At 42.8% G+C, this 144,179-nt stretch overlaps 1 long non-coding RNA gene across 1 annotated transcript; it reads left to right on the top strand.

The window, feature by feature from the left end:
- The first annotated feature begins 55,831 nt into the window (after positions 1-55,831).
- LOC144728606 (uncharacterized) lies at positions 55,832-117,541 on the top strand. Its single transcript, XR_013587543.1, has 5 exons — positions 55,832-55,969; positions 56,486-56,617; positions 78,611-78,658; positions 100,378-100,474; positions 117,407-117,541. It is a non-coding gene; the product is annotated as an uncharacterized LOC144728606 (long non-coding RNA).
- Positions 117,542-144,179: the final 26,638 nt, after the last annotated feature.

Raw genomic sequence — 144,179 nt, 5'->3', positions numbered from 1 at the left:
CCAATCAGTGGCTGTTTTAGTAAGAGCCGTTAATTGGTGGCTTGATGGTAATGAACTTGGCCTTGGCTCAGACAGGATTAAGGGGTGGGGTGGGCAAGGGGGGGCGTAGGGAAGGGGAGAGCAAGACAGACGTCCCTTTGTCTGTGTCTGGGAGCGCCTGCTGCTCCATTGTCTGGCCCGTCTGTACTAACAGCCAGGCAGCGGCAGTTTTATCCAATGGCATCTCAAGTCTGTAGCTAAATCAGGCGATACAATACAATGCGTTTCATTCTAACAATTTTTTTTGCGGTTATAACAGTCCGCGAAGCGGCTCATTTTGTATTCAGCAACATTTGTCTTGCCTTTGTCGCGTCATTGTAAACTTTTTTGCACTTGTTTGGGGGGGGGTGGGCCTTTTTAAAAATTAGCGACTAAAGCTGACTGCACCGGCTTTGGTGTGCGCCACCGAGTCAAGCTCAAGTCTACGGACCCGTCTAATTATCTTGCATGGCGTGGCACGATGTGCAACGTCTTTTGTGTGTACAGCGGCAAAAACCCCGCAATGCGGCATTCAGCGCGGTGACAAATCCTCACCCCCCGGCACTCAGCCGCCAACCCCTAGCTCGGCGCAATGGCGCCCGCGCGTCTTTCACCGGTCATCTTCTTCGCCCGCCGCAAACACGCGCCGGGATTTTCTGTTCATCGTTGTGCCGCTCCGCCATCGTTCGTAGTCCGCCCGGTTCATTTACTTTTAATGCTCTGCTTCCCCCCCCCCCCCGTCTTATTCTTTTTTCGCGAGGGTAATTTCGGCCCGGGTTTGCATTTTTGAAACGTGCCAAGGCGGATGTAAAAAAAATTTGGGCGCAATCAGGGTTACTAATTGTGTGTCTGTTGGAAATGAATTAAAATATATCACAACGGAGCTGTGATTGCTTTGAATGGGGTTTTTTTAATTTCCATTTTACATTTTCAAGTGTCACCATTCTGTCAGCGATTATTCAAGATAACTGCAAATGACATTTTATGCGCGATATAATTACAATAAACGATCGTTACCGTATTCCAAAATTCCTCTTTGTTTTAAGCCGTTCTCAATAGGGCGGCGTGTACGAAAATGTTCTTACCTTGGCATTCTTTTGCGCGATTGTTCATTAATTTATACGTTTCAAAGTTGTATTGTTTCTCTTGCGCGTATGCGCATAAATGTACGCAATATTTGCGTGCGTCGTTCTTAAATTTAAATGCGTCGCCTGTGCCGGGCGAGGCCGTATGCGTCTCGCGTTGATGAAAAATATAATTGCCTTTTTTTGTCAAATTTGGATGTGCCTGATTTGAAGAAGGTATCCTTTGTTTTTCATGTTGCCTTTCAGAGTTCTTCACCCATGAGTTGCAAGCACGGGCAAAGAAACGATATTCGTTCTTCGACGAAGATTGTGACAAGAATTCAGAAAACTCAGGGCCTGGTCCACAAACAGAGGTGGGCATACCCGACGAATTGAAGGTATTTTATAAATACTGTATAAATATGTATAGGATAAAGAGGCATTCAATCATCTTCTTGGTTCTTTCGGTAAAGTCACGTAGAATGGAAATAATAAAATAATAAAAATAAAACATACTAAAATAATTCTCACGACGTTTCGGCCACAACGCAAGTAGCCGTCCTCAGGTGAAGAGCAGGTCTGTCGAGTTGACAGTCTGGACGGCTGCTTGCGTTGTGGCTGAAACGTCGTAAGAATTATTTTATTATGTTTTATTTTTATAATTTTATTATTTCCATTCTACGTGACTTTACCGAAAGAACCAAGAAGATGAATCCCTGCAGTCACGAAAGCTTTAAATCGCATTAAATCATGTTCCAAAAAATACATGTCCATACTATCAATTCACCACGCAAAAGTACGGTTTACATTCTCCATCCTTAAATTATTAGGACGAGGTTGTTTTGATTTTAATGTTCTGTTTTAAGATCGATATAATTTTGCTTGAAGACCTCGGAGCCCTGTTACACGAGGTTCCGTATAAATATACAACAGAAGTTACCTCAATTTATGTTGTTACATTTGTGTTTGCGTCCTTACAATGAAATATACATTAAATGTCACGCCTCCTTAAATAACTACAAGACGGTTGGAGAGTGGTGGCCTCGTCGTTAGTGCACCGCGCTACGAACTCGGCAACCTGACTTCAACTCGTGAATCTTCGGTGCTGGTGAGTAATATCTGAACTAGTCCTTCTCCCACCGTTACCAACGCACACTAAGCAACGCAGTGAGGTATGGCCACGTAACCGCTACCAACCGACAAGGCACAGAGGGGGAAGTCCTTCATCTGAGCAGTAGGTTGAGAAGCGCTATAAATTATTGCCGTGATAACCACGGTAACACTCTCAAACACAGTACGTTTTCACATGTAAAGAATGTGTGGTACATTAATGAGCGTGTACGGAATAATTTAAATGTTGAATACGCCATCTTGATTTTACGTTGAAACTCCTCCACATGCAAGTGGCTGGCTGTTGGACCGCTCGGACCTACAAACCGTGTGAAAGATTGAACCCTCGCTTTCAGAAAACTGGTAACATTTTGGCGGAAGTGTGTGCTTTCCCTTGACTTTGTACAATGCACCACGAGCATTCATTATCATTAATAAAGCGATGCCATCCTCCTGTACTGATGTTTGAATTAATCTGCCTGCAGCTTCATGGCCGGGGGGGGGGGCTATGCGATTGTAACGGTGTTTTTGTATTTGTCGCGCGCATTGTTACATTGGTCCGAGTGGAATGCAGAGAGTTTTGCAATCTCAAAGGGGGTTCGCTAACATTTCAATGTTTTTATATTAAAATTAGTTTCCTCTACAGTTGGAAGTTTTTTTTTTTACAAAAGAGGACAAGACATGGCAGGCATCTGCAGGTACAAAGTAACACTGCTTAACACGCAGGAGGCTGTCGCGACCAATATCCATAATAAGAGGTTTATCTTAGGTTAGATCGCGTGAATATAAAAGTCTCGTTAAACCCACCACCAACACCCGACACAGACGATTAAAACTATAAATAAACTCCTTAAAAAAAAGTATTTTTTAAACAACGGTTTTATTAACAACTTCGTTTAACTCGCGGTCTTTGAGAAGTACGTCATTGGCGCCTGAGACACGTGACGCCTGCTTTTTCTGCGAGCCGATTCCACAGTTTAGGGACCGCGGTGTTTTTGACCTACACAAAAATATATAATTAATAAGCCATCCATACAAAAATTGTAATTGCTTGAAAAGAGGAAATTAATTGATGCCGATTTTCAGACAGACATGCATTGTCAGCGGATCTGAGTACGTGTGCAAAATGTGGACTTGATTGGGCAACAGGAAGTAGACTAACTTTTGATTGCAAGATTTGATCACGACAAACACAAGTGAAGTCAAATAAAACCGTTGATAAACGTGCCAATTCGCAGACCAGTGTTGGAAAGTAAACCCACAACATTTGAGTATGACGTTTCGCTGGTAATTAAAACCAGCCTCATCAGGTGAAGCCAGAGTTGTGAAGAAATCATCCTGTTTTGCTCTTAAATTGAATTGGCGTGTTTCGTTTACGTGACAAACCTTACTAATTGGCTGTCGGGTGGTGGCGGGTGTACGCGATCGAACCCCGAATAAGTATAACCCGTAAAAACAAAGTTTTTCACTATAAATCCTTTATATGCGTAGCGGCTAGAGTCCTCTCGTCCTCTGGCTTGAGATGGCTGCCACCTATGGGTCAGATGATTGCATTGCACCATTAAGCAATTGGTAATTAAATCTAATATTTTGTCCTAAAAAGTGTAAAATTTTGGAAAAACATTTTCACGAACATTAATTGTCACGCACAACGAGTCTGTGTGGAAAATGTCAGCTCGATTGTATCACGGGAAGTGGGTTAAAAAACGACCAAAAGATTTGCACGGTCCTAAGCAAGCAAGCGAACTTAATATAAAGGATTTAAAAAAAACTTCTGATGGATAAATCTAGCACCATCCCTTGAAGCTCTCAGCCTTTGCGGAATTGCTGGTAAGGGCATAGTGAGAATTTTTATCAGCTGCAGCTTGATAAACACTACGACGAGATGTCTTGTTTTTCTTCAGCCATAGCCCATAGTACCTGACGTCCGTCCCAATGACAGGGCTCCTATTGTATAGAAGCCGTGATACATCTGCAGCAGAAGTGGGCCTGTGACTATCACGTCTTGATACACAGCATTGAAGACTCCAACCCGGCCGCTTGTCTCCTTTGGGAGGTTATCGTTGGTGCGCCCTCTGTACATTTCCGACGGAACGAAATCGCGGTAGGCTCATGACGTTTAGACGCGTTGCCTTGGTAAAAGCAAGCTCGCCTAATTTGTGTAATTTTTGTGTGACCGCCAAACGCTTCCCCGCGACTACGGATGGACTTGCGAAAAATGGAATGCCCCTCTTTACTGTGTGCAGCCACAACGACGGATCCTACCCATGCATGAAACGTTTAATCTGGATGGCATCTATTTGTTTCAGACAAGAGGTGTACATAATGAAAACCACTCTTAAAAACTATTCGTGAAAACGATTTATTTTACCAAGTAAGGCCCCCAACTGAGTTATTGTAGCTCTTTTTCAGAAGCGACTTGGCCACAAATGGTAGCTCATTGAAGTGGCTGATCTACACATTTTTATATCAGCCTAATACTTTTAAACACATGCTTCTAAATGTGGATGAAAAAAACGGAGAACCCGGAGAAAAGTCGACGCGACCACGGGGAGAAAATGCAAACTCCAAATATACAGCAAGCGTCAGGGTCGAGATCGAACCAACGACCTCCTGTATACCGGGCAAGGTAGTTAACATCTCCTAGCCACCGCGGCAAAATGCGTCTGGGAGTTAACCAATGCGTTATGCCTCTCGGCAATGAGGATAGCAGACTTTACAAATCCTACATGCGTGGTCGCACAAAAAATCACAGCGAGGGTCCATTAAAGCTGTCACTTGGGGTATCATGACAGAGCAAGCTGTGTTGGTCAGGGCCTAACACAAAGGCTAGGGCTTGAAATTTATTTTACCCTAATACTGCCCTGAGAGGGGGGAGGAGGGTGGGGGTGGTGGGGGGGGTAGGGGGGGGTGTTCATTGCTGCCTTTGACCAAAGCTGCAGTTAATTTCCTCATGGCTTTATTCACCCATTCACCAAGTTTCCTGCGAGCGATGTTACTTGACAAATTTGTTTCTCAGAGGACTTGGCTGGGCATTCCGCGTCGTCAAGGTTAATCCGTCCCCAAGTTTTAGAAATACCCTAATGGCTCCTGCGTTCGGTGGGTATGCTCATGTCTCCGGGATTGTGATGATTTTGGTAACCGTGTGATCGTTAAGTTTTTTTCTTTTTCAGCATCTTAGCAAACACTCACAAAAAACCTGCTGGCAGTAATGTTTTTCTATTTTCCACTGGCTAATTCAATTTTTTGTAAATAGTATTTTAATTGCTGGTGCGCTTTCTGTTTTTCATTCCTGCTGTGTATTTAAAACGTTTAACCGCGATGAGTTCACGACTTTGTGCTCAACTATGCAGCCAGTACGACAACATGTCATTTACACATTTGCAATACCCAGCACTGAGGTTCCATATTTAAGTGGCGGAAGAAAATAAATGACATAACCTGCTAGGTAACATGTGATAGGGAACCAAAAAAAATGTATTTGTGGACATAGGCCATTTTACAAAATTGGGGTCGGATCGGGTCAGTTCATCCCCAAGTAGAATCATATGTGGGTGTGTGGACATACTTGCTGAGAAATTAGCCTCCTTGCACGTAACCTGTAACTACACTTACACTAAATCAGGCATGTGTTGCTTTGATCAAACGCACGTGCTGGTTTATTCCTGTTGCCTAAATTAGGATTTTTTTTCTTCCTAAAAATTACATGATTAACAAGCAAAAAAAAAAGCTTGATTTCAATACCGCATCATATATATAGAGTACCCTGGCCAAGACCGTTGTCTAAACATGTTGAAATCTTATGTTGTACATGTTCTCAAACGAAAACAAATGCAAAACCAACACAATTGGCATTGGCTTATTTTGTCATTTTGTTCCGTTTCATTACTGTATAATGTATTTCAGTGTATATATATATACACACACTGTATATTCAGATATCATTCCCTCAGACTTGGTGGGTGTGTGATTCAGCCAGGTCTTTTCACACGCCTCCCCGTGCCATTTAAAAAAATTATTTTTAAACCGTACCCTGAGAACACGTAAAACAAACACTGTAAAATGATTGAAGCAATACCGCAAGTGTTGAGATAATATATTCTTAGGTTTTCGGTAAAGTCACGTAGGTAAAAAATTTAAATTAATAAAAATAAAATAAAAATCACGACGTTTCGGAGGCAACACAAGCTTCCGTCTTCAGGTGGAACCGTCACAGCACTCTTGCTGTATCAAGTAAATGAGTCAATTTTATTTTACTTTTATTAATTTTAATTTTTTACCTACGTGACTTTACCGAAAACCTAAGAATATGAATCCTTGCAGTCACGAAAGTTTCAAATCTAGAATGTTGAGATAATCATTGATATCTCTATTTTTATGGTAAATGGAGCGGAGGGTTGGGCAAATTTTGCGGGTCCCTCCTCAGTCCATTTACCAGATAGATGGTGTGGTCTTCTTACCCATACGGTGCATATGGGATCAACGGATGAAATGTGCCTTACGAATGTGAATTATTGTTAAATAAGGTATTCCCACTCTGCCTCAATTTCCCCTCACAATTTAACGACACCTTTGGCAAAATACTGAAAGCATTGAATGCGACAAATGGCTCAACTTGTTTGTGTTTTTAATGCAATTTTTTTTAAAATATGGCATTGGTTCATTCGGCTGCCCTGATCATTGATATTATTACTGCGGGTGTATGATAACCCTAATGCTAAGCTCGCAGTCTGTTTCGGAAGCAGAATATGTATTTATCCTGGAGGAATCCGATGAGCTATGAAGCTCTTTTCCAGTAGGGGCGGGTAAGAACTTTACAAGTACAAACGATCCAAAAACTTGAAAGTAGTGCAAAGCACAAGAAAAATCGCCCATACACATACAAATACAACTAAACCATCCCCATCTTACCAGGCAAAGCCCACTGAGGTATTAACTTGTATTGCAGACACGACTTGGCAACAAATGATAGCTCAGCAAAGTGGTCGATTATTTGGACATTTATAGTAGCAAAATAAGCTAAATGACCGCAATGCATGTTTCTAAACGTGCATATCAAAAGATCCCCATGCGTCATTTTGCAAGGAGTGGTCCATTGTGTACTGGCATCAGGGTCCGGAATTGAAAATGACCTCCGATTTTCCGTGCAGATTTTTCAGTTGGGATTACATCATCGCCCCCTACTGGCAGACCAATTCCCGTTTGTAGGCCAAGTTTTGAGTTAATCCTGTGGCTATCGGGACAGTTGTCACTGGTGGTGCCCTATCAAATGTGATGAGAGACGCGATTTAAAGTGCTCAACAATTAAGCGCCATTCTTTTTCGAATTCAATACATTCAGTTCAAATGAAACGTTATTCATGCATACGTTTATCATAATCATCATTGGCCATGTTCTATCCACTGCTGGATGAAGGCCTCCTGCACATCGCTTGGTCCTTGGATGCCATCCCTCGTCGTCTTGCAATGCCATGACCCACCTCGCTCCTTGCCCATGAGCTACTCTTAGGCGTGCGCCGTCATTTGGATGCCAGTCCTTCACCAGTCTCTAGGCCATTAGCCGTCATCGATTCCGACAACGTGTCCTGCCCAAGTCGGTCCCGATATCTTTCAGTTGGCATTTGTTTTCCGCTCGGGTGTCTTCGTATTGCCGTCGCTCAGCGTAATTTAGAGTATTTGGCGGCAACGGAAAATGTCCACGTGATATGCCGCTTTGCTGAGCTAGCGTTTACAGCCAGGTCGGTTCTGAAAAAAAAGCTATATAGCTCAGTGGCCTTACCTGGTAAAGTGAAATAATTCCCAGCATGCATGCGTATGCTCAAATGCCAAGTGTGCGTACTGGAGAGCAGATTCACACAAAAAACATTTTGCGAGAATGTTCCGCTGTTTTCGGTAGGGGAGGTGAAAATCACCAGGGTGATATTGTCTTGGCTATTTCATCAACATGCCAATCCCAGCCTCGTGGTGTTGCCTGGTCACCATTTGCACACTTGCACAACGTATTTAAGCGCCAGGACTCCCAAACATACATTCTTCCAGCTGGTCAAAATCCAACCAGTTTTAAATTCAAAAGCAAGTTTTATTACCCCTTCTAGAGAACATCACAAAAAAGCAACCTTACTTAATGGTCTTTTTAGTTTAACACGTAGGCTTTCGCGACCAATATCGATAATACAGGTTTTTTTGGGTTAGATCGCGTAAATATATAAATGTGTCGTTAAACCCGCCACCACCCGACAATTAGTAAGGTTTGTCACGCAAACAGAACATGCCAATTCGTTACTAGTACAGCACACTGGTGTGTTGGGGAGCAAGGTGACAACATTTATAATCTGAGTACGACGTTTCACCAGTAATTACAACTAGTTCATCAGGCGGACAGACAGATTTGTGGAGAGATCCTCTATACCATACCAGTTCATTCTGGTATGAGCGATGTGTACTTTACATGTGCATACTGTAGAGACGGTGACATGGCTATTGGAATAATTTCAATAAAATCTTGAGAATGTTTGCAAAGTTCAGAGGGGTAAATGTGAAGCAGCAGCAGCAGGAGCCTACACAGTTACATTTAGTTGGCACTTCCATTATGTACGAAAGCCAATTGAGTTGTTACTTTAGCTACTGGGAAGCACCGAAGGAGTGACAATAGGGTTTCCCCTTTTTTCTGGCAACAAAAAAGGTGTTAAGATGATAAAACACCAAACCGAAACCTTTTACAAGAAAGCATGTGTGCATTAACCACAATACTTGTGGTCAGAATGCAAACAAAAAAACATACTCTGACAGCAGCATATGCATTGTCTTTGAAACTGATTGGTCCACATCAGAGACAGCTTTTTTTCGAGCCTATTCTCTATTCTCATATTTTGGTACTGGCAAAGGAGATCCCATGATGTCACTGAAGGAGTATTCTGCAAGGTTTTAAGCTACGTTTTATACACAAAGAGTACTTGAACACCCAACGGTTATTCACTCTGCGTCTCTTCTCGTACGTTGTTTAAATGGACGGGGGAATTAAACCGAATAACCTCATGGGATTTCAGCCATCTCTAAGAAAACAATACACTCAAGGTTTTTTTTCATGGTTCCTTTGTTTTTAGCTGCCCACATTGAAAGTCTTGCAGATGGCATGAAATTCAAATCTGACAATACATAGGTACAAATTCTCTCTGTGCATGTGAAAGGGAGGAGCGTCTTTTTGGTTCTTTCGGTAAAGTCACGTAGAATGGAAACAATAAAAATAATAAAATAAAACATAATAAAATAATTCTCGGGGAGACAGACCTGGTCTTCACCTGATGACGGCTGCTTGCGTTATGGCCGAAACATCGTGAAAATTATTTTATGTTTTGTTTTATTATTTTTATTGTTTCCATTCTATGTGACTTTACCGAAATAACCAAGAAGATGAATCCCTGCAGTCACGAAAGCTTTAAATCGAAATTTAAGGGAGGAGCATCTTTACTTGACTATTTTTACTCGACTATTTTCTAATTTTACCAGATAAGGCCCACTGAGTTGTAAAGCTCTTTTAGAAGTGACCTGGTTACCAAAATGTGATGGCTCAACGAAGTGGCGTATGTGGAAATTTTTATATCAGCCAAATACTCTTGAACGCACGTTTCTAAATGTGGAGGGGGGAAAACCCAGAGGACTCGGAGAAAAACCCACGCGACCCATGGGGAGAGCACGCAAACTCCAAATATACAGCAGCAGGCATCAAGATCGGGATCGAACCCACGACCACCTGTATACCAGGCGAGGTATTTAACATCTTGCCACCGTGATCTCATGAGGTAAGTGCGTTGGTTTCCAACAAATGAAACGTTCTGCTCTACATAGACATTAACATGAATACACGATCTTGGGCTCACATGCCACTTTATTATTTGCCGGTGCGTTTTAAAATCCAAATTCCCAATGCATTAGGCTTTCCTAAGGCTGTCAGACATTCGGCAAAGAAAAACAATCCTTTAATCGTGTGCTAGTGGTGCCACGATGTAGTTATATATTTTAACTGGTTGCCGTCCAAAGCACCAACGCAGCTTCGTCCGCTCTCATTCACACACTTTTAAAACCGTTAAAAAATTACCAGCGATGTTTATCAGTGTTTAAGTTTTGTAAAGAAAAAAAGTTGACTACCCACATTTCGCCCGGCGGAGTAAGCCCTCGGAACGGTTGAATAGTAGTCCTCTATTACTTTGGCTAATCACTTAAAAGTTGTTCCTCTTAAGGGCCCTCTCCACTGCAAGGCAAGGCTAAATGTGAATAAATAACTTTGTGTAGCGTCGTTAGCCGAGGCTAATTTTTTTTCTTTAGAATTCTCAGCGAACCTCCCCCCCCCCCAACCTATGGCATGTGGTCAAAGGTTTGGTCGTTGGGATTGGGTTCGCAAAAACGTGTGGAGTTTGTGCAGCGAAAAGTTGAAACAGTTTTAAGTTGTGGGGAAGAAATGGGTGTCGGGGGGGAGGGTATTCCACTTCTTAAGAAGTGAGCTTCGCTGCAAGGATTACACGTGGAAGGAAAAAAAAATCTGCACTCTCTGTACATTTGCCAGATGGTCTGCCTACATATTGATGCATTAACAAGCGAAAATATACATTTGCGGGGACTGGTGGAACGTACAAACATTGGCCATATACCACAGATCCATTTTCTGAAAACAAAAATATACCTACGACTTGTGTTTATTTACATGATATCTTTTTGCAGTTCATCGTGGGGCTCTCGCTTTATCTTGCGTGAAAATACTCTGACAAACACGCAATATTGTGGACATTGAGTCCAGTTGCATGAACTTCTTAACAATTGTGAAATAATGCCGATACGCATACTTCATCCACCAGATTCGCACTGTTGCCAATCAGACACTTGTAACATGGTTATAAACTAAGGCGGGGTTTTTTTTATGTGTACATGATCATCAACTTCTCACTCTGTAGTTGATGAGTTCCACTTATGTGGGAGGTCAACAGCAGTTGCCCTGTGGTTTGACTCCATCCCACAATACCAACCAAAGGAATGCGGAATTTCCACCACTGGCTTGGGCCTGTAAATGGAGATAATGAATGGCCACGCTTATTTGAGTGGGTGAAAAGTTACTCCCGTGACATTTTTATGACTAATTGGCCGTGGGTTTTGTTATGTCAAAGGGCAGCCGCAAATTACTCGTTGATAATGTATGATCTACTTTTAGAAAAATAGATTGCCATTTAAAATGAGGCAGTCTACAGAGAAAATTGACATATTTAGTTTGTGTGCACACTTGCTTTGCATATGCAGGTAACTCATTGCTTGAGAATGACATAGCCGTTTTCTCCGGGTGTCAATAAAGGAATACAAATCTGATCATACACAAACACACACCTATCACATCATAAGATGCACTCCCAACGATTTTTGTCTTATAATCGAGATAATCCAGAGAATATGCTCTTTGTCACTCCAGCAGACACTGTTAATACACGATTCATATTTGAGCCCTCCCAATATCAGGAGAGAGAAAAAACACAAAAATGCCATAATTTAAATGTCGTTTTTTTGGGATGGACCCTTTCCACCCTCATTTCTGACCCCTGGCAATAAACCTGCCAGGGTTTTCTCGTGCTGGCAGTCATGGATGTGCAGTGGCTTTTTTTTCCAAGTCACCCAAAGACGAAAAAACATGGTAAAAATGCAACTATCTGATATTCTCGACTTTATCGTACATCATTAATACACCAATATAACAAATTAATACTCCCTTTCACAATAAGATGCGTTTGTGATTGTGTGGTACTACTGCTGTTATGGTACATCCAGTTTGTAAGTGTTGAAATAGGTGTCCGTAACACTGAGATAATTTAACACTTTTGTTTTGAAAAGAAGATCTTTTTTAGAGGTACATATTTATCGGCTCAGCTTATATTGTTTATTGGAACATGTCCACATTTTCTCAATCTCACCGCCACCACCACGGAGATTTAATCTTTTGGTTTCCACCAAAAATGGTGTGTCTGATGAAGAGTGCGTGGCCTATTGATCAAGATGTGCACTGCATTCCGACTGAACATCGCACGGGAGAGAGTATGGAGTGGTGTGTGGGGGTCTTTAATTGCGTCGGGTTGCATGGGAGCCCACACCAAGCAAATCGCAAAGCTCAGCTTCATTACGTTGAGACTTTAACCCCCCGGGGAATCTCGGCAGCGTTGTGCATCCCAAGACCGAATAAAGCACTTTGTGCTCGCGTGATTGTACTTGTGCTTGTACATGTGACAAGGCCAGAGCCACATTCTGGAATACGTTTCACGAATGAATACACCGAAATGTTTAGATCGTCGTGTAGTGGACAATGTCATTTTTTTAACTATATCCCTCCACTGCCCGCAAAGGGCCGATCAAGTAAAGTTGTCACGTGGGCAAATTTTCCAAATGATTTGTTTTTTCAACAAACCAGAAATGTTAAAACGGAAGCACGTTTTTTATTACAAATTTGCATGTTTCGCTGGAGATTATTACACCCATTATCATTGGTGTTTAACTGTAGCTCAGCTGTAGCCAAGAGCTCGTTAATATTAGAATCAGATTCTTTATTTTAAAGAAGACCCAATGAAAATAAGAAAGAGAATGAAATGAAAATACCTGTTCTTCATTAACCTGTGACTTTGTAAATCGAAAGAAAAAACTAGTTTTTTAAACATTTTTTTATTTTTGTGCTCCGTTATCTGAGTTTGTTGGTGTTCATTTACTAGGCGGATTACAAGGTTGAGCAAATAAACGAATATTGTTCCACACAAGTCTTGGCATGAACAGCAAACTTGTTGCATGCAAACATTCCGACACGTTTTAATACATACCTCTTATGAAGCGTCATTGTGGAGAATATAAGCCCCAAAATATTTAAGGCAGTGCGCCACATTTGCATATTTGTCCGCATACAAATGTAAAGTGTTGTCCACGCATCCCATCAGGCCTTCTGGGAGTGCATATATATATTCAGCAGCATTGGTTTACTACAAGCAAACTCTGGATTGGTTTGGACATTCAGAGTCTCATCAGCTGAGTCGAGCTCACTTGCACCAGTGATGGGACACGTTTTAATGGAAGAGTATTACAATGCACAAAGGGTGAATGTACAAGCACTTTCGTTGTCCCAATATAACAAACGTCCAGACTCACGAGGAGTGTGGGGCCCAATGTCTGTTTTTAATGTTGAGTTGTTGCTGTCGTTGTTGAACAATGCAAAGTAATACGCCGGTGCATTACCGACTTGGGAATTAGGCCAGCGCACGAAGTGTTACACGTGTAAAAAGTGCTGTATGATCTAGTTTAAATAATTAAGTTAAAGAATTTGCATTTAAATATTAAATAAAATATTTACGGACTCTTTCTACGCAGGATAAATTATAAAGTGCTTTTTATTAGTACTTAATATTATTTACATGTACTAAAATTTCTGATATAAAATATACACAGTAGCCACTAATTTAGCCCGTTGATGGCAGTTTTAGAAAATATTGAAATACATTGTAAGCCAATTTTTTGCATAAAAACTCGCACGGTGACGGAAACAGCACTGTAACAGCCTCAAAAGCAAATTGTTGCCAATCTACATCTCTGCATTGTTGACGCAAATTCATAACGCTTCGCACATCATTACACGTACAATATTAGGGCAGTGTGCGATTTGATAGGATTAGAGAACGTAAGCAGATTAAGGACATGATTCAAAGTGTTAAGAGTTGGCGGGGCCTGGGCAGTACACGTCGCAGGAGGGGGGGGGGGACGATGGGCGATGGGTCAAGAAAAGTGATGGAGCGACAGTCACGGGATGGGAAGCGTCTTAGAGGATTCATCTCCTTGGTTATTTCGGTAAAGTCACGTAGAAGGGAAATAATAAAAATAAAGCAATAAAACAATAAAATATTTTATTATGTTTTAATTGTATTATTTTCCTTCTACGTGACTTTACCGAAAGAACTAAGAATATGAATCCCTGCAGTCAAGAAAGCTTTAAATCGAAATATCTGAGATATTTGACTCTATTCTTCTGTCCTCTTGCACCGCGGATAAATCAGAGTCCTACATGAATGTGACCAACTCCCACAAAGAATGACATCAGGTGAATTTTATTCTGCTTTATATTTATATATTTTTCTTAATCAAAGACTCAATACTGTATGAACCTTGTCCTCCCTGTGTCTCTCTGTAGTCAACTTTAGCAAGTTAGAAATCTACAGATTGGAGAAATTGCTCTACATTTCCTGTTACATTGTACTTTACATAAAGGCGACGTTTTATAGCAGGCATGTTAAAATTGGAGATGGAGCGATGGAATCGGCTCGTGGTTCAAGCGCTCGGCGGATAACTGCATCCCAGGGGTCGTGAGCGATGATGACAGCTTGGGGAAACCTTCATCCAGCAGTGGATCGATCGTGGCTAGCGATGATGTATGATTGAAACAATATTTTCCTCTCCTGATATGTGTGATTATGAATGCATTTTTAAAAATAAAAAATAGGCCCAACTTTGTGATATTCATTGTCAAGAAATCATTCAGATTTCAGACAAAAACCTTTCAAAAATAGAACTGAAAAATGTCGAAAGTAATGATGCCTCTATTTTATAAAATATTCACAATTGCTTAGAAATTCCAAGTTGCAATCCACCTTTTATAAGTTTGAAGGCTGCAGTGAAACCCAGCATTTGAACCCGAGCGGGCCCTATCTCTTAGAATCACATCAATCATGCATTATTCTCATTAAAAACATTTCAAAGCCTGCAGCGTAATACAAGCACACACAGCATAAAGTATAAGCAATGCGGTACGTCAAGGTTTGTAATGTAACTCAGTGATTTATGCAGTATTGCTGATGATTTGGTTGGAAATCGGCTTCTTTATTTCAAGAATGCATTTCAAGTGGAATTCCTTACATCACCCTCTGATGGTTTTGTTAGCGCCCAAAGCTTATTGCTCATAGATGTATGTTTACATGCAGTAATGTGGATTAAAAATATAATCAAATAATGAACCATAAAATAACCACATTGTGGTTTCGGTGTGTATTATAACTAGTTTGGTCCTGCCGAGGGTTAATATTTAGGAATTCGATGTTCGGTTAAATATACACACGTGACACACATCTGTAAGCAATGGACTAATTTCAATACATGTCCTATGAACAGATAGAATGCGTACATTACATACATACAAACATTACAATACTATGGATGTATATAGTGTTTAAATGTGAACGCTTGTCAAGACGCTGACCAGAAACATTGTGATTATTTATATTGCTGAGGAAATCGGTCACAGGCCAAGGCGAAAAAAGAAGGCCTTAAGCCTGAGATTTGAACAGGGGCAGGGAGTCAACAGCACAGATGGCTTGGGGAAGGCAGTTCCATCCAGACTGAAGGGGACGGCAGAGCAGAATGAGTGACCTGAAGTTAATAGATATGCCGATGTTATAACTTTTTACATTTCAAATTTTGCTTGATTTTTCTAAATGCCAAAGCTTTTGTGGGGTAAACAAAAGTAAAATGTATTGAGCACGTGAACTGGATGGGCTGCCTGAATGTCGAAGTGCCCAAAAATATACGGACGAATTTCACGTGATTTTTTGTTTACACCAGCGTTCATTTAGTTTCGTGGAATTAGTGATGAAAATATTCGTCAATAAAGTGGGGTGTTCTTTCGTTAGTCCACGCTGACTCTGAGCAGATGATCAAGCGTGACGACCCTAGACGAAAGCGCGGCTGACTGACGAGACAATGCTAATGAGTTGAAAACGAAGACGCAGACTCGAACAGTGTTAAGGGACAGCAGCTCACTTGGAGAGACCAAAGATGACGATTGACTTTATATGTACGAATAGAAAAAAACACTGACTAAGTTCGCTCATTGGCTGACCCAATAATATTTGAACGACTGGGAGACATTGCGTGCCCTTCACACCAACATTTTACAACTAAGGACGGCTTAAAATTTTTTAACTGCATTGCTCGACTGGGCTAGGAGAATGACAACATAAAATCTGTAGTTTTCACTATAAATCCACAGGTTGTTGTCAGCTAGACGATAAGACTATGACTAAAGTAAACATGTCGACTAAATTGCATGGTATATGATAAGGCCAATTAGCATAGCCTCCACATGTGGACCGTAATATACAATTGTGTTTCCATGAGGTAGCCCAATCCCTATAGGTCAGCATGACTGACAGTTCCAAATCTGACTCAGTCCGTGAGCGAACTGTCTGTAGACCCTTCCATGTGGAGTGCGGTAAGAAAGCAAAGGGGAGGAACAGGTTTTCAGTGAGTAGGAACAGGGTACAAGAGTGAAAATGAGACTGAAAGAACCACATGGCCTAATATTTTTTTTAAAATGCATCTTGTATTCTGCTATTTAACACTATTTTTTTGACAGAGACAATGAGTTCATTGCTTATATTCCCAGTGGTAATCTATAAGTTGGAAACTTTTAATTTAATGAACATTTATGTTTTGACGTCCACCACAATTATCAAATATATATGTAGATATTTCTATTTGTAAAAAAGTCGCTTATGTGTCATGTCGCAAAATACTATATTCTTAGGTTTTTTCGGTAAAGTCACGAAGGTAAAACATCAAAATTAATGAAAATAAAATAAAACAAAAATCACGACGTTTCGGAGGCAATACAAGTCTCCGTCATCAGGTGGGACCGTCACAGCCGAATTAGCTGCATCAAGTGAGGCAATGATTCAAGAAGTAATCCCTTATAAGCAAGTTGAAGGGTGGAGGAGAAGGGGGGGGGAGCTCATCAGAATGTGGTAGCCAATGAAAAACAATGGACTACGGCTTGGACGAGGTTGATGCAGCTAATTCGGCTGTGACGGTCCCACCTGATGAGGGAGACTTGTGTTGCCTCCGAAACGTCGTGATTTTTGTTTTATTTTATTTTCATTAATTTTGATGTTTTACCTACGTGACTTTACCGAAAAACCTAAGAATATGATTCCTTGCAGTCACGAAAGCTTCAAATCAGAGAGAGTAAAATACGAACGTGAGTATGAAACGTGTTGTTTTTTTTGGGCTCGGGTGATTCAAAAGGCCCTGCTCAAAAATTGTTGAATTTCAGAGGTGCTGCTTTATGGAAGTGGTAGTGTGAAGAACAAAGCACCGTGTTTAGCTGAAGCCAACACTATCCGCACTGTAATAGAGTAGGTGGATGCACCGTTCCCTGACCTTTTATCGCACAGTCTCTACATCATTAAATGACATATATCAGGCTCACGGCAGCCGAGGTAAAAATATCTGTTTGAAGCCAGAGCGGGCTCCCTTGGACACTGCTGATAATGGAGCACATTTCAAAAGGCTGCCAATAACGGCGTTGTATTATTTTGAACGTTTGTCCAAAAAGGCAAAGAAAATGCTCAAATGTGATACTTATCTGCTTAGAAATAATATGTGATCAAACTGCAGTTAATATAAATTCAGAGGCCATATTATCCATCGCAAATGCCCGTGTTATCTCAGATGTATGGGTGGAGCCAAATTAGTATTCATTCAAAATCCAGGCCCCTGCCTCTGGTTACAGTATGCATATTTAGATGGCACACCATGCAGATTGTGGATGCTCGACTCGGCTTCACGCCTCATCCCTGCATCCGAAAGAAATACGCAGAAGCGCTCTCCGAATCGGGATTACACTTACTTAAATTCCCTCTGAACATGAAACATAGGTAGATGTGTTTTATACATTTAAAATAATTAAAAGTTGCGTTTGTTTGTTGTTGTTTTACCAATAATCGCGCGTATTTTTACGTATCAAGCGGCTAGCTATTGCATTTCTTTCCGCACTGCTTTTTTTTTATCCCCACACCCTTCCCTTGTCTCTCTCGTCCGCCTCTCTCTCCCCCCATTCCGCATGCCTCCCACCGTCACTCAGCCTCTATTCACAGCTTGTCGCCCCCCCAACCTTTTTTCGCCACTTTTATTTCTGTTCCCCTGTTTTGTCGCTCGCGCTCCCTTTACAGGGTCGGCTTGTCCATCTCGTCTCTGATTTCCCATCTCTTCCTCTTCCATTCTGCGTCTCTCCGCAGAGCGCGTGTGCTTCGGCCCAAAAAAAAAAAATCCCACTCCCCTTTTGCTGCGCCCCGCATTTCTCCAGCTAGGCAGGCGGTGGCGTGACATTGCATGCTGTGCCTACAAGTGTATACAGCACAAGCACCGTTTTGTCTTGCTGCCATGGTTGTGTGCGGATGCCACGCCAACACGGCCGCCATTTGCCCCTCTTGCCTTGCTCGGAGCACGCGCCGGCCATTTTCTCGGTACCATTCAAAGTTTTATTTCGGCGTTTTCCGCACCGCGTTTTTTGTTTCTTTGGAATACATTTTTTTTTTCGGGCGTGAAAGCCGCAAGCGGTAAATATGTCAGGTCGTGAAAGTAACGCGGCGACCGTGGCCGTGGACATTAAAATAAATACAAAGTACGTTCTGCTTCTTTTCGTTTGAATAAAATGGCGATGATCCAAAATTTGATCGTGCGAGCGTGCCGTTATCTTTAAACAAAAAAGTGTGTGGTTGGCCTTGTGACAAATATCGCAAACCTGTCACATTGACCACCTGTGAACATGTGGTGTTCTTCTGCACGGTCCCTTATAATTCTATAAATGTAAACTTTCCACAATAGAAACTAAAATTCGTCAAGCCTGTTGTGAGTGACTATAATTTGGAAGCCAGTCCTTTGAAAGCGTAATACGTACATCCAATTAATGCCGTGCAACTTGACGCGAAGGCGATGGTAAATAAAAGCCATCTCTCTTCATTTAAAATATCTGCTACCCAATGTATAGTTGTTCGACGTGACGTATTGGAAGTGTGAGGCGTGCTAAAACTGTGCAGCGAGAAGAAAAAAAATCCCTTGCAAAATTAACAAGAGTTGAAATATTTAAGAGCCATGAATTGCAGAATAAATAAATGCTTTAGTGTATACCATATATATTTCATAAAGCACGCAATGCACAGAGCGTGCAGCTCATATTTGCCCTTGTGCCTGGTAATGGTGTATTTTTATGCTTTTGCTTCGAAACGTTTTGCAGTCTTCCTTCCCGGCCTCCTCTGCACTTTGCGAAATGCCGCCAAGTTACCGGTCGACAGGGAGCACACGACAGGGAGCACACGGCTGCAGAAATGTCAGCGTGGGTGCCCCCCGCCACCCCCCGGCACAAGTGGCCGATGGCCATGGCTGTCTCTTGCAGGTGGGGGTCCCAGTGCCCCTGCTGGGAAAACTTGTGTCAGACCCCAGGACCACATTAATCCCCCCTCACCGTCAACCCCCACTCTCTCCTCCCAGCTGTTTCCAACACAACTCCCTCTCTCTGTGTCTGTGTACCCCCAGAGCGCCCCCCCCCCAGCCCCTTGCCTGCTCCCTAACTCTTTACTCTCCACCCCCCCCCCACCGCAACTCCCCCATGGTCCAGAGCGACCCCCCCCCCCCGCATATCTCGACCTGCCCCCCTATTAACATCATGAAACATGGAAGGGGAAAAAACACAAGCTCAGTGGTAGCCCACCTCCCCTGCTGCCCCCCCCCATGTGCCGCCTGGATGTTTTTTTTTTAAATTCTTTATATTAAGTTCGCTTGCTTGCTTGTGTGCTTGCTTGCTTGCGTGCTTGCTTGCTTGCTTACGACCGTGCACATCTTTCGGTCGTTTTTTAACCCACTTCCCGTGATCCAATCGAGCTGACATTTTCCACACAGACTCGTTGTGCGAGACAATTAATGTTCGTGAAAAAAAATTCCCAAAATGTTACACTGTTTAGGGAAAACAAATTAAATATTTAATTACCAATTGTTTAATACTGGCAGACAATCATCTGACCCATAGGTGGCAGCCATCTCAAGCCAGAGGACGAGAGGACTCTAGCCGCCACGCATATAAAGGATTTATAGTGAAAAACTTTGTTTTTACGGGTTTACTTGTTACAATGTTAAAAGTACATTCATGGCTTTTGCCATCACGGTAAAAATAATCCAGCAGCGCGATTTGTAATGGAGTTTACGGCTCTCTTAAATGCCACGAACGCCCCATCCGAGTTTAATTTGAGGCTTAATTTGAATCCTTTGCATGTTGGCGAGGTATTCTCTCAATTAAGACTGGCAGGGAATTATTATTTTGGCAAGATCAATGTAAAGTAATTAACTAATTGTGCACGTCTTGCCGTACGCCAAGGTACGGTCTGAAGCATATTTCTCTCATTATGCCGTGAAATAATTGGTGTGTCTAAATCATTAGCATGTGGACGTGCATTAATGAGAGGTAAATTTACTTAATTGTAATCAATGGTAACCAGGCAGGTGTTGTTTCAAGCATAATTGTTGATAATTTAGAATTTGCGTCAACAATGCAGAGATGTAGATTGGCAACATTTTGCTTTTGGGGCTGTTCCAGTGCTGTTTCCGTCACCGTGCAAGTTTTTATGCAAAAAATTGGCTTACTTTGCATTTCAATATTTTCTAAAACTGCCATCAACGGGCTAAATTAGTGGCTACTGTATATATTTTATATCACAAATTTCAGTACATGTAAATACTATTAAGTACTAATAAAAAGCACTTTATAATTTATCCTGTGTAGAAATAGTCCGTAAATATTCTATTTAATAATATTTAAACGCAAATCCTTTTACTTAATTATTTAATACTAGCTCATACTACGGCACTTTTTCACACGTGTAACACTTCGTGCGCTGGCCTAATTCCCAAGTCGGTAAAGCGCCGGCGTATTACTTTCCATCGTTCAACAACGACAGCAACAACTCAACATTAAAAACAGACATTGGGCCCCACACTCCAACACGTTGTCAATGACACGCACCCTTCCCTCTTTCACTCCGCGCTCTGCATCCTCGTCAGAGGTCGCAACCGGGTACCCGATACCCGTACCCGGGTACCCGTTTGCGACCCTGGTGCGGCCGGGTACGGGTAGGCCGTGAGTCACTGGTGAGTAACCGTTTGTCACTCATTTCCCAACGTCTTGTCTCTTCTCACAATTCAAGTTCCTAGAATCAACCCACCCGCGCCTGCAAACATGGCTTCATCCCAGAGGTCGCAATCAGGTACCCGATACCCTACCCGTACCCGGCCGGGTACGGGTACGGCCGGAAACGGGTACGGGTACCCGTTTGCGTCCCTGGTGCGGCCGGGTACGGGTAAGGAATCAAAACCCGTTTGCGACCTCTGATCCTCGTTGCGCACTTGCTCGCCAACAGCAGGCGCGGGAAACCCTGTGAGCGATTGTGCCGGGGGGGGGGGAGGTGTGTTCGTGGCAGAGTGGGCTGTTTGTCAGTAAGGCAGGGTCCAGGTTTCTTCCCACTAGGGTTTGCCTGCTGGCGCAAGCATAGACCCTAGAAATACACTAGAAGGCACTCTTCATCAACTCGCACAATAGCATTGGGCCTCGGTTTACCAGACCCCCCCCTCCCACCAATGAAAGCCTATTGGCGAATCGTAATATATATTCATACTGGAGGAATCTGATGAGCTATGAAGCAATTTTTCACAGGTGTCCAGTAGGGGCGGTTCAGAACGTTACAACAACAAACAACGCAAAAACCACTATAGGAGTGCACAGTATAGGAAAGGTAAATAAATCACTTGAAAAAATATACAAATAATAATTTGAATGTTCTCTTACCAGGTAAAGCCCACTGAGCTGTTAGCTTATTTTTTCAGAAGCGACTTGGTCACAAATGATAGGTCAACGAAGTGGCTTATCACGCGGAAATGTATAGCAGCAAAATAATAATCTAGTCGAATAACTTAAATGCCCAATGTTTACATATCGTTGATGCTTGTTGTACAGTAATATGACTAATGGTGTCATTAATTAAGCTATTATGTAAGCAGTATAACAACCCATTGAAAATATATGTTTTAATCGACGTGAGGTCAAATCCAAGTTTGTGAAAATGAAGGTAACGGACACAAACGGCACGTTTGACGATTGAACATAAATATTGAATGCGTGTTTTTTTAAACCCATTTATTTAATTTTGCATGCTTGTGCTCAATGTGTTGAACTTGAAAAAATTAGGATCTTATTTACATTTCCTCTGTTTTAAGGAATATCGAAACACGTGTCATTTTGCTTCTAATACTCGACTAAAGAAATTAATTTATGGAGCACATGAATTACATTTAGGTGACGTTAGAAAAAATATTCATTGGGATGCTGTCTTCGTCCAATGGTTGGTACAGTGGACTTGCAATCCAGATTGTATTAAATATCATCTTCACCTCTGTCCACTCGGCAGTATAAATGAGTACACCACAGTCAATGAATATGTCACCTGTGGTGGGATCAAGTGTGGTTACCTCTCACCCCTTCAAAAATATCTGACCAGCGTGGATGAGTAGGCCACAAATCCTCTATAGAAGGACCCTCTAGAACTCCCCCTAGTGTAGGGCCCTATCGCCAACAGGGGCTGCACCATTACCTTATTAGATAGAGATATTCCGCTTCCTTTGACCCTTTTGGCAAATATTTTTGCGGAGGAAGATAACGGTATGACACGTTCTTAATTGCCGTTAAATACTTACTGTACATCGCAGTGCTTTCACGATGTAAATTATTGTCTGTGTGAATGGTAACACATTCCCGCGGAGGGAGCTGGTAGGAACATTGGGTTGCTCGGTCAATGGCCAGGGTCAACGGCAGCGTGGTGTATTCCGCAAATATGGCCGACTGAGGACGGGCACAAGCCGGCGTGAGTAGGTTAAACGTTGAGATTTATAAGGGCACCACGGGGTGACCAGCCCCTCCCCACCCAGCCCTACCCCTCCCACTCCCCACCCAGCCCCACCCTTCCCACCCAGCCCCTCCCGACCCTCCCCACCCACCCAGCCCCTCCCCACCCTCACCTCTCCACCCAGCCCCATCCCTCCCATTTTTGGATGCACGACGGACGGACACAATAATCCCCTGTGGGCTGGTAGAACCAGGTTGTTAAATGTTCTTACTCGCCCCCTCGGTAGGGTCATGTCGCAGGCCTCGAAGAGCAGCCACCTCGTGTGATCGGTGAAGCCCCCCCCCCCATCTGCTTTGTGTTGGGATGAACGTTGGTTATAGGATGCTGATGGCCAAGATCGTAAAACTTTCGCTGACCAAAGATATAATTGAATCGGTCTTTTCCAAAAGTTCATAAAGTGTAACACTAAGGAAATCAAAAGAGAGGTGATTAAGACAACCCTAAAGCATTGATAGCATCGCAACAAGCCATCACCCGCGCAACTCCAAGCGAAAAACTATTTGATAAAAATGCGGATTATCTGGATGCTCTTTCTCACTGCGTATGTAATTGTTGTGCACGCGTACTGAACCACCAAATTTATTTAATTCACTCCCACAATGAGGAACATCTATTTGAATAAGATCAAAAAACCTCGATTAGTTTCCCTCATTAAGATGTGTCTTAATGTTGAAAGCGAACACAGCGTAGACAACGTGTGTGCACTTTGTGCACCGGCTTAATCTCTGTACAATTAGAACAAAAAATATGCATGTGAATGCGATTAACACTGAGATATGTTGGATTTGTGGCACTGCAATTAGCGCACTGTGCAACATTTGATCACTTTGAATACAAATGAGTTTATTGCAGTTGAATGCATGTTTGATTATTTGAGGGTTTGTCTCTTACGCAATAGCTGTTAATACGTAACTTCACATTCCAATATTCCAATTTCGCAGTGCTTTCACTTTCCAATTTTAGAAACTGTTCATTAGGAAATATTTTTTTAAAAATGTAATTCTCTTCATCATGCGCCATGGTATGAAGTGCAGTTTCCAATCTCTGTTATCCACTCTATCTCTGGCCTCTTTAAGTGCTTTGAAGAAGGGCCATTACCCAATACTACGCCCATTATATGCGTGTCCTGTTAAGGCCACAGTATTAATGACAAATGTGTTGGTTTTAGTCATTTGTGTTTGATGACCGACATGGCTTGAGGAGGCACGCATACAGCAGTGGATTTTTACTGAGGGCTGTAAAATATCACAGCGTACGTGGTCACCCTTTTTCGAGAATGGCTTCTTAACGTCAGCATTTGTGAACTTATATTGTGCGCATGTTTTTGCATGTGAACATATTTCTACATTTCTATTATAAAACTCCATTGTTCATATTTATAAATAACGAGAAAAATGTATCATGCGCAGTCCATCCTAGAATCCCAATGCGTAATGCATGAAAAGCAGGAAACCAAAACAGAACCAGGGGTAACCGACCAACCTAGAGAGGGGGGAGGGCCACTTTAAAGAGATGGGTGTTCAAAACAGACCTAAATATATGTGAAATGAGATCATCAAATGATGTGTCAATTGGTTATGCTTCATCAATTGGCCCAAAATGTGCGTAGGTACGTTTCCAGTTGTTTAAATACCATTGATAAAAGTTCCTCGTTTATTTCGCACGCGTTAGATTGTTATGGAAAACACGCATGTGGATTTTGCCTGTGGTTAAAGACAGTTGAAAGTAGCTGAAGTCCATTTTTTTTTTACAAACACTAGATAATACAGTATCAGAATCGGATTATGATATTGAATTTCAGAATTGTTCAATTTAGATATTTTAATGCATGTATGCATTTTTTTAAACAGCCCTTTGTCAATCCACTGTTGGAAGAAATGCCTTCCCCACTATGTGTGGGTCATGGGGGGGGGGGTTGCTTGACCATACTTCACCACACTGATCATTGTGGTTTTGATGAAGCACTGCCAAAGGACCAGCTCAGATATCACTGCCCACTGATGCTAGCCGTGACCGGGAAATGGAATTCCCGCCGCTGGGTTCAACGCACACTGCGCTGAACACCGTGCCACTGATCCTCCCAACACATGTATGAATATTCTGCATTTGACACTATTTTAGGAAACGGCATAAACAAAGTTAAGCTTATCACGTGGCCAAAACAGTCTTCTAAATCGGTGCTTACGGGACGGTGCCAATGATTGGACGTGGAAGCAATTGGTTCGCTAACCACCGTACCACCGATCCTCCAAACACATGTATGCATTATTCTGCATTTAACACGATACTGTGCAAGGAAACAGCAAAGACATCATGAAACCTGTCACGTGACCAAAACAGTCTTCTAAATCGGTGCTTACGGGACGGTGCCAATGATTGGGACGTGCAAGCAAATTGGTGTAGTAATCGCCGCCCCCCCCCCCCCCCGTTTTCACTTCGGAGGAGCTGAGTAGTTCATCCACACGATGAGATTGAGGGTCAGTAAAAAGCAAGGCAGAGGACTGAGTCGAAGTCACCGCCCCCCTCCTCTCTTTGTTTGCTCTAAGCAGTTGTAAACCCATTAGGAAGCTTGTAATCCCCCACCAGTGCCTACTCCCACAAACTCAATGTGTGACAATAGGGGAGGAGGAGGAGGAGGATGAACCGGGTGTTGTGTCTTTATAGGACGAAAACAATAGGAAGAGAGCTGTTTAAAAAGGGAGACCCGGCCTTATTTGTTTCCACCGAGTGCCCCGCCGAAAAGAATTGGCAATCACAGGAGGTGGTCCTCCCTCCTCCTGCTCCTCCTGGTGACAGTAACAACTTCATCGCACTTTCTCGTGTTTTTCTTCAAGGGGACGTTGCATCACAATGCATTCACTCGTACACAAGCGCTGGGTGTTGCTGCCACGTGGTATTTATTCTGCGGCACTTTTGCTTCCCTTATTAAGCCCGGTACATTGTACAAGGTTGGTGTTGTTGTTGTTGTACGTGTGCAAAAACAAAGGAGGTGAACGGGTCTTTCAATGCGGCCGTTGCCTGCAAACGTGAATGGTTGCTCACCCCGAGCTATGAATGCTCTGTTAGTGTGGCATTGTCTTTGTACTGTTGGCCTTTTGGCGTTCTGTGGTCTTGACACTGGTGGAGACTAGGCCCTAAAAGAAGGCTGTCTCTGGTGTAGGCCAATCAGTTTCAAAGACAATGCCATTTATTCTAGATTTGAAGCTTTCGTGACTGCAAGGATTCATACTCTTAGGTTTTTTCGGTAAAGTCACGTACGGACAAATAAATAAATAATAACGCTACACTTTTTCTTATTTTTGTATTTTTTACCTACGTGCCTTTACCGGAAAAACCTAAGAGAATGCCATTTATTATCAGAGCATGTTCACCACAAGTGCGTACGGTTAATGAAGACGCGATTCCTTGCAAAAGGTTTCTATTTGGTGCTTGAACATCTTCACACTTCCTGTTTTATTGCCAGAAAAAGTACAAAAAAACTATTCTTATTTTTTCACGGCTGTCACATGTTGGCGCTGTCTCAACGTGCGCGATTTTACGTTAACCCACCTAACAACAAAAAAGTATTCAAGTGAAAGTTATTTTTCCCACCTAATGTGCTTTTCTCTTTCAATTGCATCAAAAAGGTTTGAAGTCCCGTTGTATGATATTACCATTAAAATGACGCTGTAAGATAATTAACAAGCATGCAATAAACAGGCAGACCTCTGATACTGCATTAAACAAACCTTCATCACCAGCCATGGTCAATCCACTGCTGAAAAATGGTCTCCCCCAAACCTCCACTCATCTCTCACAATCCTGAAATGTAATAATCCATCTAGGCACTTGCACACGAGCTGATTTCATCACTCCATATTCTTGGTTGATGTCCTCTCCTCCCATTCCTTAGACATCACTGTCAATATTCTTGACCATCAGCTATCATCTCCTATGGTGAGGTGGTCCTTCCCCAGCCCATATACTTCTATTAATAGTTTTAATGATGTCATTCATCTACAGATGTTATCTAATCCATCTGTACCTCTGTATGTCTATCAGTGTAATTCCTAGCGTGCATCTTTTTATGATTTTTTTTAGTGAATGTTTCAGTTTTCGTTCCAATTCTTTTTTATTCGTAACTGTTTCTAAACCAAATCTACAGCAGGTAGTACATACACTGATTAAATACCCCTTCGTGGAGGTACATTGGTATGTTAATTTCATCATCAAGCTCACCTTTTCAAAAGCACTCCAACTTGCTCTTATCCACCTCTTGATTGCATAATTTTGATTCCGGTCTGCCCAGGTAGACTTTCAACTGCTTTTATTCCAGTTTACATCCCTCTTGACAGATACATACATCTCTAACTGTTTATCAAATTACTGCAAACACTGTAAAAATATATATTTACAGATTTGATCATTTATGTCGGTAGTACATTATCGTGCCATTGCGATTACTTACTGCTTCTCTACTGCAACTGTAAATGTGGAACTTCCATCCCAACCGCCCACGCTATCACCTCCCTGGCCTTCCACAAGTCCACGCCCCAGACCTTTCTCTCCTCTCCTCTCCCCCTCTCCCTTGGGCCTAATTTCTCTTCACAGTTTCTATATACGCCACCTTTTCATCCATGATGCGTGCCAAGGTTTTTCTACCGACTCGTGAGATGCATACTCTTAGTTCTTTCGGTAAAGTCACGTAGGTAAAAAATGAAATTAAAATTAATAAAAATAAAACAATAAAAAACAAAAAATCACGACGTGTCGGAGGCAACACAAGTCTCCGTCATCAGGTGGGACCGTCACAGCCAGATTTGCTGCATCGTGATTTTTTGTTTTTTATTGTTTTATTTTTTATTAATTTTTATTTCATTTTTTACCTACGTGACTTTACCGAAAGAACTAAGAGTATGAATCCTTGCAGTCACGAAAGCTTCAAATCTAGAATCGTTAGATGCAGTTGCATTTATTTTTTAAGGGGCGCCATGGTGGCAAGATGTTCACTCCCTCGCCTGGTATGCAGGAGGCCGGAGGTTCGACCCCGACCCTGACGCCTGTATATTTGCAGTTGGTGTGTTCTCGCCATGGTCTCGTGGATTTTTTTTCTCTGGGTCCTACGGGTTTTCCTTCCAAATTTAGAAACATGCATTCGGAGTATTTTGCTGCGATAAATTTCCACGTGAAAAACAACTTCGTTGAGCTATTTGTGGCGAGGTCGGTTTAAAAAAACAAGCTAATAGCTCAGGAGGGTTTACCTGGTAAGATAAAAAATAGTTTAGTTTTATTTGTTACATTTGTTTCAAGTTATTTACTTACCTTTCCTATACTTTGAACTTTTATTGTGTCTTTGCATTGTTTGTTGTTGTAACGTTCTGACCTGCCCCTACTAGACATCGGGGTGGTGGGGGGGCAGCGATGGGGGTGCTGTGAAAATGAGCTTCATAGCTCATCGGATTCCTCCACTGTAAATAATTATTATGATTCTGATAGTCGCCGTATAAATACAAAATAGCATTTGCATGAAGATTTATTTCCAGATGTTATTGTTTTACAACAGCGGAAGTCTGAGCATCGCTGGTGGATCCAGCATGGCTGGTAATGTAATTTTATTTTGTCCTCGCGTTTTGGAATTATGAACAAGTGGATTATATGAAGGAATAAGAGGCAACTACTGTGCTTGAGGTAAAGATAAGTAGAGTATTAAGCAGACTTCAGGAGAACGGGGCTGCATACGATTTGCCGCTATAAATAATTCAGCATCGGTCTTTGACTTGAAGACAGCATTGCTTCTGGTCTAGAGAGGTGTTGATTCATTTGCAGGGCACTGGGACGAAATGAGATGATGCTGATTCTACAACACAAGGCAGTAAAATGCCACTAAATGAATTTGAACCCAAAGCCACCTGTTTTAGATGGTGTTCTTAGAATTCACAATTTATTTGAAGTGTTTACCGGTAGAGATGTAGCAGCGATTTTACGCCACGTGGCAATTCGATGAATTGTCGCAATTCGTTTTTTTTTTTGGCATTGTTGCCGAATGCGGCAGCCACTAGTGGTTGCAGTCGTCATGGCAACACATTACATACGGCATATACGAATCGTTACATACGGCATACATACGAAGCATCGATTCTTACACGTGCAATTAGATGATGTGTTGCAACCTTCAGAATTGATATTAATTAAATCAATGCCTCACTACACCCTTTCTTACCAGAGTACATCGTGGACATGAAATCGCACGGCATATTAGGATTTGGGTCGCATTTATCAATTAAAAAGTTAAAAAATTCATTATTTTGCATCAAAATGGCAATCATTTCTCAAAATACCGTAAGTATGTTTTTATTGTAAGTATTCACTTAAAGAGAATGGCGCTTAGATAACTAATTTATCATTAAATCGAAATTTGTTTTTAAAATGTACATATCCAAATGTGTATTTCCAGGTGAATATTTTCACCATAATGATGTGATATTAATACGAGGAAAGCACGGCATGAAAAAAATTATTCGTATATTAAAATTACAAAAAGATGTTCTTTAAGTAGTGCTTTACTTAGACATAATTGGTTCAATACTATGGTTGTTACTGTATTTGAAATGCTATTTCATAGGTATTTCATAATGAAATGCAGGTGGATTGTTGAAAAATCTCAGATTTCTTTAATAAGTTCTCTATACGTTTTTGATTTATTCTGTCATTTGCAAACAACATGAACTGACATTTTAAAGCAAAAAACAACAAACCTCTCAACTTAGTATATATTCAACGAATCATATTGTCATAGTTATGAATATATAATGTTTCATTCTCAAGAAAATCATATTTTCATGACGTTTTGGAAAGACAATTGAATCTTATTGTCCGCATCATCTGTTTCACGCATGGATACAAAGACAACGATCCCCCGTATAGCCTTAACAGACTTTTGAGGCAAGTGCTGTTGAGGCAATAGAGCACCTATGAAGACGGCATGGCACACGATGGGGGTGGGTGGTCAACACCAGGCCCGGCCACATTTGTCTCTTTAGTGGAAATGTTTACCTAGGGGAGGCCCAGGACCGGTTCAGATAATTGTCACCGGTGTTGACCGTGAGCGTGAATCGAACCCGGGTCACCGGGCTCATCGCGCAGCATGCTAATTAACCTCTGCACTACCGCTCCCTAGGCATGCATACACACACCTCCAATTAGCACGGTTGGCTATGTATGGTGTGAAAAAAGTTCAACAAACACGTTCAATAAATGCAGCATTGCATTCGCCATGTCTGTGAGCCAAACTAAGTTTCTTGCGCGTGGAAAGGCAGCAGCAGCAGCAGCAGCGCAATCTGCCAGCATCCACTAAAATGGCTATTGATGTACGCATGGAGTTAACCTTTTCTCATCCCAGACTTTCTCTCCGCCTTGGAAGCTTTTGTCAGGAAGGACGGCCGTACGTATTCCAGAGCTCGTAATGAACGGCAACAACTTAGCAAAGACCTCTCACGAGTACGCGCCACAATGCTCGCACATCTCGTTTAGCGTTTTGGGAAAGTGTCATTATTTGTCATATTGGGCGTTAAAATTAATTTGCAGCACACGTGTGCGTTTCTCACCAATTATTTCAATAAATGACATCACTGTAATTTTAATTAATACTCCTGATAATAATCTGGTGGAAAATCTTTATTCTTGTAAAACGAGGGGGTGTTGCCTTTTTTATATACGATAAGCCACTCTTTGCTTGTTTTCATGTTATACATTTCCAGCCATGGTAAACGTGGTGATAGGAATACATGTACAGATCGTATATATAAAGGCTACACCATGACCTGACATAGGTAAACTGTGCTAAGGCCTCGGGCTCTTGCTGGCTTAGATTGTTTTCAGTTTATTTGGGGAGGAAGTGGTTAACTTTGTTACGTGGTGATGGTAATCGATTCCGACCCCATTCCCATCTAATAGGGTTTGGTGGGGATCTTTATTTCCTTTTACTGTTTTTTTTATAGTTTTGCTCATCCTGATATATTTTTGGGAGGGTGGAATACCAACTCCGGGTATGAAATTTTAGACAATTTAGTGATTATAATATTTCTAGATTGTACTCATTGTTTATTGCTAATTTCCAAAATACACATCCCTAATATCTAATTCACTCACGGAAGCCTTCGGTCATCATTAACGCATACTCAGTGTGTGTGTTTGCTTTGTACCACTTGATCTTCATAACCATGTCACTTCGCAAAAACACCATAACAATGATGATTAGCATAAACTCATTATTTTTCACAGATTGTGTTTTTGTTATTATAAATAGAGCTGTAACAATTATAGTCCGAAGCTTTGTTTTTTAAATCCTTTATATTAAGTTCGCTTGCTTGCTTGCTTGCTTTCTTGCTTGCGTGCTTGCTTGCTTACGACCGTGCAAATCTTTCGGTCGTTTTTTAACCCACTTCCCGTGATCCAATCGAGCTGACATTTTCCACACAGACTCGTTGTGCGAGACAATTAATGTTCGTGAAACAAAATTCCCAAAATTTTACACTTTTTAGGCAAAACATTTTTATTTTACATATATTCAAATAGAACTCTTTCATGGCTTTGGCTGAACGTCACAGTGTAAGAGCCCAGAGCGTAACCCCTCCACAGGCCGTGGCGGAGTAGCGCAGTTGGTAGCGCCCTCGCTTCCCATGCCAAAGGTCGCGGGATCGATCCCCGCGTCCTCCACAGGCGAATATATTTTTAAATCCTTTATATTAAGTTCGCTGCCATGCATATAAAGGATTTATAATGAAAAACTTTGTTTTTACGGGTTATACTTATTTACTTCTTCCGTGGATTGTATTGCTAAAAAATTAACCCGTAAAAACTAAGTTTTTCACTATAAATCCTTTATATGCGTGGCGGCTAGAGTCCTCTCGTCCTCTGGCTTGAGATGGCTGCCACCTATGGGTCAGATGATTGTCTGCCAGCATTAAGCAATTGGTAATTAAATATTTTTAAAAATTTCCCTAAACAGTGTACACGAAAATTAATTGTCACGCACAACGAGTCTGTGTGGAAAATGTCAGCTCGATTGGATCACGGGAAGTGGGTTAAAAAACGACCGAAAGATTTGCACGGTCGTAAGCACGCAAGCACGCAAGCAAGCAAGCAAGCGAACTTAATATAAAGGATTTAAAAAGGCAAGGTACTTTGGCCAAACCTGGGAATTTTGTTTTTTTTGGGTACATCTTCAACGGGTGTCTGCATCGCACGCGTGAGCGCATGACGCTCCCCCTCTCATTCCTTTGTTGAGTCGACCCCACGTGACCTGTACGAGGCATTGAGGAACATTAATGTCTTCATGACTAGACGCTCGTGCCACATTTTTAGGACACGGCAGTGGCATATCCAGGGAGTATGAAACACTGGTCGTACGGCAGGGAATACATTTATTTGGAAAGGGTTGCACTAAATCTTAAATGTGTGGTTTAACCACGCTGAGTCAGGGGTGCGTCTCGCAGGTCACCCCAGCAAATTGTGTACACTGGGCCCAATGCAATGCTGTGCCGTATCCTCAACTGGTCTGCTTGTGAAGCAACCAATCAAAAATAATGTACCAGTAACCAAACATAGTGTGGGGCCATGTCACTGATTGGTTCTTTCCTAAAAGACAGGCAAGAGAGCAGAGCAGTGCTTTGATGGATTAGAGGGTACAACACATGGCCGTGCCATGCCCTTTCGCATGGATATTATATGGATTTTTGTTTAAATGTAACAGTTATTGTTTGGGGGGATTTCGGATCAAATTTTAATGATAACAATACTGTGCCCTGCTGTAAGAAATATTTCACTGTATTTGTTATAAAATGATGAGTGTACTTGCTCAGGCAATCGGTACTGATTGAATCCCACGGGGCTCAACCCGTAGGATATTTAAGGCGCAGCCTTGGGGCCACAGGTTTAGAGATGGGCCACGGTGATGTGCTGATGGTGTGACCTTTTTAGCGAGGAAACCTGGAGGCTTTCAGAATTCCCTTTAGTGAAGTGTGACCCAGAACTCAACTACATCAGCTTTGCTTGCTGAACTCTGTGGGAGCAGCAATTTATGGAAAGGGGGGGACGGGGAATGATATCTTTATTGTGTTTCGTATTGCTATGTTTTTCTTTGGTCATCGTAATGAAAAGTACCCGGTTGATCGCCAACAGTAAAGTATAGATATAATCCTCAGAATTTTTTAACATGTATTTCTCAATCGGAATAAGCGGGCGAAGGCAATTGGCGTTAACGAAGCTTGTCTATCTGCAGACTGAAATATACGTGAGCCAATGTGCATTGCTGTATTTACAGAGAGCTGTCTCATTGGCGTCCTCCATGGCATTTTGTTCACATCAGAACTTCTGTGCTTTTGGAAATAATTTCAATACAGCACCGATATTGAGAAATAATTGGAGTTATTTATCTTTTTAAAATAACGGTAGATTCCAAAACATGTGCACATTTTATTCCATCCTTATACTCTCTATAGCAGAAAAATATAAATGTTAAATAAATGAGTGCAAACGTCCATGCATAGTACATTACAAATGATTTCGGGGAATGACTTCAAACTGCATTTGTTAATGTGAATCAAAATGGAAGCCATAAAACATATTTAAGAATAAAACTTAAAAAAGCTAAAAAAAAAATTGTCATCTTAAGAATTTCCATACACTTGCATTCTGCAAATCATTAGCGAATAGCAGGAAGTGCTGGTATTTGTGCCGTTTAATTAAAAACTGTTTAGAATTTAACTGAAAAACTATTGATTAAGATTAGAATGGGCAGATTACAAAACACAATTTGCTATTGTCTAGCTTTAACTATTTCACGTTCACAGTACAAGGACGAGATAAAGCATTGACAAGCATGGCTGCGACACATTTTAAAAGTTACACCGCCAAAGTTTGGTGATCTGGAACATAACTTCGGCCTGGATTTTCACAAAGAACTGTGAGGGCACAATTCGACTAATAACCTTCAACAACGTTACGCAACGTCTTCCGAAAAATAATTTTTTTTATTAAAGTTGATAGTTTGCCACACAAACAAAATCCTGAATGCTGAAGGGTTAAAACTCGCGGCGTTTAATATGCAAGGAGCAGCGGAGTCTGTCAAACGTGATTCCTCTTGGCCGCTTGATTATCGCTCCCGAGTCTCGCTGCCTCATCAATATTTTGCAGTGCGATTGATTAGCCTTTCCTTGGCGGCGGGGGCCACTCAATGCACCCTTGGCAGAAGGTTATAATTTATTTATACAGGTATTGACCGGTCAGGCTAGGGAATGAGCTTAACTCTGGAGGACCGGCGCTGTTAATTCCACACGGCCTCTGCTGTTAATTTCATTTTGTCTTCGCCACCAAACCTGTCTTTTCTTCGTTCCTCACTGCGTCTGCCCCTCTGTGTCCCTGTACCTCAATGACCAAATTACACTTCATTGTCGCTCGTCGGTAATTTAGTTTGGCCTTTTGAGATTTTACATTTGGGATTTATTCTTCATCCCTCTCGCCGTTTTTTTTGTTCACCCTTCGTTCACCCTTCGTTCTCTGGTCAGAATCTCAATATTTATTCTGGAGGAATCCGATGAGCTATGAAGCTCTTTTTCACGATGTCCAGGTGGGGCTGGTCAGAACGTTGCAACAATTTCATTTCAAATGCGATCAACTTCCATTTTCTGATATTTGTAATTATGTCACGGCGGTAAATGTGTGCACGCGTGAAAACGGTTGATGACCCATGCGGCCGGGATAGCCCACGTATCCGGAATTGAGCTGCGTCCCAAATGAACAAGGAGGCCTGTCAGCTCAGGCTGCTTATAAAATAATGTTGCCACTACTCATTCTGAAAAAAAGTAAAGTGATGAAAGTGACATCTGCAGTATATCAATATCATCTGTGCTCTCAGGATGTGTTTTGTCAGGAACTTTGTAAGAGCCTGCCATGCGCCGCGCTGTTTTCAGCACCACGAGTAAGGCAGCTGCTGCCTACTTTGTGATCATTACGAAATTGAAGTCGCGCTCGGTAAACATCAGCCCAAATCACTACGGAGCAGTGGTGCACGCTCGTACTTTATGTTTGAGGCCTGCAGTACATGAACCAGATACACTTGTTGTTTTTTAGCCTGCGTTTTGTGTATGGGTGGAGGGTGGGGTGGTAACATCACTTGAATGCACCACTGATGAAACATCGCTTTGATTCATGCATTCCCAATAGCAGTGCATTTGTACAATTAGAATGCAGGGATGGATTTCTGCGAGTCTGCATTCTATTTAATTACTTACTTTGGCGTGCTTTTTTTAGTTCAATAAAAAATATAAGTGATATGCATTCCTATAGCAGCCTTTTTTTTTGCACACAAAACTAATTTGATTTATTCCCGTAGGTTAGCCATTAATCCAATCTTGTGTTTACCAGATGCACGAGGCTTTAATTGATTGTGATATCTGAGATATCGGCCTGGTCTTTGGAGGAGCGATGCAGTGCTGGTAAAAAAATAAGACATGCTCATAAATCATTATCGAATTCGAATCGACATTTCATAGCCGTCCTCCCGACTCACCCTATACAAAAAAAAAACCTGGCTGAGCTTATTAAAAAAACCTGTGCATCCAGGCCATTGAGTTGTGCTTCAACATTTGGGTTTTCAAATGAATTCGGATGTCGTTTACAGTTAGCTGCATGAGAAACACACACACGATTTCAAGTTTGTTTTGATGTCTTTGAACGGAATTTTGCGTTCGAAATTTCACCGATGCAGGACGATTTGCAGTTTTTGAAAACGTCGATTTCTGAATTTTGCCGTTCAGATTTATACGTAAAATATCTTCTGACCATGATTCACAAGCAGCTTATTCAATTAAACAAGATTGCCTTTGTTTGGTTTACTATATGACCCTATTGTTAAATTATGCTTAGATGTTGACATGCATTCAACATAATTGTTAAAAGTGCTATCCCTGTGTCTCTGGATAATGAATTAATATGGTTCATCATCATTGGAGGTAAAGCCAAAATGTCTGTTTATTTTACATGTTTGACTACAGTTTAGTATAAATGCAATGACGACCATTAATATGTTTGCGTCGTAATTTTAATGGCGCATTATGTAGCGCACGGTTGATTTATGCTGCTTTATTGATGTTTTACGCACTGTAAATGATAAAAGCATTAATAACAAGTTAATAATGCAGTAATAACTAGTAACCGTTGCTTTTATAATATTCTATAAACATTTCATTGGGGCCAATAAAATAAAGAGATTTCATTATTAACTGTTGCGGTGAAGTGCATTACCGAACCTAGGGCCAACCATGAAATGTTAATAAACACGAAACAGTGTGGCACATGCTCTTTATGATGTATGCCCTTTGTGTTAAAATTTTTTTTTATAAATTTGTGAACTTGTACACATATGCGGCAACATATTACTTTGACTCATGCTTTTTTCGGTCCAGGGGAAACAGCCTCAAAATGTTCATAAATGTACATGTGGGATTTCTGCAGTTTGGGTGGGCCAAGGTTGACCGGTCTGCTAAGAGGAGGGGAAAAAAAAACAATCCAGTTGTATTTAAGGGTCTGGACTTTGACATTTACCACTTTAAAGCCACACTCGCTGTCTTGGAAAGATTTGTGTTTCTTTATCTCTACTCGGAGTTATGAAGCAACAAAGATGTCTCTCCATGACGCGTGTCCGTGTGTGTGCGTGTACGTAAAAGGTTGTATAATTATTATCGCCGAAATGTTTGGTTACTTTTCAGCATTGTCTTTGTTTTATTGTCGTGTCAAGAAAAGGCAATATCATTACTATAATGGAAGCCAATTAAAGCGGGAACAAAGGCAGGTAGGGGAATGCTGAGTGTTATCGACTGGCGCTGTAAGAACAATCATTACCGCATACGAGATGAATAACCAATGCAGTGTCTGATACGCTTGCTGGCGCATGTTTCCGGGCGTTATTTATAACAGGTCGCATACCAGGCTTTTTGGGAATATGTTCCCATATCATCTTGGTCAATATCATCATCAGCCATTAGCTCTGCTGCTGATGCAGTCCTTTATTTGGTTTTTCTACCCCCCCCCCCCCCCGATTTTTTTTTTATCAGGCACTTTGCTTTCTAGCCGCCCCTCACCTGGGGGCCTCAGGCTTTTCATTTCCTGGCCTAACCCTCAATGACCTCCTGTCTGGATCAGGACGTGACTGCCATGGCAACGGACCGTGATGCCATCTCGTGTGCCTGATATCGGTGCGCTCTTGTTGGCAGCTCGCGTGAGCACGGCTACGCCCGTGGTCTATGTTGACACGTGGCACCAAGAATCACACGGCACCGTTCACTCAGCGGCGAGGGGGATGCTGGCATCCTATCCTGCAGAATGTTTTGCCTTGAAATATCAGGAGAGAGCTGCGTATTGAAAATGTAAAATGTATTCCCATTGAAATGATATTTGAAGGTTTTTTTATCATTGTGTAAATAGCAGGGTTTTATTAATCGTAGGTATACAGCCCGTGGAATTGTCAATTGAAAGAAAGCACTATGAAGTTGTAAAAAAAGAGCATTCATTTTGTAACTAGAAATGATAAATTCAATAAATATTTTCTCTCGGATGCATACCCTGGGCCCAATTAAACTACTAAAAATCACTTATTCCCTCAACATTGACCTCAATTAGGCATTTTCAGCAGGCACAAAAGCATTGTGTCTAACCGCTACTGCTATTCCTGAGCAAGTCTTTGAGAGATTGACATTACATTTAAGAAGCTAGTCTTAAGCAATAATTAGAGTCAAGATGCCATTGATTTGAGGTTAGCTGAGGGCAGACCACACCCGAGTGACCTCAACCTGGCGTAGCGGTGCTTGTGGATAGCTTACAGACAGGAAACGACTTAGCTAACTCTATTTACTGTATCAAATAACCGGGGCCTAATTCAAACTTGTTTTTTTTCTTTTGCGCATTATTTAGTTGTTTTTATTTCAAAACACTTAAGCGTTTGAGATGTTCCAGGAGAAAATTAAAAATGGGCACATTTCAGCAGGTTATTGTTGCAAAATCTGCCATCGGGTTGCGTCTATAACTCAGCGAGGTTGCGTTGAAGATCGGTGGGTGCGAGCACACAGCCCTTCTCTGCCGCCATGCATAACTCATGTACACACGTCAAGGGCGCAGTGGGAATTGCACAACCGTGCCCAGCTGAAGTCACGTGCGAGGGAATATATACCCCTGTGTTAGCTTTACGGTGCGATCGGGAGAGAGTCTCGGAGAGAAAGATTACAGAACCGATAATTTTTCGATTTAAAGCTTTCGTGACTGCAGGGATTCATCTTCTTGGTTCTTTCGGTAAAGTCACGTAGAAGGGGAAGTAATAAAATATTAAAATAAAACATAATAAAATAATTCTCACGACGTTTCGGCCACAACGCAAGCAGCCGTCCTCAGGTGAAGAACAGGTCTGTCGATAAGACGGAGTCTGAATGACATGTCCTAGGCTTGGAGCGTCTATTTAAGCTGGGAGGGAGGAGGAAGAGCGCCTTGACAAAATAATATTTGCATATGAAGAGGAATTTAGCATATTTATGGGAAATGCAGGAATGCGACTAGTGCTACTTGTGAAATGCGTAGGAGGTCGGCGGGGGGTTTTCAAGGTCATATTATGCCCATGCATTATGCAGGATTAGCAGCATCAAAGGGAGGGGGTAGGGGTAGCATTAATAAAGGGAAGGAATGTTAATAGTATGTAGCTGCAGTAACTAAACAACCACGTAAAAAGCTAAAGTATAAACTACATAGTATCATCAGGTTTTATTTTTTTGTTTTTCAGAACCGATAATTGTATGCTTTTTCGGCTCTGTTAAATATTCCGAAACGAAATGAAAAAAAAAATTGGGGGGGGGGGGGGCAGTCGGTGGTGCGGCGGTTCGCATGCAGCTGCCATGAACCCCGCCACCTGAGTTTGATTCCTCGCCATGGTTCACGTGACCCGCACTCACCAGCGTGGGGAAGTATGGTCAAACAAACCCTGCTTGGCTTGATACTGTGTGGCCTTTATCCAAAATAGTGGGTTGACTGACAAACGGCTGTTATTATTATTTAAAATTATATCACGTGTAATGTCAAAGGTTTTATTTTTTTGTTTTGCATAATGTATATTTCGGTTCACCATTGGAACCTCATTTGCCAGTAACAACATATGATCATTGGTTTTTTACCCTTTTATCTGGCAACAAAACTGACACCTTTTTTTACAAGGCGTCATGTTTGCATTGACCACAATACCTGCAGTCGGAATGCAAACAAAAAACATAACTCTGATAATGTATGCGCCTTTTGGCGTCATCTGGTCCAACACCATGTGAGACTAGGCTCTAAAGAAAGCTGTCTCGGGTGTGGACCAATCAATTTCAAGGACAGTGCATACATTATCAGAGTTATGTTTTTTGTTTGCATTCCGACTGCAGGTATTGTGGTCAATGCAAACATGACTCCTTGTAAAAAAAGGTGTCAGTTTTGTTGCCAGATAAAAGGGTTAAAACACAATTATCATATTTAGGTTGTTAAATTGATAAATATTTCAAACGTATCTACCTGCGACTTATTTATAATGTTATCATTTGTGGAAATGTAGTCAATGTTTATCTCTCGTATTATGAAATGACCGACTGTACCTAAACAGGCAATAATTTGACTTGGTACTTTTGAACTGCAATAATATATCATAAATACATACCCGTGATTGTAGTAAAATTATGTTAGCGTACACAATTTATGTTGAATGCGGTGTAATACTGGCCTCATGTCAGCAAGAGTATAATTTGATCATTTAAAGTACAGGGACTCCTTTACTTATGAACAAGTTAGGTTCCAGAGGTCTGTAAGTCGATTTGTTTGTAATTCCAACTTTACTCCTTTCTGTTCCAAACACGTTGTACGGCGTGTACACTAAACACGGGGAATGGCTTTAAAAGTTGTATAATCTCCTGTAGACGTAGACGCCACTGATTCTTCGCGTTTTGCAGATGTAGAAGCCACCACCGGCATCTTTTGCACCGCCGCCTGAATTTGCGACTCCCAAGCCGAACAGGCACCTGGACATATATACGGACGGGTTTGTTCGCATCTCTGAAAAGTCCGTGAGTCGAATGTTCGTGAGTAAAAATGAAGCCGGGATAGGCGAGAGGGCGAGAGTAAAACGCGTCCGCTTCATTAACACGTCCGCTCGCGAAACGGCGTCGCGTGAAGACGACAACGATGATGGCGGCGCGCTCCTGCTCGTCCCGCTCGTCTGTTCGAAACACCCAGGGGGATCGGGTTGGGTGTCAAACGAGGACATCAGTACACGGACACGTGCCCCCTCCTCCCCCCCTCGCATTGTTAAGCCATTCGGTCGGTGGGTGGGTGGCGGCTCCGCAGATATTTAAACTTGGCGAGCACACAAGGGGGCATCGTTTCCTATTTTTTTGAGCGTGCGTGTGTGTGGTGTGTGTGTGTGGTGTGTGTGGTGTGTGTGTAGTGTGTGTGTGGTGCGTGTGTGTGTGGTGCGTGTGTGGTGTGTGTGTGTGTGGTGTGTGTGTGGTGTGTGTGTGTGTGGTGTGTGTGTAGTGTGTGTGTGTGTGGTGTGTGTGTGTGTGTGGTGTGTGTGTAGTGTGTGTGTGGTGCGTGTGTGTGTGGTGCGTGTGTGGTGCGTGTGTGTGTGGTGTGTGTGTGGTGTGTGTGTGTGTGGTGTGTGTGTAGTGTGTGTGTGGTGTGTGGTGCGTGTGTGTGTGTGGTGTTTGCGTGGTGTTTGCGTGGTGTGTGTGGGGTGTGTGTGTGTGTGGTGTGTGCGGTGTTTGCGTGGTGTTTGCGTGGTGTTTGCGTGGTGTGTGTGTGGTGTGTGTGTGGTGTGTGCGTGGTGTGTGTGTGTGGTGTGTGTGTGTGTGTTGTGTATGGTGTGTGTGTTGTGTATGGTGTGTGTGGTGTGTGTGTGGTGTGTGTGTTGTGTGTGTGTGGTGTGTGTGTGTGTTGTGTGTGTGTGTGCCGGAACGGGAGTGTCGTGGTTATCGCGCGGCGCTACGAACCCAGTGACCCGAGTTCGATTCCCTCTCACGGCCAACACCAGTGACAATTATCTGAATCGGTTCTTGGCCTCCCCTAGGTCGACTCAGCCTCAACTGAGTACCTGGTGCAGTGTGTAAACATCGCCACTGGGGAGACGAAGGCAATCGGGCATGCTGCTGGCCAGCCACTCCGTCATGTGCCGTGCCATGCCGGCCTTCGTAGGTGCTCGCTAACAACACTTGCCCCAACAGTCTGTTAAGGCTATACGGGAGATCTTTGTCTTTGTGTGCCGGAGGGTGGGCGGGGCTGGGCAAGTAGAGGTTGGGAGGTGGGAGGTGCCCCCCCCTCCTTCCCCTAGAGTTGCTGCACCAGAAACTCTAGCCCCAGTTTTTTTTGCCCCTGGGGCTGGATTAGGGGTTATCTGGGGGCTCTAAAGGCACGGTGAGCCACTTGGGATAGGGCCGAGTGACTTGGAGAGACGTGGATTTTGGTGGTGTGCTGTGGGAACCTCTCAACTGTTCTTTCTTTTTCCTCTTCTTCGTCTAAAATTTCACACTGACCTTATAAAAAAGACCGCATTTTCTGGATTATATGATGCACCGCCACCCCCCCCTCAATATTTCAAAGCAAAAGTTGAGGGTTGCATCTCATAATCAGGTAGATGCGTGCGCGTGTGCGCGCATGCGAGCGTGCACGTGAGACCACATTAGTATAGCTTTACTGACAGCGGGCACAAGCTGGGGTGGTGCAGCGGTGTACTTTCCAGAGCATCTTGTAATCCGGAGGAGGATACCGTATATGGCCGGAGCGTGTTATACTGTCGTCATTTTCGCAGTGCAAGTGCACACGACATTCCAGCTCTGCTGACTGTTGCGTCGATGTGCACGCGTCGTAAGTAAACATAAAATGCACCCCCATTAGCAGCGCAAGTCACCTTGTTGGTGGTGTGGCAATGCCTCCTTTCATTTTGGAGGTAGCAATTCTCAAATAAACTAACCACCCGGCCTCACCACTGGCCCTTTACTTTCAACGACAAAAGACCCCGTGGCTCTACATAAACAAGCACTGTACCACTCGACCACTTGTCCACACACGAGCATGAAAAATAAACCACGTGCAGACACGCGGGGTGCAAGAAGGCACACCGGTGGTATCACGTGATGTGTCCACGGTGCACTTGCGCTCCTAATCCCGGTGATCTTGGTTCATTTCCAGCAGTCTGAACTACAGATTAAATTACCCATTGTGAGCCTCCCCTAGTTCAGCTCGGGCTACCATTGAGTACCCACCCTCGTGGTTTTCTTGCAGTGCTGCCAAGGGCGAAGAGGGCCCTCTGGGTACGAGTGCTGAGCCCACGTTCCAATCTCGTGTGCACGGGGTAGAGAAACATGTGTTCTTGGCAGCTTTGGCCCCCGTGGCCTCTAAAGCCCCATGCTCTTTTCACGCACGTCTTTGAACGGGTTGATGTACTCGCGCGCAGACACTAACAAAGACAAAGATCCTCCATGTAGCCTTGACAGACTGATGTGCCAAGTGCTGTTAGCGAACCGCTATGTAGCCTGACACGGCACACGAGGGAGGGGTGGTGTGGTTAGTACAACGCCTAACCCATTTCTAGTTCTGATGTTTGCACACCTGATCAGGTATGTATTTAAAGAGTTTGTTAGTCGACCTCGGGGAAGCCCAGGACCAGTTCTGATATTTCCCACTGGTGTTGCGGGTGAGCGGGGATATAACTCGGGTCAACAGGTTTGTAGTGAGCTTAACCACTCACTACCCCACCACACCCCACGTATGCAGGCACGTCCACACTTTCTCACATAACATACACAACATATCTACGCATGTACAGTACTATATGTTCGTGGACAAAGGCTCAGGTCTACGCAAAAACATGTTTAATTAAACAAGTGCTTCCATGCATTTGCATGGATATGATTGCACATGATCATATTATTGGATTTTCAAACAGCAATAAATCAATGCTCTCCGCTACAGTGTATCTTCTCCCATTATATTCCATGGTACAGTTTTCATTAGCAGGGCCTAATTGCCCAGTTTGTTAAGCATGCACACATTAAATAACGCAGACTGTGCATTCAATTCATGATTAAATGTTCGCCACGTATGTATGGTATTGTGTTATTATTTTTAACGGCCCAAATATTATGGTGCCCCCGCCTATCAGCAAAACCCAAGGCCCCTTCCTGCACTGTGAACGGAGCAGTCCTGCTGAAATTGTACACGACCCATAACATAGCTCTCACCTGCACACACTCTCTCTACCCGAGCTCTGATAACACTGGTCAACAAAAAAAACACATTTTTTTCTGGCCTGGACTTTTGCAGCTGTTTAAGACTAATTTCAGGGTGCTGATTCCAAATCTGATCTCAGATTTGCTCTATCACTTCTCATTTTATGCTATCGGCATGCCCCATTTTCATTGATTTTACCCGAAATTAACTCTGTCACTTAGGATTGCAAGTTTTTGCGAGTCAGTGACTGCTTTAGTGTTAAAATATGGTGTATGTATTTTTAGGATAGTGTGTTTATAATATCATTTTATGTAGATATCCACGTTTATTTAATATTTTTCTTCTGCAGTTTTTATTGCAAATGCAGTATTTGATATCTCAAAAACCTGATGTGATAGACAAAAACTGATGCCAGATTTGGAATCAGCACACAAATTACCTTAAAACCGTTGGAATACCTTATGCCAGAAAAAGTGTGTTGACCAGTGTTATATTGAGTGCGCGTCTGGCCTGCAAGCAACAGTGAGAAAGTAATGGGGAGAGGAGGGCACCTTCCCACCTTGCCGTAGCCGCCCCCCCTGCCCCCCTCCTGCCCCCCCCCATCCACCCCCGCCCCAAAGAGGATGTGTGTGCCACACTGCAATTGGGCCTCCCCCAATAAGCTGTAGGGGACAACCTTGTCCCCCCCATACCCTGGGCCATTTGGAGAGTCCAGAGCATTGCATTAAAAAAACAACAGATATGGTGACACCTTCCCACCCCCCACCGACCTACCTGAAACGAGCGCTGAGCTTATTTGAGACTCGCTACACGGATGGTGCTGGATCCCATTGCATGTATGTATGTTGAACTTCTTTCGCACCGTACGTACGTAGCCGACCGTGCTAATCGGAGGTGCGGGGGGCGGGAAAGGACAACAAACCAAACCAAATTGCCCGGCTATTTCACAAGTGAGATCCGTGGTTTTGGTAGCGCGGCGATGAATGAGATTTACAAATGTAAAAATGCGCGCATGTTATATATTCATTCATCTTTGTGGGTGTCTATGTTGGCCCGGCCCTAGGTTGTATGGTAAGAGGAGAGAAACAATTTATATATTTTTTTGCTGGTGTGCAGTGGCCTGGGGAGGTGGGGCGGGCGGGCTGGGGTTTAGAAGGGACCGGGAACAACTTTGCCAGCATTCCTAAGTTTTGGGAGGGGCAAGGGAAGTACACTTAAAGCTATCAGCAAAGTGACGGGGCTCTAACCGTAATTCCTTTACACTGTCCCATGTTTTATGAAGTTATTGTTACCCTCGCACGCACGCACGCACGCGGTCACGTTTGACCTGCCCGTTCCGTTACGGTAGCATTATGAACACATGTGCTTTTATTTTATACTTCGGGGAGGGTGTGGGTGGTGTAATTTTTTTCGTAAATCTTTCCTAAAGACCCAACTTTTGTTGTCAATGCCGCTGTGCATTGTGTGTTGCTGACAGTTGTTGATGGTACATTTCAACATGTACTAGAGTCAGGCCTTTTGTAAAGGAAAGCTTGGCTCTTGACCAACCGCAAATAAGGTAAGTACCGTTTACGTAAACGTGAAATACTGTATATTACGTAATTCCTTGTGCGTTCATAAAATATATACGCTTTTGTAAGTACTATACAAATACTCTTGATATTTTTTACAATTATACATAAGGGAAAGCCTGTGTTTCTTACCGTTTCTTTAACAGAAAATGTGAATAAAACACCGTTTTTCCGTACTTTTAAAATGGGATTACATATACGTGCTTTGCGTTATATTCTATTTCACCTCATAAAGGTGTTGAGTTAAAAATTATTGCTAATTATAGTGGGATTGGTAAAATGTTAAATAGTACAGTAGTGCAGCTTAGGTTTCATGTAACTCACCTTCATCCAATGGCCACGCTACAGTGCTAATGAGTACATCGCTCGGCATAAAATAGGATCCATCATGAAGCGTATGATGATCTGTTCAACGATAAAAAAAGCCACTTGTACTCCACCAAAGAAGCCCGTTTTTATCGGAGTGCCACCATTTACATTCATCGATGGTAGTCAACAGGCGAGATAAAATTGACGAGCAATCAGGAAAAACCCTTTCCAAAATGTAGAACGGGTGGCGAAGGCCAATTTCGCTTTCAACTGTCGCCTTTGTATGCGCGCGTACACACGCGTGTACACGCGTGTGTACGCGTGTGCGCGCGTGCGTGTGTACGCGTGTGCGCATGTGCGTGCGTGATCAAAAAATGTTGAAAATGGTATAAAAAAAAATATAAGAGGTGCCACCTTGACACACATCAACTTGAGCCCCATTGCAAAAGCATTGAACCCCGCAATTGAGTGACCTCGTGACAAGCGTGGCAATTACTGTTAATTAATTGATGGTTTTCATTGTAATTCACATTAAACGTATTGTCCACGCCTCGTGTGTGTCGGTACATTTAAAAACCAGATAATTTTTGTTTCGCATATCAGCGTGGATGGAGTTTAGATTAATCCGTGCTCTAATACATACATGGATATGCAATTATCTACCATGTCAACTGAACTATTACTGTTTTTTTTTGCATTTCTTGAACATATTCTCTGATAATATAACTGTTTGGCTGTCATAATTAGAAAAGGTCTTGTAAAGACTTAGCATTTTTAACATGCATTACAATGCTAAATTCATATCTGGACAATTCTTTGTGTGGGTATATTTTGCAAGGATTCTTTTTTATATGCCGTGTTGTCAGTTTTTATTTTTTTATCAAAAAGTAATCAAATGACCTCGGAAGAATCCATTTTTGTTAGAGAAGGGATTTTATTTAGTGTCTCGGCTTCTCCCTGTGGACGTGAATAAGACCACGAAGAGCATTTGTCAGTGTTTTTATGTCTCCGCTTAAAATTTAATTGCAGCAGGGGTCCGTCAGTCTATTTCGATTCCGAGCCACACCGCATGTTGACGCACACACAACCCCAAAGACAAAGATCCCCCGTATAGCCTTTGACAGACTGTTGGGGCAAGTGCTCTTCGCGAGTAGCACCTATGAAGGCCAGAACGGCACACGAGGGGGTGGGTGATCAGCACCACACCTGCTTTTGTTTCTCCAGTGGCGATGTTTACACACCGCACCAGGTACCCATTAGAGGCTGAGTCGATCTAGGTGAGGCCCAGGACCGGTTCAGGTAATCATCACTGGTGTTGGCCGTGAGCGCGAATCGAACCCGGGTCGCCGGGTTCATAGCGCAGCGCGTTAACCGCTGCGCTAACCCTCCCCCCGCCACACACACACGCGTGGAGACACGCACATGCACACACACCCATGTGCAAATGCACCAACTTCAACCCCGCAGGCCCCCAAACCTCACCACTCAACCCCCCCCCCACCATTTTTTTCTTCTGAGGCTCCTGCAGCAACGAACGCTGGTCTGGTCTCCCACCAGCCAATCGGATTTTGCCAGGAAATGTCAGAAGCCAAGGGTCGCGTTCCCTCAGTGAGGCTCAGCCAATCCTCCTCCACGGTGGGGAATATGCCGAAGGTTAAAGGTGTGAGCTCCCAACACAGCCAGTAATAACAGGGTTATTTGAAGAGCTTTGAGCCTAATGATACGTTTGAGGTTTTCTAAAGTCACTTTTTTTCCCGTTATTTTTTTCGGGGGGGGGCAATAATATTTTACTGTAAGCGTGCGAGTCGTTTAATGGGGTCACGTTCGAGAATTAGTGCTCCCTTGCCGGCAGTACCTACTGACACCCTCTCTTACAGAAACGTTGTCTGACGATCAAGCCGTGTCTTAAGATGCACTGGCACAAGGGACCTACGATTAACATGGTTGGCTACGTATGGCAGGATAGTAGTTCAACATACATAGAAGGTGTGAAATCCACAGCAAGAAAATACTGAATTCTGTGGATTTCACACCTCATGACGATTGCTTGTGTAGCAGTCGAAACGTCGTGATAATATTATTGTGTTATATTTTTATTATTTTATTGTTTCCCTTCTACGTGACTTTACCGAAAGAACCAAGAATATAAATATACATAGAAGGCATTCGTTTTTTTTCTAAAATAGATCTCAACACGAACCTGTCGTACAAATAAACATATTTCTCTCATGTAAATATGCCACCAAAGTAACCATGTTCTTGACTTAAAGCTTTCGTGACTGCAGGAATTCATATTCTTTGGGTCTTTCGGTAAAGTCACGTGGATAGGTTCAAAGAAAAAGTTTTTTTTTGTTATTTTCTTTAAGCCTATCTACGTGACTTTACCAAAAGACCCAAAGAATATAACCATATTCTGCATGCTATCTTAATGGTTGGCTGAGAATTGAGTAAATCTCAAATTTTGAACGCTCAGTAATGTTATATTTTGCACCTCCAATTAGCACGGTTGGCTACGTACAGTGCGAAAGAAGTTTGACGTACGCATTTGGTTTTGTAAAAAAAGCAAGCACTCAGGGTTTGTTAATGTTGTTACTCTTCTAATGTGCTATGTAGAAGGGTCATTGCCTGAAACGTCAGCTATTATATATGTTTTTCAACGAAGGCCGCAGTGTTAAAGACGAATGTGTTGTGGTGTTTTTCGTTATTTGTGAACTTTCTATCATACGATACAATTTAAGAGGCCTCAGGCTTTCACATGGATTCCAGAATAACAGATTATAAGACTCAGACTCTGTAATGTATGTTATAGACATGTAGTTTTAACCTTAGCCGAGGAGATGAATTGCAATTATCAACAGTTTTGCATTTAATCCCAATTATATCAATTGATTTTTTTCCCCGTATAAATAGTTTCAGGTAAATTAGCTATTTGTATGTTGATTGACCAGCAAGAGTCGCTGAATGAACAAACAAAACGTGTTTCCTCTGTTTATTATTTTCGTTCGTCTGTCAAAGGGTCTCAGTTGCCCTTGCGTTTGACAATGATTTGTCAATCATTGTCAATCGCCCTTGCGTTTGACAATGATTTGTCAATCGCAAGGGCAACCGAGACCCTTGTAAATGCGAAACGGTAAATACCGCGTCAATAAGAAAATGCATTTTAAATGCTTCATTTCTTTATATTGAGTAGCTTAGCAATGTCACGCCACCTTCTTGAAAAGTGTCAATAGCACTGTCAAGACATTATTCCCTGTAAAAGCATTTTCCCTAGATATATGCTTGCATTACAATGTGTTGTCGTCGTCCCCCACTACCCCTGTCATGTAACAAACCCAGCATATTTTAGTCCACACTGCAAAGTATAAAACCTCAAAAGGCTCACACAGCAATGAACAGAGACGAAATCCAGGGGACAGTCATCTAGGCAAGCACTATCGATTATATTTTATTTACTCTATCGACCTGCGCGAGATAGAGGCTGGTTTCAGATGGGAATTGTGTTGGAGGGGACAATGGCGACCCAAATGTCATCGTGGGACAAAGTTTTGAGAATGGGATGCAATATAAAGAGAAGTTTTTTTATTTTTACACCCAAAATCGCCGGACGGTAAAAAAAAGGAAATAAACGCTGCGGCCCTTCACGACATAAGCCTGTTAATGATCTTATACTTCAACGCTGCACTCCGTTAATTTACTGATTAGATGTTTGCAGTATCCAATTAAGGAAGAAGTTTGAACATAATCCAATTAACCACCTGGAAATCCATACATTGACTTTAGTAGAAAATTTACATTTTGGACAAATAAATGCTTTGTCTTCTGGCCCACCTGCGCAATCGCCAGCGATTTTTCACGTCACGTGCATCTCTTAGTGATTGTAGCTATTTACCACGTGTTCTGTAAACGAACGGGATTTCACTTTTTTTTTGCAACGTGTATGTTAACGTTTTTAAATGCGCCGTCAATTTTTAGCGCCCTGTTGCTTTCGCTCCTTTGGAATGCACTCACATACGTACATGATAAACACTGCAGAATATAAAATTGTTATACATGGCATGTGACTACCCGTGCACCTATGTGAGTGTCCACCATTAAGGCCGTTTCTCCTATTTTAAGTTGTCAAGCAGTACACATTGTATATATCCCTTATAGTTCCTGCCGCATCCACTGTGAGCTTTATCCCTTTTTACTAGCCCCTAAGAATTCTTGGAATATCTACAGCCTTCAGCCATGAAAGCCCATTATATCAACCGATGTTTTCCCTTGCACAGCATTTCTTACACTTCCAAATGAAATGATGGGTGTCCTTTTCGGTTACGTGCATTCTCCCGTCACAGCGCGGGGCCATCATTTACCTTGGAGAGAGTGTTGTAAAGTGCACCCCATAATCTGTTGGCAGCATTTCCCCTGCATCAAGAACTGTGCCGATCCTAGGCGCCCCCTCATTGTTTATTTATAGTTGACTCCAGAGTGAACCCTTTGCCTGTCACTTCTACTAAAAGTGCTCAGGCAGAATGTAGAAAAGTGTGACATTTTGCCTTCCCGGCTTGAAGTGGTTGATCATCCGAGAGGCGGTTGTTTTTTGTGGACTGTTAGGAGTATATATATTTTTTTCTTCAAAATTTCTTGCTGTGGATTTCACACCTGATGATGATTGCTTGTGTTGCAGTTGAAACGTCGTGAGAATTTTTATTGTTTTATATTTTTATTATTTTATTCTTTCCCTTCTACGTGACTTTACCGAAAGAACCAAGAATATGAATCCCTGCAGTCACGAAAGCTTTAAATCAAAACTGTTAGGAGTGTTTTTTTTCTTCTGGCAGTCAGACGTGGTGCAAAGAAGACACCTCCACCTGTCCCAACAGGTAGTGCTACACATTGTACCTATTCACCTTTTAACTTATACACGTATATGTGTATTTATGAATGTAACGTTTAACACGTAGGCTTTCGCAACCAATATCCATAACAGAGGGGGGAGTTTTTTTGGGGTTAGATTGCGTAAATATAAATGTGTCGTTCAGCCCGCCACCACCTGCCATATTGTGGGTTCACTCTTCAACACACCGGTGTGCTGAACTAGTAACTAATTGGCATGTTTTGTTTACATGACAAACCTTACTAATTGCCTGTGTCGGGTGGTGGAAGCTTTAACGACACATTTATATATATGTGTGATCTAACCCAAACCCCCCCCCTCCCTATTATGGATAAATATATCAACAAAAAACATTGCGTCGTCTTTCAGAAGCGTACTCTTTCCTATTGGAAACATGTTACGCGTCATAGCTCATGTAATAAAAGAGGTTGGCCCTAATTATGCCATAGGTGTAAATGTCACAACACGTACGACCGACCCTTAACACCCTCGGCAACCTGAATGGTTTTTCCGCGCGACTTGTTGGGATTTTTTTGTAAAGCGGAGGGGGGTGACGTTACACCTCCGGTAGCTCTTATCAGAATTGTTTGCCAAATTAATTAAAGATTGGTGCGCGGGGCATGCCTTGACTTTAATTAAAGGTTGGTTGGACGAGGCTGCCGGCTAATGCACAGGAATAACTCTGTAACCCAGGAGGGATTTGCCAATACCAAGTCAACACAGTTAAGTTGTAATCACCGCAGTGCATATAACCTTCAGCCTGGTGTTGTAATTCTGGCGGAATAACTCCGGTGTAGGGCGTCTTCTGATATTTCTAAACGTGTAGTTGTGATCAGAAATGCAAACCGCGTGCTGCACTACAGTGGAATTTGGAGTGACCTACTTGAACACACAAACAGGCATTTGTCGAACATTCCTTTGTTATTATATATACACACGATTCAATTCGATGCACTTTAACCAGATAAGAGCATGGCCTATATATGCTATCTCTTTTTACAAGTAGAGACCTGGAAAATATGTATTTGCTTGAGAATGTTTGTTATTATTCAAATTTTCTGGAATGTACTTGCTGGCAGGTTTTTTTTTCTCTCACAAATGTGATTTTTTTTTATTGCCGTGGCAAAAAGCAAGCAGCACGATTTGGCCATCGTTTGCAAATGATAACCATAATCTTTAACAGAACCTCCACTGTACATTGTGGTACCAGGGCAGTGTTATGCAGATATTAGCAGGTAGCTGGGGCATCGAGCTCCCCGACTTATTTAAACTCCTTGTGATTACAACTCGTTATTTAGACATATTCGTGGAATTATTCGTTTGGTGTTTTTGTACGGGTTGGTCTTTTTTGTTCCTTTTGTGAAATTGTTAAGCTTCTAAACATCCATAATACAGGTTTTTAGAGTTAAATCGCGTAAAGATATAAATGGGTCATTAAACCCACCACCACCCTTTGCTATATATATACACCATTCACTTTTGAAATCCTTTATATTAAGTTTGCTTGCGTGCTTGTGTGCTCGCTTGCTTGCTTGCTTACGACCGTGCAAATCTTTCGGTCGTTTTTTAACCCACTTCCCGTGATCCAATCGAGCTGACATTTTGCACACAGACTCGTTGTGCGTGACAATAAATTTTCGTTAAAAAAAATTCCAAAATTTTACACTGTTTAGGGAAAAAAAAATATTTTATTACCAATTGCTTAATGGTGGCAGACAATCATCTGACCCATAGGTGGCAGCCATCTCAAGCCAGAGGACGAGAGGACTCTAGCCGCCACGCATATAAAGGATTTATAGTGAAAAACTTTGTTTTTACGGGTTAATTTTTTAACATGTCGGCCTAGTAGGTGTAAATATACTGCAGTACGAATATAATTAAATGACATGTATTTTTGCATTTATCCCAAGCTGCGGGTAATGGTCATGGCTGACTATGGATTTTATTTTTACAAAATGTGTAAAAACGCAACAAACGTTTTGACAATCGAGAGTACATCTGCGGGCCAGTTGGATGGTGTAACACATCGCGTGTCAAAGTGAATAATATTACACGCCTAATTGGCCCCGAAGAGCTATACATGCAACATCCTTCCGGTTCATTCCTCTCTCTCGAGTTCGTGTTCGTTCGCCATTTGTTTTGTCAGCAATATCGGAGGCCACGTGGGAACAATTTTAATGCGGTGACAAACAATATGGGCCACCTCTCTCGAGCAGACACGATGCATTAGACACTGGCTTGCATGCGCGCTCCTAAGCATCGTAGAGAGATCAGGGTGCACAGTGGAGGATCCAGAAACATCGGCAAACAGTGACTGCTCCTTAAGACGAAAACAAACTCCGCCCCAGATGTATCACTGCCAGGTATTCCATCGACTATATCCAGGTTATCTATGGCGCGTTTTTGAGTTGCGTTCAGAATCAGAGTATGTATTTGTGCTGGAGGAATTTTACGAGCGATAAAGCTTTTATTCACCCATGTCCAGTAGATTCACAGATATGCAGTCGTTGGGTTGGATTGTGAACCATGCTGCTTCCGAGGTGAATGGGACATGATGGAAACTCAATTTTGGGTAAGCAGGTTGGAACCTGATTAGTACTTGGATGCGAATTCACCTGGGAATACCAGATTTTGTGTAGGTTTTAGCTGTAAGTCGACCAGATGTCAGTATAACGATACATTTGTGAATCTGTACAGAGCCTTGAGTGTCACTCTTTTGTGTTTGAAGGTTTTTTTTCTGGACGCTTTGGTTTTCTTCTACACAGGCCAAAGAACTCATCAGTGGAGCCGAGCAAATATCTCAGTGCAGGACGCCTCTTGAAAAATAATCTGATTTAAATTATTATTGCACTGCCTAATGCAGATGGATAAATTAACCAATGACGATGAATATCTGAAACAGGAATATTTGGGTTTGAGTTTGTTAATTGTTCAAGCTGAAGCAGTTAGCAATCTGAGAATTTAACTAGCATTTTACATGTTGATCGATGAACGGTAGTCTTTAACTATGGGAACCTCATTTGCCAGTAAAAATATGATAATTGGTTCTTTACCCTTCTATCTGGCAACAAAACTGACACCTTTTTACAAGGAGTCATGTTTGCATAGACCGCAATACCTGCAGTCATAATACAAACAAAAGAACATAACTCTGATAATGTGCACTGTCCTTGAAGTTGATTGGTCCACACCCGAGACAGCTTTCCTTAGAGCCTAGTCTCATATGGGTTGGACCAGATGACGCTTAGAAATCAACACCACCAACATATTGCTTAGGTTTCATTTGAAATGCCATAGCTTACAGTGATAATATTATAACATCACAATGCATTAACTGCTGCCGTTTGCTTTGGTTACAAATAATGGAACTCATTTTTGTCAGTGCATATCTTTAATAGCTGGCTGTGCTGGCACACACATGGATATCCATTGCTTTGGATGCAAGGGATGGTAGATCATGCAGAATTTCTGGACTACAAAGTGGCCAGGAGATGGATGGTTTTACCACAAGTGTATTCTTGAATCCGTTACTGTACTAACAGCCCATGCATGCTTTTGACGTCACCCACCCAAAGACCCACCCACTGATCCACCCACATACCCATCCACCAATCCACCCACATACCCACCCACCAATCCACCCACATACCCACCCACCCATCCACCCACATACCCACCCACCCATCCACTCACATACCCATCCACCCACACACCGATCCACCCACACACCGATCCACCCACCCATCAACCCACCGATCCACCCACCCACCCAAGCACCAACCAATCCACCCACCCATCCACTGATCCACCCACCGCCCCCCCCACCCACCAACGTGCGCGAACAGAGCTCAATGCTGTGGGATGCGGGTGACGTCATCACGCACATGTGCACGGTGATGACACACCACGTGCGCGCGCACTTGGCGGCACGCCAGGAATCCTGCCAGGCATGCAGGAATCCAACAAGCAAAAACCTTTTTTTCCAAATAAAGTATGATATCAGGAATGCGTTTGAAATGTAAACATTTCATATTCTGGTTATTAAGAGACAATTTCCAAGTCTTTTTTTGGATTTTCACATCTTGTACTACGGTAATGTAAACTGTCTTTGTGTTAACAATAGTTACGTCACCTGATGCCATGAGACACGCCACTTTTGGCAGTAATTAGTGACATCTTGTCCGTTTTTCGGTTCATCCTGACACACCAACAACAACACCAAGAACAACAAAATTCGCATCATCTGAATTGTCATGTCTCGGAGCAGTTTTCAGATGTATTTACTAATTAATCCAAAAATCTGGAGCACATCTCAAAAATTAATATGGGTTTTCTCCAATATGCCAACTTCCTCCCACACGCCAAACACTTGGTCATCAGATGTAGTCAAACATCCTGCTGCACAATCCTCCTGAAAACGAGTCTTGAGATGCGGCAGGAATTTACTGGGTGATCAAATTACGTTTGTTTTAAAATATATATTATATTTTTAATATCCTGCACTCAAAACATCTGTTTGCACGGTTCATTTCCACTTTATTTTGTTTTTATCTCAGATCCAGTGATGAGGTTTTATCAGTAAGGTGTCAGCTAAGAAATCTTTCACGCACTTACAAAAAAAATTCATAGGTGTTTGTCAAAATAGTAGATGCGTTTGCTGTCTGTTTCCACAAACAACCATAATTCAACACCGTGTGTTAAGGTTGATGCACGGGGCTTTCGTAAAAGCAGCGTAATGGAATGGCACGCACTTTAACGCTCGTGTGTTTAAAAAAAATAAGTTTTCTGTTTATATTCAGGTGAAAAAAAAATTGTGCCCCCCAAACTTTTGCTTCTCTTAGGCAATGTCTTCGAAGGGGAGAGAATATACCGCCGTCGTTTCCCCCGTCGTTCCCTAGGATTCCTTCTTGAGGCAGAGGAAATATTGCTACAACTCTTAAAATATACGAGTAATTATTCTGCAGATGGGGAAGATGTACCGTTACGCATGTATGTTGTACTTCTATCGCGCCGTACGTAGCCAATCTCAGCTAATAGGGTTGTCATATTCCTAAAATTGTCATTAATCACGAGTGTTCTTTAAAAATTGTGAAATAAGATTTTATGTTCATATCGGTGTCAAATACTCTTGCATATTTTTTGGTCATAATGTTCATGTTATATTTTAAATACCAATTCACTATTATACCAAGCTCCTTTTTTTGCTGCAGAAACTCATTTTTTTAAATGTTTATTGATGTTTCCTAGCATGGAATTAGAGTGTCCGCCTCTCTTATTACAATTTTGGAAAAAAATCAATATCAGGCATTTTATATTACATGTTTTCAATAATCCTTGTTTGATTATATGTTGTGAACTTCAAAGGTAACCTTTATTTCCTCCATCCATAATGAAATGCAGCAAACATTTTTGTCTAAGTAAATTACTTTAAATTAGTTTAATAGACATCGATTGGCCTCCGTTTTTTTGTCTTTGGAAAAATAACGAAATTAATCGGCGCACAAATACATAAACAATACGGCGGTTTTGCGGGACTGCTTTCGTGCATTGCGTGTGTAAAGAATCCGTAATGAGGCGCACAAAGACATCAGGCTAAACATGCGTTTCTCTAAAAGCCAGTCTTTAGCACAGCGGGGGAGCTCTAATAAGGCTGCTTTGTTTTGACTGGTTGGACAAGCAGCATGTGACCATTGCTTTGTCTGGGAGGCCCATTGCAAAGGTCTCTGTGGACCATAAAGTTGCCAAATATTTACCTTAATGGCCTGCCCATTTGATTTGAGCCTCCCTCCACCTCCACCCCCCCCCCCTTGTTTCTCTTTTAACAGGCCTGGTGGCGGAGGCTTTTTCCGCTGCAACCATCACCTCCGCGGGAGAGCGAGGGAGGGAGAGAGGATGGGAGGGCGGTAAGGAGATGGACAACCGCTGTCTTGAGGAAATATGCGGATCGCCATAAAAGCCGGGGGAAAATGTAAGAAGCATAGCAGCACGGCTCCCATCAGCTCCTCAGATCCTAGGCCCGCACTGCTAATTGGAGTTTGTCATCGCACGTATACTGTGGGCCACTTGTACGAAATGTAAGAAAAAAAATAGAGCGCGTGAATATATATATTTTTTTGCGCGAAAATTGTTTACGGCGCCAAGTATAAAATGTGAGGATTTATGACATCCATTCAAGTCTGAGCTGGCGTTATTGGGAGACACACACCAATGGAGATTCAATTCAAATTATTTTGATGACTTTCGTTGCATTTGTTTGCCTTTTTTTGTGATACACCGGTTTCTACGTTCCCTCAGAATTGGGTTGCCTGTGATGCACGCACGTGGCAAACTGTAAAAAAAATTCTGGAAGAATAAAAATAAAGAAATAAAACTCTAAAAACGTTAAAATGCCCCCCACAAATGCATTCTCCACAAAACGAATCTTTTGCTCTCAGCGATACCCCCCCCCCACCTTGCTCCTGATCTCCCGTGACACACGATGCAGGGCTGGGCAGGACTGGCTGCCCTCCGGCAAGCAATTATTGTCACGTCCGTATCACTCCATCTCCGCCTGACAACTGTCGCCCGGGCGTCGCCCTGGAAACCAGACGGCCACGACTGATCGATGGCGAGAGAGGTGAGGTAGCATCGCGGCCCCGCAGTGCGCACAGCGCTGTCACATTTGTTCGGTTGCCGTGCCATCCACCACAGGCCCCCCACCCCCTGCCCCCCCCCACCCCCCGGCACCCCCCCCCCCTCCCTCCCTGTGCCGCCCCCACATCCTCAGCCCCCCCCCCCTCCGCCCCACCACCGACTGCGTTATCTGCGGAGAGTGATGCCTTTGAAATGATTATATTAATGGAAGGCATTCGCTGCACATTAATTGACGATGTTTTCCTCTCTGAAAGAGAAAAATGTGCCACTTGCATTAGCAAATGTGATTTGAAAGGGACAGTTCTCCCCTAATTATATTGTAAGTGAATGGGCTGATCTCATTAATGTGATTTTTTTTTTCCATAAAGTTGCATACGTTGTTGTAATTATTGCATTAATGCATTCGTAAAACCACACACCCAACAAATCTATAGACAAACTGCCAGAATATTGCATCATCCATTCATCATTTATGTCATAATTACCGGCGGTGGCATCTTGTATCTCTTCTGACCTTCACACGACTGATATGCTGATGATGGGCATTTCCAGTGTGTGTTGAATTTTTTTCGTTTTCTTAAATCAACAGTAAGTTGAAATCACCAGGAAATGCTTCACTCTGTGAAGGCTGTGAATGCCCCGAGTAATTAATTGTGTACGAGTGCAAACCAATGCAGCAAAGGCTGAAAACCATTCATTCCACTGTGCGGAGCCCCCAGCCTTCAAATAAGCATGAACGCACGTGCACACAAGACACGCACGTCCGCACAGAGATGTGCATGTATGCATGCAAAGACAAAGATCCCCCACATAGTCTTAATAGACCGTGGGGGCAAGTGCTGTTAGTGAGCACCTATGAAGGCTGGCATGGCACACAAGGGGGGTGATGACCAGCACCACACCCGGCCGTCTTTGTCTCCCTGATGGCGATGTTTACACATCGCACCAGGTTTCTCATTGACGACTGAGTCGACCGGTATGCGCATGCAACAAAAACAATTATCCCCCCCTAATGCCTTAATGGACTTTTGGGGCAAGTGCTGTTAGCGAGCACCTATCAAGGCCGGCACGGCACACGAGGGGGTGGGTGGCAAGCACCGCTGCCTGGCCGCGTGCATGCACGCGGCTCACATACGGACGCACAAAAGATGGTCCAGATGCCGATGGACTAAAGCCTCGTGCTGTTTGCACAAAACATGCAAACATTAGGTGCAGAGAGGGGCTGCTATTTCAGGAATGCGGGCGACATTGTGAGGATGGTGGTACGATGCATCCATTTTTCTCGCGCGATCAAAGGCAGCTGCATTGACCCCGCGGGGTCAGAGCATTGGGAAATGCATTTGCGCAGAGCCCTTTGTAGGACTGAGAAAAAAAGCTGCCACTACTGCCTTTCTCAAGCCCTTAGCAATATTCCGCTATATAAAATTAAAAACAGGCATTCAGCTCCACTGGTATGAAACTGTTCCCCGTACTTAAGCAGAGTGGAGTGATATTGATTAATTACAATGAGACTGCATGTCTCGATTTATACCTGCAGCAGTTACAGACCCCCTACAATGACTGCAACATGAATTTTAGATAATTGCCCTCGTGGTTAAACCAGGGTGGGGGGGGTGGGGAACCTCCTGCCGTTTTCAAAAATTCTGCGCGTCGGCTTTCAATCGGCGTTGATTTTGAGACGGTCCTCACGCTACAGCAGCTCAAAGAGCCTATCGGTTGGATTTCATTTATTTCCCTTAATTGCACGCCTGATGATTCACCGCAGCCGTGCGCGTGAAGGAACGGGCGACGACGCCAGCGTCCGTGCGACGTTGTCAAATCGCTGCGGCTCCCTCCGTGGACTCGCGTGACCTCGATAGCACGGACCGCGCGCAGGCCTAGGTGAGCCGCAATTAGTTTAGAGAATTCCACCAGGAGAGGGGGGTGATGCCTTCTGTATCAGGGCTGATACAAGGGGTCACGTCTTTATGGCAGATATTGCCAGTTAACCAAACAGCGCATTTGTTTCCTAGAGCCAAGGAAGAGAGTTATATATTCTATGGTTATGTATTTTAAAAAATATCGTCACGCATTGCAATGCACGTGTATATTTTGAATAATGCGCGTAATTTTTCAGATGGAATACATTTTTGCCAAATAATAAAAAAGTATTATGTTGGTCTTTTGGTAAAGTCACGTAGATAGGTTGAAAGAAAATAACAAAAAATTACGACGTTTCGATCGCAACACAAGCGATCATCATCAGGAGGAGAAAAAGATGAAAAAATATTTTCGGTAACGATAAGAGTAATCATGGAAATAATATGCTTATTTACCTAATATGAATACTGACTTATTTGTCCTGGTTCTGGTATTATGGTACAAATGCGTAATCTACTTTAAATATGTGATGATTATGTATGGTTAATAACAATAACTACATTATGTTGCAATTGTACATACTCACTGTAAACCAAAACAGTGATAAATGACAGCATCGTTGCCCTCGTTATAATTATGAAAAGCGATTGTCAACGTTGTCATCCGAGAAGCAAGGATATCAGAAACACATTTTTCGACATTATGTGACGCGTAAAGTTTTTCCCAAGATATTTCCAGAACGGACAAAAAAATCGTCTCAATATGCACTCCTGTTCTTGTTGTTTTGTTACCAAACATAAACCCTGCCATCGCTGTAACGGCTCCTCCCGAGACTTAATCAGCCAAGGGAAATCAGGCCTAATGTATTACACCACTCCTTTCTTTTCCGACTCGTAATAGAGCACGTGGTTATATCGTTTTAAAAAAGAAATCTGACAGCCATAAGAAGATGATTAGTACCTTTTCCCCCACCATTTACGTTTCTTCTGCCATTATTTATTCCAATCTTTTTTTTGGGAAAGACATCTTCAAAATTATACTGTGAATTGCCTCGGTGTGAGATTTGTGTCTTCTTGACTGACTCCTCTTCTGATTTGCATTTGTAATTTTGAGGTGGTCAAAGTATTAATGGTAGTTTTTCTACCAAACGATTACAATTAACTCGGGGGAAATTTTGTAATAACTTATAAATGAGTTGGGTTCAAACTAAGTATGAGTTGAACAGAAAGTTGTGGGCAATATGTTCACGAGACAAAATGTAATCATTTGTGGAGGGGAGATTATCAGACAACAACAGAATATTAAAGCCAGGTCAGGATAAAAATCATAAAATAAAGAGTCAAGTGAGTGCAGGTCAAAAACAGTTTGGACTTTTGGAAATTTGAATCTAATAATGAAATGCACCTTACCAATGGGTAGAACATTTTCAATCGGTGCACATTGGATTTTGTGACAAATGGCTCACAAACATGGACTCTCACAAGGGAAAATTAAATCCAAAATCTGAAAGTGCACAACGAATCGTCCAGAGATACATGCTGAGGGTTTACACTGAGTGACAATGCAAGCAACACGTGGAACAGAGCACAACACAAAATTAGACACATCACATTGACAGTAGAGAGAAGTCAGCAAGTAGGCTTCGACAGGACACATCGCTGCAGATGAGACTGGCGTGTGAATGGCAGCCAAAGAAGGGGAAACGTGGCAGAGAGGATGAAATCTGCTCCTGTGCAGGAGCGAGATGGATTGTTGTATGTGTAACTATTATGTTGAACTTCTTTCGCACCGTACGTAGCCAACCGTGCTCATGGGACGTGCGGTATGTCCGTGAGAGATGGAATTTGCATCGGAAGGCCCTCATTCAGCATTTGATAGATTGGAGATGATGATGAAGACAGGCAGAATATGTTGACAAACAAGAACACAATTATGTATTGAAAGCATATTGAATCAATAATCGACTTCATTGACATGTTGGTAAACGTCCTATTTTTTTTGGTCTAATTTTTAAAAACAATTTGCAGCAACGGAGCACATCTCCCTGTGATGTGTTTCAGCTATTGCTTGATAAATAAATATTTTGCGTATTATTGAAAGTACGATTTTTTTTCTCTTAAAGAATTCAAAACAATGAAAACTGACTTCTCAATTATAGCTAAAACGATTGAACGTTAAACAACTTTTTTTTTTTTATCAAATACAGTTCTCACGTTCAATTATATGAATGCAGCAAATCGTACAAAAGTTGTTGCTTCTTCCGTTGCTTCTTACTTAATGACGAGAAGAAAACGAAAGTCAAAAAACTGCCATAAGTTCATCATGTGGAAATATTCGAGAGGTGGGCCATTGCATGCAAAAAAACATGAAGTGAACCAAATAAAAATCTGTAAAAAAAAAACAATTTATTTTATTTTAAAATGGGCATCATAGTACTATGGGAGCCCTGAAACCGTGCCTTGAGCTTTTTGCTTTTGTGAAAAGGAAGGGTATTTTTTTTTCTATTCGAAGAAACATTGCTCAGGCTGGCCACAGGGAGATATTGAGGAATGTTAAGAGGAAGGTTTAGGTGAAAATGTGCCTCAGGCTTTTTGTTTGTATGCATGCACACACTACAAAATTTTACTATTTTTTTGTTTACCAGGTGAGGCCCACTGGGCTATATAGCTCTATTTCAGACGCGACCTTGCCACAGATGATAGCTCAACAAAGTTGGCTTATGTGGAAATGTATCGCAGCCAAATACTATTAAACGCATGTTTCTAAATGTGGAAGGAAAAACGGGAGGACCCAGAGCAAATCCACGCAACCACGGGGAGCAGTACATATCCAGGCGTCAGGGTCTGGATTCGAACCCACGACCTCCTGTGTTACCAGGAGAGGTAGTTAACATCTCACCACTGTGGCACACACACACATGTGCCCACTCTCCCGTTTCACCTGCAAAAGAAACGATATACCGTGTTTACGTATAAATTAAGCGGGTAGTTGAAGTAAGATGTTTGAAATTCATGTCACCACGATGCATTCGCCACCACGTCTTTCCTCTTTTGCTGATAAGTGTTTCCTAGAAAGCCATCATCTTGATTATCAGAAAGCCCATCCACAAATACATACATCTGATACCAAATAAGTGCTGCATGCGGCGTTATGTTATTAATGCGATCCCAAAAGCTCAATGCTTTCAGTAGTCGGGCAGGGTTGGTCTCACATAGTTTTAAGATTCGAACCCACGACCTCCTGTGTTAAAATCCCCGTCGCGATGTGCCCACCATTGCAGAGTATGATCTGCCACACCACTTGTCTCCAAACCATTTGCCGAAGAGGAGAGTAAGTGTTTACTCAGCGAGTTATTTGACGACAAACACACAGTGTCCACTGATACTACATCAGCCAACATGCTGACTGGCACGGGTGTTGCTCAACGTCAATGCGACTAGGAAAAATCTTGCTGCCACGTATTGATTTGTCCGTGTAAACAAATTACTTAACATATTTGAAAGTATTGTGGCCAAAGTCGTGTGGCTGGTAAACTTCCCAAGTCATCAGCTTATTAAAACTGCGCATTGAAAAAGAAAAAAAATAAAGAGAATAAGGACATTCATTCAAATCAAGTATGAGTTAAAAAAAATACAGCTAATTCTCACGTTGATAAATACCTACCTTTTAATGTGCTTAATGCGTCTCCAACAAGTATGTGTGCATAGTTAAGTGTTGAAAATGTTCTCCGAATGTAATGTTTACACACTGGACTGTAATAGGTTTTAGCCTGATGGGCCCCTATAATTCAAAATCTCTGCCCATCGATCCCCATTTCTCTCGAAGCCCCGCTGTGCCGGCTTAGTCGATAGGATTCATTTGGTAATGAGCGGGAGCTTAGCCAATGAAATTAACTTAAAGGTCTCGATCTCAAAGCGTGGCAAAGATATGCAATGTTGAGAGCATTGGGGGCTTTTTTTTATTAGAGCATCTCAGCTTTAGCTTGACAAGACCATAAGAGATTGCCTAAGAGGGCCTGCCATTGACTACAGGTGAAGCACTTAAAGTGCCTGTCAGTGTTTTCTTGTTCACAAAGATTAGCCAAGCTGCAAGCTCTTTTTTTTCTTCTGGCGTTTTGGCACGTCACGCTTGTATGCATGCATGCATGCGACTAGAGGTGCCAAAGGTGTCTGGGAAACGTCCAGGGTTCGGGCGTTCGCTTTGTGGAACGCTTTGCTCGCTAATTTTCCCCAAGCACCCTTTTTATATTTGGAAAACGATGCATACCTCATTTCAGGTAAAGCAAATTTGGCCGTGACATTGGCACACAATGAATTGCCCTTTGAGAAAAAAAAACAAGTTGTCTTTAGTGATTTAAAGGCTGCAAGTTGGATGGGTTTGTTAGGCTTAAACATCCTCCACACTCAGCATTCCAGCCATTCATTGGCTTTTGAAACCAAAGCAAAACATCTAAGACCACGGGTTTTGTTTTAACTGATAGGAATGAAAAGTCCTCTGTTGTATGTTTAAGTCTGTTTTACCTACTTATGAGACGTCGAATGTCAATTATTTAACAACTTAGAATTATTGTATGGTGCTTGAACAGTTTGGTTTGGAGCCTACAACAATATCTGAGATTCATATTCTTGGTTCTTTCGGTAAAGTCACGTAGAAGGGAAATAATAAAATAATATTAATATAAAACAAAAAAAATCATCACGACGTTTCGACTGCAACACAAGCAATCGTCATCAGGTGTGAAATCCACAGCAAGAAAATTGGAAAAAAAATTCCCTCATGGCGATGTTATTATTTTATTATTTCCCTTCTACGTGACTTTACCGAAAGAACCACGAATATGAATCCCTGCAGTCACAAAAGCTTTAAATCAAAATATCTGAGATATTTGACTCTATTCTTCTGTCCTCTTGCACCGCGGATAAATCAGAGTCCTACATGAATGTGACCAACTCCCACAAAGAATGACATCAGGTGAATTTTATTCTGCTTTATATTTATATATTTTTTTTAATCAAAGACTCAATACTGTATGAACCTTGTCCTCCCTGTGCCTCTGTAGTCAACTTTAGCAAGTTAGAAATCTACAGATTGGAGAAATTGCTCTACATTTCCTGTTACATTGTACTTTACATAAAGGCGACGTTTTATAGCAGGCATGCAAAGTTAATCACCTGTGTAGTCGACACAAGCATAGGGACCAAGGTGTTTGATGTCTCTACTGGATGATTATACGAGACACACAGTCAAAGACAAAGATCCCCCATATAGCCTGTAACAGACTGTAGGGGCAAGTGCTGTTAGCGAGCACCTATAAAGGCCGGCACGGCACACGAGGGGGTGGGTGACCAACACCACGCCCGGCCGCCTTTGTCTCCCTCATCGCGATGTTTACACATCGCACCAGGTACTCATTTGAGGCTGAGTCGACCTAGGGGAGGCCCAGGACCGGTTCTAATAATCGTCACCACTGGTGTTGGCCGTAAGCGGGAATCGAACCCGGGTCGCCAGGTTCGTAGTGCAGCGCGCTAACCGCTACACCACCGCTCCCCACGACACATAGTGCACTCACACACGCGTGTGTGCACTCACCGGAATCAACAACCGACATTCACTGATGCTTTTATGTACAGTACATTTTATTCATCACTTATTAATCTACACTGATGTTGATGATTATTTACTTATATCCCAATGAATCTATTCGGCCACGCTCCACATGTTTTTTTTTCCGGAAATGACGTCATTTGTGCAAATATTATCAGAGCATGTTTTTTTTGCATGTTCACCACAAGTGCGTGTGGTCAATGCAGACTTGATTCCTTTAAAAAGGTTTATATCTGGTGTTTGAACATCTTAACACCTGTTTTAATGCCCGAAAGGGTCAAAACCTTATTTTGTTTCACAAATATAAGATCGTCGCCGTCGTTAACGGGACGCTGACAAAAAGTATAAAACGGGGCGGTTGCACAAGGAATCATCGCTCACTCTGCACGATTCGCCGGTGCCGACCAACACCGGTCCACGCCATTCCTACCTGTGAGCCGGCGTAAAACTTACGGGCAGCGTTTTACGCGCCACTTTAATTAATTGAGTAATTACGAGCGCTGTGTAGGCGAAGCGATTTAAAAACAAAAAATTCGCTCAAACTACCGCGTAAAAAGTGCCTTGCTCCACAGTGGCATCTACTGGCGCGATGCAGTGTGGTTGGCAAGGCGCAAGCAGCTGCCCCACCCGCCACCCGCCACCCCATCGCTTGAGAGTGAGTGCTGCTCAAATGATTGAATTACGCCGTGAATGGCAACCTAATTGCAAATTAATTAATCACTTTGTCCTGGCTGTTTTGTTCATGATTGATTACTCTTTACATGTGTGTGTGCGCGTGCGCGCACGCGGAGAGGTGTGTTCGTGGGCGCGACTCGTTTGTATTTAGGAGAAGGTCCTCCCTGGATTGGATTAACTCAATTAAATCTCACGGATACGAATGCACGGCGGGGCTGTTGTGCTTCTTCAAAATGCATGTGGGCAACAGCCGCCACCCCCGTTGTACCCTGTTTGAATACTCAATTCCTGCTTCAGTGTCGTTAAACAAATTCGTTCCAAAAAAAATATCTTCACCATCAGCGCAAAATGTCATATAAATCTTCACTACAGTATGATTTAGCAGTGGCTGCGGTATAATCCAGCTTTCACGTACAGTATATCATCAGTGCGGAAAATCGAAAAATACGGAAGAGGTTGTGCCAATCAACAAGAACAAAACATCTTTTAGATTTTTGGGAGCAATTTTTGGAGACGAAACCGTAACGAAACTTCGTGCATTTTGTTCGAATTAAAAAGTGCCGAGGAGGGAAACTAAAATGTGTATGATACAAAATTGAGGCGCAAAAAATTATGTTAAACAAATTTACGGCTTCTCTGTCGCTCTGTTGACCCTGATCATTACACGAAGTCTTGATTTGTTGTTACTGTAGTGAGGGGAGCTGCCAAGAGGCCAGACAGTTAAATCTAATCCCCCTCCTCCCGTACAGACTCCATATTGGTATTAGAAAGGGTAAAAACAGCCATTTGTGATGGGCCCATTTCTTTCCCTCCTTTGTTGTGATGTACATCGAGGTTGGCCTCCACATTGTGCACGAAACCCGGGGGGCCATGTGGATTTTTGACTCATTGTGTTTGAATGTGTTTTGTGTGCTCGCATTTGTGAATCATGGTTTTCGGGGCCGTACACGGTATATCGGTGCGTTAGCCTTGGCGTCGTCAGAATACAAATTCGCCAAGTCGGCAAGGAGAAAGAAGCCCACTCAGACTGGGCATCAACACGACACGATTGCGTCGATGTTCCGAAAGACTCGTGTGGTAGCGTTACTGCTCACTGAACTTTTGTCTTGTGCTTAAATTCTTATGACCAAATGTTGAGGGCTGCACTGTTGTTATTATCTCTGCATTTGTCAGTATTCTACGGACTCTATCAGAATGGTCGCACGTTTTTATTTAGAACTATCAATACGCGAGATCCATTGAGGTTATGCTGTCCAGATTTTTCAAGGCAGACTTTAGAAAATAGAATCTAAGTAGGGTTTTTTTTTTCATTTGTCTATTATTTGTGGGTGAAAATTTGAAAAGAAAAATAACGTACTTACATATTTCTGGACAGTGTAAAATAGTATAACCGTGCATTTTAATATATGAAAGTTGGAAATTAATTTCCCTACGCAATAAAACTCATGCAAGCCGGGGGAGGGTGGCACAGTGGTGACACCCGTGCCTCACAGAAGGACCAGCTGGGTTTGATTCCTGGCTAGGGTGCCTTTCTGTTTGGAGTTTATATCTTCTCCCCCTTGTCTGCATGGTTTTCCTCGCAAGTTTTCTGGTTTCTTTCCATAGCTTAAAAAAAACGATGTAACTGCTACCTTTCAAAACATCTCCCAATTCTGAAAAAATATATATATACACAAATTTACTCAGTTGCGCTTACACATCGCCACGTCGCCACCTAACTGTGACAAATGTACATGACCCTCCTTGAAACGACTCTTGAGACTCTTGTGTAAATAAATAGATACTAACATGAAATAGAGTTTGCTCAAAGGAACCAATTAATATTGCCAAGTCACTTGTAAGCACCAGGATGGGGCTTATTAAGAGTCAAATGCAAGTGTTACTCCTGCAGGCGAGTAGGCTGTATATTAGGCTTCACAGTCCTGCTGAGAAACAAGGCCGTTTGTAACAACCAACTTACAAGCATGCAGGGAGCATAAAGCAGTATGTGGGGAATTGATCCTGAAAACTTTGGCCTCACAGATGTAATTGGGGAGATGGCTGTAATGGGAATAATTCCTTCTGTGCCACACCACCGTCCTAGTGGTGTGAACAAGGGGTCGCTGTGTTCTGCGGGTACTGCGCTGTAAAACCGGCCACGGCTAATATCTGAGCTGGTTATGGACCAATCCCCTGCCCCCTCCACGCCCTCTAACCCTCATCAACCCTCACTGACCCGAGGGTGCATGGCGACCCTAACGTAGAGTCGACCCTAGGGTGCACGGCGAACCGGGCCGACTGCCCCGGGCCCTGCGCTTTGGGGAGGGCCTCGCGCTTTGACGTCACGGTGTCAGATGTAATACTCCCGGTTTAGTTTGAAGGTGTGAAGGGGGGGGGCACGCGGTGGGATTTGCCCCGGCTCCCTCCAACCCCCCTCCCCCCCCCCCCATGGAAGGCCCTGCTGACCAGTGTGGTGAAGTATGAACCAAAGGAAGCATGCATGGGCAGGGCCATCATCCAGCGGTGGATTGGAAAAGGGCTGTGAATTTGTATAAAAGTAGGGCATTTTAAAGAAGAATAGCCACACTGTCTTTTCGACCTCATTACACACAATTGTGGCCGTCCAAAGTTGTGATTTTGCCACCGCAAATGTGCTGTCAATGGAAGGGTTAAAGTGAAACACAAATCTGCCTTTTTCAGTGAACCATCTGTGTGTGACATAAGGGCAGCCTTTCAGAATAGGATGGGGTTAAGTGTGTTTTGCTACGGGCTATGATGATGGTACGATGGCAGAGGCTTGGTTGGCTTGCCACGACCCAGCAGCTATCGAGTGTGCGCTCTTGGATACGATCAGCGATCAGACGCCTGCAGATAAATGTTTTGGACAGGCAGGAGTGTGTGATTCTAAGTACTGATAGCGCATTCTGGCAATTATTTGGCATTTCTAAACAGTTTACCAGAAAGTCCGTTTTCCATGGGATGTTTTTTCTGCTCCAAAATAGATTTAAATTTGTTTAAATTCATTTCTCAAATTACGATCTAGGTTATTTACGTAAGCGTGTGTTCGCTTAAGATTGGGAGGGTAAAGGCACAGCCGTGCAATGTCCTGATCCGGCACCTGCTATTAGCACGGTCGGCTACGTAGGGTGCGAAAGAAGTTCGACATACATACAAGTCATGGCAGGTGGAAGGGCCACCAGTAGAGGGAGCTCTATTAAGCCCCTTCTTGAGGTTATTTTGGCCTACTCTTCCATGCTGGGTGGCTTTAAGAAACTTGTGACTTGCTTTCAACTGCCTCTCCAGGGAGATAAAGTCGAAACGGCCAACGCTGGATTGCCGATCATTACACTGCAGTGGCTTCACTTCAGAGTCATTTTCAATGACACTATAATAGCATTGTTAAGTGGTACCGGCATTTTATTTTATACCTACGTGACTTTAACGAAAGAACCAAAGAGTATGAATTCCTGCAGTCACGCAAGCTTCAAATCAAGATTGGTACCGGCATTGTTAAATAGAATTCCCCCTCGGTATACCTGCACGTGTACAGAACGGCGCACGCATTTGACTCTGTTGTCCGTCTTATCGCTGAAATGTTTGCGTAAAAATCGGCAGCCAGTTGTTGTTGGTTGTCAATTGCCATGGTGGGGGACATCTTTTGTCTCAATTCAGCTGTGGCCCTCCATCATCGCTGCTAGTCCCGGCTTGCCGGCACTTGCCTGTGACGTTCTCATCTCCCTCGCTTGTTTCGCAAACCCCCCACCAACCTCCAGCCATAGCCCCCAACGCCACGCTCATTGTCGTTTCACTTTTGTTTTATGTAGCCATTAAAACAACGCCTAATTGATGGAAGGCGGCCTCCACCTTCTGTAACTCACGGGGCGGATGACAGATTGGTCAATGCTGCTCTCTCTCCTCTCTGCCGGGCCCAGACGCATTCGATATTAATGGTCAGCAGTGACTCTCCCGTGGGCTGCCGCGTGGTCACGCCGGGTGGTGGCGGTGGGGGGTGGTGGTTTGGTGGCTCTGGCGATCCCCCCCCCACCCCCCCCCGGTGCTGCCACGCAATGCCGGGCATCTTGGCACGCGACCTTTCTGAGAATTTTCCCAGGGTGTTTGACATTTTTGTTTGTTGTTGTTGTTGTTGTTCTTGCTGCTGCTGCTGCTTCTGCTTAAACGATACCTCTCCAACCGTACTGAAAGGCGGAATGTCACGTCTGATTTAGGAGAATGTATAAACAGCCCATCTGCCCGGGAACCCTTCACATCTCAAGCACACCCCGCTCCCTTCTTGTCAGCAACTAAATATAGAAGTTTTGTCTGGTGGTTTTTTTGTGTGTGTGTGTGCTGTCGTGGCAGTAATCTTTGCCTACAGATATTTCTTTGACATGTTCAGTTGTATGGACAGTTGGAGCAAGTGCTGTTTGGCGAGTTTCTGTTATGACCACCGTGCCATCACACCACTCGCTTCGTAATTTCGTTTTCCCCCCTTCTTAACGCACGCACCATACCCAGGTACCCATCTTAGGCTGAGTCTACCTCCACGATACCCACCACGATAGTTTTTGCTCGGATTGTGCCATGAGATCCGAATTGTGCGGTATTTGACATTTGCTGCCAGTTGGCGATGACTGTTTGGCTCTTGGTGTTAAATTAATTTCCTACTTGCAGTCATTTTTCAGTCATCTGCCAAACCGCTGACGAACGAATTGCATCACCGTGGTGCTTTTATCCATTCCCATTCATTGGCCCATCCATCGGCGTGATGGGATGTTTTAACCACCGCATCTTGATCGGCTAAAGCAATGACCGTGAAACTTTTAAAATCAACAAAGGTAGTGTGAGAAATGGATGTTATCGCGTACAGGTAATGCGCTGTTTTGTGAAACATAACAAACGCCTGAAAAAGTGTAGTGACTTTGAAATGTTTTTGAAATTGCAAAGGTATGTCACCTCCAAACATATTATTGTGGGTTGCAGCGATGTCTGCATACGTTGAAAATAACCACAGTGCTTGCAATCTCCTGACACGTGCTGAATGATGATTACAAAGGAAGGATTGTTGAAAAACTGCATTGAAACAATGCGCATTTTCAACATCACAGGCCCATTGATTAATGTATATATATTTTTTCTTCTCCGTTCTAAACGCGTGGCGCAAACACGCGCATTGTGAATGCAAAGTACATTTTGCGCACAACGTAGTTTTGGTGAAAATCCTCCGAAAAGAAAAGTCACCGTCGCTGCAGCCTCATAAAACTGTAAAAAATATGTTTTTTTTTTCTCCGCCACCATTGTGAATAAACACATTGTTATTACGTCAACTAAAACACCTTGGTCTACTGGCCATTGTTTCATTCAGCACAAGTTTATTTTATGCCAGTTCACAGAGAGCTGTTTGTTTCCTCAAAGTGCCTTTGTGAGCGGGGGGGGGTGGAAACAATTGACTGGTTAGATCGAGTCTGAAACATTTCTACAAAGTGGAGCCTTCAGTAATTGTAACTTTGCGTTTATGAATGTAACTGGAATCCAGGTTGTGGCTATGGAGAATGACCCGCTACACTGGACACAAACATCAAACGTCGCATAACACACCACACGTTTTTTATCGCGTGGTCATTGGTGGCGGTGGCAATCGCGACAGCAAAATATCTATTGCTGCCTACTATTTAATAAATGTTCTCCCCAGAGGTCGCAACCGGGTACCCGATACACGTACCCTACCCGATACCCGGCTACCCGTACCCGGCCGGGTACGGGTAGCCGTTTGCGACCCTGGTGCGGCCGGGTACGGGTACGGGTAGGCCGTGAGTCACTGGTGAGTAACCGTTGTGTCACTCATTTCGGGTAGGGTACGGGTAGGGAACGGGTACCCGTACCCATACCCAGCCGGGTACGGGTACCCATTTGCGACCCTGGTGCGGCCGGGTACGGGTAAGGAATCAAAACCCGTTTGCGACCTCTGGTTTTCCCTTCTTCAGTTGGCAGCCTTCCACTGCTGTTTCAGAGCTTTGAAATGCGTCTGGATTAACGCACGCGCGCGGAGTGGAGGGAACGATGTGTGGAGTGCTGCCCCAAGGGTCGGTCCCCCCACATCGCCTTTGTTTGGGCTCCAGTAGTGCGAGCTTCGTGCTCACACGTGCAGAGGTTTGCGATTGGATTTTTCCTAAATGCGGTGGGATGCTACGATGCCCGTTTACGTAAAAAAAGGGCGAAGGCACGTAAAGTAAAAAAAAAGTAAATAATGAGCCTGAAACGAGATTCAGGGCAGTCCAAAGAAGCTATCGTGTAAAGAGTTTGGCATGCTTGCATGGCCACAAAATTCATTACACGGGGAAACCAGTGATCATGGTTTTCCCATTAATTTTATTTTTGTGTTATACATCAGAAGAGAGACTCAAAAATTGTGGTTACCTCAGTCAAGGTCAAAGTCGGAATTTAATCTCGAGAACGTTAAGGTAGCGCAGTTGGTCTTGGCTCACGCAAGCCAGGGAGGGATTGGACCTTTCTCACAAGCGAGAGAACCTTTCAATTTGTTTGTAATCTCCCCAACAAAAACCTTTATAATTGGCGTGAGACGTTACTATTAACATATACTCTAAGTTAATTACTGTCATGCAGCATACCTGTACACGATTCTGCTTTTGTGAAGCACTGATGTCTAAAGCAAATGAAACCTCAAAATTAATATCTTGGTTTACGTGATGGCACACTGTGAGGTGTTATGCCCATGTCATACAGCGCGTATGTCATTTAGCAGCAGATACAACAGCATAAATATTAAATTAAGTCATCTTCAGGAATTTTACTTGTGTGAACTCATCAAGGTTAAATATTCGTGTTGGGTTTTTTTTGTAACATTCACTGAAATATATTTTGTTCATTAAAATCACTTTCTTATATGGCCTTGCAAGCTGTCATATGAGTACATATCGTTTGTAAAAGCCGCCAAGTGTCGCACAATATAAAATTGTCACCTTATGAGGAGGGCTGCGGGATCTTTAAATGCCCACAAGAAGGTGAATTGGATAGCACGCTTAAAATTCCCACAAAGGACTCTACATTATCAATAATGTTCCTGCAAACACATCATCGGGGAGTGAGATTGGCACAAGAACTGCTCACATTCGGCCTCCAAGGGAGAGCACATGCACAAGCCGCCTTTCAACCCCACCATCTGCAAGCTTGTCTGTCCTGAAGATGTGTTCGGGAGCATTGAGCGACCTATCTTCGCACTCAGATCTTTGTCTTGGGATCGCCGCTCGCTCATTGCCACCGCCGCCGCCGCAGCGTTGCCAGAAATCCGGCTCGTGTTCTGTGCCTCAACTGAGCAAAACAAACGCGTGCACGGTTTACTTTATTCTGTGTTGTGTGCGTTGGTGAGAGTTCTCGCCCAATGACCACACACACGATCGCGAAAACGTGTTTGTGCACAATTCTACTGCGGGCGTGCAAACGCCTCGTGTGTACGGTATTCATTTTTATCAAAACATTTCATGCTTATCAGAGACGATCGTGAGAAAAATGTGAATATTTGGTAGCGAACGTCAGCAAATAGGCCTTGCATATAGATTTGAAGATGTGCAATGGAAGGTTAGTTTTAGTTATAATAATTACATATCTAGGTTCACTTGAAGGTGGTTATGTCCTTATTTACAAGTTTACGTTTGTGACACTGTGAGCTGATAATAAACACAGTACGTTGAAGATCATCAGTAAAAAAAATGTTCTCTAAACTTATTTGCACTCAGTGTTGAAAGTATGATAAGGTTAAAGTAATGTTTTCACATTATAATGGTGTTGTTTTATACAATACATACAATACGCTTTCAGACGAGGGAAGTTTAAAATAAACAAGGAACAATATTCTAGATTTGAAGCTTTCGTGACTGCAAGGATTCATACACTTTGTTTTTTTCGGTAAAGTCACGTAGGTCAAACAATAAAATAAAATAAAACAACTAAATTAAATCACGACGTTTCGGAGGCAACACATGATGAGGGAGTCTTGTGTTGCCTCCGAAACGTCGTGATTGAATTTAGTTGTTTTCATTTATTTTATTGTTTTACCTACGTGACTTTACCGAAAGAACCAAGAAGAAGTATTAAGGAACAATATCTTCCCCCTTTTTTAAGACTTCTGGAGCTCGGAGATAAATTGTAAAGTGGCTACCCTTGTAAGATTGCCCTGTCTTTTTGGGTTCAGCCAAATCTAAATTAACTTCACCTGACCTTGTAAATCTTAATGAAGAGCACAAAGCTTGAGCATTGTATATACGCCAGGTGCACTGATTTAATATTTGACTTATTCCCAATGGGAGAAGGATGATCTGATAAACAGCATTCCCCTTTACAATTTAACCTCTTTAATGGCTATAATTAGCTGGGATTACACTTGACCTTTGACCCGGTGAAAATGAGGCGTGGGTTGCCTGATCTTGCTAAATTATTGTTATTATTTGTTTCTTTCGGTTAAGTCACGTCTAAAGATAAAATAATAAATTTAATTAAATAATAGAATACGATGTTTCGATTGCAACACAAGCAATCATCATCAGGTATAATGAAATAGCGACATAAAATCTAACCAGAAAACTATAGACAGACATTAGCAGACAGATATCACCAAGAAGCTCTCTGTTACCTGTGTTACTCTCGCTATGTATCTTGGTGATATCTGTCTGCTAATATGTCTGTCTATAGTTTTCTGGTTAGATTTTATGTCGCTATTTCATTATACCTGATGATGATTGCTTGTGTTGCAATCGAAACATCGTATTCTATTATTTAATTAAATTTATTATTTTATCTTTAGACGTGACTTAACCGAAAGAAACAAATAATAATTCCTGCAGTCACGAAAGTTCTAAAATTAAGATTAAATTATTGTTACTGCTTTTTTTTTGGGTTATCGAGGCAGCCCTATATTTGTCTCACACCGTGACTTCTATATGCGGTGTGCACGTTGTTGTCCAAGGACCTTGGAAAGGTTTAAGGAGGAGCACAACACTTTAGACAGCTTCGATTTATTTTAATGCAACTTGTCTTGAGAAAAAACATTTTTTATTTTGCACGCGTCCAATTTGCCGTTCACGGGAGGCGTAGTGATGCCACACCCGTCTTCCCATTGGCGATTTTGTGCGTGGTCATGATTGAGGTGTTGGAGTTCAAGAATCGATTCTGTTTTGTTCACATTGCGATGGATGTAGCGGCCGCTAGTGGACTGCAGGGGTCACGTGAGCCCATATTGCACAACATAAATAGAAAAATGTGCACATGCAATTTCATGCACGCATTGCTGTGGCGATATGTAAACTACCTCGCCTGGTTTACAGGATGTCGTGGGTTCGAACCCGACCCTGATACCTGCTGTATATTTGGAGTTTGCACGTTCTCCCAGTGATTGTGTGGATTTTTTTTTAGTTTTAAGAATCGTTGTGGCTCGATTAGTCAAAACTTTGTTCCACCATTTACACCAACACATTCCTGCGGAGGGAGCTGGTAGGAACGTTGGGTTGCTCGGTCAATGGCCAGGGTCAACGGCGGCGTGGTGTATTCCGCAAATATGTCCTACTGTGCACAAGCCTGCGTGAGTAGTTTAGATGTTGCGTTTTATAAGGGCACCACGGGGTGAGCAGCCCCTCCCCACCCAGCCCCACCCCTCCCACCCAGCCCCTCCCCACCCAGCCCCTCCCCACCCTCCCCTCCCCACCCAGCCCCACCCTCCCCACCCAGCCCCTCCCCACCCTCCCCTCCCCACCCAGCCCCTCCCTCCCCACCCAGCCCCTCCCTGCACGACGGACGGACACAATAATCCCCTGTGGGCTGGTGTAACCAGGGGGATCCTACCAGTATTATTGTTTCAGTTACCCAGTTATGAATATACAATGTACATTATCAAAATGTACATTTAATCTAACATGGAACAATCGTTTGGGCTTTTTTCTTACATTTCCCTGCCACGTGACGGATCTTTCATTAATAAATAACGGCCAGTCTGTGTTTGGACACATCTTTGTAGGATATTCCCTCAACGACTTTTCCCCTTCATGCAACCACTTTGTTTGTGGAACATTGTTTCCACTTGTTTGGCTAGCAAAACTTTTAATTACCATTTTTAAATATTAATAACGAAGTAAGAGGTTTCTGCCTATTATTCTTGAGAGAGAGAGAGAGATAAAAAGTACCTGAGGTGAACATTACGATGTTTAATGAGCTTGCTATGTTGGGTTATAATTCGTTATTTAGTTTTACTTACATTTCCTGCAAACTGTCGTACGATGCTTGGCCTTATAATGCATAACCCTGTGACATTATTTAACAGATTGGCCGGCCAGATATGAAAGCAGAGGATCAAACTGACCCATTGCAAGCAATCGATGGATACAATTTCTTTGGAATAATAGCTGAATTATGAATGTAATGAAGCAATTCATTCCTTACCATCTGGGCATTTTATATGAGCCACATTGTGAGGTTACCATTTTTTTTTCTTCTAACTGCTTGATAACATCATCCTCTTTAAGTTGTCATAAAAAGCACCTTAGAGCAATGCCCATGGCAGCCTCTTTCCAGCTTTTATGATAGCCACCTGTCTGCAGTGATGGTGTATTTTCAATTTTGCTGCTATTGAAACCTTTGATAACACTTGCTGTACAAGGGGACTGCTGCCCTTCCTGGCATTATGTTCTGACTGCAAGCTGCCCAGTACAGAGCGGTGTGCAGTGCAGCAGAAAAGCGGCCAATTCAGGGTTCCCATTTTCCTGGGAAAATTGAAAAGAGATACGATACATATACAGCGGTATTGGGTGGGGAGAAGGGAGGTGGGGTCGGTATCCAGTGTTGTAAATTGGCACATTACAGGCAGTAATTTGAAAGTGCTATTCAGTGAAATGGCAAACAATAGTGTTCCGTGTACTCATGTCTTTTTATTTTGTGAGCTTTTTTTTCCTCTCTGGGCACTTGATTATTCAGTCCTTAAATAGCGAGCCTTGAACGTGTTCTCATGCTGCTGTTGGAATCGCCAAACAAAGGTGTAAGTGCCTTTTGGGTAAAAAGTGGATGTGTACTCGTAGATTTAATTCAAGCTTCAAGCCACATGCACAGCCAAATCAGCCCATTGTCCATCTAGGAATCTTGAGCACGACTGTGATGATTGCGTGGAATGTGTTTCCATGGGTTCTATTATCTTAGCATTTCTCAGCAGGAGCAAAAATGTCCACACCTTTAGTGGACGGAAGGTCAGTGTTAGTCTTTTTAAGACACTGACCATTCCGCGAGTGTGATAATACGCCCAAATTTTGTTTCACATATAACGTTGTTGCTATTTTGAACGTATTCTGCCAAAAATACCCAATCACATTCTGCTGTAATGGATTGTGTAAGGCACAGGGAATAGATTTCGTCCTGCCGCATGACCCGTGTTCACGTGGACATCCCGTTGTGCAAACCTCTGTGACATTTTGTGTAAAAAAAAAGATGAACACTAAACAGAATGCTCTTGCCTGTTGAAGGCCACACACTAATTCGTGGAAAATAAAATAGCAGCTTTAAAGAGGCTTTTAAATGCCCTGTGTGTCAGCTTTCAGACCCACAGGAACATGTACTTATCGCATCAGCCTTCCTGTCAATACCATGCCATCAAAAGTTCTTTGCAATTGCAGTATTCTTTTTTTATTTGTCCTATTGTTACTGATTGGCAGAGGTAAAATATTATTTTTTCTCCTGATGACAATTGCTTGTGTTGCGATTGAAACGTCATCATATTTGTATTCTTTATTATTCACTTTATTTTCATTTAGATTTTTTCTCTATCTAAGTGACTTTACCGAAAGACCCAAACAATTCCTGCAGTCACGAAAGCTTTAAGTCAAGTTTTTATTCCACGTCTTTCAAGGCCCCTATGGTATTGTGTATTTTCTACTAAGTCGGTTTGTGAATAGAACACATAATAAATAATTGAATTTACTTCATTCGTTTTGGACTGCCACTCCAGGTCTGAGCACAATAATTCGTCATAATTAATATTACTCCACATGACTTCAAGTTTCTACAGCTCCCTCTGAATTGCCAGTGAGCGCACTCTTTTCTTTAAACGTATTGGAGTGCATGTCATGTGTCCGCACACGAGATATCATATTGAAATGTCAAATTGAGATGTGTCATATTTGAGACGTGTCATATTGAGACGTGTCATATAGAGATGTCAAATTGAGATGTCATCTTGAGATGTCAAATTGAGATGTCATCCTGACAATCTCCTTCAAAACATTCCGCATGTTCTCTGCAGTCATCGATGGGGAGACAGAGAAAGGTACCAACCTCGATGTTTCTGCCAAGGCTGGTAGAGCTGCAAGTTAAATATCTTTTATAATTTACAGGCTTTTATCAATCCACTGTCAGACAATTTGCCTTCCCATGTTGTGTCAGCCCATGGGAGTTGTTTGACTTTACTTGACTATTACGGGTTGGTGAAGGGGGTGGGGGGGCTCTGGACTGATTTGGTTAGCACACTGCACGAGGAACCCGGTGACCTTCGTTAAATTCTCAGCTCTGGCTGACATTTGTGACGAGTGATATGTGAACCAGTCCTGGGCCATCAACCCACATTTGGCAGCGTGTTGAAGTATAGTCCAGGCCAATCCTCATTCCTGACATTAAAACAAAACTTTTTTTTCCAGGCAAGGCCCCAATGAGTGATGTAGTAATTTGTTTAGAAGCGACCTGGCCACAAATTATAGAATCAGGAGGGCTTCATCGGGTGCATAGGTGCTGAGATGTGAACTACCTCGCCTGGTATACAGGAGGTCGTGGGTTCTATCCCGACCCTAACGCCTCCATATTTGGAGTTTGCATGTTCTTCCCGTGGTCGAGTGGATTTTTCTCCGGGTTTTCCCCTCCACCCATTTCGAATCAACATGCATGTTTAGAGCATTTGGTTGCTATAAATTTCCACACGATAAGCCACTTAATTGAGCTATCATTTGCGGGTAGCCAGGTCGCTTTTGAAAAAGAGCTATACAGCTCAGTGGTGCCTTACCTGATAAAATAGAAAATATTCTTGGTTCTTTCGGTAAAGTCACATGACTTTACCGAAAGAACCAAGAATATGAATCCCTGCAGTCACGAAAGCTTTAAATCAAAAATAGAAAATTTATTTTTTTCACCCGGCAGTGGATTGAAAAGTGCATTTTAATGATTCTTATTACAGTAGAAACAAAAAGCTTGGCATTAATGGAATGGCTGTGGTGAGGTCGGGGCTGTCACACGACACTTGCACTACACAGGCACCGAGTCGACTGTGGTTTGGTCAAGATGGCCTTATGCTCGTGCAACAACAAGAGGCCATTTATGTTTGTGGCGCCGGCCCTTGCTTTTGTCTGCGCAGCACGGCAACGGGTGCACTGCAGGATACGTTACTGATGGATTGTATGCGGTGGGGTAAAATGTGGGTACCCTCCCCACATTTCATGAACCCATATTAGCAGTATGAAGGGGTTGGTGACACTATTCATTCTTCAAAACAGCAAGGTTCCTTCGCATACATTGACCTGCGCAAGGCAATACATCTTCTCCCTGCAGGTTCCGGACTCTTTAAGTTTGGCTACTTAACATTTCTATTGCTTTTCCATGCTGCGATATTAAGTGCTTTCATAACATACACGATGGCTATAAAACAATTCCAGTTTCGATGAATACAAGAACACAAGTTTCTTTGCTTCGTTGAATAGGTTTCAATCTTCTGTAATGGAATAATTTAAGCCGACATGAAAACGCTCTTAAGCTTTTGTTAATTTTTGTAATTTATCGTAGAATTTAACAGCCGCTGTTTCTGTGTGTTTGTTTTTTTTCACCCCAGACAATGACGGAGAGCTTAAGTCGACTGTTACAACACACACTTCACCAGGTAGGAATACCACTTTAACTAAATAATAATCCACGTTAATTTACTACCCATTTGTGAATTATGTGTTCACGTTATACCCAGCCGTTGCGTGCGGCCAAGGCAATCAAGATGAGCTCCAAAACGCTCAAATGCAATCATCAGCTTGAGCGTTCCCAGTCAGTAGTCTTTATCTTGAGAATGTTAACACTAATCACTTATATCTTTAAAAATAGAATACCACTTCTCTTTGTCAGTTCACTGCTGGATGAACGCCTTCCCATGCCGTCTCGTCGTGGGGGTTGTTTGAACATTCATCACCACGTTGGTCAGTGGGGGTTGGTCAAGTGGCGGGTGGGTTCGGGGGCGGGGATTTGGGGGGGGCGAGGGGGCTGAACCGGCTCAGATATCCCCCCCCCTCCTTCCCCACTGATGATGTTGCTGATGATAACCATGGCCAGGAATCGAGCTCAGGTCACTTGAGTTCAGAGCGCAGTGTGACGAACAAGGTGCCGTAGCTCCGATTAGGACGGTCGGCTACGTACGGTGCGGAAGAAGTTATACGTACATACTTGCCAACATTTAACTGAATTAGTGTTGTGGTACTCAAACAGGCCGTGTTATGATTATTGTCATTTAAATTGCCATTTCAACGCAACACAGGATGAGCCTGTGAGAAATGTAATTAACAAGCTTATAAACCACATAGAGATTAAACAAACCCCACATTGTTTACTTTTTAAAAATGTAGTTGCTGTTCACAATACAATTAAGTGTAATAGCAGGGCCGTAGCGGCTTGAGGACCGCGATATCAGAGCGATGAGTGGTACTGGTAGGAACCCACTGGTTACACCAGCCCACAGGGGATTATTGTGTCCGTCCGTCGTGCAAGGATGGGCTGGGTGGGGAGCGAGGGACTGGGTGGGGAGGGGAGGGCGGGAGGGGCTGAGTGCGGAGGGTGGCGCTGGGTGGGGAGGGGCTGGGTGGGGAGGGGCTGGGTGGGGAGGGGCTGGTCACCCCGTGGTGTCCTTATAAAACTCAATGTTTAACCTACTCACGCCGGCTTGTGCCCGCCCTCATAGTAGGGCATATTTGCGGAATACACCACGCCGCCGTTGACCCTGGCCATTGACCGAGCAACCCAACGTTCCTACCAGCTCCCTCCACAGGAATGTGTTTTTAAACTGACTCCTGGAGCTACCCCTTCACTAACCTTCACTGACTATCATGGTGAAGTACGGTCCAACATACCCCCATGACTGACACAGTTACGCGGTGGGGGGGGGGTGTGCAGGGGACAGACCTTAATCCAGCATTGGGTTGACAAAACACTGTAACATGTTAAATTGTTAATGAAACATTGAAGGGGAATCTGATCTGAGAATAGTGTAGCACAACGTACAAATTCATCGCATTCAGGGGGGATATCAGGAAAATATTATTTGCAATCGTACGCGCATTTTAGTATACATATACTGCAGTGAACTTAGCGGCACGGCCCTTCGTAAATGCTCTGCTTGATGAAGACATCGTCAGGGTCGGTCCTGTACGCCCACTCCCCTGGTCAGCTCTCTGGTTGTTGAAGGTGCAGAGCGTAGACATGGGAGCATGGAAGTAGAGTACAACAATGGATTTTGATGCACTGCCCTCTGCTGCTCACCATGTATCCTCACCCTACAACACCACTTGTGGATGGTAGTTGCCCATCCAAGCACTTTCCAGGCCTAAGCCCTTGCTTAACTTGGAATATCTGACCAGATTGGCCGCATTTTCAGAAATTTTACCAAATTTTGCCATTGGCCAATGTGCTCTCTATTCGGCTCGTTGTGCATGTATATACATATGTATAGGCTGCCATACTGATACAATTTGTACTGTAGTCAGATTCGTTTAGAAGTTCTACAGTTATGTTTGAATGCTATTGCAGAATAAACACATCAAAGGTGAGACCAGCGTTACCATATCGAATTTTTTTTATTTACGTTTGTGAGTATTGACAACCGTTTGGATTTCTCGTAAAGATATGATTTCCTGTCGCCCCTTTTTACACGCTTTTATTTAACTCACTCTGTCTGTTGTCGTATCCTCAAATCTTGTAACTCAATTTTAACCCACTTCCCAATGTGGTATCGACTGCAAACTTCGTATACATATGTCTTACTGATGACAATAATATATTCCATCATAAAAAATATATTTTTTAACAATATTTTTTTGCAAGTTTTCTATTAACTCACTCTGTCTGTTGTTGTCGTATCCTCAAATCTTGTAACTCAATTTTAACCCACTTACCAATGTGGTATCGACTGAAAACTTGGTATAATTATGTAGTACTGATGACAATACTATATTCATACAAAATATTTTTAAACCATCTTTTTTATATGTTATGTTTCGCCTTGGGTCTAATTGTCGACACTCAACTGACGTTGGCTGTAAATCACCACAGTTCCTTACGTTATGGCAAGCTTCAGGGCCACTTCCTGGAGTCGTGGAGTTCTGCCATTACGAGTACGGTACATTTCATTAAAGCGTGTTAAAAAAAAGTATTTGTAAATATCACTTATTAAGAATTCGTACGTACGCACACCGGAAACACGCTTGCTCTCTTGAAAGTGTAAAATTGCGAGAAAAGCGATTTGACGGCACGCACAATGAAACTCCGTGGCTGCTCTCTGTCCATCTTCTTGGTTCTTTCGGTAAAGTCACGTGACTTTACCGAAAGAACCAAGAAAGTCACGTGACTTTACCGAAAGAACCAAGAAGATGAATCCCTGCAGTCACGAAAGCTTTAAATCGAAATTTATGCTCTCTGTTCGTTGTTTTCCATTGCTCAAGAGGGCTTTTTGACAGTCTTCTATTAATAATCACGAACAATTGGCATTTGTAAGGCGCATTTCATCCAAGGATCCCAACCCTTCCTCAATTTTGCACTTATTATTATTTATCGTCATATTCGTGTTTGTTTTTGTTCGCTACGTCATCTATCGGCAGAGAAAGTCACGTGTCTGGCACGGAGGCGTGGGGCTCTTGGCGTGGCCACACCTGGCAGATTTCTAGAGAGCCCCTCAGCACAGTCCCTCGTCCTCCCCCCTCCTTCCTTAGCCCCCCCCCCCCTTTCTCATGCTAATCCAGAGGTCAGGAGGGGAGAGGGTTCCCACGTAAACTTGAATGTCCGCCTTGAAAAGCCCTCCCATTGTCCGGCTTGCCCGGGGTGAGAGGGTGGGAGAGAGGTGTGGGTGTTGGGATGGGGGGTGGGCAAGGCGGCATCGAGGGGGAGGGTAGGGGAGGGTACGACCTGTGGCTGAAGTTAGAGACCCCCACTCACCCCATCCCGCCTCGGTTGGGCGTGGTGAGTTTAAAGCTGCCAGGCCCCGCTGCGTGTGGTGCGCTGGGAGGACGACCGCGCCTCCCGCGTGTGTTATAAGTCACCCGGCTGTCCCATATGCCGCGGTGGGGATGAAGTAGACGGGGGCACAGCTGATTGGCCGTTGCAACGGTGTTTGGCTGCCCATATGCTTTGGATGCATTTGTTCGGGTGGGGGGAGGTTCTTTTGTTATCGCGAAACTGCTAATTCGAATTTGCGGTCCGCGTGTCTTTTTTTTTTTTGGACTCTTTGTATTGTTTGTTCGTCCGGTCGTATAATTGTATTTCGCACTTGATGATCATATGTACAACGTTGATAGTGTCATATAGTACGAGTGCTTGAGTGTGCGCGAGTTTGTGCAGTGTAGCGGGGAGCGGTGGCGCATGGGTTAGCGCGCTAATCTACGAACCCAGCGACCCAAGTTCCATTCCCACTCACGACCAAGACCAGTGACGATTATCTGAACTGGTCCTGCACTTCCCTTAGGTTGACTCGGCCTCAAATGAGTACCTGGTATGGTGTGTAAACATTGCTACTGGGGAGACAAAGGTGGTCTAGCGTGGTGCTGGGTACCCATCCCCTCGTGTACTGTACCGGCCTTTGTAGGTGCTCGCTAACAGCATTTTCCCCAACAGTCTGTTAAGGCCATAGAGGTGGCTCAGTCTTTTGTTATGCAGTCTATTCTTAGTCTTAAGCCTCACCTTACCATATTAATAAAAAGTGTGCCGTACTTGGCCCTTCCCCTCTTCAACCATTATATATACGGAGTGGTAGCTCTTGTAATCTCTCATTTACTTGATACAGCTGTCGTGGCTGTGACGGTTCCACCTGAAGACGGAAGCTTGTGTTGCCTCCGAAATGTCGTGATTTTTATTTTATTTTACTTTTATTAATTTAAATTTTTTACCTACGTGACTTTAACGGAAAAAACCTAAGAATATTTGTATACAGTGTGTAAGTAATTGGCTTTTTCATTGGTTAATACTGCTTAACAATACACTGTGATGTTAATGCACTCATCCTCATCCTGACAGGCACTCCCGTATGCCCTGTATATTTTTTTGTCCACATCGGTTACATTTGTCAAAAAATATAAATCTCTAATGCACAAATGGCCGTTGATGAAAATGCCATCACGACGCGCTGTTATTTATTTATTTATTCCTACAAGATGCGGGGGGGCCAATGGCATTACAATTCAGGGAGGTCATAAAACAAAGTTGGGAGGGCCTTTTTCAGAGTGTGTGTGTGTGCGCGCAATGGCCTAGCTTTTTTTTGGTTGCCTCGACTCCGATCCCAATCCTCAAAAAAAAACCGCGGCGTCTTATTTGCATGGCTTTCTTATACTTCCATTACCGAGACAGGCGAGTTAAAAAAAAAAGACACGAGACGCTGATTGCTTTGTGGCTGTGGGCCTGAAGGCTATCTGCTGCATAATAAAACAGTAAATTCAAGGTGAGGAGCAAAAGCGGTAGGGGTGTGGAGATGGATGTGATCTCGTGCGATATTGACCGTGCTGCGCATGCTGTTTTGGTTGCCCGTGTAATTGGATCTGAGCGCGAGCTGTCTTGATGTTTATGCAAAAATTGTGTGTGTGATATTACAAAAAAAAAATTTGCGATAAATAACGAATATCATTGTATCATGTGGCACGCTTTTGGTAAGGTCATTTAAAAAAAAAATTACTTCTTTTTCGTAATGCGCATTTTGCTTTCAAACCACAACTTATAATTTTAAAAAAACATTTTAAGTTTAAAACGTTTTCGGGCGGAATAAATTGTAACAGTTAAGTAAACGAAGCAATACAGTGGAATAATTTATTAATATTTGTTTTCACAAAAGGAGCGCATTAATCAAAATATTGTGAGGCAAAATGCTGCATGTACGTGCTTCATATATTAAGGCCTGGAATTGTACATTGAAGCAAAGTGCTTTTAAAAGGGCTAGAGTAAACGTGCCAGTCTGTATTATCACAGCTGCGCTTAGTTTTCCTAAAACCCATGCTGCAGTGCCACTGAAGCCACCGCATTCAACATCTCGCCTCTTCCAGACGTTATTGACTTTATTTTTGTTCTCCCCGCCGACTCCACCCCCCCCCCACTTTCCTGTCGCTCGCTTAGCGCTGCCTGGTCACGTTCAGGGTCAGGGAATTAATACGCGCAGAAATGCAAAGCTTTTCTTATTACTGGGCATCGATCGCACTGCAGTGTCATTCATTGAGGATGGAGGCGTGATGGATGGATGAGCGAAGAACGACCTGCACATTCCCGCTCGCCACGCGATAGCGCGATCGATCGCAAATGCTGCGGCGACGCGCCGTGAATAATGTATTGCCAAGCGGCTGCCAAATCGTTCGATAGCCACTGTCGATTGCTGTCTTGGCCCCCCCCCCTCGCCCGCCTGCCCACCACCCCCCAACCCCCAACGAAGCCAGCTCCTAGCGCTACCCTGTTCGACAACCAGGGTTGCTTTCGGGGGGGCGGGTTTCCCTCTCGTTCGGATGCCACCCGCTCAAACTTGTCGATAACGGAGAGCGACGCTTACTTGCAGTACCTCGGTGAACCCACACAGCGATGAGCAATGTCTCATGCTCTCAGGGCCATGGAGTGGAATTCTGTTGCCGCTGCGATTTGATGAGGCAAGGTGTTGTTGGCATGGTTTATTTGCATAGTAAAACCGATTTTTTTTTTGGTGGTTGATCGGTTTTATTGGGTTCTGCATCACTCTCCTTACTACCGTGGTTTACCGAATTAGTTGTACTCGTTATAGTGTGTCTCTTTGTAAGTTTCCTTGTAGAATTGCAGTTATGGTGGCCAACTTGCATAGGTGTCGTGTGAATACCTATTGAAAGAATTGCAATTATACATATGTAAAACACACGGAATAATAATGATAGTTATTGTTGAATTTGTAAGGCGCATTTCATAATCAGAATATTTATTCATACTGGAGGAATCCGATGAGCTGTGAAGCTCGGTTTTTTAACAGATGTCCAGTAGTTAACCGATGTCCAATAGATCCCAATGCGCCATAGAAATAAAGCAGGAAATACAACAGAACCAGGGTAAACGGCTCGAACTATTGTGTACATTTCGATTTAAAGCTTTCGTGACTGCAGGGATTCATCTTCTTTGTTCTTTCGGTAAAGTCACGTAGAAGGGAAATAATAAAACATAATAAAATAAAAATTCTCACGACGTTTCGGGTACAGTTCAGTTCAAAAAGGTGAGTTTTCAAAGAGCAATTTAAATAAGTCGAGTCGCTCCAACTTCCTGATTTTACCCAAGGCGAAGTGTTTCCGCGCTCTTGTGAGCTTCGCTGGCAAAAGCGCGATCACCCCAGGAACAGAGGTTGCAAACGGGTTTTGATTCCGTACCCGGCCGCACCAGGGTCGAAAACGGGTACCCGTACCCTACCCGATACCCGGCTACCCGTACCCGGCCGGGTTTCGGGTAGGGTACGGGTACCCGTTTGCGACCTCTGGGATGAAGCCATGTTGCAGGCGCGGGTGGGTTGATTCTAGGATCTTGAATTGTGAGAAGAGACAAGACGTTGGGAAATGAGTGACAAACGGTGACTCACCAGTGACTCACGGTCTACCCGTACCCGTACCCGGCCGCACCAGGGTCGCAAATGGCTACCCGTACCTGGCCGAGTACGGGTAGCCGGGAATCGGGTAGGGTACGGGTATCGGGTACCCGGTTGCGACCTCTGCCCCAGGAACAGAGCCTTGACCTCGCACGTCCTTAGAAGAAGGCCCTCCGAGGATCTCGGGGACCTCGGAGAGTTAACATGGATTCCGTTTAACACGTTGGCTGTTGCGACTAATGTTTATATTTACACAAACAGACCTGCATTATGGAAGACATGGAATCAGTTCCTGCAGATATTGTGGAACCAAGTCCATTAAGGGCCTTGTAGGTCAGCAGCAAGATCTTAGGGTTGGCTTCCACAAATTGTTTCCTGTTTAAAGAACGTAGTTTATTTTTTAAGTGTAATCAAATTCGATGCATGATCTGCGCATTTATTTGCTTGGGAATTGTCATTTGTGAACCTCGTTGGGATGTTATGGTATTTTGCATCTTTTGCAAGATGTTAATATTGATAAGAATCACTCTCTTATATCAGCAACAGAAGAGTGAAGCGTGAGGTATTCATGGTTTAACGATTACAGTTGGGAATTTTTTTTTACATTAATGTCTGGCCTTGGTGTTTAATGTTAACACATTTTCTCAATATAAGCAGTGTGGCTCCCTCTTCCCAGCCTGTGACTCAGGCAGGTGCTGCACACCGAGGAATATTACAACTGTTTGATTTGTATTTGATTTTTCTTGGTTCTTTCGGTAAAGTCACGTAGAAGGGGAGTAATAAAATAATAAAAATGAAACATAATAAAATAATTCGCGTCTGAATGATGCTGTCTCCCCGACAGACCTGGTCTTCACCTGAGGACGGCTGCTTGCGTTGTGGCCGAATCGTTGTGAGAATTATTTTATTCTGTTTTATTTTTATTGTTTTATTATTTCCCTTCTACGTGACTTTACCGAAAGAACCAAGAAGATGAATCCCTGCAGTCACGAAAGCTTTACATCGAAAAAAATTGTATTTGATTATTATTTCTTTTTTTTGTGGTGGTGCTTGGAGACGCTAGATTACGGAAGGGTGTGTGTATGTGTGCATCGCTTACATCGTTACGAAAACTCAGTGCTGCCACCCTCGTATATACTGTAGATTGATGTGCCCGATATTTCTCTGTCTGGATGTATATACTTATTAGTATCGAGTGATAGTACTGTATTCCTCCATGCCCCTGTGTGTGTGTGTGGAACATTCCTATGAATGAATACATTGTCATTTTAACCCAATATATTATTCGTTCCTGTTACAACTTATTTAAGGATTCATCTTCTTGGTTCTTTTGGTAAAGTCACGTGACTTTACCGAAAGAACCAAGAAGATGAATCCCTGCAGTCACGAAAGCTTTAAATCGAAACTTATTTAAGGAGTTTTATTTTGCTCGAAAATGTTCAATATGCACCAAATATATATTCTGACTGCTCTCATTGAGTAAGACAGGATGTCACTATGAATGTTAATGCCTGTACATATTTACAATACCATAGTAGTAGTAGCTATTAAAATATACAACTGAATTGTAACCATATAAGAAGTTTCAACGAATAGCTGGAGGGGTTTTACATGAATGTATTAATAATGAGGACATTATAAAACGAACTATTTATAAGTGAAAACAAATATTTCCAACGAAAAATTCATGTAACATGTAGATTTTGTACAGATATTCAATACCGTTAAAACTGTACGTTGCTTAAAGGGTCATTTATTGAAATACTAAATAAATACAGTGATGCAATTTGCTTTGTTCAATAGAGCCATTGTATTAAAATGAAGCCCGTTCGTCACATTATGATCACTACTAATATCAGCAGTTATGTTGTTCTTTCACCACTCCACATATGCATTCATATTAAATTGTTAAAACAAAACATGCAACGATAAATTGATTAACAGAACATATTCATGATTTGAATTAAAAACATCACCTTTAATAGTTACAACAGATTTGATCAAATCGACCATTTAATAATTCAATGAGAATCTAAACGTACTTTGTTTACACGCCGGTATTAACAGTGAATTGTATCGTAAATTACAGCCAGAACAGCAAGTACAGGGGTTAAAATGCAAAGCAAACATTTCAACACGATCCTAATTATCTGCATAAACACGCCAGAAGTGATATTAATTTTAAAAAAGTCGCCCTGTGAAACAAAGTCAATCGGAATGCGTAGACGACGTTGGTACGGTCCTCCCATCGCCTCCACCCGTCCAAGTAGTCTGCTCTTCGCGACAGACGACGCTTCAGCTCCGAGCTAGGAACCTGGGGCAGGCACGCAGGGGATCTTGCAGCGCACCCCCGTAAGCCACCGTCCCTTTCTCCACGTGCCGCGCCGTGAACTTAGCCCAAAAGGAGCAGACAGCAGAAAATTGGACGGCACGCCGGGCAATCGGCCAAACCCGACCGGATAGCCGGAGCAGACAGGCAAGGTAGGCACGCAAGCAAGCAAGCGGGCAGGCAGGTGACTTTGCTCATCTGCCAAGGCTGCAAGTCATCTGGCTGGCCAGCCCAAGGGGCATCCAGCAAAGCGGGGCAGGCAGGGCGGGCAGGCAGTGCTACTGCCTCGCAGGCTCACGCGGCAAGAAATGCACTGCGTAAGGCAATACGACACAACCAACATCTCGCCCATCCGCCCCACCCTCCCTACCCTCAGCATTCTCCTCCACCACTCTTAACACTCTGATGGTTCACACCCAACCGAATGACAGGAGGCTGTAGGCTGACTTTAGCACTTTTTAGTGTTCACACGGACGGATGCCACGGTGGTCATCCATCTGCTTATGCACATTTTCAAACGAAAGGCTATGTTTAATGCGGTCGTTATTATTGTGTTAACTCAAAGGTTGACAATTTTTTTACACTCGTAAAATTACACGATCAAAATTCTACGGTAGTATTTAAGGACATACGCGAAGTAAAGCGTGCGCTTTATTTAAATATTTAAAATGCGAAAATTACCTGCACCGTTACTCGAAGTCTCGAAGCCCTTTTAGCGAAAAAGTGTTTTGTCAACGAAATGCCTTTTCAACAACTTGATGAAATCACTCCTAAAAACAGCTTACGCGAACCGTCAATTCGTCATCGCGTCGTCCCAAATGTCGTACGTGTATAAAAACCTCGTGACTATTTCGATGCGGCCGTTTCTTCGGCGTAGACCCGTTGTCGTTCTCAAGCGACGCTTCGGCGCGTTGCTTTCGGCAACCCCCCCCCCCCGCGTCGGCGCAAAGGGGGCGGGCGGCAGAACCCGCTTTCGGTCGCTTCGGACTTTTGAGCCGCACGCCTGACTCGGTCCGCAGGAGCCGGAGCAAGTTAACGCAGGCGAAGTGTTGGCGCGCACTGTACGGCAGCGAGCCAAGGACCGGTGCGGAATGGCCGATCGTGCGGCCGCCGCCGCCGCGTCCCGTCCCGCATGCGTGGCTGGAACGTGACCCGACATGTTTATTATCTGAGCCGATCCCGACCAACAAGCCCCCACCCCCAAAACAACGCCCTCTATCTAACTCACACCCCCCCACTACCCCTTCCGCGCGCCCCCCCCCCCCGCGACCGCCAACCATGCACAACCTGCGCCCACATGAGCCTACCCTTCTTCCGCCTCCCACCTCACTGGCCTGCCATCCCCCCCCCCCCTCTTGGCCCCCCTCCCCTCTCTCCCGCACACCCCCATACTCCACCTTCTGTCCCCCCAGTCACTCTAAACTGCTGTTTGCAAAAGCTTACAGGTCCAGGGATGCTGGAAAGTCATAGCAGAGTTTCCGAGGGAGGTGGGGGAGACAGTGGGAGCACGAGGCCCATTGCGCCTGTCCACCACCACTTAGGCGCGGCGTAGGTGTGGCGTGCGTGAGTGTACGGCTTGGTGAAGCTTGCTGTAGAGCACTCGTGTGTATGTGTAGTGCAGGTGTTCTGCATTTGCCGGGCCGGGCAGTTTAGCGCAAGCGGCGCCCGGTAAGTTGCTTTTCTTCGCGAATTCGGCCCGCCGAATGTTTTTTCCGGGGGGCGCGCGCGTCCGGTTTACCCGTCTGCGGAGCAGCTGTCGTGAATCGGGCGAAGTTTTATTTATAAGGAAAAGAAGGTGAGAGCATTTCACATTTGGCGCCCCAGTTCTCATCCTCCCATCCCATTCACGCCTTCTCCGCGCGCGCGCGCCCATTGCACGCCAGCCGGCCGCTGTGGCCTCTGAATGGAGTGTCTGCAGCTTAGTCCCCGTTTTCAGTGAAAGCCTGTCACAGGCAGGGTCAATGCCATGGCTACGCTTTTGTTCCGCATGTCACTCACGGCTTTCGCTCACCACGCAACCACTTAAATCGAGCCTGGGAAAATACTTAGCTTTCCATGCAGAGCGGCGATAAATAGCATGATAATGCATTCCGCCATGTACAAAAGAGGAGCGCTGCATCTATTTCGCTCGTAGTTTGGTTTCCCATCTTCGTAAAGTGGCGTAAAAAGATCGCATCGGAGCGTAATGTGATTATGTTGTTTTAAGTATTTTTTTTTTGTCGCGCGCCGAAGTTTTTTTGCACGAACATTTAGCGGGTTCGGAAGTTGCTCGCGGTTAAAACTTCCGACGGAACTTTGAAAGTTACCGTTTCCTTTTCGCAAGTTTGGGGAAAGTTACTCGTATTTATACGCGCGCGCTAATCGCGGGCTTCTGCGCAAGGACGAGGATTGAAAGATAATCTGACAGCTGGGAAAATTTGCAGTAACAACTGAAACGATGCGTGAATGGATTAAATTTCTCCATTAGCTTTGCGCGGTCCTTTTGGTTTGCTGTAACGGCATACGACGTAATTTGGATGCATGTTGGTCGCCCGCTTTTTAAAACGGTTACAGAAATATTAGCGAACGCTTTGCGACGGAGGGCGCTTTGTGTTTTTTAGCGCGTTTCGCCAACCACGGGAACGAACGTACACGATCGCCGAATGGCGAGCCTGCGATATTGTATGAATAGACAATGGTTTGGCGTAACTTACCCCCCCCCCCTTCGCAGTTGGAGTTAGCGAAAGGGGTAAAAAAAATTCTATTGTATATATTGTAAGCGGGCTTCATGATAACGTACGGCGGATTTCGATGCGGTCGCCAAAGAAATCGCGAGCGCATCCGGGAAAAAATATAAACCTGCAAATGGCCCGCATTGTTCGATCGCCCGCCGCCTGTGTTTTTGCCGCATACAGTCGCGAAATATTTTGCGCAAACTTTCCGCCGGAACAGAGTCTTTTTTGGCAGTACCGTAAAATTACCCAAAAGCTTCGTAATTCGTATAACTTTATTGGGCGCAAGCACGTCACACGACGCAGCTTCGTGTGCGCTCGTTTAGTCGGACATTTTGCGTTACGGTTCGCACGTAAACAATTGCATCGTTTTATAAAATGACTGACCGCGATGAATCTTACACATTTTATTATAAACCATACGATATTTGCTTGTCGCACTGTGTGGAAGATGATACGCATACCACGGGGGTGTGCGGGGTGTAGAAGCCTATATGGACACCATGTAGGCGCGTGAGATGTTTGACGTATTAATCTTAATTTTATGACACACGTTGGCTAAATGAGCGAATCGGTGCATTTTCCACAAGAGTGTCGAGGTATTTTGCAAGTAAAATTCCAGTTTAATTTTAAAATCATATTAAATACAAAAAGACAGCTTGCTTGGCGTGCGTGCGTCCTTACCGTTGCAGTACAATAGCACTGGTGAAAAATTGCGAGGCCTCGGTGTCTTGAAAGGCATTTCTACGCGCTTCCGTTCTTGAATACAAATATGGAAAACAGTGCGGCAGAGGATACAGATGCTTGCTAAGCCATCTTCTTCCTCATTCGAAAAAGGGCCGCTGAGTGTTCGATATTAGTCCGATCGATGAATGAATGGAACAAAAGCCAACGCGAATGAGACGGCCGCCTCTTGTTTTTTCGCCCCCCCCGCGCCATGCAGCGAGGAGGTATGACGTGTGCTTTCCCACCAGTCGCAGCATTTGTTATGAGTTTGAGGGGGTGCAGGAGGGAAGCGAAGAAGGGGGCGGCAGTTGGGTGACCACCGAAGCTTAAGTTCCTCCTGCTGCTTAACTAATGCTGGGAAAGTTCGCCGACTGAATGGGGCGGACGCAACCGAATTAGCCAGGAGAGCAGATTTAATTGAAATTCATCTCCACGGAAGACAAGTTCACTCACAAAAGAAAGGGGAGCCGAGGGCTTTTTGGAGCGAGACAGACGCTCTGTGTGGGGGCAAGCTGCCCCTGCAGCCCTCCCTGTGCGTCCCCTGCCCCACCCCTCCTGCTGGGCCTGCAACCAGACTAGCTGCGGGGCGCTGGGACACGGGACAGGGCAGGGGCCAAAGGTGGGAAAGGGGAGGGCAGCCGACCAGAGTGAGAAGAAAGGCCTGGCCTGTTTGTCTGCCTGTCTGTTGCCATGGCCACCCGGGCCGGGATTACAGACCTTGCCCTCGGCCCACTGTCTGCTCTCCACCAAGGTCCGCCCTCTCCCAAGGCCTTCACAAGCCATCCCTGTGAAAGGCTGCATTGTCCATTGGTAGGGCTGCATGTGCGCGGTTCGCATGCTTGTGTGCGTGTGCCTTGAGCAGAGCAAAAGTCTTCCTCTCTCTCTTTTTTTTTCTTTTCTGGCCCGAGCATCTGTGGGCTTTTAATTTTACGTAAGCGTGCGCTTGGCGTAAACGTGCGGAATTGTTGAGTGCGCGCCCGCGTGCGTGCATGCGCGCGCCCCATGTTTACGCGACGCTTTTGTGTTTCCGCTGTTCGTAGCCTTGCTCGGGCGTGTGTTGCCCACATCGCTGCCGGAGCAGGAGGCGAGGGAGCGGGTTAAAAGTGCCATTTCGGGCCTAACTCGGATGGATGGGGTTAGCGGCGTCCGCGCCCCTATGGAAAGCGGACGCCTTTGGAAATTTCAGGAGCGCGTACGCGTGTCCCAACCTTAACGAAATTTTTAAACCATTCACAGATCTTGATTCAGAGAGTGAATAACCTAAAAAATGTTGACCAAAAGCCATCATGGGGGTCAGTTGCTTCATCCAGCGATGAGCTATAGTGAGCGTTGTAATGGAACCGTTTTATTAATTTAATGTGACTTTAGAAACATAGGAGTTGAGAGTTAATGGACTGAAATTTGAATAATAATATTGTGGTATTGTAATATATATTTTTTTTTATTAAAATAGGTAATTCAGATTTGGATGCAAATTGGTGTGATATTCAAATATGTGATTCAATATAATATGTAATATTATACTTAATATGCCTTATAATACCACATTTAAAAATATTGTTAAACAAAAGTGTGTGTTGTGTAATAGACACATTACCCAGTTGACTGAAACTGGTTCCACAGCTGAAATGTTCCTTCTTTTTTTGTGTAAGAAAATATTGAACGAAAAATATTGACCACTTTTAAATGCTCTCCACGATGTATTTTGCCAAATGAACTTAGAAAAACCATAGATGTGTTATTGTCTCATTTGAAATTCGATGCATGGAGATAGCTATGTCGAGGTTAGGTCACGGAGATGACGTTAACAGAACTAGATTTCAGATCATCTGAAGTGGACTGATTGCATGGGCCTTTTGAAATGTAGTAGCTACCTCACAGCATTGTGTGTCCTACGTAAACTTTGCAGCAAGGAAGACAGACTTACAATGTAACATTTGAAGGTCAGACTTTGAATGATGGGAAGATAGGGGGCAGCAAAAACTATACTTTTGGTGACTCGAGAGTTTGTATGTAAATGCAGAGAGTCTGTGTGTGCATAGGAGTCTGATCAGAGTGACAAGTCACCGAATGCGGTAAACTTCGGTATTTCACCCAGTGGCGGGAGGGATTATCACTGTCGATGTAATAATGTGTATAGGAGAGGCGGAGGAGCGACGCTCACAACAACGGGCAGTGTGGCCAGGTGGCTAAAGCACAGCGAGTTGGCATGGTGTGGGGAGCGCAGGTGGCGCATCTGATCGTATGCTTGAGTGAGTTAACCATAAAAACCGAAGCGTAACCCCCCTGACCTTTTACCTATGAGACTTTGCCACGTTAGGTAGTCTCAGCATACACCTAGCCGGGCACAAGAATTATGGTGATACCAATGCAGCATAGTTGCAGAATAAAATTGTTCGTGTTGTCTAAATTTTGTTATTGTTATAGCATAATATGTTATTGCGTTGAGTAATATATTGTCTATCATTGCCAGGTGTTAAGTAGTCTTATTTTTTTTTAAATCACTTTCTCTTCATGTGACATCAAATAATAAATGTGGCTCTTTTTTAAATCCTTTATATTAAGTTTGCTTGCTTGCTTAGGACCGTGCAAATCTTTCGGTCGTTTTTTAACCCACTTCCCGTGATCCAATCGAGCTGACATTTTGCACACAGACTCGTTGTGCGTGACAATTAATTTTCGTGAAAAAATTTTCCCAAAATTTTACACTGTTTAGGGAAAAATAAATAAATATTTAATTACCAATTGCTTAATGGTGGCAGACAATCATCTGACCCATAGGTGGCAGCCATCTCAAGCCAGAGGACGAGAGGACTCTAGCCGCCCCGATGCCACGCATATAAAGGATTTATAGTGAAAAACTTAGTTTTTACGGGTTAATTTTTCCAAACAAACAATACCTTCAGGCACCTTAACGTTGTTTAATCCATGGTGGATATGCTTACTCATACTTAAAAAAGGGTTCTGGCTTAAAACATGAAGACACTCTCTGAAAATGTGCATGAACAAGCAAGTTGAGTTGTTGAATCGACCCATAAATACATTCCCCAAAGCTCTCTTTGCCAATTTTTTTAAATCAACTTTTGAACACAATTATCTCGAACACCTTGGGTTGGACAATATATTTTTAAGGGCCCATTGTATATAATCCATAAGTTTCATATTTTGGGGCCCATCGATTGTACTTTTGAGGTTTTTTAGGTATCGTTCACATGTGACCTTCGTTATGTGGTTCAGTATTTTGGTGCCAGTTTTTGTTTTCATATATATCTGTGTGAGGCTGTGACGTTTCTTCAAACTGTGACTTAAAAAGTTCAATACCATCGAGGAAATGGACAAAATTTTGGGCACTGTAGTTTCAATGTTATTATAATCGGATGTGCTATTACAGCCCTGTGGGATTTTTCCTCCACATCTAATGGAAAGCAAGACTAAACTGTTCTTCTGTACACGTGGCCACTGAAATATTTACAAGGCCTCAAATATTTTGGAATTCGATGCAAAATAAACATTGCATACACAAAGCACATAGACGAGATATTTTGAGAGCAATGAGCATGAATAATTGAATGTGATTGAAATTGGGCACTGCTGGAGTTTATCTAATAGTAACATAACGGGAAAGGTCATTACTATATTTTATATATATATTATTTTTCATATAAAGTAAGTTTCCATATTGTGTGTGTACGAGTATGTGTTTCATTTAAATTTACTGTTCTCCACCATCGGAAAGAGGAATTTCCATTATTTCAGGATTGAAAGTTAAGTTCATCAGTGGGCAGTATTTATGAGAGCGTACCATTGTTTAAAGAAGCAGTCTGTATATATTCTAGGCCCTATGTGTGTGGCTACCCTGAACGTAGTGTAAATTTCACTCAAATACAAATACAATCACATTCTTATTTATTTTAAAATATAATTAAATAGAATAATATTAATTTAAGAATACATAAAATGCTTATTTGTAAAAATAAACATTTTATTTGTCAGAAGCCCATAATCCACTTGATATCTATTGATTAATTGGCTACTCAGAAACATCCAATTAACTTGTTTATTGTGTGAATTAGTCAAATAAAGTGTCTTGGGCAATCGTGTTGTAGCCAGGATTGCTCTAAGGCACACTTCATGTCACTGTCCCAGATCTCCAGAATTCATGACAGTCGTTACCGTAGGGTCTCTGGGAGGGCATATACTTGTTCGATTTGAGTTTGGCACCTCCAGGTACATTTCTTTTCAGCAGTTTCTTACGTGGCATACGCTTTCTACCCACGGGTTTATTGAGCCTTAATCTAAGTTGTCTTGTGGTTGTTGTTGTTGTTTGACTTGCATCCCACTGGGATTTTTGCACAGCGTTGGTGTACGGTGTTTTTTCTGCAATATTTTGCTGTCTTTTCTTGGATTTTCTGTTTGCACTTAGTCACATATTCACTTTAAGATGTTTTCATGTTTTTCTTTTTTGTCTGTTGCGGTTGCACCCGATTCAAGAGCCGAATGGCTCACAGGGCTATACCTAATAAATTAACTTGAACGGTGTGTCATTTTGCCAAAAAAAAAACATTTAGTCATTAACGGTTGCTAAAAAAAAAATGTATGTTCTGTATACTCCTGATTATATAACCGACTCTCCCCCCCCCCCCCTATTAGCACGGTTGACTATGTATGGTATGAATTTCCACATGCATACGTACACCTATGTATATATATATACCGTGTACGCCGTGTGTGTGAGTATGTGTATTCCTGGCCACGGACATTGGTCCAAATTAGTCTTAAAAACTGAACTTGCATCTCCCGTTGGTTTTCTCAGAGCCTGAAATGAGCACCTGCTGTGAAGCAACAGACATTGGCGCTGGGGAAGGGGGGTTACAGAAGGAGTTAGTTGAGCGTACTAATGCCCACAACATCAGCTTGTGTGCCGTATTGGCCTTGCTTAAATATGTGCTCGTGCAAAACTTCAACAGTCAAAATTACTCGAGCAAGGGTTCTGTGTGTGTGTGCGTTTTTAAATCCTTTATATTAAGTTCGCTTGCTTGCTTAGGACCGTGAAAATCATTCGGTCGTTTTTTAACCCACTTCCCGTGATCCAATCGAGCTGACATTTTCCACACAGACTCGTTGTGCGTGACAATTTATGTTCGTGAAAATTTTTTTCAAAATTGTACACTTTTTACGATAAAAATATTATATTTAATTACCAATTGCTTAATGCTGCCATGCAATCATCTGACCCATAGGTGGCAGCCATCTCAAGCCAGAGGACGAGAGGACTCTAGCCGCCACGCATATAAAGGATTTATAGTGAAAAACTTAGTTTTTACGGGTTATACTTGTTATTGTTTGTGCTTATATTTCTTCATCTATTGCTTAAGATGAGAAGCTATGGCTGCACCTATGTAGCCATGTATTTAGCCCATGTTTACCAAATAATATGCATGACTTGTTCCCTGATTGTATGAAGCCAATCTGCTTAGATGCCAATCCTAGCTGAGCTTTTTTTTTTATTTGTTACAAGAATTGTAACCTCTCCCAGAGAGTAATCATGTATTTTATGGCTATAAATAATGCAAAACTTCAAAAAGTTTACACCAAATTGCTAAATGACACTTTGAAAGTTGCATTATTGCAGATTTTTTTTCCCATGGTAAAAATGTAAACAACATTGGCTTAGGCTACAATAAACAAACACTGGCCTCTTACTTGCAAGGTGGTGAGAGCCTGTATTCCTTCGTGGTGCTGTGTAACACAAAAAATATGGCCCACTTATATATTGTAGCAGTTGTCAAGTCTTGAGTTCAGAATGTTTCCCATCTCCCTTTGCCGTGTCACGCTTTCTCAGCGCAAGAAATTGCGGTCTGCCTGCCCCTGATTGGAGCTAGCAATTGGGGGGTGTGGGAGGGGAGGGACTATCAGCACAGGTAAAGAGTCACCATCATACGACAGGGTACATTTTGAGCCCCTTCTCAGCTTTCCCCATTTACTTCAAACGCGCACTTTGTAACTTACTTTCGGCGTGCTGTTTGGGTTTCTTGAAAGCGTGACCTCGCCTTTCAGTAGTGGAGCGAGGTGCGGGGGTGGGGGTGTGGCAGGGGGGGGGCACCAGGGAAGGATTTCACAACGCGGAGAGCATTTGCAAGGCTGCACCACTGCCCAGAGCTAAGTCAGCGTCTTGTTGCCCGAAACGCAACCGGCCCATGTCATGTGGTGACGGGCCAACTTACAACCGCGATGGGGGGGGGGGCCTTCAAGGAAAGAAGGAAAGGCGGGAAGAGTGAAATTAATGGGGAGTCGGCTCCCCTAGCTCCCCCCCCCCAAAACCTCCCCCTCCTACCCCCATGTGCCATAGCTCGGTCTGTCAAAGGTTGTAACGTACGTGGTGAGTCTGCCGTATCTATTACCCAAGAGGGGCCAAATAATGACAGTTATTCATATATTTTGCATTGGTCGGAAAGCCTGCAATTTCGCTGTGATAAAATTATAATGAAAAAAAGACATTCATGATTCAAAAGGTGCAGCGGTGTTCTAAAGCGTTCATGCACTATACATAGGCCCGTGCATCACCATGAGAATGGAAAACACTTTAAAAATAGCGCTCGCCTGTGTAGGTAATAAAACTGAACGTGTGTAATTAAAGCGGAGAAATACATTTTTATGCCAATTTAGTAAAGGTTAAATTTGTAATGACATGAAAAGATGTAGATTGCAGGTGTTGAGTAATTATGATATATTACAAGTATTTTCACAAGTATTAGTAATTACACGACGATATCTTTGGTTTATGTACCATATTTGCTCAATACATATATTCATAATATGCATATCAATTGACCTACGCTGATGTATACATTTGACAGGCTATGCACTTGGCAAAACAAGTGGGTTTAAAATGTCCTTGCCTTGTCTAATTTGGCATAAGTGTGTATTTTCCTTAAGATATTGCAATTTTCTTTGGCCTTAAAATTGGTTAGAAATATTTAAAGAATAGTGGAATGTTTACGAGTGAGTAGATTGCAGTGAAGAGTCCCATGAGAAGTGAAATTGCTGCGGTGTTAAGTAAGTGGGTAGAGGTGGAGAAGCTTCCCTTTTCAAGATGAATAATTATTCGAGGCCACGTAGGTCGGAAGATGAAGTCTTCTCCCCCCCCGCCCCCAATATTTGTGTGTTTAGCTTTCAGTTTAGTGACTTGCCTCGGTTATTGAGGGCTTCCCAGTTGAGTCGCGCTGTGTTGCACGCGTATGAATTCCGTACGAATAAAATGCATGCGAATGTGTCCGCGATACGTGTGCTTATATGATAATATTTCCGTGGACAAAGATACGTATCAATACACTTGATACTTTCACCTTCAACGAACGAATTTGATTCTCTGGAGTTAAAATAATAAAATTCGTGTGAAAATGGCAATTAAACCCTTGTTTTCATGTTATAATCAGCTTTGGTCACCCCTTCCGAGATGTGACATCAGCTTTGTACGGCATTGTCTCGCATTGTCTCACTCTCGCTCCTTGGCCTTTGGCACCCGTGAGCCACGATGCATTCTTTACCCAGCATGCCATGCACTGTAATGCTGGTGTGTCGAAAGCGCTGCTATATTCCTTATGATTCAACACAATTTCGTCATCTCGATGTATACAAGAACAACAAAAAAACCCTGCAGTTTTTGCAACGCTATAAAATCTAAATGTTCTTTTTTTGCAGAGAATGTGAACTCTTAAGGAGGTCATGTTGTGTCCCTATCATTTTACTCTTGCAAAGGTCATTATTTTGCAAAGGTCTGCCCCATCTAATGTAACAGTCACATTTTGCAATACGTAACAATTTGTTAAAGAATGATTCAGTTTGTTTTGACAAAACCAGACTATTAATTGCACTCGGTGTAGATAAACATGTTTTGTATATACAATTTAATCTGCAAGTGAAACATACTAATTTTAAGAAATTCACAATGTTACATCATCTTCCTAATATTTGTTGGGCTGATATTTGTTGTAAATACGTATTGAGTATTTTTTTTCTCTAAACGCATAAGTCATGATCATGACAGCCTAGTAAATTACTCAAGGTCAAATTTAAGAAATGTTTGCATAGCTTGTGGTGTGCGTACAGTGTAGAATGGCTATGGTAAATTCAGTACTTATCGTTTCATTGAGTGATAACATACAGTACATATTGCTTCAGTATAAAAAAAAACTGAAACCATATATATTTTTAATATATTTAGTATCGTAGGTAGGACATTTTTTGGTAATAGCAAAATACGAAAAAATAGACTTTTTTTGTAGATATATAAATAATAATATTACCGACAACTCCCCCCTCCAATTTTTTTTCAACGCATTCCCCCCCCCCCTCTCTGCTAACACCTTTATTCAATATTAAAGGTAACTGTTCAAAACATGTGTTGGGCACATCAGGTGTGATTTGGGTGCCTCTGATTGGAATGAGAGACTTTTGGCTCCACTCCAGACAGCTCCTCATCCCATGATTGCAGTCACCGAATCGATGCCTATTTCCCCTGAACAATGACCAAACAAATATATTGTAAATTGATTGCGTAGTGCTCACTAGAAAATTGCTTTTACAAAAATCATTAAAGCCCGTGACATTGATAGCAACGGGAAAACTGCGGGCACTGTAAATTGTTTGCTTGCTTCTGAGCAGGCTTTGACACAAAATGTAAATCACTTTCTAAAGGGCCCTTTTAGCCAGTGGGGGAAGAAAAATGTGAAAAAGGGTGAAAGTCTTATTGAGAAGGTGGTTGTCATATATTTTATATTCGTAACTTAGCATTTCCCAGGATGACGGTGCTAATGATGTGCACACTTACAGCTGAGAAATGTTAACGAAAGCGCATTCGCAATTAGCTTTTGTGTGTTTGAAGAAATTATGTTTTGCTTAATTTAATTTTTGGGCTTCGTCGCTGGGTTTTCATCCGGACAGATACCTGAGCGTGTGTTTCACACTGTAAGCTGTCATGGGTATCACTGACATGCAATTTTGATGTTGTTTATCCTCAGATCTCATAGGAGCCAGTTTGGGGAGCGGTGGAAAGACCTTGACTGAGTAGCGCATCAAGAATTCTTGGGAGAAACATTCATCCAAAATTATTACTGGGTAAGTGATACGAAATAAGTGCCACTTGAAAAAATATCCCACTTATATGAGCTCATTCATTGCTTTTTTGGAAGTATTTTTTTTCATTGCTGTTGCAGAATTATTTCCCATATTTTTTTGTATTTGATATTTATTGATGTGATATGGAGAGTTTTTCTTGTGAATATTAGTAGCCTGGTTACACTATTTGCTAAAGTTACGTCAAATGTTTCCGTCACTTTTATACTTCAACATCAATGATATTATTTTTGAGCATTGTATCCAATACATACACATGGGATTCAATTATACAGGTACAATTGCCAACACACAGTGATTACATGCGCCCCGTTGTGATTTATAAAGTGGACAAAACTTCAGTATGCACTGCTAAACCCACAGGCTGCCATTTCTCTTTAAGTTGATATAATTGAGTGTTGTTCGATGTGGCGCTGTGTACGAGCACACAAAACTGCCGTGGGACCATCATAGTCCAGTTGCAAGCTCCAGCCACGTTCTTTTTGTTATCCCCTTCTCGCTCTCTCTCTCCGAAAAACAAAAGGCAGCGAGACCGTCGGAACCGACTGTTGACCCCGTGTAGAGTCACGTTGTGTGAGACGCTGCAGCAGCCAGTGGTCAAGGGCGGCAGGATTAGGCGGCGTTGCTGTAATCATTGTACGTTGCCGATGGAAATTGATCAAAACCCGAAGCAAACACGTTTCCCGTGATGCTGCAGAAGCAGTGTTGCAAAAGCACGAATAACAAAAATGCCACACGTTCATCGATAACGCTGCCCTGAAATGAAAAAAATATATTAATTTAGGCAACGGTTATGGTAATGGCCCTTCTCTGTGCTACGAAGAAGGACCATATATACACACGTACCTTTTAGGGCAGTGTTATTGATAGATGTGTTGAGTTCTGTTAAAAAAGAAACAGTGATAATTTCACGCAGAGTTTTGGATCTTATGCAACGCAGCAGGATAGGTTTCTTTGAAAGGTCTTCTCATCTGGGCTTTATGCAGCTATCATGGGGATATTGGATGAAAGGGCAGTCTAAATCACCTCAGCAGAAGCTGTGCAATCTTAATCATCCGTTAGACAGCCATCCATGAACTGTGTAACCAATGATACTATGGCACACTGGCCTTGGTTTACCATACAAGCCAATGCTGATTGGTGATTTGAATAATGTACTCCCAGAGTATAGGGCTTATTTATTAAGTTAGAGGGTTTTTTTTTTGCAGAGCATAGGTCCGCTAATGAGAATATCTCACCCGACCGACCGGTGTTTTGTTTACCTGTCAGATGCACTTAGAACGGAGTTGTTTCAACCAACATGGCAATCGTTTTAATCACACGTAATTATTTTCTAACCCGTCCTCCTAATGTTGCAGTTAATTGAAAGGTTACATGGGACTTCCCGAAGCATCAGCTGAAGAGGAGGCCTCATTTTGTTTTTCGTTAAACAGGGGAGCGAAAGCGACGGATATGGCCCTCCCCGACTCGGAGCGTCGTGTTTAATTCCCCTTGACGTTGATGGGTCTTTTGGTGGCCATATTCAAGAGAGCAATTTTTTTACTATTTCCACATGAGGAGAATGTGCAGGCCAATAGCCTGCCTGTGTAAATCTACATTCGCGATATATTTTTTTTCTATTTCACAAGCATTTTTTTTTTCTTTTCTTCCATACAAAATTGTCACGCGGATATATGCTTCTGCTGATGACCCTTTGCTTGTCGTGCTTAAAGTAGATTTTCGGTCAGGGCGTTTACATTATGGTAGACTTGGTTTGTTCCGCAGTGGTGCAGGCCATTGCGTTAGATTGCTGTTGTTGAGAGGGATAGATGTGACTAGAGAATGTTATCTTCAAAGGGCCTTCCTTATACCTTGCGAGCACCAACCAAGAGCTGACGTGTTCCTGCTCCGACATTTATAGTTACTTGTTTATCTTTTAAACTAAACTAAACTATTTTTACTCTTGGGTTTTTTTGATAATTTTGCTGTGACGGTTCCACCTGAAGACGGAGGCTTGTGTTGCCTCCGAAACGTCGTGATTTAATTTATTTGTTTTCTTTTTTAACCTACGTGACTTTACCGAAAAAACCAAAGAGTATGGATCCTTACAGTCACGAAAGCATCAAATCTAGAATTTAACTATTTTTATTTTACCAGGTAAAGCCAACTGTGCTATATGGCTCTTATTCGGACGCAACCTGGCCACAAATGGAAGCTAAACGAAGTGGCTTATCATGTTTAAATTATACAGAAGCCAAATGCTCTAAACGCACGTTGATTCTAAATGTGGAGGGAAAAACCGGAGGACCCGGAGAAAAATTCACGAGGCCACGGGGAGAACACGCAAACTCCACGTATACAGGCGTCAGAGTTGGGATCGAACCTACGACCTCCTGCATATCCGGCGAGGAAGTTAACATCTCGCCACTGTGGCGCCCGTGTATCATTTTGTATTTGTTGTTGTGACTTGCTCACCCGCCCTTACTGGACAAAAAGAGCTTCATAGCTCATCAGATTCCTCTAGGATAAATAAATAGTCTGATTCTGACAGTAGTTTTTTGTTGCCAATCTCAGGTTATACGTTAAAAGAAATCGGAGGCATCAAAAGAGTTATATTTTATTTTTTGTTCCAAACTCTTTATGTTGGCCACGACTTGGGATACATAGCAGAAGGTGTGGAGATTTAATTTAAGCAGACTTTTAAATGTGGATATCGTTTGGAATTAATCTCAGTTACTAGATCTGTACAAAAAAAAAACCACTCCTCTTGTCTACAATTTATCTCATTCTTAATGTCAATGATATGCTGCCCTTCATCAATCCACTGCTAGATGAAGGTTTCCCGACAGCTTGTCAATCATGGGGATTGCTTGACCGCATTGGTCAGTGCAGGTTGGTGAAGGTGAGCGCCCATGAGCGTTTCAGATACCATTCGCCACTAATGTTAGCCGTGGCTCCGAATAACTCACCTTGCCAAGGTCATAGGTCAGCTTGCTTACCACTGCACCATCTCTTCACCCCATCCTAAATTTAGAAATGAGTTGTACATAGTTTACGTGAAGATTTATAGCACAGCTTCTAATTAATGATGGCCAAATTTTAATTATAGTTTCAAATCATGTCATATAGCACGTTAAGAATCCCTTTTAGAAAATATCGCTCTGAAATAAAATTTTGTATAGTTGGCAAACATGCAGATAACACTTGCATTTGTGTTGCTTTTTGCGGTTATAAAATACAAATCTCAACACCAGCTTAAGATGAATATTGTACTGCTTGGTGGGGCGGAATGGATAAACCAAAAAAATATAGACTCAAAATGTCATCCAAGAAATGTCCATACAATTATTCCACATCCGTGTTTTCTGCTTTGCGGTTAGCATCTGAACAGCTTAGGTCTGACTTGCTGCGCTGGCTTTCATGTGTTAAAATTCAAGCATTCAAGCAACACAAAGGCAGCTTATTAAGCCACAACGGTGACTCAGGGCTGAGCTCCAACTGATATGAATTGTTGTTTGTAGCCATGGCAATGCTGCGATCGCATTATCACGAGTCACACACTGCCTGCTCACATGTATTTATATGGCAGCGGAGACTAAATGTTAAGCGACAAAATATATAATAAATTCATCAGTAAACAAACAAAATATGAAAGGTGAAAATCAAAGCTTTGATCAAAAGTCATGAAATTAATTTAACGTGAAATGAATAAAAATGATAACGCTTAATTTTCGATTTATTGCAAAATATGGCTTAAAACGTTCAATGCATAGTAGACATTAACCTTGGACTTGATTCCTAATTGACACTAAACCATGCCTACCACCGTGTGGGGTTTGCATGGTTCAAAAGAGTCCTCCTTTTTTAATGATCAACAAGGTTATGCACAGCAGGGAGGCTCACGCAGTGCACACGCGCACACACACGCACGCACACACGCGCACACACGCGCACACACACGCACACACGCACACACAAGCACGCACACACGCGCGCACACACACACACACTCGCGCACACACACGCACACTCGCCGCCCGACTTGCTACCATTCCCAGCCACCCTTCCTCCAAATCACAGCCCACACAAAACACTCCCAGCGTTCTCCCAATAGCCAAAACACCCCCCCAACCACCACCTCCCTCCTCCGGCCCCTCCCTCCATACCCCCCCCCCCTCTCATCCCCCGACCAGCCCCAGCTAGCCCCACTCTCCTCATTCTCACCTGCCTGCCTTGGTAATGATGCTGGATCTGTAGATGGAGCAAGTGGTAGCCCGAGAGAGAGGGAGGGAGGTTGGGTGGTGGCGGTGGGTGCTCCGGAGTGGGGGAGGCCAGGCGTTGGTGATTGACGTGAAGGGCTCCTCCAGGATACGGTGAACTCCAACGCCCGCTCGACATCCCGCACCTGTGGACGCAGCTTCCGATGCGTTAATTGCAGACCGAGCTTCTTCCTTCCAAAGCCCGTTTGTCTCAGTCACCTGCTCTGCCATGTGCATGCACTATTCTATTATCTGGAAGCTAATCATTATTATCATTATTGTTTTCTCGGGTTGAACCGCTACTTTTCAATTGACGGTCGTTCAGCCAGATAACGAAGCACGTTTTTACTAAAGTTTTAGTGTCGGGGGGGGGGGGAAGCAAGCAAAGAAATACATTTCGTAATTAAATTTGGCACGAGATACTAATGTGATCGTGTTATATTGTGTAGCTGTAGTTTGATAGGCGACTGCCTCATATGTTTATTTTGTGGCCCCAACAGACCGTTACCTGCCCTTCTTCCGTTGACTGTAGCCAAACATAAAAAAGCGTGTGTTGCGAAGGCCGTATCACTACACACAAAGTTTGTGAGTTCTAATTATATTTTACGATTGGCAAAAGCGAAAGGTCCTGGTCTTGAAACCTCGCAATTATTTACGGCAAGTTCCAGGGCTTTGGCCTACACGACTTTTTTTTTTAAACCTGCTGGCTTGAAGTAATGAGAGAGGGCTTTTTTTACCAGACCAAACAGAGCGCCTTTCAGATGGGATCATTTGTATTGAACTGGTCGCCGGTGATGTAAGCGCCGATTACTCAAGACATACTGGAGAAGGTTGTTATGACTAATTGCCAGCTGAGGTCAAACAGTGGACAGCTGCAGGAGGACACAATCTGCTAACAACACGGAGGGGGAGAAAAACACGGAGCTGTTCTGGCTCTTAGAATAGGACCAAAAGAGGTCAGTACAGACATCTGTCTGTTGAGTCACTTGACGGCCCAAGGAGACTTTAACCCCGTTCAATAGCAACACATGGCAGTAATTTGAGCGAAGGATTTTTTAGTTTTCACGTTACAATAACATACTTTTTACAAGTGAAGGTATGTGTGCGAGTGAGCTGGGGGGGGGGTGGGATTTGACTTTTGAATCAACTACAGTGCCCGTTTTTTTTGTCCAGAAATACAGCCATGCAATATATTTACAGTTGTCGAAAATTAAAGCATTGCCAATTAACCAGGAGCAGCCATTAATTAAATGCGCCAAGCCAATTACAAGGAACAGAATGGGGATTATTTACAGTTGCCATAATGCTTATTTTCAACGTTTAATATTGTGCCATGCCAGGACAAGTGCAATGGATTGAATTAAGTACACTTGTGTGTACCTCAGAGGTCGCAAACGGGTTTTGATTCCTTACCCGTACTCGTACCCGGCCGCACCAGGGTCGCAAACGGCTACCCGTACCCGTACCCGGCCGGGTACGGGTAGCCGGGTATCGGGTAGGGTACGGGTATCGGGTACCCGGTTGCGACCTCTGGTGTACCTACATGTATGCAACACAATTCTATATATTAAAAAAAATGTAATGCAATTTTAAACCATTAAAAAATAATGTGATGTCCAGTGCAGCCGGCTACCAATTTCAAAGTTTGCTGATTTATGACAAAAAAATCCCACTTCCCTGTCTCATTGCAAGGGACGTCATTGTGCCTGGGGAACACTATGAAATTTTGCGTTGTCCTTCAGAGGTGGTTTTCTGTATCCTGACTCGTGGGTCAAAAAGGTCTGATGACACGACTGCATTTGCAAGAGCGGACACCATCGTATCATGCCGCCATGACCATATGTATCTGGAAATTTACCTAGACCCACTAAAATTACCCAGTCGTGAAATCATATGGCCTCCTTGTAAATCTCCTCTGCAGAGTTCATCGGTGGGTACCCTCTATTACAAAAAATGCAAGCAATTGTTAACAGATAACTCCGCAGCTATTGCGCGCACCGCTGGTCAAAATTAAGTAATGGTTTGTTAACATCAGCTCCAGGGTTAATAACGTTTATTTAATCGTTTTTACGTTACGCGACGCGTAACAGTGTAACCAAATGTTGTTTTGGCCACCGCGTGTACTCATTATGAAAAATAAGAAGGTTTTACCCTTGCTGGCAATAAAACAGGCGTTAAGCTGTTCAAACACAAAATAGAAACCTTTTGTAAGGAATCAAGGCAGCATTAAGCACACGCGCTTAAGGTGAACAAATATTGCTCTGATAATAATACATGCAACGTCTTTGAAACTGATTGTTCTTGGCGTTTTCTGGTCAGGCACTGGTGAGACTGGGCCATAAAGAAGGCTGTCTGTCTCTCCTGTAGGCCAATCCGTTTGAACGACAATGCATATATTATCAGAGCATATTTTATTACATGTTTTGCCACAAGTATGTATGGTTAATGCAGCATTGATTCCTTGCAAAAAGGTATCTATTTGGTGTTTGAACATCTTAACAGCTGTTTTATTTCCAGAAAGGGTAATATTCTATTCTTATTTTCCATACTTTGAAACTGGCTTAAAGGTCCCATAGACACGTATACTCGGGTTTGCTAAAATATCCGGCGGTCTGCGTACGCAGTTGTCAGCGTGAGTATTTTGATGTTTGGGACTGTAACGCATTATGTATGCGTACTTAAAGCCGGCGTGTGGCAAATTGAATAGTTACGCGTCATTTCAGAACATGGGATTAAATGGGACACGCTGCTGTGTGTAGTAGGCCTTGTATATTCCGCGTATTGTTTGTCCCGCGTGTGCAATTTTTTTTTACGTGACACACCCAATTGCGAAAAATAAAAAAAACCCCACTCTTGCAGGAAACATCTGGCTGGGAGGGGGCGAGGGAAAATGACTTAAGACCATTAAAATCGTGTGCTTTTATAGATTAATCAAAACCACATATTCTCTCACTGGCATATGTCATGTGATACGTTGGCTTTTCATCAAGTTTACAATTTATGAACATGTTTAGATATTTTAAAAATTATGTGACTTTGACATTCAAAGATGGTTAACAGTTGGAATGAAAGACAAACTCCCCACCCACCCACCCACCACGCATTACCAGAACTGCCATATAAATCATTTTTTTTAAAGTTTAATCAAACATTGATGAAGTAAATGCGAGGTATTTGTTGTGTAATTTAGGCGTATACCACACAGCTACTGCTCTGCATCGCCGTGTTAAAACGTCATCACACATTTGCTCTTTGCTTTTCACGTGGCATGTGTAGAAAACCGATGGAGCGTCTCTCTTGGTGTTACTGTCGCTTCATAATTTTAACAATACATTTTTTGAGATGTATTATTTACACAACGTGCGTAATTATTAGACTCAGAATATTTATACTGGAGGAATCCGATGAGCTGTAAAGCTCTTTTGCTTCGATACCCAGGAATTATCTCATGCTGGATGAACTCCTCTCCGCACCAAATGAATGGATGAAGGCCTCCCCACAATGTATGACCGTGAGTTGCTTCACCATACTTCACCATGCTGGTCATTGGGGTTCGTTAAAGATGGGGGGGGGATGGGGGGGGGGTCCAAGGACCGGTTTCAGATGTCACTCGTCGATTTTGTTAGCCTTTGTGAGGAATCAAACTCGGGTTCCCAGGCGCATAATGCAGTCTGCTGAACACTGCATCCGCTGCTCCATAAAAGAATATGGCTATTCAATCAAACCCTGCAGTCATGAGTGGTATTATTATGCTCGGTAAATTGTTTACGCTTGCTTAATTACCCTAGGCTCTTTCCAAAACGGATTCATGTACACTCATTATACAGCTATATATCACTTTGAAATGTCTTGTAAGATTTTGTAATGCCACCTGATTAATCGCAAAAAGTACAAATCTGCGTATACGCGTTTTTGTTGGCGTGCTCGTGCATGATCGTGTTTGGACAGCGAGACACTTGATACGTTTTGGTAACTTTGTTACTCTTTTTTGGAACGCTTTGAGAAAGCACAGCTGTGAGGTTGTTGAACAAAAAGATAGATCTACTGGGACAACAACAACAACAACAAAACCGCGCTTACACGCTCCAGCAATGTAACTCGAAAGCCTCATTAAAGCGTGTTGTATAATAATCTGTCCGTCGCATAAACCAACCGTTACCTCTGCCACTAGAAAATCACCGACCTTAGAGGATGCTTAAAATGTAATCGGTTATCGTTAAACAATTATTTTACGTTTCCATAAAATGAAATGTGAAATTTTGGTTTGTCAAAATATGTGCCTGCTTTGTGGGAGGAGCGTTCGCTTAGTGGTTAGCTTACTGCGCCGTGAACTTGGCAAATATGAATTCGATTCAACAACCACGGCTAATCATGAGTGACGTCTGAGATGGTCCTTGGCCTTCCACCTTCAACCTGCATCAACCGGCGTGGTGAAGTCTGGTCAATCAATGCCCATGATCCACATAGCATCGGAAACTTTCATCCAGCAGTGGATTGAAAATTGTCTGTATATTCTGATACATGTTTAAAATGTACATGTACGCTGTACCAAACAAACTGAGTTAGAATAGAGTGTCCTCTCTCATCGTGTGATCGCTGCGGTGGATTAGGACCACATGTGGTATTTGAAGTCGAAGGTTTGCTGTACAGATTTCACATATTGCTGGCACTGCTTTTGTGAGAAATGCCAGTAATATGTGAAATCTACTGGCTTACCAGTAGACTACAATAGCACATGTCTTATTTGATGCCTTTTTGAAAACAATTCTGGTACCGTTTGACCCACGTGCTGGCAACTCGATAAACCAGTAGCAGATATAAGACAGTTTTTAATTTGATGTATTCTCTTGAAGTCAGCAACAGCAAACACTCGGCACCATTAGTGTAATATTGCATTGAAGTGCACGACTTTAAAGTTCACCGCCACGTGTGTATGTTTCTGCGTTGAACTTCTTTCACACCGTACGTAGCCCAACCGTGCTAATTGGAGGTGGGAGGGGGCGGGAGGGAGGGACAAACAAACTGATGATTTGGCCACGACACCAGGTTACAGCGGCCAACACGGTTGACGAAGTCGGGGTTGTCACTTGTAGCGGGGGGTCCTCAAATCGCCATGAGCTTGCGCTTTACAACGCTGGAGACGGCGTGGTTGTACAGCTTGTAGTTGAATTGTACGCGTGTGAACAACTCGGTTTTGTCAATCCAACCTTGGATGAGGGCCTCTCCCCCCCCCACGCCTTTGCACGCGGGATATTTGACCGACATCACCGCGCCGGTCAGTCAGTTCGGATTTGTTGTCAGGATTAAGAGGAGTGCACTGCCACACTGCCCTCTGCTGCCCACAATGCCTATTACACCTGCCGTTTGCGCATGGTGATCACCCATCCAAGCGCTAACCAGGCGCAAACCCTTGCTGAGCTTCCCCAGGTCTGACGAGACCGGCGCTTTCTCGGCAACTTGGTAAGATCCCTAAGGCGGTTTAGGGCGCCGCGGTGGTGAGATGTTCACTGCCTTGCTTGGTATACAGGCAGTCCTGGGTTAATTTCCCACCCTGACGCCTGTATATTTTAAGTTTCCCTGTCTCTCTCTCCGCATAGTCGTGTGGATTTTTCTGGGAAATCCTCAGGTTTTCCCCTCCACACTTAGAAACACGTGTTTAGGGTATTTGGCTGCTATAAATTTCCACATAAGCCACTTTCTTGAGCTATGCTTTGTGGCCGTGTCGCTTATAAAAATGCACTATATAGCTTAGTGGGCCTTATCTAGTAGAATAATTGTTTAGTTTAATAAAAATTGTAACAAAAATATTAATTTGTCTGCTACTGATTGCCAGTCAAGGTACTTTCCTTCAGATTGACCACTTGTACAAAATATCTAGTTCCTTTCATTGAGAAGTAAAGGCCATGAGAGAAAAATGAACCTTGCACACATGCCAATCAATGATGATGCTCTGGTTATGATTAATCTAATACCCATTGCAGCCAATAGAGGGGGCCCATAGTCTGTGTGTGTGTATACGTGTGTGCGCGTGCGTGTGTGTGGCTGCGTGGCTGCGTGGCGAACAGTGGCATCGTAGTTTTCACACTGTGCTTCGAACTTCGTCAACCTGAGTTCGAGTCCCGACCATGCATAACATCAGCGGCAATTAATATCTGAACCAGTTCTGGTTCTTTGCGAGGTCAACTCAGCTTAGATTTAGTCCCTAGTGTGGTGTGTAAATGCCGGTACTGGTGAGACAAAAGTGGCCCGATTCATTATCATCACACCACCCCCCGTCGTTCGCTGTTCTGGCATAGGTGTTCGCTAACTGAACTTCCCAAAAAACGTCTGTGTAGGCTTCATTGGGGGGGGCGGTCATTTGTCTTTGTCGGGATGTGTGGTCCAGTGTCGGGCAGTGCACATCTGTGGCATATGGTTATCTGAACCTGGCATTGGTCTTGCATAGGTTGGTTGACACAGCCTTCTATAATTATCTGGTGCAGTGTGGTCTACATCAGCACTGGAGAGAGAGCAGCAAGTCTGGCATGTAGTTACTGGCCACACTCATCCTTGTGTTGCTCTATTAGCCATCATAACTCGAAGCATTGTGTCCAAGCCAAATGGCACATTTTGCGAAGGTATTTGTCGAGCAAGCGCCTGTGTTCAGCTCTTTTAAGTTAACTAAAATTAATTAATGTAAAAAACTAAGCTGTTCAACGGTAGTAGTATGGGTTATTCATTGTTTAATGAACCTTTTAACGCTAAGTGTCCCTAAGTTTTGTTTGAAACAATAAAGATAATAGAAACTTTAGTTCCATGAATAGGATTCGTCAAACGAAACATAATTCTGGGGAAGCAAGTGAAAGAGCAAGCAGGTCCCAAGAGTGACCCCAAATCGAGGGCCTCTGTGAGATGTCAACTACCTCGCCTGATGTCCAGGAGGTCGTGGGTTAAATCCCGACCCTGACGCCTACTGTATATTTGGAGTTTGCACGTTCTCCCCATAGTTGCATGGGTTTTCCGGTTTTCCCCTCCACGTTTAGAATCAACGTGCGTTTAGACTCTAGAGAGCATTAGGCTGATACACATTTCCACGTGATTATCTCACTTCGTTCAGCTATAATTTGTGGCGAAGTCACTTCTTGAAAAAGAGCTCTATGTAGTTCAGGGAGCCTTTACCTGGCCAAAAAATAAAAATAGTAATAAAAAAATAGTTCAAGCTTGTCTATTCACCAAGGGAGGAGAATCTGGAACACGCACAGAGACTCAGCGGTTTTTGGTAAGTTCCGTTACACTTACATCGTCGTTTTTTTGGCGGTTGCTGTTTTCAGAAGCGCCTAGTTTATTGCTGGTTGTGTTCGTAATAGTACTTCATTATTTCAAGCAAATATCCACGGTTTTATTTTAACCTATTGTTGTTATCGCTACGATTGCAATTGTATTATTTTCACCTTCCGTTAATTAATTTCTAAAATTGATTCCCCCCCCACCCACCCACCCTATTTCAGTTTTGGGTTCCTGTCATCTGACTTTTAAATAAAAGATGCCACCGATTGATTCCATAGATTACAAGTGTTTCGCCCTATCCCCTACGCGAATTTCCACCGGGCCGCTTAGCAAGGATTACATTTCGATTTAAAGCTTTCGTGACTGCAGGGATTCATCTTCTTGGTTCTTTTGGTAAAGTCACGAAGTAGCAAGGATTAGTTGAGAAGAACTCTCGACCCCCCCACCTCCACCAGTCACTTTTGCCACTGATCCACCCCGCCCTCATTCACTCAATTCCCTTCCACTTTGCCCGCCTACCCCACTCCCCTTGCCATATACCAGCAGGAGGCTATCGATGAAGCTAAGCAAAGCATCCTGTTCATTCGTGCTGCCCCCCGTGTTTGTTTTTGCACAGCGGGAGATGGGGTGTTTACCTACACGGGGGAGGGGGGGAGAGTAATTCACTCGACTCTAATTGAATGGGAGGGGACAGTTTGATTAGCACAAGAAAAGGCAGATTACAAGCATTGTTTAACGCCCTTTCTTTGACGCGTGTGTCGCGTTTCTAAAGTCTGACCAGGGCTGTCAATTGGAGCCACTTTCACAGTAGATAAAACACTCGTTCCCTTTACGGTTGTGGATAGAGAGAGAGGGGGTGGGAGCCCCTTATGTCGCAACTCATACATTGTAACTAAATTAGTGAGAATGCTACGATGAAAAATGAGAGAATAAAATGCGTTGGATTTCTCAGAAGAATAAAAAAAACATTCTGCTTATATGTTTCCTTTGCCGAACATTTCCCTAAGGGAATGATTCCTTCCAAGAAAATGTGAAATTAAACTAAAATTTTACTTCGTGCATTCCTTCTAGCAGGCTGTGATACGCCTAACTGTAATCCAATGATACTAATGTTATAAATATTGAAATGAATAGGTAGACTTATAAATATAAGATAAAGGGGGCATAATCTGAGACGGCTTACTTTATTTCTTTCAATTCGAAATTAGTTTTAATCTTATGGACGAGGCAGTTTTGCCATCCCAGCGGTTTACATTTCATGAGAGAAGCACAGGCTCATGGGAAAATCAGGCTGTGAAGTATTTTATTTTACGACTAACACGAGAAAAAAATAACTAATTAAGAAGTTGAGCTTCTAACAGACATGTACAATTCTACTGTAAAAGATTCCGTTTCAAAATATCTGTTAAACCGGTTTATAAATCGTCCTCCAATTTTTTGCTTTTTAGCATAGAAGGAAGGCGATTTTGTTCTGTGGGAAAATTGCTTTAATAAGCAGGTGGTTAACTCAGCCATGAATGGTCTGTTCTTCTCAAGAGGCGAGGGATCTTTAACGTGTCTAAGTGGGGGAAGATGGGTTCAATGAGCGGTGCAATTTGTGGCGATTTGCCTGCCGCATTAGAATGGCAAAATTGGATTAGGTTTCAAATCAAAGCTTCAACCGTGGCAGGTTTTTAAAAAAAGTGACTTCGCAAAGTTTGTATGCAATACTCTAGCCATTAAATATAGTGCACAGCTCTCACATTTGTGAACAGGTGCACCCAATATACAAAACCGCTTCATTGCCATAGCGACGGTGACATCTATGTGCGTCCCTTTTCCACGAAAACAGCATCTATTCTGATGTTCCCTCTTCAGGAAACAAGTAACGTCTGTGTGTGCCTCGCTTACTGTATACGGAATGTGAGTTAAAGGGTAAGGGTCACGTTATTCCCACACACACACAGATGCCATCTTCTGTCATTGCCGTGTTGCAAAAAAAAAAGCCCAGTTGCTGGAATAATTTCCACATTCAGCTGTGGAAACATTACACCACCACCACCACCTCCTTCAAAACAGTCATATCCGGCATATGGAACTGTAAACGTGACACCAGGACATTTAAAATCCAAAAATCTATGAGTGTTACACATCTATTATGCATTGACAATGATACCGATTCAGGACAAGTGTAAACGAAGCACGAGGTTTGAAGGAGTAATTGGAGATGGTCTACTTTCGATCACTGCACTCCGGTGTACTTCAGTTTGTAAAAAATGATGACATCGGCATAATCTTTTATCGCCATTAGCCACAGAGTGTAACTGTCTCGCCGCGTGTGCGCGCGTGTGCGCCGGGGCACGGTGTCCGTAGCGCTTTGTGTGCTTTGTGTTTCATGCCGTCGCGTGATATTTTAAAAAGAAAGAAAATGCATTGTTTGTTTTTTAGGAATTTATTGTTATTCTGGAACAATTTAAATAACCTGAAAGTATTTCTGAAATTGTAATATCGGACCACGCTTCAGCTTGCAACGGTAATTTTTAATACTCGAGTGGCGTGCAGCTCACCGCACATGACGGTTGCATCTTGCACAAATAGAATGCGACGAAATGCGTGCAAAACGCGTTTGCGATTTACATTTATAAAATTAGGTCATAATTGACGCATTAGGAGTGTAACTAGGCAACAGTGACGGTCCCTCTCAGCAGCAGCCTACCACACGGCATCCCAGTCATCAGCATCAAATACGTATTCCCATTAGTTGTGACTAATTCCCATTCATATAATAATTGGTAAGTAACAAAAAAAATTGGCAACGTTTGAGACCTCATCCTCCGTTTTAGTATTGGTTTGTTTTTGCAATGTCTTTACCCGCCCGTTCCTTGACATCTATTTGTTTTTTTTTTTAAAAGCTTCGTAGCTCATCTGATTCCTCCAGTCATAAATAAATATTCTGATTCTTAAGTTTCCCTTGCGCCGGTCAAATTCACCCCCATCAAGGCCGCGGTACAGTGCTGCAAGTCTGCCCTCGGGTGCAGGGTCAGCGACGGTGGGGAGGACGGGAAAAAAAGGTTGATGATTGATGGTCGAATATTTTGCGGCGTGGAAGAGCTCTCCGGCTCGTGTACCGTATCCCCCCCCCCCGCCGCCACCCCTCACCACTGGCGTGTGCCCCCCTTTTTCTCTGAGCTCCCCTCTGGAGAACTCATTCCGGGCTACGGCACAGGGCGAGCACGTGCAAAGTGTTAAGTGAGACTTCGTCCCGGCAGAGGTGGGACCTGTGTGAATTACAGCGTGGTGGTGGTGGTGGGGGAGTTAGAGAGGGTGAGGGGGGGGAGTTTGTTTCTATTTCACAACTCCCGTTTTTCTCACCAAATGCGTAGGAAACACTTGTAGGTGTAAAAGTGTGAAAGGACCGTGCCTGATCAATACGCTGGCTGCCCTTTGAGCCTGTGGATGTTGTGGCTGAGTTGTCGCGCGACGTGTACATTGTTCACGTTTTATAGGTGTCAGCGCGTGTGACTGTCTGCAATGCTTCATTGGCTGATTTGGTAATTATTTGTCATCAGGCTTCGGTGTAGATGTGCCACGTGTTGGTTTTGTGTTATGAAGGCTATTTTCAAAATAAATATACGTTGTATGTGTTTCCGTGAAATTTCCAAGAAGTAGGATTGTCATACTTACGTCCGTTAATATTTAGGCCATCGGTAAATGTTCGGAAATGAAAGAGGTAGTTTACTGACATTTAAAGCACTTACTTTAAAACGTTCTGGCGAACAGTAACACAAAGCGATGTTCTGGTAAATACAGGGCAGGGTTTTTTAAAAACTAAAGCAAACATGGGTTTGGAACATGAGGTCACTGCAGTCACAATGTAGTAACATTGTACTTTTTTTTTCTCAAGTGCTATGGATTTTGCCCAAATACACCACCGAGGTCTCCATTTTGGAAGATAAATTCGTAAGCGGGTGTTTCCTTCCTTTTTGTGTGTAGGTTTGGAATATTTTTTTTGGTTTGGAATTATTCCAGCATGTGCAGTTACAACCGTCAAGTTAACAACACGGACAAATAACTGTGCAAAGCTAATGGTGAAGCTCTTTTTAGAGTCCATTCGTACCACGAACACCTGCAGCCAGACAGACAACGCAGTGGGGTCTTCATCCAGCAACGGATTTACAAAGGTGCGAAGATTATTGAATGATGTTTATATCCACAGTACAAAGGGTCGTGATCGTGACTCAAACGATTTGATGATCCAAGTAGTTCCAGTTTGCTTTGATCTTAATTGTGAGGCATATTTCAATGGGTTGGATTGATATGTGGTGTGTGGCAATCGTGGGGAGGGGATTCAACAGATTATTATTTTTTTTTAGACCAAAGTTGTAAGAAATGTATTTCACACCTAAAGGTGTTCCCCATTGTCTCTTTCCGAGAGCCCTCGAGCATGTAGATGTGTTTCAGAAAAGATTTCAGAAGCTCAAAATATCGTGAACATTTCAAGTGCTTTTTTGAGGCCTAGTTCATGTTCACGAACAATGGGCACCGTGAACTTGGGAGTTTTGGCACTGTCGTTTGAAGCCATGTCCAGTATTAAATACCCCAGAGTTTATTTTTTTTGTTACTACACAGAATGTTGACACTGTAACCTTTCACCACGAAGCATTTTTTTTGTCCATGCCTGCATTAATATTTTAAAGGAAAGCATATGGACACAGACCACACGGCCCGTTGTTGTTCCGTGATATATCAGCGACGTGTCCATTTATTATTCTATTTATTGCGCTCTAAATATTCAAAACAATTGGAAACGGAGAAAGAAACCAAACAACCCCCCTCCCCCCCACAAACCATAAAATGTACATTATTAGTAAAGTGTCCCGGACGAGGGAGACACAACACGAGTAAGAGTGAAAGTTTAGGTTTTCACTGCGTGGTCCGGCTGTGAATACAGTAACTCTCCCCCTCCCTTGAGCGACGACCCCTTTTCCAAGTTGACATGGGGGGGGTGGTGGTGGTGCGGAGTGGGGGGCGGTTGTCGGTGGGACGGGAAGAGGAGGAGGGCTGTTAGGGTTCGGGTGGAGGGGGGGGAGAGAACATTGTTGGCTGGTGGGGTTGGTGAATGAGTAAAGGGGAGGTACACGGGTGGGGTGAGAGAATTGAGATTTTAATACACTTTGAAACGGGACAGTGGCCACACCTACCTGCTAAGAGAGGTGGGGTGGGGAGGGTAAAAGACTACTTGTGGTGGGTTTTTTTTCTATCATCATCACCATTGAACTACAGAGCCATATTGTTCTGCTTGCAACTGTACGCAGGGGTACAGTGCGCTGGCTATGGATAGGCGCCGACCCGTGGGTCTGCGCATGCCGTGCATGCGTGCGTGCGAGTGAGCGAGCGAGCGTTTTGCGCGCTATGTTTTTTTTTTGGCCAGAACTTCCAAAGGAAGCCAAGCCCCAAACTCGCGAGGAGGCCCCTCGCTCAGGGTTCAACCAGGACTCGGCAACGCCAAGGTGCTTTGGCCACACCGCAGCAACAGCAGCAGCAGCAATCAACGGCAGCAGATGGCACACGCCAGGTAAAAAAGAGCACTTTTTAGTTACACCGCATTTTGGAACGCGTCACAATGTCGGAGACACGGCGTGCCCACCTGAGTTTAAATCGATCCTGCCACATACAGACTCCTGTGTGTGTTGATGTATGCAATGCATTGTAATGCTTTTAGCGGCTATTATGCTGGCAACATAGGAGCGGGTTTTGTTTGCATTTCGTTACCGATTGATTTGGCGGTTTTTTTTTTCTCTCAAAAATTTTGACGTGAATTTCTTTAATTAAATCTCAATTTAAAAAAATCGACGTTAAATTGTTTGGGCACCTGTTAGTCTTTTCGTATCGCTTTCATGCACAGGGACTCCTCTACTTACGGACATTCGACTTACAAACTTTTAGAGATACGAACAAACTGTCCGTATGTCCAGTTGCCTGTTCAGACCGAGAGCCATAAGTTCAACCGCCGGTGCAATAGACGGCGGTGGTGGCATCTACATCTGCAGAACATGAAGAACCAGTGGCAACTACATCTGCAGGAGATTATACAACTTTTGAAGCCATTCCCCGTGTTTAGTGTACACGCCGTACAACATGTTTGGAATGGACAGGAGTAAAGTTTGACTTGCGATCAAATCGACTTACAAACAGACCTCTGCAACCTAACTCATTCGTATATAGAGGAGTCCCTGTACTGTAGTGTAGTAGTATATAATGTAGTATAGTTGTGTGTAATGTATAGTAGTAGTTTACATGCCGTACATTGTGTTTTAAATGGACAGGAGTAAAGTTTGGCTTACGAATAAATCGACTTACAAACAGACCTCTGCAACCTAACTCGTTCGCAAGTATAGAAGTCCCCGTACAGTTTATGTAAAATATAAGTACAGTCCATAATATAGGTGTTTGGGTTAGGTCGCGTGAATATAAATGTGTTGTTAAACCCGCCACCACCCGACACAGCCAATTAGTAAGTTTTGTCACGTAAACAGAACGTGCCAATTCATCACTAGTACAGCACACCGGTGTGTTGGAGAGCAAATCCGAGTACTGTGTTTCTCTGCCCTTATATTTCCACTGAAATTCCTCGGCTTGTTTCGTTGTTGTTGTAATTCTTCTCCCACGTTTGCTCTCCCTTCCCTGATTCAACCCTGTCGCATTCCAGTCTTAAAACCGGAGAAGTTAAATAATCACCGCACTGTTTTGCTTATTATATTTCATAGCCTGGGGGTGGCGGGGAGGGGGCTGTCACCTTACGGCTGGCGTGTGTTTATACTGAGAAGTTATCATTACAGTTGTCGAATTTAAAGAAAAAAAAACCCCACTCTCGGACTCAAGACTCGAATGAACTAGGCGGGGAAAAATACGCTGGGGGAAAAAAAGCATTCACACCTTCAGGTTTTAAGTGCAAAATCAACTTGAATTACGAAGTACATGTTTTAATGAGATACATCGTTTTTCAAACAGGGCACCATTTATGACAGGCAAGGGCACCCATTTTGCTTTAAACAATGTGGTCAGGCTGAATCTGTAATGAGGCCCTTGGACATGAACCAGGCATTGATCCTGCAGTGACCTTTTCCTCTTGGGGGTTTCTTTGCAGAATGTATAATGGATTTTTGGCATCTACATCCAAAGAAGCGAGAGAAAAGAGTAAAATGTTTTGGCCATTAAAAAATATATTTTCAGAGGCCCCTGTGTACCTGATAATTCAGTAAAGTGTTTAGTTTGATTACATCGCAAGGCTTCTGTTCTTTTTTTTTTGTTGGGACTGCACATTTGTATTCACAAGCAGTGTTCCCAAACACCGGGAAGAACCCACATTAAATTCTTTACCTTCATTGGCTTGACCTTAACTCTGCAGCCTGGCTTCTGTCGCCAGTTGGGGGTTGTTTATTTATTTACTTTTAGTTGCTGTCAGGCTCGCTCTGATGTTGCAGACAGTTTTTGGTCGAGGGTGTGCCAGCCCGGCCGAACGTGCGGTGGGGATGTGAAGGGGAAGAAAAAGGTGGGATGTAGAGACTGAATTTGGTGGAGCTCAAATGGCAGACTCCAGGCGAATTCCTGAAGGCTACATTTCATTGTGTCTTGATCGCCCGTGGTCTCGGCAACGTGGGCAGGCTTACGTGCCCGTCCGTCTGTCTGGCACACCGGTCCAGCGTCATAGGTAACGTGGTTAAAGGGGATGTTATCGCAGGGGATCTTAACTCCCAATGAAACATTGCGAAACTCGTTATTGAACCTTGTTTAAATTTCACTCGAGGACATGCATATTTGCGTGTGTGCATTTGCTCTATGGGTATGTCTCCTTTTTCTGGTGCACGAGTAATCCTATAGAGTAGGACATTTTAGAAAGCAATAAGAGAATATCATAATTTTTTTGGTCTTCCTTGAGAATATAAACGCCTCATGTGTTTTTTGCTGGGCATGATTTTATATACTGTATATATGAGTATGAATGAACCGTCGATCAGATTAGCACTGTTGACGAAAGAGTTGAAAAATATCACCCTTAAAAATGTGCCCCGCAGTTTGAAATGGAAATATCAACATGCTTTATAAAAAAAAAATCACAAGAAAAAAAATATTGTGCTACAATGTCATTTGGTCCCAATGTGCTGAACGCTTTGTGTCCATAAGCACTGGGAACTGGTCTCCCATGACCCAGCAGCAACAGTCCAGTTCTTATCCAGAAGCAGTACCAGTGTGTCCCGACCTGGGTGCCCCGTGTTCTGTGCTCCTCTCTATAAGCCACCCTCCTGATACTTTGGGTCAGAAAGGCAGGTTTTTAGGCATTTTTATAGGCGTTTATTTGGTTAGGCCATGTTACGTGGCGAGATGTTAACTACCTTGCCTGGTATACTGCAGTTCGTGGGTTCAATCCAAACCCTGACGCCTGCTGTATATTTGGAGTTGGCATGTTCTCCCCGTGATCATGTGGATTTTTCTCCGGGTCCTCCAGTTTTTCCGTCCACATTTAGAATCAACGTGCGTTTAGAGTGTTTTTGGAATGCGATAAATTTCCACATGGTAAGCCACATTGTTGAGCTGTCATTTGTGATAGCCAGGTCACTTATGATGAAAGAGCTAAATAGCTCAGTGGGCCTTACCTGGTTAAAATTAGAAAAAAGTTTTAGTTTGTATTTGTAACAAAGGCATGGCTGGGAATTTGACGAAGTGTTGTGACATCACAGCCAAGCGTGTCTTACTTCCACGCTGACCTTGTGACGTTACCCACTCGTGCCCACTGTCTACGTTGCTTGGGTCAAGTGGTGACTTCGGGGGTCCAGAGGTCAGCCAGGCTGAGCTCATGCGCAAATATAGATTCCTGGGGACCAGATGGGTACGAGAATTGCGTTCCCGCAGGCTGCGGAAATGGAGCATAAGATAAGTTAACATTGTCGATGTGTGTTTAATTTTCACCTGTTCCTATTGGTGCTCATATCTTAAATTTGAGCCTTATAATAACATGTCCACTGCATTTTTGTTACAACTTTCAAATACGGCGACTTAAAGCAACTACGTAAATTAATTAATTGCTGCCACAGTGGTCCCTGCACTGTCCAGTGAACCCAGGGTTCCATTCCTGGCCAAGGCTCGCATCAGTGGCAAGAAAATAGATGAACCAATCCTAATCTTTCCCTTCACCGACGTGCGCTGGCCAAGTTTGGTGAAGCATTGTCAAACGACCCCACCACCGGCACTGCATGCAAATGCCTTTACGGAGCAGCGTATTAGTCAAAGGGACGGAAAAGTGTTATTTTTTTTTTATTAAAGGTTAATTAATGACACATTAGCGAGTTCTGCAGACTGATGCATCAGAAGGCCATGGTGGTGCTTCATCCCCAGTGGCATGGAATGAGCATGATAAAACTGGCGCACGATCAAACGATAACTCACATTATTATTATTTAACTCTGATTATAACGAAGGCTCATGAGTGGCATTTTACTATTTCAGAAACAATGAGAGTTTGCGGTGTTTAATTGGACGGTATGTGATTCATGGTAAAGTACCAAAGCAATCTGAAACAGCATTTACGTAAAAATTTATTTAGATCAGTAACTTTTAACGTCCACGCTGGCATCACAAACTCTCTTGTCGTGCCCAGAATATTTAGCAACGAATTAGAGTCCGTGACAAGTGAAAAGAAAAGTGTACGCACTCATTATTTTACTAATTTATGCATGTGCTCATTAATTCATTAATACCACACGTTAATTATTCATGAATTCGTCAGGCAGCTTCTTCGTTTAACTTTTTTTTCACGCGAGCTCAAACGTATAAATTGCTGTCCTTTAGCCAGTTACATTTTAGCTGCTGACACATTCATTCTCCTTCGGATAATTAAGACAAGGGGCTGCCCTTCCTCGGAATCTTATTATACAGCCAGGCAGTAACTTCATACAACATTTCTATGAATCGTGTTAAAGTGGAGATTTGTTTTGCCTAATTTCATTAATGCCCCATAAACCTTGAAGAAAACATTTTCGGGATTATAAGATATTCCAGAAAGGAAGACTCACCCGAAACTTGTCAGTAGAGTTAGACAAAACTGTTCACAGACACATGCACCTAACAGGATTATAAGATGCACCCCCAACTTTTGCTTTAAAATATAGGAGAGAAAAGTGTATCTTATAACCCGGATGAACACAGTGTATTTACTGAAAGATGTAACTTTCTTATTGTACATGCCGTTTTACATGCGAAGTTAGTGTACTACCATTTTTATCTTAAACGTCGTTAATATGAGCCACATAGCCTAGCTTGTCACCCTTTAGACATATGCTCCAAGGACCTCACAACTTAATAAAGTCTGTTGGTATAACTGGGGTTGTAAGTTCGAAGTTAGTACAGTGATCACTTAGTTGGCATTGGGGCATCACACACGATCAGCTGCAATGGCTGAGTTTTATTTTGTTCTCTGCAGACATATGCTTCAGATATCTCCATATTTAAATGTGCACACATGTGCGGGGGGTGGGGGTGGATAACAGCAATGTAAAAACAACCGTAAGGAAATGTTGCGGGACCTTGTCTTTTAACTCTTCTTACTTCTTCACTGCTAACTTGCGATGATGGAAAAAGCCCGTCGGTAAACAGGATGTATGGTCTTAGCTAAAGGTTGCTATCCCCCCCCACCTACCAAGTCGTGAAAGATTATGTTAAGGAATGGAGCCAACGAGTTTCCAAAAAAAAAAATCTTTGATTTTGCCACGAGACAGGGCTGCCAGATGACTGCAGCTCTATCAACGTTGCAGTGAGATTATTCGGTTGAAGCGAACCGGGGCAGAAGAAGCCTCTGTGTTTGCATGAAAGTGAAGAATTCGCTCGGGGTTTGCTCGACAATCGAGCTCGTGGAGCAAATGGGACATTGTCCGACTTTAACGACATGCACAATGTTGAATTGCATGGCAGTGGGTTTTGACATTGAGACATTGTGTTTACACAGTACTACGTACACTTTAAGTGTAATATGCATTATTGGCTGGATATTATAAACAGGGCGGTTTTGTGTCTGAGACTTGATAGTAAATGTAAGGTGAGCAAAGTTTACATGTTATTTTCAAAACCTGTATGAATCCCCTTGTGCATATGTATACACACAGACGTACAACATTTTACCCAATGCAAAATAATATATTTACCATGGTAGTTTATAAGTGAGTGCCGAACTTGTCTCGTTCGTGGGCATGTAGGGGCTCGAGTTTTAGAACATGTTTAAACGTTACTGAATTTACCACAGAATTCCCTGTCAGAAGTGCCTTACACACACAGTTGTCCATCAAATAAAGGGACTATGCATCCTGCATTTGGGGGTTGGAACAGTGCTTAGCTCACCGTGCCACGAACCTCGTTACTTGAATTCAATTGCCGTCCGTGGCTCCTGTCAATGTGCAATTGATATCCGAACCAGTGGAGTACAAGGGGGAACCTCCCATTTATCAACCCTCACCAGAACGGTGAAGTATGGTAAAACACCCCCCCCCCACCGCTTTACAGCATCGGGACACCCTCGTCCAACAGCGGATTGACACATGCCTTTGAATTCTAGATTTGAAGCTTTCGTGACTGCAAGGATTCATATTCTTAGGTTTTTTCGGTAAAGTCACGTAGGTAAAACTATTAAAATTAATAAAAGTAAAATAAAATAAAAATCACGACGTTTCGGAGGCAACACAAGCTTCCGTCTTCAGGTGGAACCGTCACAGCCACGACAGCTGTATCAAGTAAATGTTTTACCTACGTGACTTTACCGAAAAAACCTAAGAATATGCCTTTGAATGTTTAAGATGACGTCTGTTCGTGTGAAACAATACACAAACAAACCGTGAATGTTTATAATGGTAAATTACTTCTAATAACTGTTGTGGCAAAGAGACGTGTGTTGGGCAATCTCATCTCACCTCGTCTACAAACGTATTGTTTTCTTTCCCCATCAGCTTTGAAGTGACATTTGGGAGACCCCCGTGCCTGGCAGAGTGGTTAACTCTTTAACACCACTGGTAGGCGTTTTAATGTAACATTAAAGTGGATCGAGGAGGAGCAGTGGCGCAGTATTTGGCCTGCCGCATGCAGTGATTCTGGCAACCTGAGGTGGATTGGCGCCACGGTGGTGAGATGTTAACTAACTCAACTGGTATACAGGAGGTCATGGGTTCAATCCCGACCCTGAAGCCTGCTGTATATTTGGAGTTTCCATGTCTCTCCTCATGGCCGCGTGGAGTTTTGTCCGGGTCCTCCGGTTTTCCCCTCCAAATTTCAAATCAAAATGCGTTCAGAGTATTTGGTTGCTATATATTTCCACATGATAAGCCAACTTGGTTGAGCTATCATTCGTGGCCAGGTCGCTTCTAAAAAAAAGAGCTACGTAGCTCAGTGGGCCTTACCTGGTAAAATAAATAAAAGTTTTTTTTTTTAAAGTTTAGATTCCCAGCTATGGCTTTACATGAGTGGCTTGTAATGTCCGAACTGGTTCAAACCCTCCACCCCACGACCCTGAAACGTCACCAAGCCACAGTGGTCAGCGTGGTTGAAGTACGTGCACTGTATGGTCAAACGAACCACGTGACCAAACACCGGGGAAGAAGATATAATACCAAAAACAAGCACGTCAACATGAACTCACCATTAAGGTTACGAGGACCTGCAATTTTATCCACGTTTATTTTAATATTCTTTCTGAAGCACACGTGTAGTAACTGCTTTGGCAATTACGTCTTGTATTTATCCTAAGAAGTAAATACTTGCGTTGGAAGCTCTGTACGTGCAAAACTTGGGCCTCTTAAACATGCTGTGTTTGATTAACACCCACGAAAGTGTCTCCTCCAAATGTTACTTTCACAAAATGCGCCTTATTAAGCTGCCAAGTGGATGCTTACGTGTTGCAAAATAACCGTGAACACGACCATCTCGTTTACGAGAAAAACACGAGACGCCAATTTGACGATACGTTTTTGACTGCAGCTAAACATCCCACATGAATCCACATACAGTATTTATTGAGTGTAACCTGACTATATTCTTTTCAATTAAATGCGTGCTTTTACTGTACAAGGGACCACATATTACCAGACCTGCCTCAAAATCGTATCTCACTCTCCCGATCGCTTTTTGGGTTAATGTTCAATAGGGGACGAATGCTGCCAATGAGTAACGTTTGCAGAGTAAATTATAAGCGCTCGACATGCAAATATCGACTGCTTAGGGGGGGAGTCTTGAATGGCTCCTGTGCGCCAACATTCTCACCCGAGTTCTATCGCACAAAATCGTCCCACGCTCGCCCCATCTTGCTGTCGACGCGAGCCCTCGGCCGGGAGATATTTTTACGCCGCCCGTCATTGTATGTGTGTACGTTGGAATTCTTTCACGCCGCACATGACCAACCGCGCACGGCACTCTGGAGGCTGCAAACGTAGCTCCCGAAATGTAGTTTTATAAACACTGTGCGAAGGAAAAGCAAGAGAGGGGTGTTTCGGTTTAAAGCTTTCGTGACTGCAGGGATTCATCTTCTTGGTTCTTTCGGTTAATGTCACGTAGAAGGGAAGTAATAAAATAATAAAAATAAAACATAATAAAATTATTCTCGCGACGTTTCGGCCACAACGCACCTGAGGACGGCTGCTTGCGTTGTGGCCGAAACGTCGTGAGAATGATTTTATGATGTTTTATTTTTATTATTTTATTACTTCCCTTCTACGTGACTTTACCGAAAGAACCAAGAAGAAGCATTGCAAGATATCACGACCTCATTTGGTGCGGTGCTTTGCATGAGCTGACAGCAATGAGGCTTGAGTGACGCGTATTTCCTGTGACATGCTCTTGGTGGCCGTAGACCTGTCAAAGCTGGGGGTGGGGGGGGGCAAGTCAAGCTATGTAGCAATCACGTAATTTATTCTGGGGGAAAAAATAACGAATTAATTTATTTTTCCCACATTAAGTGCCCTTACTATCATTCTGCGCCGTATCCATGAATATGTGTTGTGACATCATTATGTGTGGAAGTCAGCTGAATACTATTGTGTTTCGTTTCGCCTTCCGTTTTTCACCAATTAGTTCAGAATGCAAGCTCAGTGTAGCAAACTCTGTCAACATAATAGATGAATGGAGTACACCAATACATCATCTTATCTTCATGCCTGCTCTGTGATTAAAGGGAACAAAATTAGATGGTAGGTTTTTTCCCCATTGGTAAGGCATATTTATATAGCCCTTAATAACCACATGGGAAAAATCCGTGTAGGTGTTAGCATTAATATGTCAAATTGAATAATGACCAGAATATTTTTTCAGAAAAAAATAAATCAAGAGCCAAAACTGCTTGAAGCACTGCAACACGTGTACGTATGCATTGGAACTCTTGAATAATATTGCACGTGCGAGAAAACATATCCAGTATTACAATCCTATGTAATGAATAGTTGACTTTACTTAGATTGTAGTGATTTTCAGAGCACATTTTGTCAAGGCTCTAACAAAGCAATCCTAAACTTTTTTTAATATGAACATACATTTAATAATGTTGCAATCACAAAGAGAAAATGTACGTGTGTATGTACGCTGAACTTTCGCACATAGCCCACCATGATAACCGGAGGTGCACACAACACTCAAAACATCTTTCATTCCTGTCGTCAAAATTAGAACATTTGATATGTATGTATGTTGAACTTCTTTCGCACCGTACATAGCCAACCGTGGTCTGAAGATGTTTTGTCCAGAAAGATATTGCATTGGGATGTTTGGCCAGTTGCATTAAGTAATGTTTTGCATGTGGGAGAAAACTGTCTCCGTCGCTATGATCATAATTAAACAGCCATGATCTAGCCATTCCTGGATGAAGGCCTTTGCTGTACCGTCGCTATCTTTCATGGTCTCCATATACCACAATCTGTCTCGCTCCTGCACTTGAGCTGACGCAATCACTCCGTCTCCACCGCGGTGGTCATACTCCTTGGATGCGTTCCCACCATTTCCTGCCACTCTATCATCCTTTTCACTGATGTGTTCTGCCGAGGCTCACACTTACGTTCCCTTAGAATCAACGTTGTGTCTCTTAATTGTTTGCATTTTGTTCTCGGTTCCATAAGTTCACCTTTCTTGTCTCTCGGTGTAATTCCCAGCATTTATCCCCGTGTGCTTCGTTGTACACTTCACGGGTTGTGTTTCATTAGTCCATGATTTCAATCCATGCCATGATGGGTAATATGCACGGATTGAAAACGTTTTTTTTTTGGGCACCACAGTGGTACTGTATGTTTTCATCATCAAACTTTATTTTACAAAAGCATTTCAAACTGCTCTTGCTCCCCTCTTTATTTCGTCATTTTTGATCCTGGAATGCCTTCAACAATTTCCTGATGCACGTGTAAATGACTGTTGCGCAATTGCTTGCCTTCAACAGTTATTGCCTTCATAATATAGGTTTTTGGGTCAGATCGCGTTATTTATAAATGTGTCGTAACCCTCCACCACCCGACACGGCTAAACAGTTAAAAATGTGTCACTGAGGGTTACGACACATTTATAAATAACGCGATCTGACCCAAAAACCTATATTATGAATAATATTGGTCGCAAAAGCCTACGTGTTAAAGTTATTGCCTTACGGCTCAACAAAATGTGTCGTATGTGACTTTTATTCTGCTGATTTATCTTTAGCCCCACTGTTTTTGCAGCTTGCTTTGCTCAGTTTTTCACTCATTGCCTGTCGTTACTTTCCATTGGTTGTTATAATGACACTGTTTTGAGTCGATCTAAAATGGCTCATCTCTTCATCACTTATATTTATGCTCATCCCCCCCATTTAATTTACAGAGAATATCTTCTAAAAAATATCTCCCAATTGCCATGATAGGAGAGTTGTTTCCTTGCCTGACTCGTCCGTCGATGCGTAATGCTTTTTCCTCATGCAAATCTCAGTTAATTGTTACATCTTTATAAATGATTGTGACAATTGCTATATTTTTCGTTTCAAACATCTTGTTTTGTGCGAGCTTAGACAACGGCAAAGGGGACGCAACGGTATTTTGTAATCGCTTCATGGGCCTTGTTTCACGATACTTCACCGTGATGGAGTAATGAGGAGAGACTGCATTTTGTCTTGATTGGGGATGCCCTGTCAATTAGAGATATACCGTACTCGGGTTCCAAAGGCTCCTTCCAGCCTCTTTGCCACCCTGAAAGAAAACTGGAGAACCCAGAGGAAACCCATACACAGGAGGGCATAACACCCAAAGCTCTGCAAAGATTGATTTAACAATCCATTGCTACGCTGCCATCCCTTGCCCAGTTTAACACGTAGTCTTTCATCTTCTTGGTTCTTTCGGTAAAGTCACGTAGAAGGGAAGTAATAAAATAATAAAAATAAAACATAATAAAATAATTCTCACGACGTTTCGGCTACAACGCAAGCAGCCGTCTTCAGGTGAAGAATGAGACACTGCCAAGCTAGGAGCTTATATATAAGCTTGGTTGGAGGTTGAAGAAGAGCGCCTTAACAAATCGAAACGTAGTCTTTCGCGACCAATATTATACATAATAGAGGTATTTTTGGGGTTAGATCGTGTTAATAGAAATGTGTCGTTAAACCCGCCACCACCCGACACAGCCAATTTGTGTAGGGTGGTTGCGGGTTTATTTACGCGATCTAACCCAACTAAACCCTCGTATTATGGATGTGAACTTGCAGCTTTGCAGGCCAAGTTGACACTACTTGGCATTCTAAGGAAGTCTTATCGTGCAACTAGTCACCAGGTTATCAACCTGCTTGGCTTATGAGACCTGACGAGATTGCGTGTGCATTCACGGGGTGACATGGTTGTAGGCAATTTAAAGCCCCCTGTTGTTATTCACACGGAATTATTTATTTTTCAGGATCATTCAGTATTAATTTTAAATGCGGGTTCTCTCCAATTTTATTGAGGGGCAATAGCTATATTTGTCTAAATTGATCAATAATTGTTTCTAATTGAAGTTATAGGAATATGTAACATTTATTTACGGCTTACAAACTATGCAAATTATTCTCGCAACATTTTGTATAACAGTTTGATTTACATATATATGTACCCAAATACGTGTTCTGTTTTTTTGGTAACAGGTGGAATGTGTAGCATTGATTTAAGAACATTTTACAAATGATAGTACCTGTGCTATTCATCGCTCTGAAACCTAGAAAATAAATAACCCAAAATGTAAAAAAAAAGTTTATTTTTAATGAGCTGAAGCGACGTAACACATTTAAAATTTAATTTGGATTTGTCGATTTAATCAGCAAATTGCAGGAAACTGCACAGGGGTTTAGAATTATGTTTTGATGGCATAGTCTGATCTCTGCTCGGGGAAAAATGCTCATTAAAAGCTTCTTGTAAGGTTAATGTCTATTTAACCGGGTACAGCTTGACTGGCATGGAATGTTTAAGTCTGACCACATTTCAGGTGCACTTTCAAACATGAACTGCACTTACTGCCTTTTACGGGGGTGAGAAGGGAGAAGGGGGGGGTGGGCTAGAGGGTTTGGGGGAGTGGTTTGTTCGTGGCAAATAAAAAAAATGGCAGTCATTTTGATTTGGATTCTTACCTGTTTGTATGAGGTACAGTTAGAGAGAAGGGTGGCGGGTCTAGTTCTGAGGGAGCTTTATTGATTCACGGTGGGTGTAATTTGACATCTGTTAGCGTTTAGTCGTGCCGGGAGCAGGGAAGGGTGCTTGGAGGGCCTATTAGAGCCGGAATGGAGGGGCCTCCTTAGCAGTGGCCATTTATCAGCCTGTCATGAGTGATGGATGGCACAGGCTGGGAGGGGAAGCTTTGACTCTTATCTCTCTCTTTCCTGCGTCTCCTGATCTCTCTCGATTCCTCATGCTATCGCTTTCCTTTTGTCTTGCTCTCATTCTCTCCCTCTCTCCTTCTTCCATCTATAGCTATTGTGAGCCTTTATATTTCGTCACGTTTTTGCGTATGCCCCCGTTCACGCGTGCGCGGTCCTTACAATGTCCATCTTTGCCGTTGTCTCTTTCTGTTGGGAATGTAGTCGTAATTACCGTTTGTTATTTCTTGGCTCGTCTTTCGTCCTCATTGATTTTGAACGTTGCATTGCTCGGTTTTTCTTCTGCTGCGAAGGGGGGGGGCACATGGTGTGCATCCCTTGTCACGAAACATTATCTCGGGCACCTCGTTATGAGGCAAGCGCTGGTCTTTTTTACCGTGAGCTAGAATTTGGAAGCCACGGGTGAATTTTAATGCGATAATATTTTGCTTGTTTAATGTCGGCATCGGTAATGGCAGCATACAGTAGATCATCGATTATCCGGAGGCCTCGGGCGGGTGGTCGTGCCGGATTTTCATGAACGCCGGATAATCACAAAATCATGATTTAAAATAGCTTATTTTTGCACATTTTTGTATGACATGTTTTTAGGCGTTATCTATATTTTTTAGGTGAAATTGGCATAAATAAATATCCTACTTTAAAAAGTGACTTATTTCTTTTACCGTACTTAGCACTCCAATCTCGAAGACTCTGTATGGAGTGATATATGTACGTGCATTATTTTCATTAAGCTGTTTTTAGTGTACAATGTAATGCATTTAATATTTGACACTGAAATCGAGCACAGCTACTTGTTTTGTCACGCACATGGTGCCGATTGCTGGACTGGTTTACAACCTTTGGAGCGGTTTCGCCGGATCGGCCTAGGACTGCTGGATAATGTTGGAAGCAGCCGAAAAATCGATGATCACCGGAATATTCTAAAACGCATTTTACGTTGCGTTCATGATTTTAGATCTATAAGTTGGCACACGTCACCTCCGCATGAATGAAGTTCGTTCAAAGTTAATTTTAACGACAAAGAATTCTGCTAATCGGTGTATTTTATTGCAACAAATTAAACACAGATTTGGCCCATTTATCAATGTCGCTTGTGCATGAACTGGTGAGGATATTTTGTCGAAACTCCTATTACTGTACGACTATATTTGATCGTGCAAAGAGGACTAAATATTGGGAATATATTTGAATGTTTAATTGCGAGAGGAGGGATGTTGGTATACTGGTTAGCATGGCTAACATCTCGATTTAAAGCTTTCGTGACTGCAGGGATTCATCTTCTTGGTTCTTTCGGTAAAGTCACGTAGAATGGAAATAATAAAATAATAAAAATAAAACATAAAATACAATTCTCACGACGTTTCGGCCACAACGCAAGCAGCCGTCCTCAGGTGAAGAACAGGTCTGTCGGAAAGACAGCGTCTATTATTATTTCCATTCTACGTGACTTTACCGAAAGAACCAAGAAGATGGCTAACATCGTTGACGAGATATATCCGAACGCGTTCTCCCCCACAACCTCAACCCCCCTTAACCAGCTTGTAATGAGCATTGTGGTCAATTATCGACAACGAATGACCAACATGGCCCAGAGAGACATCCATCCAACAGCGGATAGACCAGAGGCTCTACATTTTTCACAATATAACTGTTGATTGAAATAAAAGATTGCCGAAACATTTGTGGTTTCCTTGCGGGGGGGATCACGTTACGTATCCATATCCATCTGGGAATAGTAATGCACATTAAAGGGGATGTGTCACAACATTATTTTCCTTTTCGTCTTGAGTAATTTAATGTTTGTACAGTGAGCCGTAACAGCAATTGACTGGCCCATTAATTTCGACGTTATTATGCATTTATATAGGGTGTATAGAACAGGAAATGTCAATGACATCTTTACAGAGAGTCCTAGTGTTTACAAACTAAGCATATTAATTGCTCACTCACCAGCGGGCAATCGCCTCTTGTCACTCTTCTATCATTACTACTACCATGGTTAATGAGTGAACATCACTGAATGAGTGAAATTTCACAAATTTTCGCATCTTAGCACGGTTGGTTGCGGTACGGTGCGAGAGACGTTCTGCATACATGCGTTCCTCAAAGTGAATTCATTTTAGACAATGGCTTTATCTGATTATAGAGTCATTGTAATTTCCTTCACACATGTTGAAAACTCGGTCGATTACCAGACTGACTGTATTGTCTCGTCCGTGCTGTGTTCATATGGGACCTTTTTTGCCAGTATCAAAATGATGAAAAATATTTATGTATTATCATTTTGCCGATCCAAGGACGGGTGTATTGCAGTAAATCTGAAACTTGCAAGCGAAAAGCAGACCGCGACGTGATATTCATTGCATTAGTGCGTGTGCAGTTTGTAAGGTGCGCGGTGACACAGACTTATTTCATGTTAAGGTTATCCCTTGTTCATTATGACGTCCTTTTTACTCTGATGTCTCAGTAGCGTTACGGAGATCGCGTGACGTGAGGGTTCTGCCTTTGTAGTGAGGGTTGTAAGTTGACGCTGAGGAGGGGGGAGGAGGCGTCTCGCCCCCCCATGTGGAGTGACGTCACCCGCTAATTAATACTAATGGCGGTGTCCATTTGTAAGACGTCACCTGCTCATGATTATTAATGAGGGGGGCTGTTCGATTTGATGTGACGTCACCCGCTCATGATTATTAATGAGGGAGGGGGGTGCTACATGTGGCGTGACGTCTCCCGCTCATGATTATTAATGAGGGGGGCTGGCCGATGTAGAGTGACGGTACGTGCGGGACACACAGACATCATTGGCTCATTATAGTAGTAAATCTGTTTGGTGTTTGAACATCTTAACACCTGTTTTATTGCCAAAAAATGGGGAAAAGCCTATTCTTAGTCTTGCATCATTTTAATACTGCCAAAAAGGTCTCATATAACTGCTCAACCTGAGCTATTGATACTTTTATACTTGCATTCTCTTTGAACTGTTCACATTTTGGCCCTTCTCTGATCTAACTGGTGAGACTAGGCCATAAAGAAGGCTGTCTCTGGTGTAGGCCAATCAGTTTCAAAGACAATGCATATATTATCAGAGCACGTTTGTTTCCATATTTTGCCACAAGTATGTGTGGTTAATGCAGACTTGATGCCTTGCAACAAGTATCTATTTGATGTTTGAACATCTTAACACCTCAGCGAATGCGAATAAAGTGAGATTAATTTCTATTGACCCTTTCGTTCCAACAAAATATATATGTTTAAATGTTGTTCTTGATAGCTACTCGTCCTGTAAGAGATATGCAGCTGAACGCATATTTGGAATTATGTTAAACTGCAATGAAAAATAGTGTGAGTGTGTGTGCGCATGCCTTAGTGTAGCAGTTAGCGCCTCTGTGCTACGAACCTGGCAACCCGAGTTCGATTCCCGCTCACGGCTAACACCAGTGACGATTAATTGAATCGGTCCTGGGCTTCCCCTAGGTTGATTCAACCTTAAATGAGTACCTGGTGCGATGCGTAAACTTCGCCACCATGGAGACAAAGGCGGCCGGGTGTGGCGCTGTGACCACCCACCCCCTCGTGTGCCGTGCCAGCCTTCATAGAGGTGCTCACTAACAGCACTTTCCCCAACAGTCTGTTGAGGCTATACAGGGGATATTTGTTTTGTGTGCCTGCACGTGTTGTTCAGCACACTGGCAAAGGTTGCCCCAATATCAGGCCATTCCAGGGCATTTTGTAACTCTAAACATTGTTCACATTCCAGCAAATCTACTCCCAACTTGCCACCCCTCGCTCCTCAACGGGGGCCGTTCGCTTTTAGCGATGTGTTTTTTTATGAGTGTGTGGGAGCCAAGGAAAATGGAGACGAACTATTTTTAATCGTCATATCTTTACAGCTCGAGACAATTGAGCATGCGTATGAATAGAGTATTGATGGGATTTTTTGTGTGCCATCCTGTGTATTCTGGTATCACAGCCCAAATTCCAGATTTAACTAGGAGATGTAATAAACCCATTGGGATACGTGAAACATCGTGGCCGCTTTTATAAGGCCAACTTGGGGTTAAATATTTCATTAAATACTCGTAATTCTAACAAAAGATATGCGAAATAAATAAACATTCAAACTTTACTTTGCTTAAAACAGATAATGAATCTTAAGTTTTCTCGACCTGTCTGATCCACTTTATGCACTCCAAAAAATGTGTATTCATAATGGCAATTATTGGTCAATTATAATAATAGTAGCAATGATGGCTCCCATATACTCAGTCACTTACATATTACCCATATTAGCCTTAACTAATTAATAGCAGCATTTCACATTGGTGACAAATCCGCATTATCCCTGCAGGTAACATGAAATACTAATTACGGTTTTAAAATATCACTTAAAATTGTCGCATATCTTAAATAAACATCAGTTTTGAAGGCAGCTGTGTGCGGTATACATATTAATCGCACTAATCAGCCTATTCCTAATCATCCTTTTTAAACGTTGATCTTAGGTCACCATTTAAGTTCATTATTACACATCTCTTACCTCCTAGATGTGTCTATTGTCTTCAATCAGCTATTCCAATGTATTGTCTTGTCCTATAATTCTTTGGAAATAAACAATTACCCTCCCTCCACATTAAAGGGTTACCCGCATTGCTGCGAGCACATTGCAAGGGCGGCGAGCGCAGCAGATAGGGAAGGACCTGAATTTAGAAGGAGTACTAATAATAGCAACAATTTCGATTTAAAGCTTTCGTGACTGCAGGGATTCATCTTCTTGGTTCTTTCGGTAAAGTCACGTAGAATGGAAGATTATGCATAATGCACGGGCATAATATGACTTTGAAACCCCCCGCCCACCTCCTACGCATTCCACAAGTAGTGACTAATCCCATATCTGCATTTCCCATAAATATGCTAAATTCCTCTTGATATGCAAATTATTTTGTCAAGGCGCTCTTCCCCCTCCAACCCAGCTTAAATATACGCTCCAAGCCTGGTGGTGTTTCATTCAGACGCTGTCTTCCCGACAGACCTGTTCTTCACCTGAGGATGGCTGCTTGCATTGTGGCCGAAACGTCGTGAGAATTATTTATTATGTTGTATTTTTATTATTTTATTATTTCCCTTCTACGTGACTTTACCGAAAGAACTAAGAAGATGAATCCCTGCAGTCACGAAAGCTTTAAATCGAAACAACAATACCAATGCATTTTTTCGATTTAAAGATTTCGTGACTGCAGGGATTCATCTTCTTGGTTCTTTCGGTAAAGTCACGTAGAAGGGAAATAATAAAAGAATAAAAATAAAACATCCTAAAATAATTCTCACGACGTTTCGGCCACAACGCAAGCAGCCGTCAGGTGGAGAACATCAGCCGTCCTCAGGTGGACAGACCTGTTCTCCACCTGAGGACGGCTGCTTGCGTTGTGGCTGAAACGTCGTGAGAATTATTTTATTATGTTTTATTTTTATTATTTTATTATTTCCATTCTACGTGACTTTACCGAAAGAACCAAGAAGATGAATACCAATGCAGTGGCTATGTGGATGGCTGAGGCAGAGCGAGGGAGGAATCTGCCTTTGGCTGTGTGGAGGCGACAGGAGGTCAGCAGAGAAGGCCACCTCGTTGGGTTGGCGCCGGGGGGGGGGGGCGAGTGGGGTGGTTAGCGTTTCTGCCCGAAACACCGGAGCCACTTTCAGAAAAGTGGCTGAACTTTTGTCCTTGTCAAGTGCTTGAGCGCTAATTAACGCTCGTCGGCACAAATGGATGACGGCTCCTCCTCTTGCGGCAACACCGGGGCCTTAAAATAAAATCCGCTGCTGGGTGAAAGGATTGCTCGGTGTGGCTGTTTGCCTTTCGTCCCTCGTTTTTGTTGCATATGTACCGGTCTCCGAATGCAAGGTGCGTTGAATGTTATCTACCCTGCCAGAGTAGATAACAATGAATTGCAACAAATTATGAATATTATGATGAATGCCATTATCACGCAGCTGCTCACTTTGGGTTGTATTTTGCTGCGTGATGTAAACATTTAATTGTCCTCTACAGGCAAGTATAGCCCCCTTCTGCCTTTACAGATTCATAGCATGGACTCCCGTTACATTAATTAGATTGGGCGGTGGGGGAGGCTGGGGAGGGTGGTGAGGGGAGGTGTAGGGGTCTTCACAGCTAGGGGTCTGGGGACCCCTTAGGGGGCCACAGCAACCATCTGGGGGGTACACAAATGATCAAGGACTGCATATGGATTAGCTATCGGGAGCTGAGAATCGGCAAGGAGGTTGTATTAAAGGATTTGTGTTGCCAATGGCATTGGGGCGCCGTGGTGGCGAGATGTTAACTCTCAGGGGGTCGTGGGTTCGATCCCGACCCTGAGGCCTGTATATTTGGGGTTTGTGTGTCTCTGCCTGTGGTCGCATGGATTTTTCTCCGGGTCCTCCAGTTTTTCCCTCCACATTTATAAACGTGCGTTTAGTGTATTTGGCTGCTCTAAATTTCTCCGTGATAAGCCATTTAGTTCGGCTATCCATTTGTGGGCAGGTCACTTCTGAAAAAGATCTATATAGCTCAGTGAGCCTTAGCTGGTAAAATAAAAAATAGTTTAGTTTTGTAGTGGTCAATATTTTAACACTTCCATGTTGACAACCATGCACAAAACGCATCAGTGGCAAAACTTGAGTACCCATTGTATTTTATGCCATGAGTTTATTGTTCCTTATGCTTACAGTAAAAAGATACGTTGTTAAAAATGGTTCACATTTCAGCCGAATGAAATATGTTTATAGATATTTTAATCTAGAAATGAAAATCGGATTTTGTTTCAAGAGGCCGCAACTGTTTTAAAGTTGAAACATTTTTGAAAATGTGTGTGGGGTGGGGGGGGAGTGGAACAAATATTTAAAATTATTGAGCAAATACTCCCAAATCCAACCACAGCAGGTATGACTCTTTAACGTAAGAAATAACAAACAAATACCGAAAATCTCTCTCTGTACACTTATAGCAAAGTATTTGTGCTTTTACAGAGTGGGCGGTTGTGGTGGACTGGGAGTGTTCTCGCAAGTGAAGGTCGTCTGTTGAATCGACGGATATCAGCGCTGGCGTGACGTGGGTACGTTCCATCTCCCTTACGCGTTCACTTTAACCAGACAACGGTTTAAGTAGTCTTGAGTAGACTTTACAAAACACACATTTACTCAAAAAAAAATCGAAAAATACGTTCACAAAAACCGTTCCACTGTATCGTGTAATTATTTTAAGGGGTTAAAATGTACGGGGTGTGTTGTAATTTCCGTAAAGCGCTCATTCCGTGCAGTTCTCTAATACGGGATATCACCAGATTAATGGGGGTGACTGGAAAAATAAGTAATTGGGCAATTGACGCTTATAGAACTGTATTGATTAATGTGTGTGCATGATTTATTAGAGTGGCGTTTCGTGGGCAAAACTTTATTTTGAGAAATTTAACCGTCAAATATACAATCAACATTTCATCACACAGAGGTAATTAGGCCAAACCTTTAGCATTTTTTAATTGTTAAATTATGAGTTCTGCTATTGATTTATATAAAGGATGCTATTTTTAAAAAGGCATTTTGCCTCTAATCGAGACCTCTTTAAACTTTAAACAATGATTGATTTGATCGATGTTGAATATTTGTAAAGGGCAAGTCATAACAGCTACAGTCGGTAAATAGTTTACCCAGCGCTTATGGCTAAAGCAGAGGCAGTGCGGTTAAGTTTGAGATGCATCATTAAGCTTGTGTTTTTCCAACACAATTAACTGGGTGGCTGAATATGCTACACAAGATTACAAGCTTGTGCGAGTATTTTCGAACCATTAATATTGTTAAAAGGGGCCGGTGTTTGTTTGTAAAGTTATGGTGATGATGCATTGCCGGCAGAAATTGTACCCAGAGGATGATATCAAACCGTAGGGTCCAACGCCAACACTTTCCTGACGGAATTCCTCCTCCTCCTCGTGGGTTCATTAAATTTGCATGCAACTTTCTTATGCATGTAAATAAAAAATAACAGTGGCAGTCACAACGAAGCAACGCGCTTGCTTTGTGCAGTGTGTTTTGAAATGTGGCTTATTTAGAAGCTTACATTTTTTTTGCATTTTATTTTGAGAGGATTTTGCTTTCATTTTAACAAACCCCCGATTTAATTTTGCTTTCTAGAGACAATTTAGAGGTGACACATTTTTAGACAAGGTTCATTTTATTCCAGTTGACATTTGTGATGCATTTGGTTGGATATTAGTCTTCAAAATCGAAACGTGCATTTCGTATAGTGTTTAACCATCACTTGTAAAATCACTAAAATAATATGATAAAGTGATAGGCCAACAACATGACTTAGTTAACAGTTTATCTTAATACTATGCTGTATAATTGTATTAGATTACGGGTGGCAGTAATGTGCATTGCTCCCACACCTGTGCTCCCCGCCTTCACTAACCGGCACTAACCGGCGTGGTGAAGTATGGTCGCATAAATGCCACGGTCCTCACGCCACGGAGAGGCCCTCATCCTGCATTGGATTGACAATTGAACTTATATATTTTGTTATGCTGCTGTGGTGATTCCTGCACTGATAGTGGTAGTGGTGACAGCTGTTGATTCGTGTTGTATTCGCTCCTGAGGCTGCTTACTCATCACAGCAGTTGAACCATGTGTTGCCGTGGTTTATGTTTCGTTGTGGATCCAGTGGTGGATCTTCGTATATTTAAATCATTAATTATTTATTGCTCATTCAATCATGTGTTAACCACGGTCGAGGCGCAGGGGGCTTGGAAGGGTGCTTAGTGTCGAGTAACATCACAGAAGCAGCTGAAATGCTCTCAGTGACCCGTTCAGTAAAAAACGTGCGCTTTCAGCCATGTGCTGCGAGAGTTTGACTCGTACAGGAGTTCATATTCTTTTTCTTGCTGTGTTTTTCACACCTGACGATAATTGCTTGTGTTGCAGTCGAAACGTCGTGAGAATTGTATTGTTTTATAATTTAATTGTTTTATTGTTTCCCTTCTACGTGACTTTACCGAAAGAACCAAGAATATGAATCCCTGCAGTCACGAAAGCTTGAAATCAAAATTCGTACATGAGTGTTTGGGGGGGTTTTTTTTTTTTAAACGTCCCGGCGTGAGTTAGAATCGAGCGTCTCCTCAACCAGGCGTCAAGTCCACATTGCCCTCGCCGTTCACTCGTCGTCTGCGCGTGAAAAAATTGTGCAGCGGGGCACGGAAGTGTGTATCCTGATTGGTTGGGGAAACATTGTTGGAGGTGTTGGAGAGACTGACTTTGTTCGTAAGCCGTGGCGCTAAGATTGTAAACACAACGTGCAGCAAAACAAACGAAAAAACAAATACGTATAAAGATAAAATAATAAATTCAATACTAGCAGACGATGTTTCGATTGCAATACAAGCAATCGTCATCAGGTATAAATGAAATAGAAACACAAATCTAGTATACTTAGAAATGTAATGTAATACAACAGAGAGTCGGATAACATAACAGTCAACACCCTACCTGGTTGATTACGTTCTTCCTGAGAATGCTAAATTTGAGAGAGAGATAAAGCACAGAACCAGAGACATATAGGTATGGTGTTGACTGTTATGTTATCCGACTCTCTATTGTATTACATTACACTTCTAAGTATACTAGATTTGTGTTTCTATTTCATTTATACCTGATGATAATTGCTTGTGTTGCAATCGAAACGTCGTATGCTAGTATTTAATTTAATTTTATTATTTTATCTTTATACGTGACTTTACCGAAAGAACCAAAGAGTAATTCCTGCAGTCACGAAAGCTCCAAATTAAGTATGAAAAAACAAACACTTTGTTGCGGACACAAACCGTGTTAAGGGTGCCATGCTGTTTCATACATTTACTGCGAATCAAATCAATCACGCGATTTCTCTTATTTAAAACCAGGTGATAACCAGCTGAGAAACAGGAATAAACCCTGCTGGTGAGCAGTAATTGGGAGGCCACTCATCCTTGTAAACATCTTGTTTGCATAGATCAACTGTTTTCAAATCATCGGTAATAACCCTCCCCCCCTCCATTCCTTTTTTTTCTCTCCCAATTATCTTTTTGGGCTCCTACTTCATTTCCCACTCTGTCTTCCTCGCTCCCCTTTCCCTTCAGCGTTCGTCTCATGTGAAGGTTATGCCTGCTTCTCCGCGCATAGCTTCTCAATTAAGCTCTCTGGAAAGACAAAAAAGAAATGTTCGCAACCTCAGCGTCCTCCCGTGACTCCCCGTAACGTCAGGTCCTGCACCCTCCCAGGGGCGGGCGGGGGGGGGGGCATGCCCCCCTCCGTTTGCAACCGCGGCTCTGGAAGGACACCCCATTAGTGCATGAGCACCGACCACAGATGCAAGGCCACACATGCATTTCTAGTTGAAAATAAATATTTTTTTTTATTTTACGAGGTATAAGGCCCACTGAGCTATTAGCTGCTTTTTCAGAAGTGACCTGGCCACAAATGACAACTCAACGAAGTTGCTTATCGCGTGGAAATTTATAGCGTCCACATGCTCTAAAAAACAGAGGACCTGGAAAAAAATCCACGCGACCACTGGAAGAATGTGCAAACTCCAAATATACAGGTATCAGGGACAGGATTGAACCCACGACCTTCTGCATACCTGGCGAGGTAGTCAACATTTCACCACTTGTGAACATTATTTTCAAAGAGCTGAGCAAAACTCTGACATTCTATAAATATATTTCTTGATGTTTGTGTGCAGTACAGAGCAACAGGGCTGTCTGTGTTCAGGCTGAAAGCCCGTCTTGAATTAAAAAAGTGACGTTTGACAGTTAAATATAATGGGTCCACTACATAATTTTAATAAGTCGCAAATACTAGTAATTCTGTAATAAATTGAAGAAGGGCTATTACTGATACTTATTGTTCTCATATTTTAGTAATCCAAATTTGTGTTAGTCCGAGAGATGGTAATGATGGATGACAATGGCCTGATTTTTCTCTGTATATGTTGTCACGGGAGCCTTTTTTATACAATTTGCAGCCACTGGCATACTTTGATAATGCCCAGCAGCGTTGCTGCCGAGTTGGAGAGGTGAGGTTCTCATATGGGCTGATCTTCTGCATGCTTGCCTATGAAATATTAACACGTGCGATGACACGGACGCATAAATAGCTGAGCAGGATTGCGGTGCGCTTGGGGTGAGACCGATCGACTGTGCAAGTCATTAGAGCGGATGAGAGGTACGTTACAGGAGTTGAAAAGGAGTTGAGGTTTTTTCTTTTCTTTTGAGGGTGGCTGAAGGGATTTAAAGGTCCCGAGACTGACAGACATGATAAATAGGAAAAAGAAAAAAAAGTGAGCATACAGACAAAAAGGGAACGGGTTTTGGCCATTTCTAACTTTGAACAAGGTAATGCTGCTGTTTGAACACGATATGTTGGGCCACGATTTTTTTTGTTGCTGAACCGGAATTTTGAACCCGCGACACACCGTCGCTCAGCATTCAGTGCCCATTCGTACAACGTGCAGTAAACCTCATTTACCGTGTTGCTTGGGGCTGCGCGGAAGAGACGGTTAGTTAGTGGCATTGGCTCGTGTGAATACCTCTGTTCCTAGCAGCATCATTGACAAGCATTTGTCATCTTCTTGGTTCTTTCGGTAAAGTCACGTAGAATGGAAATAATAAAATAATAAAAATAAAACAATAAAAGAATTCTCACGACGTGAGAGTAGACAGAGTCTGAATGACCTGTCTACTCGACAGACCTGCTCTACACCTGAGGACGGCTGCTTGCGTTGTGGCCGAAACGTCGTGAGAATTATTTTATTATGTTTTATTTTTATTATTTTATTATTTCCATTCTACGTGACTTTACCGAAAGAACCAAGAAGATGAATCCCTGCAGTCACGAAAGCTTTAAATCGAAAAAAAAGCATTTGTCAATCCGCTGCTGGATGAAGGCCTCCCCCACGCCATGGCCGGTTGTTGACGTTGGTTGACCATACTTCACCACAGCGGTCGGTGTGGGAAAAACGTCATTAATAATGTAACACACTATAAACCGCTTTAATTATAGTCATAGCAATGCTAATAGAACAAAAATAAGATGTGGAAATGTCAATTCTTGTTTTTTACTTTAATAAAAACCCACAATTAGCCATAGATAAATAACATATTTAATAAAAAAGCATTGCATTTACTGATTTATATTTTTGAAAGTTACCTCAGGTGTTAATGAAGTTCATATGCATGCCTTAGTAAATCATTAAACTTGAAACAAAATGTATTATTCACAGAGCCTATGACCATTCTAAAACACACACATTGTGATTGTCTTAATACCATTGTATAAATTGGCTCGATATGCCGCTAAAATCTACACATTAAAATGAAGTTCAATTTGTATCACTCCACAGACTAAATGTACGGATGTCTCATAGAAAAAAATATCCTTTTTTATATTTTATAAAAGTCGCAAGTGATATGTTCCTATAATAATCTTATAGGCATTCGACATTTCAGTAGAAAATGGGCATGGTCAGGACAGAATTCTAAAATAGACAACAATCAATATATATTAAAAAAACAATTTGTAGCAAAAAGAAGAATGATTGATTTGGAGCTAAAGTAATGAAATCACAGCACAAGTAATAAAAGGGCATAAGCTGTGCTTCACTACAATGTCTCTGGCCAGGTGGCTCCAAATTGGAGATGTGAGTTCAACTTCTAGTTGGGGATCTGAATCAGCTCATCATCCATCCAGGGTCGACAAATGAATTACCACTTTGGAAGTCGTATGGAGATTAATACTCCCCCCGCCACAGGAATAAGGAATTTCCACCACTGTGGTTCGGAAGACGTAAAGAGGAGATGAGCAGGAAATAATTTGTGTTCATACTGTTTGTCCAATAGTCTAGTGCCAAACGTAGCCTCGAGTCCACATTGCTTGTTAATGACAAAGATGATGCCCAAAGCAATGAGGCCACATTACTTTTCATCCCCCCAGATTTCTGTCGCCCCCCCCCCCCGTCCCGAGATATGACCAGGCCTATCCCAACGCCTCCTTATTAATCCCTCCTGTTTTACTATCATGAAAACTACGCCGCCACTTCAAATAATCATTATCCTATGCACAATTTTATAATTGCTGTAAAGCGCACTTGGTAAAGGCGCTTTATAAATCTTGATAATATAAGACAGACATCTTTGAAGTGCTCTAAGATTTTGAAGGGGATTTAAGTGTCCCAAAGATTAATTTTTGTTTCTGCCCATTTTGTTATTGCTTTAACGTTTTTCCTAGTTTTCTTTTCGATTGCGCAATTAGCGTTTTGTGATACTCGGCTAAAAAAAATGCCATCTTAAAAATCGCAGCTAGCATCGCGTTACCCCGTATCAGAGACCAGATCCAGATTGTGACATCACGAAATTAATTCTGAAGTCACTGCTAAAGGCCCTCCTCCGGTATTCACATTAGAGACACATCTGTTAAATGTTTTAAGTCTCAGAGATGGAGTTTAGCCACATCAAGTGAAAACGCACATTTATTTAACATGATGGGATTTGTTGTGCAGTCATTGGTAACTGGGATGAGAGAATTTGATGCAGTTGATCTTGTTTTGATTTCTATCACTTTTATTGATTTCTACGTTTGTCATTTCGGTGGGCCAGGCCACGCTTGCGAATGGTCTTTTTGAGTTCTCACCCTGGTTAAACAACATACTCTTAGGCTGGAACAAACGTCCCATACATGTCAAACAATCGGCTTCACTTAAGTGACCTCATTTACCCTAATTCCCCTTCCCCCTCCATTCACCATCATTGATACCGTCCCTCTTCCCAACCTCCCTACCCATCCATCCATCACACTCACTCATCATTAACCACTCTCTGTCACTTTCAACATCGTTTATTTTACGCGTCACCATCATATTCATCACTCACTGTCATCCTTCTCGTCAGCTCATCTCATCACTCATAATCAACGTTTTTGGGTTTAGATCGCGTTATTTATAAATGTGTCGTAACCCTCCACCACCCGACACGGCCAATCGGTAAAAAAGTGTCACGTTGACAAAAGACAAATAGTTCACTGCTTTAGCCCACCGGTGTGTTGAAGCGTGAAACCACAACATTTACAATTTGAGTACGACGTTTCGCTGGTAATTGCATCCAGCATCATCGGGCAATTCGCCAGAATGGTACTGATTGGCCGTGTCGGGTGGTGGAGGGTTACGACACATTTATAAATAACGCGATCTAAACCCAAAAACGTTGATTATGAATAATATTGGTCGCGAAAGCCTACGTGTTAAACTCATCTCATC

This window comes from Lampetra planeri, chromosome 29, assembly GCF_965212315.1.
Source record: "Lampetra planeri chromosome 29, kcLamPlan1.2.h2, whole genome shotgun sequence".
NCBI lineage: Eukaryota > Metazoa > Chordata > Hyperoartia > Petromyzontiformes > Petromyzontidae > Lampetra > Lampetra planeri.
This window is presented reverse-complemented; position numbering and strand designations above follow the sequence as displayed.